The sequence below is a fragment of the Talpa europaea genome, assembly GCF_964194135.1.
Source record: "Talpa europaea genome assembly, chromosome: X".
NCBI classification, from domain to species: Eukaryota; Metazoa; Chordata; class Mammalia; order Eulipotyphla; family Talpidae; genus Talpa; species Talpa europaea.
In genome coordinates this window covers 31,839,167-31,958,182 of record NC_140081.1, presented here as the reverse complement: position 1 = coordinate 31,958,182, position 119,016 = coordinate 31,839,167, and the positions used below count along the sequence as shown (strand labels likewise).

The 119,016-nt window shown below is 46.6% G+C and overlaps 5 protein-coding genes across 11 annotated transcripts; all 5 read right to left on the bottom strand.

The window, feature by feature from the left end:
- Positions 1-25,359: 25,359 nt before the first annotated feature.
- Positions 25,360-32,032, bottom strand: WDR13 (WD repeat domain 13; the record flags this gene model as incomplete). Its single annotated transcript, XM_084259270.1, has 9 exons — positions 31,959-32,032; positions 31,079-31,319; positions 29,588-29,697; positions 29,342-29,472; positions 28,455-28,762; positions 27,485-27,665; positions 27,259-27,400; positions 25,949-26,067; positions 25,360-25,544 (listed from the first exon to the last, which is right to left on the bottom strand). The coding sequence occupies exons 1-9, from the start codon at positions 31,997-31,999 to the stop codon at positions 25,360-25,362; spliced, it is 1,458 nt and encodes a 485-aa protein (XP_084115396.1). The 5' UTR covers positions 32,000-32,032.
- Positions 32,033-41,891: 9,859 nt separating this feature from the next.
- On the bottom strand, positions 41,892-43,738 carry RBM3 (RNA binding motif protein 3; the record flags this gene model as incomplete). 2 transcript variants are annotated; one of them, XM_084258631.1, is made up of 5 exons in its annotated part: positions 41,892-41,952; positions 42,357-42,450; positions 42,551-42,656; positions 43,293-43,399; positions 43,636-43,738. In XM_084258631.1, 5 exons carry the CDS (start codon positions 43,736-43,738, stop codon positions 41,892-41,894), a joined length of 471 nt encoding a protein of 156 aa, XP_084114757.1. The 2 variants fall into 2 exon arrangements, with proteins under 2 accessions (XP_084114757.1, XP_084114758.1); XM_084258632.1 differs by having other exon boundaries at positions 41,892-41,949.
- Positions 43,739-51,616: 7,878 nt separating this feature from the next.
- Positions 51,617-69,444, bottom strand: TBC1D25 (TBC1 domain family member 25; the record flags this gene model as incomplete). Of its 3 annotated transcripts, none has more annotated exons than XM_084258049.1 (6): positions 69,069-69,444; positions 67,391-67,525; positions 66,294-66,448; positions 53,581-53,708; positions 53,254-53,442; positions 51,617-52,978 (listed from the first exon to the last, which is right to left on the bottom strand). In XM_084258049.1, the coding sequence occupies exons 1-6, from the start codon at positions 69,206-69,208 to the stop codon at positions 51,617-51,619; spliced, it is 2,109 nt and encodes a 702-aa protein (XP_084114175.1). In that variant the 5' UTR covers positions 69,209-69,444. The 3 variants fall into 3 exon arrangements, with proteins under 3 accessions (XP_084114175.1, XP_084114176.1, XP_084114177.1); XM_084258050.1 differs by having other exon boundaries at positions 66,294-66,487; positions 67,391-67,500; positions 69,089-69,444; XM_084258051.1 differs by having other exon boundaries at positions 67,391-67,500; positions 69,089-69,444.
- Positions 69,445-72,979: 3,535 nt separating this feature from the next.
- On the bottom strand, positions 72,980-77,737 carry EBP (EBP cholestenol delta-isomerase; the record flags this gene model as incomplete). Its single annotated transcript, XM_084258474.1, has 5 exons — positions 77,669-77,737; positions 76,532-76,850; positions 74,006-74,042; positions 73,748-73,878; positions 72,980-73,203 (listed from the first exon to the last, which is right to left on the bottom strand). The coding sequence occupies exons 2-5, from the start codon at positions 76,830-76,832 to the stop codon at positions 72,980-72,982; spliced, it is 693 nt and encodes a 230-aa protein (XP_084114600.1). The 5' UTR covers positions 76,833-76,850; positions 77,669-77,737.
- Positions 77,738-78,733: 996 nt separating this feature from the next.
- Positions 78,734-88,659, bottom strand: PORCN (porcupine O-acyltransferase; the record flags this gene model as incomplete). Of its 4 annotated transcripts, XM_084258361.1 has the most annotated exons (14): positions 78,734-79,117; positions 81,050-81,160; positions 82,420-82,505; positions 82,617-82,680; positions 82,789-82,865; positions 84,283-84,383; positions 84,547-84,672; positions 84,772-84,786; positions 86,060-86,077; positions 86,193-86,323; positions 86,404-86,585; positions 86,931-86,974; positions 87,281-87,473; positions 88,521-88,656. In XM_084258361.1, the coding sequence occupies 14 exons, from the start codon at positions 88,654-88,656 to the stop codon at positions 79,016-79,018; spliced, it is 1,386 nt and encodes a 461-aa protein (XP_084114487.1). In that variant the 3' UTR covers positions 78,734-79,015. The 4 variants fall into 4 exon arrangements, with proteins under 4 accessions (XP_084114487.1, XP_084114485.1, XP_084114486.1 ...); XM_084258359.1 differs by lacking the exon at positions 84,772-84,786; XM_084258360.1 differs by lacking the exon at positions 86,060-86,077.
- Positions 88,660-119,016: the final 30,357 nt, after the last annotated feature.

Here is a 119,016-nt window from a genome sequence, read left to right as displayed (position 1 = left end):
GCTTCCAGGGAGGCCCAGACCACGTCTTCTTGAGCCAGCCTTCTATTGATGGACTTATGTATCCTAGCTATCATAAATAGTGCTACAGTAAACATTGAAGAGCATACTAACAATATTCTTCAAAGAAACTGAACAAAAAATATTGAAATGCCTATGGAACTATAAAAGACCCTAAATAGCAAAAGCAATGCTGAGAAAAAGGAGAGAAATGGAGACTTTGAGCAGCCATACCAAAAACAATATGGTATTGGCATATAAATAGACACATGGATCAATGAAACAGGATCAAAAGCCCAGAAATAAATCCACATACATAGCAATACTTAATTTGTGATAAAGCAGCCAAGACCATACATTGAGGAAAGGAAAGTCTCTAACAAATGGTGCTGGGAAAACTGGAAGGTCACATGTAAAAGAATGAAGCTGGATCACTCTCTAGCTCCATGCACAAAAGTAAATTCAAAATGGACTAAAGATTTAGGTATAAGACCTGCAGCAATAAAATATATAGCAAAAAACATTGGCAGTATGTTCCATGACATCAGTGATAGAGATGTTTTGGGAGATTCAACCCTTACAACAAGGGAAATGAAAGTAAAAATAGGGCCTCCCTGGTGGCACAAGGGGTTAAGACAAAGCGCTATGAAGCTATCAGCAGCCACTGCAACAGGAATTCCATCCTGGGCCAGGAAGATACCCATATGGCACAGCAGACCTCTCTTGTCTCGCCCACTGCTCCCCTCAGCAGTGTATTTCAGTGGATCCACCCGTTCTGCTCCCCACTCTGTCTCTGGTGAATCCTCTCACCTCCCCGCCTCTTCACCTCTGGCCTATACTCTAGCTCTCCTATGCATAAGTAAATAAAATAAATCTTTTAAAAATTTGTGTCTTGAAAGCTTTTTTGCCAATTAATTAGTAATGGTCTTATCAAAGATAGACTCCTCATATAAAATTTGAATAATTAATGAATTATAGCAATGCAGAATATTTGGCAATGAGAGAGGTTGGGTATCAGACAGATTCTCTCCTCTCTCCATGGTGCTCTATCTGCTTATGATATCTCTGAGCACCTTAGTGGTTTGGATTTCACAAATAGCAGACATGGTTACAGTACAGTTAGAGCCCATAGAGCTTCCAAGCCTAGTCCCAAAGATTTACTTTCCCAGAAGAAATCAACCATGTACTAACAATAAGTAAATGAAATTAAAAAAAATAAATGATACAAAATAGTACGTGTTTGATTTATAACTAAATGTATTTGGGTAGACTGTTTGCAAAGGCGATGTTATGAACTGAATTGTGTGCCCCTGGAGTTCATATGCTGAAGCCCTAAGCCCCAATGTGATTATATTTGGATTTAAGCCTTTAAGGAGGTCATTAAGGTTAAGTGAGATCATAAGAGTAGGTCCCTAATCCAATGAGACTGGTGTCCTTATAAGAAGGCAGCTGGCTTCATCAAAGTTAACAAGAGAGAGTGTTGAGGGGAGAGGGAGAGAGAGACAGAGACAGAGAGACCAAGAAAGAGAGCGCTAGTGAGTCAAAGTCATAGTCTTTTGGAAACTAATCATGCAAGTCACATCTGATCATTAGAAGCTGGTCATTAGGTTTAGCTCAGACTCAAGTGGAGGAAATTCTACAAGGGTATGAATATCAGAATCCAGGAATCATGGATCCTGCCTGCCATTGTCTCTTGGTTCTGAAGCTCTGTTGGGGCCTTCCTGGTGGCGCAAGGGGTTAAGCACAGCACTATGAAGCTGTCCACAGCCTCTGCAGCATGAGTTGCATCCTGGGCCAGGGAGATACACACATGGCACGCCAGACCCCTCCTGCTGAGGGGAGCAGCAGGTGAGACAGAAGAGGTCTGCTGCACCATGTGTGTCACCTCCCTGGCCGGGGATCAAACTCAGGTAGAAGGGGTGATAGCCCTGAGACTTAACCCCTAGGCCACCAGGTAGGCCCTGAAATGCAGCTCTGTCTCAGCTTCTTTTTGAACATGTTGTGTTTGAGGTGACATTTTAGGTTTAATGGGAGCCATTTTATTGGCAGAAGGTAAAGGCTATTAGGAACAGAAGAGAGAGGAAATAGCTGAGGAGAGCTCAGAGGAGGTAGGAGGCAAGGGGAGTCAGAGCCCAGGGGAAGGATTGAATGGAAGAGGAAAAGTCACCTCTACTTCTCTGATTTGAGGTGAAAAGGTGTAACTGCAGCAGTTGAGGCCAAGCCTGGAAGATGGTAGGTTGTGGTGGTGTCAGCTGGAGCTACGACAAGTCACCATGGACAGGGTGGCATGGTTAAATAGCAAGTATTTATTCCTCACTTCTGGAGGCTGAAGTCAAAGAACAGGGCACCAACAAGTCAGTACTTTGTGAAGATGTGCTTACTGGCGGACAGATGGCTGCCTTCTAGTTGCAGCCTTACAGAGAGAGACAGAGGGAGAGAGAGACAGAAAAGGAAGGCGGGAGAGAGAAGGAAGAGAAAGGGAGAGAAGGAAGTGGGTGGGGGCAGGGAGTGGGGGGAGAGTGAGATAGGGGCTCAGAAGAGAGCTCCACCCCAGGACTAAATGACCTCCCAGAGGGGTTCTCTCCAAATACCAGCACCCTGGGGGTGGAACTTCAGCATATGAATGGGAGGGCACCCCCAGTTTCCAGCAGGTGGTAAAAGCTGAAATTTGAGGAATTCCAATCTGTTGGCTTTATTTTCTCTGAGCAGCAGGAATTGAAGTTACTTGACCGGAATAAGGAGTTAAATAAGGCTCAGTGGGCCGCTAAAAGAAAGGAAATGGTTTGAGCTAGTCCTCCAGGTACTTACAAATGGAGACTGCTAGAAATCCATAAAGGAACTGCCTGCTAAGAAAGGCCAGGCGGGGCTGGCGTTTCTAGTCCAGCCTCTATCCTGGTGTCCAGCACAGGGTCAGGTGTAGTGCTGCCTCTATCTGAAACTTGAGTTGAGGCTCTTCAAATCATTATTTCCAATTAAAAACCATAATCCTGTGACAAAGTATTTTGCTCTATGAAAGACAATGTCAAGAGCATGAGAAGACAAGCCACAGACTGGGGGAACCTATTTTCAAAAGGCACATCTAGTAAAGAATGGTTGTCCTGAATATACAAAGAACTCAAAATTCAACAATGAGAAAAAGAACAATCTGATTTTAAAAGTGTCAAAGACTTGAACAGACATCTTGTTACAGGGCAGGGAGAGGGGCAGCCCAGCTCTGTAACAATCTCACCAAAGATGCTCCACGTCATATGTCATCAGGGAAACGCGAATTAAAACAAGGAGATGGCACTATACACCTGTTAGAAGGGCCACTTATAAAATAAGTGGATTCTGTCTATATAGAATCCATATAGACAGAATCCACTTATAACACCAAATGCTGATGAGGAGGTGGAGCAACTGGAAATCTCATGCTTGCTGGTGAGAATGTAAAATAGTACCGCCAATTCTGGAAGACACTTTGGCAGTTTCTCACAAAACTATACATACTCTCACCGTAAGAGCCCACAATCATACTCCTTGGTATTTTCCCAAAGGCACTGACAATTCCTGTCCACACAAAAACCTACACGTGGATGTTTCTGGCAGTTCTTTTCATCATTGCCAAAACTTAGAAGCAACCAAAATGTCCTTTGGTAGCTGAAAGGATCACTGATGGTATATCCAGAGGCTGGAATATTATTCAGCACTGAAAGGAAATGAACTATCAAGCCATGAAGACATGGAGGAAACTTAAATCCACATTACTAAGTGAAAGAAGCTGTTCTGAACTGCTACATACTGTAGCATTTTAACTACCTGACTATCTGACTTTCTGGAAAAGGCAAAACTCTATGCTTATAGAAACAGTAAAAAGATGAGTGGTTGCCAGGGGCTGGAGGGGAAAAGGAATGAATAGGTGGAACAAAAATGATTTTTAGGGCAGTGAAAACACTCGGTTTGATTCTTTAACAGTGAATACTGTCCTCACACTCTTCAAACCCAGTGAATGTACAACAGGGAGAGTGAACCCTCATGTAAGTGATGGACTGTGGGTGATAATGCCACATCAATCCCGCTCTGCTGAGGAGTGCTGGTAGTGGGTAAGGCTGTGCATCTGTGGGGACAGGGGTATATGGGAATGCAACACTTTTTCTCAGTTTTGCTAAATACCTAAAACTGCTCTGAAAAATAAAGTCTGGGGGCCCTCCCTGGTGGCTCAAGGAGTTAAGTCTCAGCATTATGAAGCTATCAGCCACTGCAGCATGAGGTAGATACCTGGCCAGGGAGCTACCCACATGGCACAGCAAACCCCTCCTGTCTTGCCCGCTGCTCCCCTCAGCAGTGTATTTCAGTCAATCTGCATGTTCTGGTTCCCACTCCGTCTCTGGTGAATCCTCTCACCCTCCGCACCTCTGGCCTGTACCCCAGTTCTTGTATGCATAAATAAATAAATCTTAAAAAAAAGTCTGTTTTTAAAATAGCTTCAATTCAAAATAACAATTTCATAGTCATTTTTTAGGCATACTGGTGTGCTGAGATTAGAAGCAAGGTTATGATTACCTGAAACCACGTGATTTGTAACAAACTGCTCCCTTATTAAAAAACAAAAAACAAAAAAAAAACCTCTGAACTATGAATTTGTGAGCCTTAATCACGTTGAATGATGATGCAGTGAAAAAATACTGTCCACCCTTCTTCCCAAACGTAGAGCAGTTAATAGCTAAGAAGTCACTACTCTTTTGTTTTCTTCATTTATTTCCAACAGACAGGAGAATTCTTAAATTGTCTTTGAAAATATTTGGTCGACACCATTCATTGTAGTCAGTCAACTTTTTTGATCTTGGCATAAGAAAGATGGGCCAATAGAGCCCAAGGCTCAGCCACCTTTGAGGAGGTTTTGGGTTCAGAAAGCGGGGTCCTCCACCTTCTGTTAACACTAGCTTTCTAATTGGGTGACAGCTGGAGAAGGGCTCCCCTACTCTGCACTGCTTTCCCCCTACTTTCCCCCTGCTCCCCTTGCTCTGCACTGCTCCCCCCACTTTCTTCCCTACTCCCCCTGCTCCTCATTGCTCACATCCAGTTTCCACCCTGCTCCGTTTCCCCCTGCTTCTCAGTACTGCCCTGCTCCCAACTGCTCCCCACAGTTTCCCCTGCTCCCCATTGTTCCTCTGCTCCTCATTACTCCACTTGCTCCCCCATTCCTCCTACTTCCCACTGCTCACACTGCTCTCCCTGCTCCCTACTGGTCCTGACCACTCCTACGGCTCCCCCCAACTCTTCATTGTTTCCCCCATTTTCCTCCCTTCTCCCCACTGATCTCCTTGCTCCTCACTACTCCCTTGCTTTTCACTGCTCAAACCCTGTGTCCCCCCCTTGCTCTCTGACATTGGTTTGATGAGGTTTTGAGTTCAAAAAGTGGGGTCCTTGGGTTACCTCTGAGAAAAGTTTCGACATAGCTCCCCTTTGAGCGACATGCGGCGAGTTTACCCAGGAGAAGCGCACGTTTGCAGACACGGACAGATGAAGGTCACATTTTAAAAGGACAGGTGTATTAGGAAAAGGGGAAAGAAAAGGAGGCAGCTGCACAGACACAGTCCGGCAGGGGAGCCGCGTCTTGCCAGTGCAGGGATTGTACAGCTGCAGTGTTCTTCTTTTGAGGAGAGCTTGTTCCTTTGTGGAACAGTTGGCTATTGTCTAATCATTTTTAGGATGTGACTAGGTTGTTCTGTAAGGACTGAGGATTCCCAATGGCCCTCAATCTCCATCTCCTCACCTCTGGTCTGAGCTTCCGGAATCTCTCCCTAGCAGTTGGCACCGAAGGATTTTTCCTTTCTGTGGCCGTTTTGACAACGATGTTAATCATTTCTCCCCCCACCTCCAGCTTCTGGTTTTGTGAGGCCTCCATCCTAATTGTCTATTCTTGGCCTCCACAGCTCGCCATGCTCCTCACTGCTCTCCCCACCTTCCTCACTACTCCCTTTTCTCCCCATTGATCCCCTCCCCACTCCTCACAGATCTCTTACTTCCCACTTCCCTCTGCTCCCCTGCTCTATTCTGCTCCCCACTGCTCCCAGCTCTCCAGCTCCATGCTGCCCCCTAGAGCCCAAGCCCACTCTTCACACCCCAATAAGAAGAAACGAGTGTATCCCAGTGGAGGCTGAGGCTCTAGCCAGAAGCCACATCTGTCTCCTCCTTTCACAGAGTGAACTAAAGGGCTCCTCAGAGCTCTTTCAGCTGGGAAGAGATTCCTGATGCCACCCTCTGGGAAAATGAATGACCGAAGTCAACCTTTGATTGGAATCAAAGGGGAAAACATACTGGGATCTTGCTGAAGATTTATCTTTTTAATGAATTCCCTGATAACCAGCTGGCAAGTGTCTGAAATCAGCAAAGCAGAGACCGCATCCATTTGGTCACACACTCAACTGTCTTCTAAAGTCCTACCGCCTTTGCTTGCCCACAGTTCTGCAGTGATTCCAAAGACATAGAAAAGGTTTCCTTTTTCACCTGATTATTTATTTATTTATTAAATATTTATTTATTTATTTTTGCATAGAAGAACTGGGGTGTAGGCCAGAGGTGCAAGGAGTGAGAAGATTCACCAGAGACAGGGTGGGGAGCAGGACAGGCAGACTGATGAAATATACTGCTGAGGGGAGCAGTGGGAGAGACAAGAGAGGTCTGTTGGGCCATGTGGGTCACTTCCCTGACCCTGGATCAAACTCAAGTCTCAGCGGCAATAATGTGGTAGCACTGAGACTTAACCCTTAGGACACCAGGGAGGCCCACACCTGATTGTTTTTTATCTTTTATTTATAAAATTGTATTTTAGTAATGTTGGTTCAAAACATTACAAAAGTTTCGGTGGGGGGGGGACCTCCCTGGTGGCACAAGGAAGCAACGCACTATGAAGCAATCCGCAGCCTCTGCAGCACGAGTTCGATTCCCAGCCAGGCAGGGAGCAACCCATATGGCTTAGAAGACCTCTCCTGACTCGCCCCGCTGCTCCCCTCAGCAGTGTATTTCAGTCCGTCTGCCTGTTCTTTTCCCTGCTCTGTCTCTGGTGAATCCTCTCACCCCCCCCCCCCCCCGCATCTCTGGCCTGTACCCCAGCTCTTGTATGCATAAATAAATAAATCTTAAACAAACAAACAAACAAAAGTTTCAGGTGGGTCTTTATATCATTGTCATGATTTATATAGCATTATCATTCAGCATCCATATCAGTACATTATGGTTGCTACCAAGACTCTAACTTCTCCCGTCACTATTAAAATTGTGACCATTTTTACCTTATTTCCCCAAATATTTACTAAATGCCTTGTACAAGGCAACGATGGGTAAGGATTGTGAAACAGGCCTGGTCTGTCCCTTCCAGAATTTTTTATTGAAGAAGTGCACAGGGGTGCGAGATATGGAGTAGAGTCGAGGTTGTTATAGGTCAGGGAGAGGGGCAGCCCAAACCCCGCAAACCTGCCTATTCTAAATGGGTTCTGCCATCCGCCGCATCAACACAAAACATATGAGACTTTAATGGGAAGGAACTTTAATAAAACTAGGAAACAATACAGGTAAGGCAAAGAGTCTAGTTTCTAAATGAAGCACCCAAAGTTACCCGTCCCCTCGTGGGTAAAACTCCATCCATATGGGATCGGCCCAGAGCAAGGCCCCAAAGCCTGCCACAAGTCTAAAGCATCTTCCAGTGGGGACCCACAGAAAAGAGTCAGAAACAACCAGACAAGCCCGGAAGGAAAAGAGCAAAATCAACATCAAGATAAAAGCCGCCATTGTCACCTCCCCATGGGTCTCACCCACATCTGTGTCACCCAGTCCACGACCAAAAGACAAGTGCAGCTTCTTCACGTGTCTCTAGGCTCCATGTGCCTCCTCCAGGTCTCCTGGCTCCATCCTGCTTCCTTCCTCAGTCTCTTCTGCAGCTTCTCTTCCTGCTCAGCTCCACCCTCCCTTGGGTGGGGCAGGGAACCTCCCCCTTTCCTGGGGACCACCCTGTTACAGGGTGACTGATACAGGCCTGGAAAGTGACTTCCCTTCCACATGTTCTGATCTGACCCAAGACACACATTTTGGAGCCTGGTTTCAGGAAGGGTAGACAGCAAGGAGCAGGAGCCACTAGAGGGCGACATTCCAATGGCATCAATGCAATTAAATCCCACGGTGTCACCCACTAGCCAAGAGTCCAAGTTTGCTGCCTTTGTATTCTTTCTGCCACCATCATCACCCTTCTTTTCACCTTACATTATAGAGTATTTACTTCTTGATGGCTACCACCTACCCACCATGTCCCTGTGCTCCTCTCTGGCTCTAAGTCCGCTGCCTCCAGAATTCCTGTTCTGTTCTCTATCTCAGTGTGCTGTGGAGCCAGGGGAGAAACATGGCGATCGCAGGTCCAGCAGAAAGTGTAAAATGCAGGCCCGGCACCTATCTTAGGTCTCTCGGCTCCCAGTGGGGGTATTCCCCCTGGCCCCAAGACCTGCAGGACTTCCATCCTGTGCCAGGTACCTCTGACTCCCACTTCCCTTCATTCCTCAGACTGCCTCTGGCCACTTCCTGGAGGCACAGGGCCCACCTTTCAGCTATTATTATCTCCTTTTCTTATTGTTCCTTTAAAAAAAAAATGCATCCTTGGGGCTTCCCTGGTGGCTTAGGGGTTAAGTCTCAGCACTATGTCACTGGATGACTACCTGGAAAGGGCCACCTGGATGACTTGAGTTCAAACCCTGGCCAGGGAGGTGACCTACATGGCACAGCAGGCCTCTCCTGTCTCCCCACTGCTCCCCTCAGCAGTGTATTTCAGTAGATCCGCCCGTTCTGCTCCCCACTCTGTCTCTGGTGAATCCTCTCACCTTCCCACGCCCCTCGCACCTCTGGCCTATACCCCAGTTCTTCTGCACAAAAATAGATAAATAAAATCGTTGAAACAAAATAAATAAAAATAAAAAAAATTGCATCCTTCTGCAAAGGTTACCTTTTTTTTTGAGCTAGTGTGGGTGATCTTATTATAAATGATTCATAAATGATACATAATTTTAAAAGTGTTAGAATTTTTAAATATATAATATGGAGGGGCCTCCCTGGTGGCTGAGTGGGTTGAGTGCACCGCTGTTAAGCTGTCCGCAGCCTCCATGGTACCAGTTCGATTCCCGGCCGGACAGGGAGATTCTCACATGGCACAACAGACCTCTCCTATCTCTCCCGCTGCTCCCCTCAGCAGTGTATTTCGGTTTTTCTGCCTGTTCTGCTCCCTGCTCTGTCCCTGGTGGATTTTCTCACCCTCCCACACCTCTGGCCTGTACCCCAGTGCTTGTATAAATAAAAAAAATCTTAAAAAATTAAATATACAATATGGACACTGGTCAAATTTTTGGTGGACTAATGAATAGCACCCCACCCCCCACATACCAGGTGTAATCATGTGTGCGTGGGAGAGGGCAGAGGTTGGCCAATTTCCAATTTTGCTTATTTAAGACCTTAATAAACTAACAAAGCTTCAACCTCTATTCTTGCCATCATTAAGAATGAAAACTGGTTTTTTTGTTGTTGTTAAAAAAATGGTAGCAAGGATTAATCTCAGAAGATAGCCCTCCCCTATATCCATATTTTTGCACAATGTGATCCCTTAAATTTAAGTTGGATTTAGGACTTGCTTTGGCCCAGAGGATGGTAGTAAATGTGATGTAAGCAGAGGCTTCAGATGTGCTTACACATGCACGTATGTCATCCAGCTCCAGGGGCTATATTCCAAGGGAAGGGCAGATAATTTGGGCCATTTCCATGATCTATCACAAATAGGTTTGATCTCATTAAGTATTTAGAGACTTCAGGTTGTTAAATTGATTATGAATGTTATGTGTTTCAACAAAGTATGCAGAAATAAAGCCTATAGGGCCTCCCCGGTGGCGCAGCGGTTGAGCGCTGGGCTGCGAAGCTGCCCGCAGCCTCTGCAGCACCGGTTCAATGCCCGGCCGGCGAGGGTCCCATATGGCACGCAGACTTCTCCTGCCGCTCCCGCTGCTCCCCTCAGCAGTGTGTTTCGTCAGTCTGCCTGTTCTGTTCCCTGCTCTGGCTCTGGTGAATTCTCTCACCCTCCTGCGCTTCTGACTATACCCAGTGCTTGTATAAATAAATAAATAAATAAACCTTTAAAAAAAAGAAAGAAAGAAAGCCTATAATTTAACTATGCTGTCATTGACTATGCTTTGCATGGATTTATTTTTCTTCAAATCATCAGATCTTCAGTGGCGCTTGGTGCTAGCTTACCTCCTTCTAGAGTTACATTCAGATCCAAAGATACCATGAACACTCAGAAACTTCTTCAGAAAACAAAGACCTTTACTTCTGTGTCAAATCATTAAGGACATTCACATGGGCTGAGGGTTCCTGTAAATTCACCTCCAGGCTCCCATGGGTGCTGGCCTGGACTTCATAGGACACTTCATTCAGTGCCACAGTAATCAGGAGACACTCGTATCTGCAAGGAGTACTGAAGTGAAATAAATTACCTTTGTGACTCAGTTAGTTATTGTATAAGTCATTTTGAGAAGTGTGTATTAGCACATCAATAGTTTTAGGAGCTTGAAGGAAACTCCTGGTGGAAGGATTAAAGAAGCAAACTGCAGCCTAATCCACTGGCCCCATTTGTTTTGCTCTCCCATCTGCACTTTCAGAGTGACCTAGGCATGTGTGAACCGTGGCTAGGCTTCATTCAGCGTGTCAGAAAACATATGAAGAGAATAAAGGATAAGAAAACCACATGATTATCTCAGCAGATGCAGAAATGGCATTTCACAAAAGCCAACACCCTTTCATGATAAACACAGTCAACAAGATAGGAGTAGACGTAAATTTCCTCAACCTGATAAGGGCATTTGCCAAAAAGGCTACAGCTATCATAATGGTGAGAGACTGAATACTTTCCCCCTGAGACTGGGAAGAAGGCAAGGCTGTCCCCTCTCCATTTCTATTGGACACAATAATGCAAGTTTTAAGCAATGCAATTTAGAAGTCCCGGGACAGGACAGGACAGGACTCAAGGACAAAATTTTTGCTGTTCCCACAGGCTAGTGAACAAGGAGTTATAAAAACCTGATGACTATAGGCCCAGACACCTGCTGCCATTAATTTCCTCGGCTTATTGTTTCTTTTTCCATTCCTGAGCTATCTCTCCACGCCTTATCGAGTTGGCTGCATGGGAAGAAAAGGGTGTTGCAGACCCAGAAGAAAAGGGAGTCATAGTCCTTGAGGCCAGGCTGGCTTAGACTGGAGCTGCGGGCTCATAGCCTCAATGAGATGTTCCAGATTTCTCCTTGAGATGGTCAGGATACCTCCACCACTCCCGAGCTACAGTGGATGGGTGTCCGTAGCTAGCAACAATAAGTGGACTTTAGCCAAGTCCACTCTCCCTGCTTTCTCAGGCAATAAAGCTTAATTCTTTTGTTCTCAAACCTCAGCCCTAAAACCTATATAGACCCCCCAGCCCTGACACCTCGGGGAGTCTCTCTCATGTCCAGAGAGGTCTCCTGGGAACGTTCATTTCTTGCTCTTTTGCTAATCAATGGTCTCACTCATAGCAGGAATTTAGACAACCTAAATAAGGGACGAGGAAAAAGACTAATTATAATAAAGAAATAATCAAAATCAACAAGCAACCATAAACCAGAGACACACTACGGGGGGTGAGGGGGATGAGAGGAGGGATTAGGGTCAAAATAAGGGGGGGTGTAATTATATGGGGAATATAACCAAAATGAAAATGCATACATTGTGCAAAAGAATTATATTAAAGAAAATATATTAAATAAAAAAGAATAGATACAAACCTAAAAAAAATTAAAAAATAAAAATCTTTTTACACTAAAAAAAAGAAAAAATGTGTAATGTACTGTTGTTTATAAATATGTTCACATAGATTCCTACAAATATATCCTACAAAGATGACTTTTATATATGAATGTACTGATAAACCCTGGGTATTTTTGATTCACACTTGTATATTAGATATAATTGAATGATTTTTAAGTATAGTCTGAAATGATGCAAATCAAATTAATGATAGTGGGCCTCCCAATTGTCGCAGGGGTTAAGGCCACAGTACTACCAAACTATCTGCAGCCACTGCAGCAGGAGTTCAATCCCCAGCCAGCCTGGGAGCTACCTACATGGCACAGCAAGACCTCTCCTGTCTCCCCGCGCTCCTCTCCTCAGCAGTGTATTTCAGTAGATCTGCCTGTTCTGCTCTCTACTCTATCTCTGGTGAATCCTCTCACCCCCCCCCCACACACCTCTGTCCTATACCCCAGTTCTTGTATGCATAAATAAATGAATCTTTAAAAAATAAAATTCTAAAGGATGCATTCACATACTGTTAGTGAAAAACAGTGTGTTGTATCACTCCATGTAGAAGTGAAAAAGCAACACGAAAAAGGATATTACAAGGGGACCTAATTTTATAAAAATTTACTTATTTAGGGCCTCCCCTGGTGGCACAGGCGGTCGAGCGCCGCACTGTGAAGCTGTCCACAGCCTCCGCAGCACCGCTTAGATCCTGGCCAGCCGGTGAGGGTCCCACATGGCACGGCAGACCTCTCCTGTCATGCCCGCTGCTCCCCTCAGCAGTGTATTTCATCAGTCTGCCTGTTCTGTTCCCTGCTCTGTCTCTGGTGACTCCTCTCACCCTCTCACGCATCTGGCCTGTACCCCGGTTCTTGCATAAAATAAATAATCTTTAAAAAAAAAAAAGAAAAAAATTACTTATTTAAATATCAACACGGAAGCTTAAACTATATAAATATTTGAAGAATGAGAAATGAATCCCAGGATATTAGGTTCATGTTTGTCATTTATTTGTATAAGGTCATTTCTTCTTTTCTGAAAAACTTGCAAGCAGTGTGGATGACTTTTCTAATGGCAAGAGAACACACTATTTCTGAAGCAAAGAAAATAGAAAGTAAAAGAAGTCTATTTAATGGCCTGTGATAGGGTTCCATTCCTATGATCTCCTCTCAGCATGTAGCCCGTGCCGAGAACCTCTCCACACTCCCCACACGTATCCTCTGTGTGAGCACTGTATGGTGCACACCGATGAACTGATGGGCCGTAGGCCTACTCCTCCGAGGAGTCGGCCCACGTAGCTACTTCCGACTTAGCATACAGGTCCCAGTGCACTGGTTCTCAGAATCCACTGGATGGCTTCTTAGAACAAGGGCTGCGGGGCCGCATCATTGGGTTCCCAGTCAGGGCGTCTGGGCGGGGGTCTGGGAATTGGCGTTTCTAACAAGCTCCCCTTGAGGCAGATGCATCCACGGCCCACGCTCTGAGGACCACTGGCCCGGTGTCTGGGGGGCAAACGGAGGACACCCGGAGCCCGGGAGGTGTGTGAAGCCCGGGGACTTCTGGTTTGGTGGCTGGAGATGCCCTCTGGCGGGGCTCTAGCTTCCTGCACTTCGGGACCACAAGGGAAATTGAGGGGCCTTAAGGCGCAGGTAACTAGTGCGCACTTGCCAAGCCTGGGCCGAAATCGAAATGGAATTGTAGACGGGATATCTGATTAGATTTTACAGTTGAGATCGGAGCTAGATTTCAGATTTAGAGAAGAAAGGCCGGTACCGCCCGGGTTTCTGCACCCACCACCCCCACCTCAGCAGCCAGTTTTCCCGCAGTCTTCAGGCTGGTGATAGTTTTTTCCAACACGAAGGGCGGGGCAAGACGCTGTAGCTTTGGGGGGTGCGGTGCGGATCCTTGGCATCTCTGGAGCAACATCGCCACCAAGAGGAAATTCTAACAAAGCCGCAAGCCTTGTGGATGAACAGAAGGAGCTTGCAGTGCCAGAAAGCATTGCTTTGTGAACCGGAAATCTCGAAGTCCTGAGAAAAGGACCAGAGACCAAGCGCAAGATGATCCCACGGCTGGTAGATGGGACATTTTGAGCGTCCGCAAGGATGGTAATTACAGTGAATCGAAACACATCAAATACATACATGCTTTAAATGCACGAGTTCCTTATGATACAATAGCTCATTGGGGACACTGGGGGATGCTGGGAAAAGAACTCTATATTGGGGGCCTCCCCGGTGGCGCAGCAGGTTGAGCGCAGCGCTGTGAAGCTGTCTGCAGCCTCTGCAGCGCCAGTTTGATTCCCGGCCGGCCAGGGAGATTCCTACATGGCGCGGCAGACCTCTCCTGTCGCGCCCGCTGCTCCCCTCAGCAGTGTCTTCGGTCCCTCTGCCTCTTCTGCTTCCCGCTCTGTCTCTGGTGAGTCCTCTCACCCTCACCCTCTTGTGCCTCTGGCCTGTACCCCAGCTGTTGTATAAATTAAAAAAAAAAATCTTTAAAAAAACCCTCTATATTGAAAACTGGTAAGCATAGGGAAAGGAAAAAGGTTTCTCCTGTTTCTTTGATACAAACCAAGCGTTGATGAAAGGAATCTTTTCTTTATACACATATATTTGGGCTAATAAATGAGGAAGGAGGATATGAAGGCATTCCACTTTTTTGCCCCTTGTGAATCAATCGATCAGGCACTACTCATTAGTGACACAAAAAAAAGGGACCCCGGACAGTTGTCACTTTGTGATTAATTACTGAGGCTCGCATCATGGCTTATGAAGCTTCTTTTTATTTATTTATTTATTTATTTTTAAATTCTTTTTTTTTTAAGATTTATTTTTATTTATTTATACAAGCACTAGGTACAGTCAGAAGCGCGGGAGGGTGAGAGAATTCACCAGAGCCAGAGCGGGGAGCAGAGCAGGCAGAAGGACCGAAGTACACTGCTGAGGGGAGCAGCGGGCGGCAGGAGAGGTCTGCGCGCCATGTGGGACCCTCCTCCGGTGGCCTGGGAGCAGCCGGGGATCGAACCGGCGCTGCGGAGGCCGCGGGCAGCTACGCAACCCAGCGCTCAACCACTGCGCCACCGGGGAGGCCCTTATGAAGCTTCTTGAAGATTGATTGGAAAGTCAAAGCAATGTTATATTTGATGATCTTCAGGAATTTCTTTTTTAGGTGAGAAAATGATATAGAGGTTAGATTTGCTAGAGTCCTTATCTTTCAGAACTAGGTACTGATTCCAGATAAAATAATATGTTGTCTGAAATTTGCTGCTGAATCATCTGAAGCCGGTGGGGTATAGCTGCAGTGAGACTCGCCAGTTCAGAAAGGTTGGTGGCTCCACCTGCTCATTTTGCTGTTCTCTAGACTTGTGTGTTTTGGGCTTGCCATAATAAATAGTACAAATGAAACGACTTCTGGTTTATGCTTTTCAAAAACACAGTACCCTTAATTTGGAGCTGGCTTTAAAAACACTCTCAAAACATACTCTAATTGCATCATTTGTATAATACAGCTTGCATGAAATGTGACTCACAACGACTTTTACATGCTCTGGTTTCACACAGTTCTGAGTCATAGACCCCTATGAGTCATTTCCCAAATCCATGATTCCTCTTTACTGTTAAGGAAATAGCAATCCAGTCCATGCTTAGATTTTCTTTTTCCAGTACAGACAGACTGGAATTAGAGGGGTGCAGCACTCTAGATGGACTTGCAATTATGTTTGATTCATAGGGTTCTGGTAAACCACAAAAATTCTCAACTTCCCAGGAACCATTTCATAGTTAATTGCATGTCCAGGAAATTCCTGTTTCAACCATGAGTGAGAAACGAACTTTCTGTCCTCAATCAGCTATATTTGCTGTTAGTGTTGCTTAAGACCCTTCACTGACTTCCTGCCAAAATAAAAGATACACTCCTTCCTTTAACCTTCAAGGTTGAAGGTGCTCCCTCTATCTCCAACCTCTGCACTTCTCCAGCTTCCCTTGGACTGTACACTCCGGAAACAGTAGCCAACACTATGGGTACTAGGTGTCCTAAATACGTCCCACAATTTCATTCATTCATCCTCACAGCAACCCATGAGGTAGGTACTATTAACCCCATTTTATGGAGGAAGAAACGGGAGTGCCCTGAGGCACTGGGAGTTTGAATAACTTGCTCAGATTCACACAGTGAGCAAGTGGCAGAACCAGGACTTGAACCCAGGTTATCTTGCTTCAGAGGCTGTTCTAGTTATCACAGAAATGACATAAATTCTAAGTCTCTGTGTTTTTGCCTATACTTCATCCTTGGCCAGGAACTGGAAGCTAAAATGTACTCCTTTTAGAAGACATTGCTTAGGGCCCTCCCTGGTGGCACAGGGGTTAAAGTCTCAGCGCTATCAAGCTGTCACCAGCCACTGCGGCATGAGTTCGATCCCAGACCATGTTGCTAACCCACATGGCACAGCAGACCTCTCCTGTCTCACCCCCTGCTCCCCTCAGCAGTGTATTTCAGTAGATCTGCCTGTTCTGCTCCCCACTCTGTCTCTGGTGAATCCTCTTACCTTCCACACCTCTGGCCTGTAACCCAGTTCTTGTATACATAAATAAATAAAAATAAATCTCAAGAAAAAATATATTATGGTCAGCATTTCCTCTCAGAAATGGGCCTGTTTATAGTTTTTGCCTCCACAAAAATTATATCTGTACTATAGAAAATTTCTAGCATATGGAAAAGTAAAGAGACTATTATAATGAATCTCCTTGTAGTCATCACCCAGTTCCAACAATTAGCAACTCACAGTTTCATCTGTAGCCTTCACCCACTTCCCCACTTCAACCCACTTTCCCTGGCTGGCTGGGGATTGAACTGCAAAACGCTGCAAATTGCTTCATAGTGCTGAGACTTAACCCCTTGCGCCACCAGGGAGGCCCCCCCACTGAATTATTTTGAAGCAAACCCAGATATCATATCATTTTATCTACAAATAGTTCAAAATATTGCTGTAAATGATAACTCTGGAACAAGTGAGCCATGCATCATTTTCATATCTCAAAAATTTAACAATAATTCTTTAATATCATCAATCACCTAGTCAGTTACTTTTTCTCTATTTACCAGTTTTTCAGAATAATGCCTTGATTCACTAGCATTCTCCTAAGGTGACTGATGATAATTTTTACCACCGTTATGATCTCATGGCTTGTTCATGAATTTCAGCCCATTGTTCTTTGCTATTATTATTCTTTTTGATCCTCAAAATGTCCCATCTTTGGCCAGTGGGAGCCTTTTAAACTTGGTTGATACATTTTTTAAAGATTTATTTATTTATGCATACAAGAACTGGGGTACAGGGCCTCCCCGGTGGCGCAGCGGTTGAGCGCTGGGCTGCGAAGCTGCCCGCAGCCTCTGCAGCGCTGGTTCGATCCCCGGCTGCTCCCCGGCCACCAGAGGAGGGTCCTGCATGGCGCGCAGACCTCTCCTGCCGCCCGCTGCTCCCCTCAGCAGTGTACTTCGGTCCTTCTGCCTGCTCTGCTCCCCGCTCTGGCTCTGGTGAATTCTCTCACCCTCCCGCGCTTCTGACTGTACCCAGTGCATGTATAAACAAAACAAACAAACAAACAAACAAATAAATAAATAAAACATGCCTCTATTTAAAAAAAAAAAGAACTGGGGTACAGGCCAGAGGTGCCGGGGTCAGAGTGGGAAACAGAACAGGCAGACTGAGTGAAATACACTGCTGAGGGGAGCAGCGGGCGCGACAGGAGAGGTCTGCTGCACCATGTGGGCTGCAACCTGACCAGGCATTGAACTCGTGCTGCAGTGGCTGTGGATGACTTCATAGGTTATGTCTTAACCCCTTGTGCCATCAGGGAGGCCCCTAAACTTGGTTGATATTGATGGAAGCTTAGAAGTAGAAAACTAGGAATAAGCAGAATTAAACTCTGACAACTGAATTGTATTCCCTCTTTAGAATGAACTGTTAAAACTCACTGAATTGCTTTTCCTATACCCGCATCTTAAGACCAACTTTTAACTGGCTCCAGGTGAATTCCTAGAGACTGAAACTGTATTACATCCCTAATAGAATGCCATGCTGGGAAAGACAAACACCTTGACTCGGGTCCCTAAACTGCCTGCCTCCCAGACTAGGCAGAGATAGGGGTGATTAACATGGTCACTAAACCAGCTAGGGGAGATCTGCAGGCAAAGCGGGGGAATAGAGGTGGAGTTAGAAAAAGTTAGCAATCTTTTCAGGAAACCAACTTAACTCCAAAGGTAGAAATCCCACCAAGAATGAAGAGAAATTCCTCTTAAGAGCACTATATAGGGATATATATATATATATATATATATATATATATATATATATATATATATATGGATACCCCTTGCTCTGCCAAATGTAGACCTTACCCCCAGACCACCTGCCTGTGTCTATGCAGGGATCTCTTTCTTAATAATCCTGCCCCTTTGAACAGGCAGCTTCTTGCCCTTTAAGGACTTCCCATCTGCGCCTAAGCCGAAGTCCCTTTTCCTTTTCTCTTTCATTAAAAAAACCTGCCCTTTTCATTTACAATTAAGCTTCATTTCTAACTAACCTATGCTGACTATCACACAAATTCTTTCCAGCGCAGAAGAAACTTGGGGTCCCTCAGTATCCCTGCGCCCCACCAATAAGATCCCAGTAATCTTTGAGAACGTTCTTGCTTTGGGGTATGATATTTAACATGGAATACAATTATATAACGTAAGGATTATTATTTTTACATGCCTCCAATTCCATGATAGTATGCTATATTGAGAGAAGTCTAGCTCCTCTCTGTCTCCTCTTGTTTCTTCCCTCCTTCCCTCTTCTAGGACACCATTTTACCTTCTCTCTTTTTTTTTTTTTTACGAACTTAAAAAAAAAAACAAAACAGCTATATATATTTGGTTTCCCCTTCTGTGATGTTGTGATTTGTAATAAGAAATATATATTTGGGGGCCTCTCTCGTGGTACTAGGGGTTAAGACTCAGACTATGAAGCTATCACCAGCCACTGCAACATGAGTTTGATCCCTGGCCAGGGAGCTACCCACATGGCGCAGCAGACCTCTCCTGTCTCGCCCCCTGCTCCCTTCAGCAGTGTATTTCAGTAGATCAGACTGTTCTGCTCCCCACTCTGTTTCTGGTGAATCCTCTCACTCCCTGCACCTCTGGCCTACACCCCAGTTCTTGTATGCATAAATAAATAAAGATAAATCTTTAAAAAAAAAAAGAAAAGAGGGTCTCCCTGGTGGCGCAAGGGGTTAAGACACAACCTATGAAGCTATCTGCAACCACTGCAGCACGAGTTCGATCCCTGGCCAGGGAGCTACCCAAATGGCCAATCAGACCTCTCCTGGCTCGCCTGCTGCTCCCCTCAGCAGTGTATTTCAGTCGTTCTACCTGTTCTGTTCCCACTCTGTCTCTGGTGAATCCTCTCACTCCCCCCACACCTCTGGCCTATACCCCAGTTCCTTGTATGCATAAATAAATAAATCTTTAAAGAAAAAATATTTTCTTTAAAAAGAAAAGAAATATATATATTTGGCTCAGTCCGGTTTCTAGAAGAGTTCCTAAAACCCTGAGAACTATTAAAGTGTCTTTCGTTATGTTAATGAGACAACTGGGAAGGGGTGAAGCATCTGAGGGTGGGGCCAGAGGAGCCACCCACATGATTGGAGGGTTGCAACTTTCCCTTCTACTCCTCGACTTCAAGGGAGAAAAAGGCCTGAAGTTTGGATCCCTCACCATTGGTTGAATCAGTCACGCCTACTATTGAAAGTTCAATAAAAATCCAAAAGGACTGTGTTTGGAGAGCTTCCGGGTTGGTGAACTCAGGGAGATTTGGGGACAGTGGCGCTCTTGGAGAAGGCATGGAGCTCTGAGTCCTTGCCTTTGCCCTACCTTCCATCTGTCCCCTTCATCATAACCTTTTATAATAAACTGGCCATCCAGTAAGTAAAATGTTTCACTGAGTTCTGTGAGCTGCTCTAGAACATAATCAAACCTCAGGAGGGGTCTTAGGAAACTGAATAATGGTCAATCAGAAACACAGATACCCTGGGCTTGACTACTGGAGTCTGAAGGGTGGGGGCGCTCTTGTGGGACTGAGCCCCAAGTCTGTGGAATCTGATGCATCTCTGGATAGACAGTGTCAGAATTAAGTTGAATGATAGGAGATCCAGCTGCTAGTTCCCAGAACTGCTTGGTGATATGAGGAAACCTGACCTCCCCGCTTCGGAATTGGTATTCAAACCCCTTATACCTTCCATTAAAAGTATAACAGGGGGACTCCCTGGTGGTGCCAGGGGTTAAATCTCAGTACTGTGAAGCTATCAGCAGCCACCACAATAAGAATTTGATCCCTGGCCAGGGAGATACCCACATGGGTCCTGTCTCACCCACTGCTCCCCTCAGCAGTGTATTTCAGTAGATCCTTCTGTTCTGCTCCCCACTCTGTCTCTGGTGAATCCTCTCACCCGCCCTCGCCACCTCTGGCCTACACCCCAGCCCTTGCATGCATAAATAAAATAAATCTTTTTTTAATTTTTTATTTTTTTAAAGATTTATTTATTTATTTATACAAGCACTGGGTACAGTCAGAAGCGCAGGAGGGTGAGAGAATTCACCAAAGTCAGAGCAGAGAGCAGAGCAGGCAGACTGATGAAGTACTGTTGAGGGAAGCAACAGGCGGTAGGAGAGGTCTGCGCACCATGTGGGACCCTCACCCGGTGGCCAGGGATCGAACCAGCGCTGCAGAGGCTGAGGGCAGCTTTGCAATCCAGCGCTCAACCGCTGTGCTACCGGGGAGGCCCTAAAATAAATCTTAAGGGCCTCCCCGGTGGCGCAGCGGTTGAGCGCTGGGTTGCGAAGCTGCCCGCGGCCTCTGCGGCGCTGGTTCGATCCCCGGCTGCTCCCCGGCCACCAGAGGAGGGTCCCACATGGCGCGCAGACCTCTCCTGCCGCCCGCTGCTCCCCTCAGCAGTGTACTTCGGTCCTTATGCCTGCTCTGCTCCCTGCTCTGTCTCTGGTGAATCTTCTCAACCCCACACCTCTGGCCTGTACCCCAGTTCTTGTATACATAAATAAATAAATCTTTAAAAAAGAGAGAAAGATTGCAAACAAATTTCATTGTACTTTCCCTGTGTGTGTGACATTCCACTTCCTCATGCTCATGAAACACATACATTTTTTATTAAGTGAAAAGTGAAGATAAGTTCCTTGTTTGGCTAGAATTTCTTTAAATATGAATGAAATGAACGCATTTTCATGTTTATTATTTTTCATTTTTGTGACTTTTCGTTTCCATCTTTTGCCCATGTCCATTCACGGTCTTATTAATTTATAAAGAAGTTACCTCTTTGTCCTTCTTATGTTGCAAATATATGCCCCAGTTTATCATTTGTCTACTGATTTCGTTATTGGTGCATTTTGTTGCTTAGGAACTTTTCAACTCTATCTTGTAGGGTAGATCTTAAACTAAGAATTTTTTAAAATTTATTTATTTATATATATTTTACATCATTGTTCCATTTTAAACAATGTTTGCTTTTTTTCCCCCCTCAGGTGTAGTCCCCATAGAATTTCCTCCACCAGTTCACCCGTGCACCATCACCTCAGTCCCCTGTGCTCCTCCCTCCCTCCCTCTCACCCCTCTCCCTCCTCCTCCCCTGCAGGATGTCTCTGGTTTATAATTGTTTTTGTTTTGTTTTGTTGTGTTTTGTATTCTCATTATTTCTGCCACTGATGTCTTATTTGGTTCCCCTATATTCTTCCTATTAGTGAAACTGTTACAGGGCAGCCCTGATGTAAAATGGGTTGCCTGGCTGTGGGTCCTCACCCGCGCGCTTAAAAGGGACTTAATATCCCACTACAGGCACACACAAAAGGTTAATAAAAGGTTTATTTACAAGGGAAAGGGAATTGAGGAAATGTACAGTTCAGGGAGAAAAGTGGGAGATATAGTCTTAAATGCATCCTACCCGATCCGAGGATCTGGAATCCCAAATGGCACTCTGAGAGCGGGCCGCGAACCACCAGCCGTGAAAGCAGAAGGCGAGCAAGTGAGCGAGCGAGCGAGAGAACGCAAGGCCCACGTGTCTGGTTTTTTATACCAAACCTGGCTGCTTAACCCCACCCTCAGGTCCCAGCCACCTTCCCTTTGATGGTGATGGGATTTGTCTCACCCAATGTATTAATGGCTTTGGTCTGGGGTGGGGGTGGAGTCCACAAAGTCTGTATGGAATTAGCTCAGGACATCCTTTCCCCCTAACAAAACCATCTGATATTTTTCTTTTTCCTTCTGACTTATTTCACTGATCATAATCCCTCCTAGCTCCATCCACGCTGCTGCGAATGGCATTATTTATTTATTTTTTTGATTGCTGAATAATATTCCATTGTGTATATATACCACATCTTGATCCAGTCATCTATTTGGGTGCATTTGGGGTGTTTCCAGGAATTACCTATTGTAAATAGTGCTGCAGGGGTATTCTTTTTTAAAAAAGATTTATTTATGCATACAAGAGCTGGGTCACAAGCCCGAGATGAAAGGGGTGAGAGGATCCACCAGAGACAGAGTGTGGAGCAGAACAGGCAGAATGACTGCTGGGGGGAGCAGCGGGTGAGTCAGGAGAGCTCTGCTGTGCCATGTGGGTTGCTCATGCTGCAGAGGCTGCGGATTGCTTCAGAGTGCAGTGCTTAATCCCTTGTGCCACCAGGGAGGCCCTGCAGGTATTATTTTGAATCAATGTTTTTGTGTCCTTTAGGTAGATCCCTAGTAGTGGAAGCAGGTTGAGGAATCTCCACACAGCTTTCCATAGTGGTTGGACCAGTCTGCACTCCCACAGCAGTGCAGGAGAGTTCCTTTTTCTCCACATCCTCGCCAACATTTGCTGTTGCTAGTTTTTTGATATGTGCCATTCTCACCGGTGTAAGGTGGTATCTCAGTGTGGTTTTGATTTGCATTTCCCTGATTGTAAGGGATGTTGAACATTTTTACATATGCCTGATGGCCATTTGCATTTCCTCTTTGGAGAAGTCTTTTTTTTTTTAAAAAAAAAAAGATTATGCATACAAGAACTGGGGTGTAAACCAGAGGTGCGGGGAGTATGTGTGGGAGGGGGTGAGAGGATTCACTAGACAGAGTGGGGAACAGAACAGGCAGATTGACTGAAGTACACTGCTAAGGGGAGCAGCGGGCAAGGCAGGAGAGGTCTGCTGCATTATGTGGGGTGCTCCCTAGCCAGGGATCAGGGGATTGAACTAGTGCTGCAGTGGCTGGTGATAGCTTGATAGCAGTGTCTTTAACCCCTGCACCACCAGGAAGACCCCTGAAGAAGTGTCTTTTCAGTTAACCTTTTCTTGACTGGATTACTTTGTTTTTGTTGAGTCATGTGCATTCTTTGTATTCTTTTGGATCAGTGCCTTATCAGTTGTATGGAGTGCAAAGTTTTTTGTTTTTTTTTTTAAGATTTTTATTTATTTATATAAGAGCTGGGGTACAGGCCAGAGGTGCAGGAGGATGAGAGGATTCACCAGAGACAGAGTGGGGAGCAAATTAGGCAGACTGATTGAAAGACACTGCTGAGGGGAGCAGCGGGCAAGACAGGAAAGGTCTGCTGCACCATGTGGGTTTGTCCCTGGCCGGCAGGGATCAAACCCGTGCTGCAGAGGCTGTGGACAGCTTCACAGAGCTGCGTTCAACCTGCTGCGCCACAGGGGAAGCCCTGGAATGCAAAGATTTTTTTTCCCCAATCGGGTGTCTCTTAGCTTTGGTTAATGTCTCTTTTGCTGAACAGCTTTTCAGTTAAACTATGAATTTTGCTGAGATCTGCTATAGCCTGTTACGTTGCTTACCATTCCCTTAGCACTTTAAGTGCTTCGGAGACATTCTGGATTTTCAGTGCTAACTTTTGAACGATGTCATCCTTTGCTCTCCAGCCATTTCACATGTTTTCTATTAGTGTTGATTTACATGTTTCTTGCCTTTAATCTTCCAAGAACCCAACTACTACAAATATAAACAGTTATTAGTGCTGGAGGTTTGTTACCAGGATTCATGAGAACATGTGAAATGCCAGGAATATTCTGTCTCGTCGCCCACATCCAAAGCTGATGGCTCAGTGCAGCCCCGAAACAGATGAGGATCACTGGCAAATCACCTGTGTCCCTTTGGCCCTTGGTTACCAGTGCCTTTCCTCGTCATTTTTTTTTTTTTAAGATTTATTCATACAAGAACTGGGGTACAGGCCAGGGGTGTGGGGGTGGGGGTGAGAGGATTCACCAGAGACAGAGTGGGGCACAGAACAGGCCTATTGACTGAAATACACTGCTGAGGGGAGCAGTGGGCAAGACAGGAGAGGTCTGCTGCGCCATGTGGGTAGCTCCCTGGCCGGGGATGGAACTCATGCTGCTGAGGCTGCGGATAGCTTCGTAGGTTGCATCTTAACCCCTTGTGCCACCAGAGAGGCCCTTTCTCCAACATTTCTACTTAATGCTAGTTGTCTTTTTTCAGTACGTACTCTGAGCCAGGCACTGGGAGAAGCACTCTAATATGTTAAGTTACTGAATATAAACAATTTTGGGAGAATATTACCATCAAGTTTTACAGATGAAACCAAACCTTAGAGAAGTAACTTCACCAAGGGTAAGAGTTTATTTAAAGGAGTCTTCAAATATTTATTAAATCGCAGCATGGGTCATGCCAAGTAAGAATCCAATGGAATCCAAAGCGGCTTGAACTTTAAACTATTACAACCAACTTGGATCACACCCCTCCTCTGCTCAAAGACTGGTAACTCACCCTTCACTCAGAATAGAAGCCCAAGTTCTCACTGTGACCCATGAAGCCCTCCAAGATCTGGCCTGACTCACCTCATCTCCTACCACATGCTGGTCCAGCCACACTGGCCTCTCCAACCATCTTTCTGGCACACTCCAGCCTCAGTGCCTTTGCACTACCTTTTCTCCATGCCTAGAATGTTCTCCCCGCATACAATGGCTTGTGCTCTCTTCATTTGGTCTGTTTAAATTTCATCCTGTCAGGAATGTCTTCTCTGATCATGGCACTGATAAGACTCCAATCCCCCCACCCTCCCCAATCTGGTAATTTGTCTCCTGTCCATGCTTTATTTTTCTCCACAACACTTAGCTGACTTGTTATGTATTTTTGTCTATTAACCACCTGCTTTCATTAGAATGCAAGCCCCATGAGGACAGGGATGTAGGTCACAGCGGTATTCCCCGTGCCTAGGAGGGTTCCTGGCACATGAATATTGTCTGTTGAATGCATGAGTGTGTAAAACACTTGGTTCACCTATGACAAGGTAAGGTAGACATTCGATAAATGGTTGTTGAATGAATGACTAAATCAACACATGAATGAATGAATGAATGGGTAAGTTCTGAACTGCTCTGTGCGCTGTTGGGGCCTGCAGATGTGGGAGCCAGCGATCAGCACGAGCACAGAAAATTTATTTACAAACACGGGCTGGCTGCAGGAGGTGGGTGGGAAGGTTCCTACTTCTGTTCTCGCCTCCAGACGATGACCATGCCACTGGCGTCACTGGATGCCAGCAGGCTCTCATCACAGTTGAAGCTGACATCTAGCACGGGGGCGCTGTGGCCCTGCAGCTTGTTGACGGCAGCCTTGGCAGCCCGTTCCACATCAAAGAAGTGCACGCACATGTCCTCACTGCCTGTCACTGAAAGATGAGAGGCCATCAGGAGGTGCTGCAGGAGGCGGCGGGTGCCCGGGGCGGTGAAACCTCTGAGATAGCTGAGGGCTTAAGGGGTCTATGACCAAGGTGGGAGGCCCCAGCATGGCTGGGTCTGGGAGGTCAACTTGCTGTTTGGATCCTGTGTCCAGAGTATGAGGTGTCTGTGCTCTTTGAGGTGGGGTCTGTGTCTCAGATTGGGAGTGCTCTGGGCTGCTTGGTGGGTGGGGGCCTGTGGTCAAAGTGTGAGTTCTCTGAGCATGAGGTTTTCAGAGCAGGAAAGCTCTGGAGGCCCAGGAAGTCAGGGCACCAAGATGTCTGAGCCAGATCAGCACCAGCCCCATCCCTGCCCCTCCCAGGCTACCCAGACACCCCAATCCTCTAGGACTCACCCACGCAGGCCCCCTGGCGGAAGGACATGAGGGGGCAGAAGATGCTGCGTACGGGATGAGAGCTCTGCTCAATAGGGAAGCTCCTCTTCAGCTGCAGGGTCCCCTCATTGTCCACCACCCTGCGGGGAGGATGAAAGCTGGTCGGGGCACAGCCTCCACCCCAGAGGGGGGTGAACAGTGGGCCAGTATGAGTCAAGGTCCATGAAATCCCCTTCTGAGCTGGCTGCATAGACCTGTAAAGCGTGAGCTGGTGGGCAAGTCAGTGATGGTCAGAAATAGTTGACAGTGTGTTGACAGAAATGGGGCACCTCTGCAGGCTCATCCGCTAGCTCTGCCTTCTGAGGGTCTCTTAGAGATCCTGGCGGTAAGGTGGGCACAGAGAGGAAACGGCTGCCCAGCGATGGCAGCCCTGTGCTGTGGTCTTTCACAAGGATGACCCAGAGCTACAGCAGGTGTCTGGGGATATTTCCACAGGTATCACCTGGTGGAAAGTGAGGTGTGGGGAAGGATGTAGAAGGAGTTCACTTTTGTGAAACCCACAAGCCACAAAAATGTGTGTGTATGCCTAGGTCTACAGGAGAAGCTGTTAACATGCTTTCCTGGGGAAAGGGGCAGGCTGAGGAGGCAGGAGGAAGGGAGAGAGACAGGAAAAAAACTCAGGAGTACTCTTAAATTAAAAATTATAACTGTATGTGTATATAATTTCTTCTAAGGAGAAAAAAAGATAAAATAAGCATTCTATGGGGAAGGGTTTTTCAGGCCTGGCTGGACATCACTGGGGGAACTTTTCCATACACTACAGCCCAGGGCCACGGAGTGGGGCCCGGCCATGATTTTTTGAAGCTCATCTAGTCATTCCACGGTGCGGCCAGACTGAGAACTGCATTTGGGTAACAGGACTTGTATGAGGTGGAAGAGTAAACTCTTCCCCTCAAGAAAACAAAAAAGGCAGGATGAATGGACAGAAAATAGGCCAATGCTCTAAAGGAGATCCTAGTTTATTTTATGCCTCAGTTTGCTCATCTGTAAGATGGACATGCACATGGCGCCTGCCTCACAGGGTTGTGAAAATTAAATGAGGTGATACGCCTAAGATGCTTCAAAGGGTCTGACCTCGGTAATGGATCCAGCAGCACTGGCTCCTGCTGCCACTGTTATAGCTAATGGTGATCTCATCTTCTTACGACTTATTGGTGCTGTTATTATTATGGTTAAGAGACTGGACCTCCGCCCTCAGTGAAATGAACCTGACGGAAGAAACAGGCTCTCAGGCCTTCTGTCTCCAGGTGGTCCCAGCCGAGGAGACCCACCTGTAGAGCAGCAGCTTGTTGAGGCAAGCGTTGATGAGCAGCGAGGGGTCCCGGGCCTCGCGGCTGACCCAGGAGCGGGCGGAGATACTGGTCACAGGGCTCCCCTCATGCACCACCAGACGCTTGGCTTTGGTCAGCTTCCCTGGGGGAATAGAGGAGAGGAGGGGAGGGAAGGGCAGTGCGTTGGGAGGGTGAGAACCCCGGGTGCAGGCCTTGGCCCACTTACCTGTGGCCATGTCAAAGAGGAAGGAGAAAACACTGCCGCGGTCATCACCTGCCCAGAGCAGCCGGCCAGGGGCGTCAAAGGACAGAGCCAGGACCCGGCCTGTCAGCTTGCTGGAACCACCCTTCACCTTCTTGCCCGTGGAGATGTTTACGACATGCACGTTGTGCTTGGCGTTCCCCACCTGTGGGTGAGACCCACACACCATCATCCTGCTCCCAGTCAGTCCTTCTTTGAGTCTGGACACAGTGAGGCTGCTGTTGATGGGACTGGCTGGTTCCTACTAGGGCTGTGGCGGGGAGACTAGGTGACCTCAGCCTGCAAACCTGCCAAGCCAGTCCCTTCCGCAATCTGCTCAAAACAGATAGCTGCACCCAGGACTAAAGTGGTCTCAGATCCATAACGCTGCCCCCTGGTCAGCAGCCCCTGTGGTCGGCAAACCACAGGGCCAGCCCATTCCACAACAGCAGCCTGTCTACTCCCTGGCTTGTCCTTTCTGGAGCCTTGACTACAGCGGACCTGCCGCTGGGGCAAGTGAAAGGAGCCCCGGATACAAGCTCACTCTTGCTGGTCCCCTCTATTCCCTGCTCGGGGCCAGGCCAGGCTGCTCATATCCTCTCCTTGCCCTCTGATTCTTGCCCTGGGGCTGCCAGTGATGAGGCGAGGTTTCTGACCTGCACCCCCGCTCCCTGACCAGTGGCCCCCGTGGTCAGAAATGGCAGAACTGCCGCTGATCTGACTGAAGGGGTACCAGACCCATAATGGTACCCCTGACCTTGCCCCCCTAGAGATCACCTCAGCAAGACCACCCCAGACCAAGATCAGTGCCCCTCCACTGACCCACTCCCGAGTCTGGCCACAGGAGGGCTGTGGTGGTGGACTGGAGTGGACCCCCTTATACTGATTCCCTGCACAGACAGCCCTCCCGGCCCGGCATCCCTGCCCTCGGCAAGCAGACGCCCTGGAGCCTGACCACAGTGAGGTTGTTGTTGACTGGCTGGAAGGTGCAGCAGAGCAGTTCGGCGCCATCGGGGTCAGGGATCTCCCGGATGCAGCGGCCGTCCTCAGAGGCCCAGATGCGCATGGTAGCATCAAGGGAGGTGGACACAAGGATGTCATTGGAGAGGGACCAGGCGAAGTCAGAGACACCACGGGTGTGTCCCCGCAGCACGCGCAGCACGGTGGGTGGGGCGGGCACCAGCTGGCACAGGGAGATGCTGCCATCCAGTGAACAACAGGCCAGGCGGTGCCGGTCGTCATTGGCGAAGCGCACCCTCGGGACTGCAATGCCAAGGAGCCACGTGTTTGCTCACTGGGAGCTTTTGCTCATAAAAGGCTCTGACACGTGGGCCAGGCTTAGGAGCCCCTGCACCGGGCACAGTGGCCTGAGCACAGGGCTTTCCTGGGCTGAGAGAGGGAGCTGGAACCCCGGAAGACCCTTTTCAAAAGCTCCCTAAATCGAGTAGATATTTTATGGACTGCAAGATTTCTGCAATGTGAAAAGTTACCTCCATCCCAGAGTGAACTTTTTAATTACCAAGGAAGTGGCAGTTTGCAAAACCCACTCTACCCTCGGCATGGGGATCTGTCTGCAGCAAAGGCTTTGACTCTTCCAAGTGACTCACAGCCCCAGTGCTGAGCAGAGTGCTTTTTGAAGTTGTTGTGCCCCTTATGGTAGACAGTCCTTAGGATTTTGCAACCACTTTGCAGAGGGCTTTTCAGCTTGTGAAAGGTTTTATGGATGGCAATTTGTCATTAGGAGGTAGGCTAGAGGCTGTGCCTTCCAGAAGAGGATGCACTGGGTGCTTGTCACCATTTGGATAAATGTGTCATGATGGGACCCACTCCCCATTGGCTCACCTGCCTCATCCACGTGCTGGTCAAAAACATGGTACATGCCCGCAAAGGCATAGTTCTCGCTCAGTGACGTGTCCCCAGCCATGGCCCGACTTGCTTCCGCCACTGAAGTGGGCACCACGCTGCCGGGAGGCCTGTGCCCAATGAGAGCAGAGGGTGACAGGAGGTAGGTGCTAGCCTTCAGTCTGCCATCTCCCAGGGCTCCTCTCCTCCACACACAGCCTTGCCCTCAGCTGCCCTGGTGCATACCTGTCTTCATAGACAGCGCGGTTCATCTGCGCCTGCAGCTGGTAGGAGCCTCGGCTGACAGAACGGCGGTGCCCACGGGCTCCCAGAGCCCGAGGATCATCCTCAAAGTCCTGCAAAGACAGAGAGTCAGGGTGGGGGCATCTTGAAGGAGTCCTTAAGGATCTACAAGGGAAAATATAATACCATCCATTATCTGTTTTTTACTTTAAAACTTTTTTTTATTTGTAAAGAATCGCAAACTTAATAAAAGTTGCAAAAATAAAGATTGTGAAGGGAACACCTTTATACCCTTTTACCCAGATTTTCCTGTTTTAACATTTTATATCATTTGCCTTATGACAGCTCCTTGTGTTTGGATACTCAGATTTTTCTTTTTTAAAAGATTTTTTTTAATAGAGGCATGCTTTTATTTATTTGTTTGTTTGTTTGTTTGTTTTGTTTATACATGCACTGGGTACAGTCAGAAGCACGGGAGGGTAAGAGAATTCACCAGAGCCAGAGCGGGGAGCAGAGCAGGCAGAAGGACCGAAGTACACTGCTGAGGGGAGCAGCGGGCGGCAGGAGAGGTCTGCGCGCCATGTGGGACCCTCCTCCGGTGGCCGGGGAGCAGCTGGGGACTGAACCTGCACCGCAGAGGTCGCGGGCAGCTTTGCAACCCAGCGCTCTACCGCTGCGCCACCGGGGAGGCCCAGGATACTCAGATTTTTTTAAACCATTTGAGGGTAACTTACATGTATCATGTCCCTTTCTTGCAAATACTTAAGTATTTATAGTTGATCCTTGAACAATGTAGAGGCCAAGGGTGCTAGACCCCATCCCCAGCATGTAATCAATAAATTCACAAATAAATTCTGACTCCCCCAAAACTTTACTAATAGCCTGCTGTTGACTGGAAGCCTTACCAATAATATAAACAGTTGATTAACAACAACAAAAAGAATCTGAGATCAGGAGCCTTCAAAATATACCCAGAACCTCATTCCTTCTCACCCCCAGCCACCTCAACTGCCTGCACTAGTTCCCTGCTCCTGACCTGGCCTCAGTGAGTTAAGATACTCAATAAAGGTTGTGTTAACAAAGAATGGTTTCCCCAGAAAGCCACTCCCCTGAGTCTCTTGCTTCATGCAAGTATCAGCTCACATGTCACGTCCTTGGAAAGGTCTGATGATTTCCATGAAAAACAGCTTCTCTCCGTCCCCTACACTGATCCTGTTTTTATCTCCCAAGCCTTTACTTTTCCATCTTAGCACTCTTCCCTATAAGCCAATAATTGACTAATCTGGTCTACTGGCTTACAGGTTTATTAGCCTACTTCTCTATTGCCTATTTACCAACCAGTTTATTTGGTTTATTGACTTATCTCATAATTATGCCTGCTGTTCATCCTAAGAGCCTAGAACAGTGCCTTGCTAGTAATAGGTGCTTAACAAAAGTCTGCTGAGTGAATGTATGGAGGCCAGAGGCAAGGTAGTTGTGTGAGGAGGAGCTCACCTCCATGCGGTCAAGGGTAGTGCGGCTGCTGCGGATGATGCTGTTGCTGTAGGCACGGGCACTGCCTGGTTCAGAGAGGGGGCCGTAGCGCTGGCCCAACAGCTGTCCCCGCAGCCTCAGGTACTGCCGACGCAGTGCTGGGGGGTGCCCAGCCTTGGCATTCTCCCGCAGCAGCTGGCTGCGCCGTCGGATATACTGTGTCCGAAACTGTGGAAACGTTGGTGTGCGGTACGCGTTGTACCTATGAGGGCAGGAGGCAGGGTGGGTAGCAGGCACAGGATGGAGGGAATCAATTAGCTCAGGTAATAGAGAAGAGAAATGAGATGCTGAGATGCGTGACAGTGAATGGAGTCAGAATGACAAGTCGTGGTAATATGGATCCCTTCAGTGCTGGGATGGGGGTGAGTCTACAGTAATAAAGACCATGGGACTGAAGTCACTGGGAGGACAATGGAGACAGTGTGCAGCTTCGCTAGAATTGGAATGGGGTGTCTGAATCAGTGTGGGAGTCAGTCTGGCACAATGACGGGGGTTCGTGTGGGATGGTATTTGGGGTCATGTTGGGGAAATGATAGTGGTAAGAGATGCCTGGTGACAATCATAAAGACTAGGATGTCACCACCCTGAGCTCTATTCCCTCCCTCCCAAAGGCTCTTCGCACAGATCCTCTTCTGAAAGCTTTTTCCCAGCATGCTCTTTACGACCCTCAGGCTACCCCATCTCATTGAAGGCGAGCCCCCACACCCTACTACTGCGCATGCTCACCTCCAGCATGCCTACGCAGCCGCAAAAGACAAGTTCTCGGCCCAGCCTCACTTATCGCCACTGCGCATGCACCACAGTTACTTCCGCTCTGAAGGACTACAACCCCACGCCTCACCTAGCGTCCACTGCTAAGACCTGCTGCCACACCGCGGCCATTCCCCGGCCTCCTCTTCCTGCGTGTCCGCCCGCGGGAGCCTGCAGGACAAGGGCCTGGAATGTCAGCGTCGCGAGCGAAGGGATCTAGTTCCGCCCCTTCCGCCAGACGATTGTTGCCATAGACGCCGAGCCCCTCCACGCTGGATATCGCAAAATACCGCCCGGCTGTTAGCAGGGGCCTCACCCCAGCCCTGCCCTTTCCGGGCAGCGCCCGGATAACACGGCAGCGATTCAGGCCTGACCCCGCCCATCCCTGATCGCCATAGCAACGCCCCTCCCCCCGCATAGAAATCCTTGGCATTCCTCACCCATGTTGCCCCCCCGCCCCCCGCCTTCCCTTCTCGAGTCCAAGAGCACGGCCCGGGATCAGGGACCACCTCCGGGGCTGCCTCCGGGTCTTGAGGCCCCCCGGGGCGTCCCTGAGACCAGTGTCGCCCTTTCCTTCTCTCTTCTCCCTCTCTCAGGTTCCAGGCAAGATGGCCGCCTGCTGCCAAGAATAGTTGTCGAGCCTAGAGCGAATCGATAGGAACTCAACCCAGGGCGTGGGAGCCACGCAGGCGCACTACAGGACGAAAGCTTCCCGCATAAATACTTATGCACCGCCCCCGAAGTCCTAACCACTTCCAGTCCCCGATGGCACTATGTATATACAAGGATAACCAAGGGTCACAGGAACTGGGGCGAGTATGCCAATTTCTCACTAAAAATCTGAAATACTACTTTAAAAAAATAGAAAAGAAAACCTTTAAAAAAAAAAAGATTTATTTATGTATACAAGAACGGGGGTACAGGCCAGAGATGCAGGCGGTGAAAGGATCCACCAGACAGAGTGGGGAGCAGAACAGGTAGCAGCCGGGCGACACAGGAGAGGTCTGCTGCGCCATGTTGGTAGCTCCCTGGGTGGGGATCGAACTCGTGCTGCAGTGGCTGCAGTTAGCTTCATAGGTTGCATTTTAATCCCTTGTGCCACGAGGGAGGCCCCAAAATCACTTTATTTTAAAGAATGATACAAATGGCTTTTTTAGTGACATGATCTTGGCCAAGCAAGATTTTGAAGTGCAGAATAAAAAAATCGCACATGTAGAGGTCCCCTAGAAAGTCTTCCAGTTCTTAGTGTCTGATGGGCCACTCTGGGATGAGAACAGTCCATTGTGCATGACTGAGCAGGTGGTTGGGCATGGATACTCCCACAGAAGCTTGGTCTGTGGGTGAATCTCTACATTAGGCAAAACAAGCTTTAGGGTTTGGATCCCAGGAGGCTATTCTAATCTTTATTTCAGCTCCAACAAGAAACGGCATCTCTTATTATTCATCTTAACACCATCAGAATAAACAAAGCTGAAACACAAGGCCTAGTAACTTTGGATCTTAACATCAACTGACAATTCTCAAAACCATTTCCACACTATTTCTATAATAAACACAATGCGGGGGGCGGGGCCGCTCCCTGGTGGCCTAGGGCTTAACCTTAAGTCTTAGTGCTATCACCTCTAAGGCCTGAGTTGGATCCCAAGCCAGGAAGCTAACCCACATACGGCCCAGCAGACCTCTTTGGTCTTACCTGCTCCTCCCTTTAGCTATGTATTTCAGTAAACCCGCCAATTCTGCTCCCTACTGTCTCCCTGGCTTCACCCTCACCTCTGGCCTACACCCCAATCTTCAATACACACACCCTCCACACAATGTGAACGTTTTAAAGTGCCCTGAAATGAGCAGAAACATCCCAAAACGTCCTCTTTTGTATTCTAATAAGGCCACACTGTATTGTATTGATTTAGCATTTCCCTTGTCTGTGCCATAGGTATCTCTTCAGGATATTTTCTCGTGACTGCTAAACAATCTGTAATCTCTAGTATTTGCCAATGTACTGGGCACTGTTCAAGGTGTTTTACAGGTATTAATTCATTTACTCCTAATAATGAAATGCTATGGGTCCTATTATTATCCTCACATTGAAGACAAGGAAATATGAAGCTCAGGGAGTTCTAGGTGACATTTTATTCAACTAGTCCCTTAATTGTGACCAGCATTGGATTCATTTCCAAGTTTTTCTTTTGGGAAGGGTGAGTCATAAACGATGCTGCGATTAATGCTTTTCCCATTCACCTTGATGGTCCATGGACAGAGTCCTGCCCTTTCATCCTACCATTCAGCTTCCAATGAAACATGGTGGGAGGGTATCGTGAGTCAGGGCTGTCAGGGGATTTACTGTCTGTTGGATTTTATTGCAATATGTAAAGAATTATTTTTAAAAACTCCTATCTGGGGCCTCCCTGTAGCCTAGAAAGTTGTCTCAGTGCTATTCACCTCTATGGCCTAAGTTTGATCCTGGTTAGGGAGCTAAACCACATGTGGCAAAGCAGACCCACCCACAGCTCCCTTCAGCAGTGTATTTTAGGGGCCTGTTCTGCTCCCCACTGTCTCTGATGAATCCTCTCACCCGCCCCCCACTTCTGGCCTCCACCCCAGTTCTGCACACACAAAAATAAAAAAAAAAAACCTCATTCCTCTAAGGCTGTGACACTAGATCAAACAAACAACCCAATGATAGGGTTATTTTAAGTATGAATTAGTTATTACCGCACACAAAGTATTCATAACACCTGTTGCATGATGCATGCTATTATTCTGACAGGCAGTACAGTATGTTTCAGAAAGCAGTATAACTTGGCCACTGCCACAGGCTCTGCCAACTAAGAGCTATGCGGTCTTGGGCAAGTCACTTAACCACCTCTTTGTGACCAAGTCTCATCTGATATGAAATAAACTGCCTCATCAGGTCAATGTGAGAAGTAAATGAGTCCATACCTGTAAAGCTTAAGACTGGCATCTGGAACAGAAAAATAACACACTAAATGTTGACTGCTATCAGTTATTTAAAAATTTCCCAGTAACAGATCCACCTGCTAGAGGTAGCGGTGATGCAGAAATAATGCAAATTACAATGACCAGAGCCACCTCTTAAATTTTTCCAACTTTTAAACATTTAAGTACTCTCATTCTCATTGGGTTAAAAATGGATTTGGGGGCCTCCCTGGTGGCGCAGCGGTTGAGCGCTGAGTTGTGAAGCTGCCCACAGCCTCTCGATCCCTGACCACAGGCAAGGATCCCACATGGCGTGCAGACCTCTCCTGCTGCGCCCACTACTCCCCTCAGCAGTGTACTTTGTGAGTCTGCCTGCTCTGCTCTCTCTCATTCTCTTACCCTCCTGTGCTTCTGACTGTACCCAGTGCTTGTATAAATAAATCTTAAAAAAATTAAAAAAGTGGATTTTGAACAAGTTGGTAACAGGAAGGCATTGTCAGTTTGTTGGAAGCTTGGGGAGAAAGGGGCAGAGTTTATTGTCATGAATTGCAGATCAGAGTGTGGGGAAGAGAGGATCTCAGGCCTGGATGGGGGTTATCAAATTACCAGGAGATGCCCTGGACAGAGTGACCTTTCTTACAATTATGACATCTAAAAAAGCTCAAGCCCACGGCAGGTCTCAAGTTCTACTGCATTGGGATCGGGGGCTATTTTACCATCATAGCTGAGGGTCCTAGTCAAATGCACAGACAGATTTGGACAAAAAAAGACAGGCAAGCCAGAGGTCATGTCTTTTCTGGACTCCTTCTTCCTTCGTGTACCTCCTGCCTATTTGGTCCCAGAGCTTAGAAATGGAAAAAGTGAGCTCTGGGTCACACTGACCATGTCCACTTTTCATTAATAACGAAGGCTGAAATGCAACCTAAAGTTGGGCTTCATTCTCAGGAACAAAAAGGAGCATGATTTGAGTGAGTCTCAGCAGCGCGGGCAAAGAGTATACTGAGAAAGAAACAAGCACGCAAAAAGGGAGGGGACATGGGAGTGAGTGTAACTGAAGAGCAGACACTCGGTCCTTATTCTTTTACCTTGAAATTTCTTCATTTCTAAATGGGCTAAGGGGGAGTGGGACATAAGATTGTAATTTAAGTTTTACCATTTCCTGATGCAAAATCACTTACTTCTGAAGCCAAAGTTCTCAAACACATGCCTTGATGTGACAGTTCTGAGTCAGAAACAAGAAACCTGCAGTTGGAAAATGATTCACACAGATCACTTTAGCAGGCCCTATAATCTGAAATATTGAGGCAGCCTTTTGAGAAATATTTATCAAATACCAGACAAATGGTTCCTGCTCTAACAGAGATCCCAGTGATAGGTAGAAGGTAAGTGACAAATAAGGTAATTCTAAGATTTATTTCATGTATACAAGAACTGGGGTGCAGACCAGGGGTGTGGGGGGTGAGAGGATTCACCAGAGAGAGTGGGGAGCAGTGGGCAAGGCAGGAGAGGTCTGCTGCACCATGTGGGTTAGCTCCACATCTGGCCTGGGATTGTGCTGCTGTCTGTGGATTGCTTCAGTGTGGTGCTTAACCCCTTGTGCCACCAGGGAGGTCCCATTACTACATCTATCTTATGGAATTGCCACAACCACCCTGATGAGGAGGTGTGACATTTAGTCTCTTCAGAGAAAAGTGAACCCTAGAAGGGCTTATTTTGCCCATGGCCACAAAATATTAGAGCTAAGGACTTAGAACCAGGCAGGAAGTCAAAACGGACTTTTTTTTTTTTTTTAAAGAATTATTGGGCCTCCCTGGTGGCACAGCACTGTGAAGCTATCCCCAGCCAGCCAGGGAGCTACCCACATGGCACAGCAGTGTATTTCAGTCAGTCTGCCTGTTCTGCTCCCCACTGTCTCTGGTTAATCCTGTCATCCCCCACACCTCTGTCTGGTCTGTACCCCAGTTCTTGTATGCATAATTAAAAAAAGAAAATGCCAGATACTTGTTTAAAAGATTTATGTATAGAAGAACTGGGGTACAGGCCAGAGGTGTGGGGGGGTGAGAGGATTCACCTGAGACAGAGTTGGGAGCAGAACAGGCAGATCTACTGAAATACACTGCTGAGGGGAGCAGCGGGCGAGACAGGAGAGGTCTGCTGCACCATGTGGGTCAGCTCCTTGGTTGGGGATCAGACTATTGTCACAGTAGCTGGAGATTACTTGATAGTGCTAAGACTTAAACTCCTGCACCACCAAGAAGGCCCTGGAGTAAGTTTCTCTAAAAATTATTGGGGCCTCCCTGGTGGCGCAAGGGGGTGGGATGCAACCTATGGAGCTGTCCATGGCCACTGCAGCATGAGTTCAATCCCCAGCCAGGGAGATACCCACATGGCGCAGCAGGCCTCTCCTGACTCACCCGCTGCTCCTCTCAGCAGTGTTTCAATCTGCTTGTTCTGTTCCCCACTGTGTCTCTGGTGGATTCTCTCATGCCCCACCCCCACCTCTGGCCTGTACCTGTTCTTGTATGTGTAAATAAATCTTGAAAAAAAAAAAAAGTACAGGTATTTACTAAACCACCACCAAGGCAAACAGTGGGCAAGACAGGACAGGTATGGGCCATATGTGGGTTAGCTACTGGCTGGGCACTGAATTCAGGCCGTAAAGGTGATAACCCTGAGACTTAACTCTAGGCCACCAGGGAGGCCGTTCTTAACTCTTTATCATGGAGTTTCAAACTTAGCATAATATTGTTATAACTTTTACATACCTATCACCCAGATCCAACAATTCTAAGCACTGAACATTTTTCAAGCTGCGGGCTCCATAAACACTTCAATGTTTCAGGGCCTGTAACTGTTCTTACACCAGGGAATGGGGCACGTCACACATCTCATTCCACAGACCACTGTCCTCTTCAACCAACAGGTGGGCTGGGCCCAAAGGAAAATGCAGCTTGGGCTCCCTCAGTGGCCTTGGGGTTATGTCTCAGCACTATCACTGCTGTGGCCTGAGTGGCAGACCTCTCCTGTCTCACCTGCCTCTCCCCTTAGCAGTGTATTAGTCAGTCCATCTGCTCTGCTACCTACTCTGGTGAATCCTTTCATCCCTTGCACTTCTGACCTACACCCCAGTCCTTCTAAGCAAAAATAAATCTTAAAAAAAAAATGCAATTTCCTATGGCTTGTGGTCAAGTTCAAAATATAATCTCCAAAGTCTGCTTGGACAACCCTTAAAAACTTGAGTATGGGAAACTTCCAGTTGAATTTTGACTAAAGGAAGCTCAAAATTTGAGTCAGAAAACTGACTCAACAGTTTATTAGAATTGCTTGTGCAGAACAGTGCCAAACTGTCTCAGAAGCCTTAACAATTCCTTGTGCATTCACTTTATGTTCTTGCCCACCAAAGGATCTAAGGCGACTAAACACTAACATTTCTGCAGTTTAGTGTATATACACTCACACTAAATGGTAAAAGTCTAGGTCATGTCTTGCTACCAAACTTAAAAATACTTTGCTAGCAGGGGAGGGGTGGGAGATGCAGTAGGAATGCAGCTGGGCAGGGATTGTGCTGTCTTATCTGGGTAAGCAGAGGAGTGGCAGGGAATACTGGTCACAGATTGTTATCGAACATGCTTTTTGACATGTCACCTCTAGTACTTGCTGTAACTTCTTCAGCCTCATTAAACCCAGTAAGTGGTGCAAGAGTGTGGGGTAGCATCAGGGACCTGCTCTGTCCCTAACACGTCACATTTAACAGGTCCTCTGTGAGGTGGGCACCACTATTCCTATTTGACATGCTGAAAATGAAGTAGAGGCATCAATCTAGGAAGCAGGGAGTAGGGATAATTTCAGCTTAAATGGAGTGGGAGTGGCAGGGCTTGAGATTTATTCCAGACACTGAAAGGGGGAGAAGCCCATAGAATGAATCCATGGCCAAGTTTTAGGTATAAGAAATATCCAGGGCTTCAAAATACAAGTCTTCGCAGACCAGGGGTATCCAGTCTTCAGATCTTGGGTCAGAGGCTAACTTTCAAATATCTCTGAGTGTTTTGGAGTTTCTGATCTTGGGTTCAAGCAACAGCAATTATTCTGGGCAAACTGAAGCAGAGGACTAAAACATCTGGAAAGGGATTTGAATCATGTTGAGATTTTATTTATAGTGCCAAAGAAAACCAACTGTGTGGATTCTCTAGGCCCCTTAGACCAAATAAACAGCAGGAGACTGGGCCTCCCTGGGCAGATTACAAGGAACCTTCTGAAATAGAGCAGATTGATCAAACTGTTACTCAGGTCTGGGGGGCTATTTCTCATCTTTGTTGATGTCACACATCCTGCCTCAGGTCACACTGGGTTAAGCGGGACATACTTCTGAGGCAGGATCAGAGGTGCATGCTCACATAAAGGCAGTAAAGGTGGTCCTCCTGCTACTGTCCCCCCTCCACCCATCCTAGAGCTCCCTGAAGACCCAGCACAAAATGCTTCCTGAGACCAAGTACCCAATTGTGGGGGTAACCACAGTGCCCCTTTACCTGAGCCTGGCCAGTGGACAGGTCCAAGAAGTTGCAGAGTCTCTGTCTACCTGCCAAGGTAAATTCATGACATTTGGGATAAGAAGGTCCTTGAGGACTGTCCTAACTAACTAGCTGGAAGACCCAGGAGGCAGATGGCCACGCTAGACTATCTCAATACATGCTGTCAGTTCAGGCTTCCAACAGTACTATAGACTGGTTGGCTTATAAATAGGAAGTTCTCACAGTTTTGGAGGCTGCAAGCCTGAAACCAGGGTGCCAGCATGGTCAAGCTCTGTTGAGGATCATCTTCCAGGTTGCAGACTGCCAACTTCTGGTATCCTCCTCGCACAGTGGAGAGCAGATGGGGGAAACAGGCTTGCTTGACTCTTTTAAGGGTACTAATCTCACGAGATCATCAATCCTAATGACCTCCTGAAGACTCAATCTCCCCAATACCATCATGGGGGAGTGGTGGGGGGAAGAGCTGAAGGGTTCAACATATTTTGAGAACTTTCAGTCCATTAGCACATGCTTTGCCCCCCACCCCCAAATGCTGGAATGCTATGTAGGATGTCCTGGAACGTGCTAGCTGGTGGTATTTGGCTCAAAGTCAGCCAGGTGGAAACTGAACACAACTCATTAGAAACTCTAAATGGACTAACCAAACTCATGGGACTCTAATACCCACCTGAACCTGGACCAAAGGGTAATGTAGAATTGAGGAACTAAGACCAACCAGATGTGTAAAACCAGGCCATTGCCACCATCTTACCACTGAAGACCCTCACTACCAAAGATTATTAAACTCCCATGACAGAAGGCCCTGCTAACTGTACTCAATGGCCTATTTATCAAACAAGCTCAATCACCTCACATCAGAAAATGTGAAAGGCCCATCCCATTAAGGATGAAAAACCAAAGCAAAGTAAAATACCTGGAAAGCAGCAGTGTGGATTTGAATCCTGGAATCTGAATCCAATGTCTGAGCTCTCAGAACCCTGTATTCAAACCAGGATATTTCCATGTTTCTCACATCAAGGTGAATTTACTATACCTCTCCCGACCCATCATTTCAGGGTGAGGCACTAGAATCACCTTTTAGGGCAATGAATGTTTAGTTTCCACCACGTGGGAACTACATTCTACATTCTCATAACAATCCTGAGGGCACCTATCCGATGTTGAGAAGTTAGGGGAACTGAAACCCAAGCAGTAACCTGATTCTCAAGCTGTCACTAATCAAGACAATGGGATGAAGAGACCATCTCAGGAAACACAATCCCAGCCATAAGGGAGTATCACCCCAATATTTATTTTTTAAAAAAGATTTTTTTATGCATATAAGAACTGAGATCTAGGCCAAAGGTTGGGGGTGGTGAGATGATTTACCAGAGAGCAAGCGGGGAAAACAGGTCTACTGCACCATGTGGGTAGGCTCCCTGCCTGGGGTTCAAATTCATGCCAGTGGCTGGCGATAGCATGATAGTGCTGAGACTTTAACCCTGTGCCACCAGGAAGGCCCAACCCCCAATTTTTAACTCAAGGTCTTCTTTCACCATGTAAGCAGCCCCAGCCCACCATCCCAATCAAATTGTCTTCTGAAATCCTCCCTGATTTTTCCTATAATTTACTAATTGGGCTGAGTAAGGAAAAAGCACTATCAATATCATTGTTTCCATGTATCACTTTTAATAAGCTCCTTGAAGGACATCCTAGACACTACATGAGACACAACAGAATATTTTTTCTTCCAGTATTTAAAAAAAATGACATTCACAAATATTTTTAAGAAACTTCTATATAATCAGGGTGTTGATCTTGAGTAAAAAAACAGAGCTAAGCAATCATGTTGTTGATGCTATTTTTGTATAGGTACATTCAGAAATTGCTTCCTAACCTGTGTACATGTTTTTTCAAATGTCTGTAGATGCAGATAAAAAAAAAATAGTCTGGCCTTTTTTTGCCAGAACCAATAATCCTGAGAGCCCAAACTAAAAGAAAAAATACCCAGACTCTACAATGTCCTAGAATTTGTCTTTAAACGGGAGAAAACTTTTTAAAATACAAGTGGAGCTTTCTAAAAGGTTTTTAACAAGCTACCTTGGGAGCTCAATTCAAAAATAGAGGTTGATGTACCAAAACAGATGTTTCAGTGCAGCTCCAAAAATCTTTAAAATACAGCCATTTGGAAGAATGATCCTGGATGAGAAGTTTTATTCCTTGTGTATCTGAGAACAGTAAGAAGGAGGACAACTGTGATGCCAGTAAGAACAGGCGAACATGCTCACCTCCCAGGGATGATTAAAGATGCTGAGGGTTAGACAACAGGGACACCCTTCTTCTCCATGCCTAGCAGGTTATAGGGGAGACAGATTTTCATTCCTCCCCAAACAGACTAGCTGTGACAAGCACCCAAAAGGCACGGGAGTTCTAGAAATGCTACCAGGAGGGTCAGATGAAATATGGGCAGACAGTGTGCGGACAAGAGGAAAGTTGAAGGGAATGTAACAGGGCTGGTAGTCAGGTGTGCTCAGTAGCAACATACAAGTCTCACCTACATTAGGTGTGCATGCCTCATCTCAGTTGTCATAATTGTCTCTGTAATTCCCTCCTGAGTAGCGGTCATAACCACCCTGGCTTCTGGGAAAAAACAGAGTGTTAGAGAAATGTGTTATGTATCATTAAATATATCTATAAATTCTGCATTGCCTTCTGTAAGTACCACAATATAAACTTTAATAACAGAACATATTAAGCACAGGTACTGTGTAGAAATCACAAAATTTACACATTAACATTGGCCATAATAAACGCAACACAGTAAAATAAACGTGTGACACATACTGCAGATGATAGTTACGTGATCTTACAACTTATTAATGCATTGTATTTAACTTGAAGAGTTAACTTTCATACTTATTTCAGGTTTATTAGTCGACAGAAGCTAACACTGGTGACACTGAAGCACGTATGAACACAAAGGTAGCGGCTCTCTTTAGAGAAAGCAGCACCAGCAGCATAACCCAACACCCTTGGTTACCCACCTGCCACCATAGTCTCTGGACCTTCCATATCCATATCCATATCCTCCAGGTCGACTGTCATACCTGCCACTCCCATAGCCCTGGTCCCCACCACCTGCAGCAGGACAAATTTTTAAATGGCAATTATCCAGACACGGGCCACTAACAGGTGGCTGTTGTCCAAACCTCATGATCAAACTTACCACTGCACTTACCTCTAGAATAGCTACGACCACGTCCATGGGCCCCAAAGGAACCCCCTCTGGTTCCTCGGGCAGACTTGCCTGCATGGTCCACACGGATCTGGCGACCATCTAGGGACTAGGTGTGGGGAGACATAAGGAGGATGGGTTGGCGGTCAGACAGGGCAGCGGTGAGGGAAGAATTGGGCAGGGCAGTGGGCAAAAGAGCCCAGAAACTCCTGTGGGCACCAGGTTCTGGGTGCCATTTCCAGAAAGCTCCTTTGACCACAATGGCATTATTAGGAGCCATAAAAATCCCACAAAATGACCTGTATCCACCGTGTTCCCCTGCTACTACTTACATCTTGACTGAACTCAGGCTGAGTTCTCCTCCCCACTCCTCTAAGCTGCCCGACTATTAGGGCTAGACAGACACCTCTCTTGGTTTGAGGCTTCAGAGTCCATCCCAGAAGACTCACGAGGTCCTCTCCGGGCCAGGCCCCAGGTCTGCAGACTCTACTACCTAAGCCCAGGGCAGGTCAACAATCCACGGGTGGCTTCTCGGCCTCATGCAGGACCAGTCGTCGCCTCCCAGGCAGCCCGGCTCTGTCTGCCGCTGCCCTCCACCCCCTAGAACAGAAGGCAGTCATGCTCCTGTGAGTGGGCACTGCAGGGCTTGGTGGCCGCGCTGCCCCTAGCAGACAGAGGGGAAAACAGAAAGAATGGTGGAAGTGGCAGATGGGGACAGGGCCCCTATGCAGGTAGGAGGCCTTACCTCTCCATTCATGGCTCTCATGGCATCTGAAGCATGCTCTGGGTTGGTGAAGGTGATGAAGCCAAAACCCCGGGATCGCTGAGTCTCCCGGTCCTTGACAACGACCACTAAGGAAGGGAGAGGAAATAGTTAAGAGCAAAGCTAAGTAACAAGGAGTGTCAGGTACAGAGAAGGCTCCTTGCACCGGCCCTGCAATGAGTAACCAGGTTCTCAGTCTAAGCCTACAACTTCAGGCTTAGAAAGAAAAAAAAAGGGATTATGTCAAGTCTGGGGTCCTGACCTTTCTTCCACTATTTCTTGAAATGAAAAGGGCCCTGGCCATAGGTTTGCTCCATATTCTCACCCTCAGCAATGGGACCAAAGCTGCTGAAGTGGTCTTCCAGAGCCTGCTCATCAGTGTTGAAGTTGAGCCCTCCCACGAAGAGCTTCCCTTCTTCAGAAGACATGGCAGTGAATGTGTCCTGTGGGGAGAGTATGAAACAGTAGAAATGAAAGAGGTCGAAGAAAGGATGAAGAGAAGCAAGGCAGCGAGAACAGAGAGGCGACAAGAAGCGACACAAGGTGTAATTAAGGAAACGGCATGTAGAAAGGCCGGAATCTGCCGGGCCCGCGCTGCGACGTAGCCATTTGGGGGCCGCCTTCGCGCATGCCCACAACATCCCCTGCCACCACGCCCGTCATTTTGTGCCGCCGCGCAGGCCCAGAACACCCTCGCGTTTCCTCCGCGCCCGCAGAACAAGATGGCGGCGGTCACGTGGGGGAGGTAAAGGGGGGGTGTCCCCTTAGTTTTCGGATGTCGCGTGGTCACTGCCGCCACCGATGCTGCGAGCCCTGCCCGACATCCCTCGCACTCAGATATCGCGCCCTTGGTTATTCCAGACCAAGAGTTCCATCTCGGAGCAGAGGGCTCCGCCCGCAGCGGAGAAGAGCAAGCCTACGTGTCGGAAGCCGCTACTAGCAGATCTGGCTCTCGCCCGCGCGCGCGCGCAGCAGAGAGGGGAGGAGCAGTCGCTCGGCAAAACGCACCTGGAAGTCCTGGAGTAAAAAGGCCAAAAGGACAGCTGCTGCTGAGGAGCCGAGAGACTGGGGAGGTTGCCGCGCGGGAAGACGCTTGATAAAGTGTACGTAGCGGTCAACGTCACGGAACGTCTACCCGCGGGCGCGCCTACGTGCATGCTCATTGGCTGAGACCAGCGAGGGGCTGGTGAGTGGAAGTGACGGCTGAGCAAGAGGAACAATGCGCGCGGCGCGCTTAGGAGCATTTGAAGTGAGCTTTGTGCGCAGGTGCACCTTCCACTAGCCCAGTCGTTTTTGTTCCTTCCGCGCTCGAACCTCATCTCCCTCCCCTTTCGATTTCGAACGTCACCCCAACTTCCCTGACGTCATTTCCCCATTGGTTCTGATCGCTTCCTCGTCAGCTCAGTCGTCTTTCACTAGGTCCCTGACGACATAGTTATTATCTTCTCATAGCCTCTTTCACCTTTTAATCCTCTAACTTTGTTACTCAAGAGCCTGACGTTTTATTTATTTATTTTTTAAAGATGTATGTATTTATTTATACAAGCACTGGGTAGTCAAAAGTGCGGGAGGATGAGAGAGTTCACCAGAGTCAGAGCGGAGAGCAGAACAGGCAGACTGACGAAGTGCAATGGTGAGGGGAGCAGCAGGCGGCAGGAGAGTTCTGCGCGCCATGTGGGACCCTTACCCGGTGGCCGGGGATCGAACCGGCTCTGCAGATGCTGCGGGCAGCTTCGCAACCCAGCGCTCAACTGCTGCGCCACCGGGGAGGCCCAAGAGCCCGACGTTTTAGACCCCACTGTCAATGAGGGCATCACCCTTCACCATCCATAAAAGATCAGGCCCCAGTTCACTAACTGTCGATCCTGAGTCTCTGTTTTCATCTCTGTGCCTAACATCTAGCCACCCATCCTGGGGCCCTTCCCCCTGGCATCATCCTTGACTTCAGCCGTCAACGTTATCTGATAACCTTCTGAAGCCAGTCCCTTGCATTTCCAGCCAGTAGACAGACTCCTGAGGTGCCTCCAAAAAACAGAAAGCTCCAATATTCAGAAGGCTCCAATATTGGGTGTAAATCCCAATCCACAAAAAGATTTTTGCTGTCACACAGGGTGGCTGAGACCTTTGTCCAAAAAGAGAACTTTCACAGTGCTCAATGAACTTATCCAAAGTAAGGTTTGTCTGCGCCCACTGCCCACAGCTTAGTCTTCTCCAGCCTACAGAATGTTTGAACTACCTTTCCAATGAATGGATTTGTCAGGCTTTTCATTTCCAAACTCCCCATCAAGGAGGGCTACTTTGCCCTTAGGGACTCATCCACAAAAGGGATTTGTCCAGCCTTCTAAAGAACAGTTTGCCGAACATAGACTAGATTTGTTAACTTTTGGAGTACAGTATGCTACACATCCATAAAATGGTTTTGTCCGACTTTTGCCTCCTATTCCCAGGATGAATGTGAATAAACTTCACATTGTCCACATACATACTGATCTTAAATAGCCCTCAGAAAATCTGAGCTCCCATGCAAAAAAGAAATATTTGTGGGGCTTCCCTGGTGGCACAAGGGGTTAAGCAGAGCACTGTGAAGCTATCTGCAACCTCTGCAGCATGAGTTCGATCCCAGGCCGGCCACGGAGCTACCCACATGGCGCAGCAGACCTCTCCTGTCTTGCCTGCTGCTCCCCTTGCTGCATCATAGGGGATATGCACATTTTGGGGGGTATTTTTTTCCACATTTAATTCTATAAGCAGTGCCAGTTTGTCATCTGGAATGGGTGGAGTAATGTATGGGGGTGCCTACATTGCCCAGTCTCTGTCAATACTTAGCATTATCCAGCTTTCTAAAATTTTCTGGTCTAACAGGTATATTGATATTTCATTAATTTTAATTTTTTATTATTTTTTAAAGATTTATTTATACATGCAAGAACTGGGGTACAGGCCAGAGGTGTGGGGGGTGAGAGGATTCACCAGAGACGGAGTGGGAAACAGAACAGACAGATCCACTGTGCTGAGGGTAGCACAGAAGGCGAGTTAGGAGAAGTCTGCTGCTCCATGTGGGTTAGCTTCAGTGGCAGTGAATAGTTTCATGGTGCTGAGACTTATCCTCTTGCACCACCAGGGAGGCCCTATTATTCTAACTTTTAATGTAAGTTTATTGTAATTCTAAAAAAATGTAATGGAAGTTTTATTGTGATTAAATTGAATTTGTAGACTTGGAGAAATAACATCTTTTTAAAAAATAGATTATCTTTATGATATTAGGCTAGATTTCTTTTTAAAAAAGATTTTATTTATTTTTGTGTATAAGAACTGGGGTGTAGGCCAGAGGTGTGGAGGGTGAAAGGATTCACCAGAGATAGTGGGGAGCAGAACAGGCAGATCCACTGAAATACACTGCTGAGGGGAGCAGCGGGAAGACAGGAGAGGTCTGTTGTGCCTTTGGGTCACCTCCCTGGCCAGGGAGGGAACTCATGCTGCAGTGGCTGCCAATAGCTTCATAGTGCTGCATCTTAACCCCTTGTGCCACCAGGGAGGCCCCTCATCTAAGTTTTCAAATGTAATAGTTTATAGCTTTAGCCTCTTTCAGTGTCTGTAATTTCCCCCCTTTTTTGTTCTGCATTTTGTATTCTTTTAAAGCAATCCTGGCAGCGGTCTCTCAATATTTTGAAAATAACCAGCTTTTTATTTCACTATTCTTTTTTTTTCAGTTATCTTTTTGTTTCTCTCCTTTATTTTTTAAAAATATTTTATATAATTCTTACATCATTTTTCATCTTTGTACAATGTATGCATTTTCATTTTGGCCATATTCCCCATACAATTGCACCCTCCCCCCCTTATTTTGACTCTACTTCTTTCTTTCCCTGCCCCTTCATAATCCCCCCTCCACTAGTGTGTCTCTGGTTTATAGTTACTTCTTGATTTTGATTATTACTTTGCATTGATTAGTCTTTTTCCTTGTCTCTTTTTAGGTTTTCTAAATTCCTGCTATGAGTGAGACCATCCGGTATTTTTCTTTTTCTTTCTGACTTATTTTGCTGAGCATGATCCCTTCCAGCTCCATCCATGTTGCTGCAAACTGCATGTGTTTATCTTTATATTTCGCTATTCTTATTGCTTTTCTTATTCTCTATTCACTTGGTTCTTTCCTTACATTATTTCCTCCATGACTCAGTGGAGTTATGGGTTTGTTCCTGTGTTTTCCAACTTCTTGAATTGAACACTTATTTTTCAACCTGTCTTCTTTGCTGATATATGTATTTATAGCTATATGCTACTTCTAGTAACTGATTTTGCTGTCTCCCACAAATGTTGCATGTAGTATTATTATTTAGTTCTATTTCTAAAGTCAGTTCTATTTCTAAAGCTCCTTTCTCATTTCTTATTTCATCCAAGGACTATTTATTTTTACATTTTAAAAAGACAGGTTTATTAGGAATAGGAGAAAAGAGAGGTATCTGTAGAGTCACAGGGGGCCAGGAGAGCTGCCCAAGGATTATTTAGTAGTTACTTTCTGAAAGGGGGGGGGTTCTTTAGCTTATTACTAACTTTATTTTGTATTATGATCAGAGAACATGCTCAATATTGATACTTCAAATTTATTGATCCTTTCTTTGTGCTTTAACGTGGTCTGTTTCTGTAATTGTTAAGTATAAGCATTAGGTATATCTTTATCAAGCTTCAAACTATCGTTCAGATCTTCTTATAAATATGTGCTTATGGCAAACATATCAATGGTATGTCCTTCTTTGTCTTTTGTGTTCTTAAGTTTTGTTATCTATCAGGATGGCTATTCTAGCTCTCTGGGCTTTTATCAGTCTGTTGTTATCTTGCCTTCATCCTCTTCTTTTCAACATTTCTAATTTTTTTTGTTTTTAATTTTTAAAATATTTATTTAGTAGAAGAACTGGGGTGTAGGCTAGAGGTGTGGGGGGTGAGAATATTCACCAGAGACAGAGTGGGGAGAACAGGTGGATTTACTCAAAAACTCTGCTAAGGAAAGCATCAGGCGAGATAGAAAAGGTCTGCTGCGCCATGTGGGTTAGCTCCCTGCCTGGGGATCAAACTCAGGCCACGGTGGTGATAACACTGAGATTTAACACCTTGGTCACCAGGGAGCACCCCCCCCAATTTTTATGTTTTGTATATGTGTGTATACCATTGGACCTTTCCTTTATCCAGTGAGGATCTCTGTGTTTACAGTATTTTTCTGTTCTTTCTTTTCTACCATCATACTGATACCAATTTTCTTTGGGTCCTTTTTAATCTCTTGCTCTGATTTTACATTCTAACATTATTTCCTTGTTGTATTTATTTGAAATTTTTCATCTGGGCCTCCCTGGTGGCACAAGGGGTAAAGTCTCAGCACTGTGAAGTTATCTGCAGACTCTGCAGCATGAGTTCGATCCCTGGCCAGGAGCTACCCACATGGCACAGCAGACTCCCCTGTCTCACCTGCTGCTCTCCTCAGCAGTGTATTTCAGTCAGTCTGCCTGTTCTGCTCTCCACTCTGTCTCTGGTAAATCCTCTCACCCCCCTGCACCTCTGGCCTGCACCCCAGTTCTTGTATGCATGAATAAATCTTTAAAAAAATAAAAATTTTTCAGCTGTCTGTGATTCTTTAGTAGTTACTTCTTTCATCAAGTCAGTGTTTCTGCTTCAGATATTATATATTACTGATTGGGGCAGCCAGCTGCCAATGTGGTACCCAATGATCCCTGCCTCCTGCTATTCATACTCTGTGTCATTCCTTCCAAGTTGTGCTAGGGTTGGTCTGTGTGACCAAGAAAATACAACAGAACCAATGGCTTGTCATTTCTGAGGGTAAGCTGTAATAGACACTGTGGTCCTGACTTGGTCACGGTCTCTTGCCTGCTTGCTGGGACTGTGGTGTAAGGCTCTCCACACAGAGGCTCCAGTGGTGAGAAACCCAAGCCTCCTGCTAACAGCTCTGTGAATGTGCCATGCTGGGTCCTTCAGCCAGGTCATGCTTTCAGCCGACTGCAGTCCTTGTCCACAACTTGACTGGAACCTCAGGGGAGATGGAGATCAAACCACCTGGTTAAGCTGCTCCCAGTTTCTTGACCCCCAGAAAGGTAATAGACATGGGTTGTTTTAAGCTGCTGACTTGGGGTCATTTTTTACATGGTAATAGATTACTAATACATCCAGTTAATTTTTATCTGGAGGTAGTTATACTACTCTGGTATCTAGTTATTTTGGTAGTGAATCAATCCCCTGATGTGAGCTGCTGTCCTGGCTGGTAAGACATATTGAGGAAGGCTGAAGGCCAGACTCGACTCTGCTCTGTCACCTGGAGTTCAAGGGCTAAAGGGATGTTTGGGGAGGCGAGCCAGTGGTTAGACAGTCTAGGCACCATAAAAGCAGAGACATTACTCCCTTTTGCTATTGCACCACCTGACAATTCCTCTGGTAGAGGTTTCATCTTTAACCTCCTAGGTGTCACCACCAGCCCTGGTGTCTGGAGGGAAGAGGTGGAGGACTGATTGCCATTGACTGCTCATTTCCTCCCCTCATACTGCCCCACCGGACACCTGTACCAGTGCTTTAGGTTTCTGCAGGGAGGGGGCAGACAAGGACCTCCCCAAGGCAACACACGGGACAGGCAGAACTTAAATCACTAACTGCCTCTTATTTGCGGTCTCCAGTCTGTTGTTAAAAACATACCAGTTAAACACAGTCTTCCATGTCCCCACAGGTCTCTCATAGCTGTGTGAAATTTCTGGAATTCATGTTTCCCTCTAGTTTCTCCAGGTTTGCTCTGGGCAAGGGAATCAGCAGCTTGTGCTGTCTGTCATCTTGGCAGAAACCAGGAGCCCCCAGAATCCTCTGGACATAGAGGTTTCTGCTCTTCAGGCTAGTTGAGCCTCCTATTCAGCTACGACCCCTCTGACCCTCAGAAGTCCCAGCTGCTACACACAGAACTGACTTGTCTGACCCTGCAAACAGTGAGCTGATTAATCATGGAATGTACCCATTGAGTGGCAGCTGATTACTGACAAAAGAGACAGCTCAGCTCCTCAGAGGGCCAGATACCTCCAAATCTTGTATGGCCCTCCCGGGAAGACATCAAGTCCTTTAGCCACACAATGTACTTATTGGACCCACAGTTGTGGAGAGCCCTAGACATGGATGGGCACAGGGACAGAGTCCCACACTGAGGACTGGTCAGTTTTTCCCCTTCACTGCTGGGGGTGATGGAAGCCTTTTAAGGGCGATCTCCAGTTTTATATGGTGTTCTTGGAAGAGACAGCCTGATCTGCCTCATTTCTGCCAGCAGGGCCTAGTGCAGCACTTCTGGCCAGAACCTGAAAGGCCAAGGCCAAGGCCTGAGGGCCCCCAGTTGTCTCATCTGCTATGTTGGTGGAGGATGGTCTCTGGCCCATGAGAGAATCTGCCTCTGAGAGGGTAAATGGGAGAAAGGACCTTTTTTGATCAATAACTTTTAAATAAGTAGGTGACATATTTTATGGCCTGAGCTTTATCAATGATTGATTTGTTTGTCCCATGAGCTGAAAACCCAGTTTAGGGCTCAGAGCCCCAGACATGGCAAGGCTCCACAGTACCTCAAGCTGGCCCCAAACCAAGTGACAAGAGCCTTTGACTCCTGCCCAGGACTGCCAGCATTAGGCTCTAAGACTCACAGGAAAGGGTCTGGTTTCTAGAATCAGTGACAGGTGGTGGCTGGCTCCGTGTTCCTAAGTAGCCTGTGCTTTCCAGTCTTTGGAATGACACTTGCCCTTTTTGGATCAGGACCACTCTCTCTTATTCCTCATTCAGAGGCCTGTCCTGAAAACGCATTCACAGCCCTAATTCAGATGCTTACAGGCCTACAGATGCACCAGAAAACAGCCTCAGGTCTTCTTCCAGCCGTCCTGGACCTGGGCTCACCTGCTCGAACCCAGTCTCAGCATCTGCTCTCCCACCAAAGGGGAAGCAGGAACCACCCTCCACTAAGCCGAGTACTTCGGCTCCCTCAGGTAAAGATTCCCAGTCCCTGCGGAGTCCAGCTACAACAAAACCCAGGGAGGCGGCAGAGAAATACACAGACCACAGTGACCTTCATGTGTGCAAAGTACAGTTGTTAAAAACAAAATAATAAAAACAGAAAAGAGGCCGTGGCCTCTGTGGGGCAGTGCTAAAGCAGAGCCCCCTATTCTCAGACCTGGGGAAGAGGGCCCCATGCCTGGACAGGTCTAGGGTTGGCAGGCAAGGAGTGGGATCTCATATGTAGGCCCTCACGGTAAAGAACTGGTGGGGCTCCTGGGCTGGAGGGAACCTGATCAAGATGGAGCTGTGGCCTCAGCCCCCTCCTCTGAATCCCACACCTCTGACTGCAGATAATCAGCAAAGAGTGCCTTGGCGCGGCGGAGGACGCGCCCCAGGTGGTGTTTTCGCACCAGACGGTCAAAGTGCATGGCCAACTCATTGTAATCCAGCCCGTTGCGCATGATGTGGTCACGGTGCTCCAGCAGGATGGCCAGGCAGAGGAAGAGCATGAATGGGTTTCCCCGGCCAAACTCTTGGGGTGGGGGCAGGCCCAGTGGGGGTGGAGGTGGCAGGGACTTCCCAGGGTCTTGTGGGGAGCTCACCTCTGGCATCAAAGGAGATCCAGCAGCCACATCGCCAGCAGGAGAGGCCTCCTGGGTGGATGGCGGAGAGGAGGAGGATGGGGAGTCAGGGCGGGAAGAGGAGGAGAGCAGTGGGTCTGGGGAGTTCAGCAGGGGCTCAGAGAGGGACTTGGAGCTAATGAGGGCAGCTGGGTGGGGCAGCTGGACCAGTGAGTCCCTCCTGGGGCCTGTGTTATCCCTGAGTTGCTGGAGGTCATCCAGGCTGGCTTGTCGCAGGAGACGCCCCCCGCCACCAGGCCCCTGGCTGCTCGTGGCCAAGTGATCAACAGCATCTTCGAAGGCGCTGCTGCCTCCACCGGCAGGCCGCAGCATGTGCCTTTGTCGCACTGGCCGCCCCCTGTGGCCACCGAAGCCAGCGTCTGCCACTTGGATGGGTGGTCCCACGAGCTCTACCTCGTGTTCAGGAGGATCAGGGGGCAGCGAACTCCAGGTGACCTCAAGCATGCGGAGGGCATCGTCAAAGGCAAACTCGCGCTTGAGCTCGAGCAGCAGCCAGCGGTAACAGAAGAAGAGGTCGTCAGCACCGGCTTCTTGTAGGTACTGGTAGAAGTCAGGGTCGGCATGTCGCAGCAGCAGCTTGAGGTGGGCAAACTTGGTGGCCATGGCGCGGCCATCGGGATGGAAGTTTGCGGCCAGGCGCTTCATGATGCCACAGAAGCAGACGAAGGCATGGCCTTCGTGGTCCATGACGGCGAGGATGGGCGAGGCCAGGTCGCTCATGCCCTGGCAGTAGGACACCTGGGGGTGGGTAACAGCATAGGTGGTGAGCAGGTCGTGCAGTGCCCGCAGGTGCGGGCCATCCTCAGGCCCGGCATAGTAGGGGTGGGCCCGGTCGGTCCGCAGCACGTCCTTGAGGACTGTGCTGCGGATGAATTCCAGGTCCTCAGGGCTTGCTCGCTGTGCCCACTCGCTCTTCAGCTGTTCATACTCGCGGCTCTTGCGTTTCATGTAGTCCATCCGCTCGCGACCTGTCAGGCCATCTGGGTATACATTCAGCAGGTACCGCCACACCACCTGCCCGGGGGGGAGGGGGAAAGGACCAGACCGAGGGTCTACACATGTGCCATGGACTCCAGTGTATCTGTCTCCCCCAACTCACCTGCTGTGGGTCTCGGTCCTCCTTTGGGAGCGTCTGCCTTCCCATTTCTGACTCCTAGCCCCCACCAAAGGAGAACTGGCTGCTCTGGTATCTCTTTATGCCGTCCCATGACACTGTGGTCTCTGCGCGTCTCCTGAGCTAGTGGTGACAGCAGGAGCGATGGCTCCAACACGTGACAGAGGAGTCTCACCTTTCTCAGGGAGGGCTCAACACCCCCGTGATAGATACGCAGGCGCAACTCGTCTGGGCGGGAGAGCTGGCCCTCGTGGTCCAGGTAGGTGTGAAACTCAGCATCGCTCAAGGGGGGCTTGAAGGGCTTGAGATCTTCCCCATAGGACCAGCTCAGCACCTGTTGGACCTTAGACAAGGTGCGGCCGACCTGTGATGGAGGGAGGGAGAGGCTATCTATCAGTTGGGTGGGCGAGGGGCAGATGCCAGCCAGTATGCTCAGAATCTTGGGTGTCAGGTAGGCCCTGCCCCCCAGCCACAGCTGCACCCCAGGAGTCCCTGACACCACCTGAGAGAGGATGGACTGTGTGATGGGCAGAGCAGCTGTTGTCAATGATGACCGTTTCTCAGCCAGCAGCACATCGGAGCCAATGACATCCTTGGGGCTGATTATGTCCCAGTCTTCCAGCAGCGGGCCTGGGCACACAGAGTGACACAATATGATAATGGGGCTGAGAACCCCAGCCCTTGGGGCCAGGTTCCTCTCCTACTGAAGCCAGGTCCCCCACAGGGCAATGGACCACTCCCATTGCCTCTTCCCAGGTCATCCAAAATCATGCCATGGTCTCACAAAATGCTACGCAGACTAATATTTTAACAATATAAGGCACTATTTACTGAGTAGTTACTATGTCCCTGGCACAGTGACAAGGACTGAACCTTTGCAAATCTTTTTAAAAAAGATTTATTTTTACTTATTTATGCATACAAGAACTGGGGTGCAGGCCAAGATTCTCCAGGAAGGAAATGACAGGGCTGGGATCTGAACCTCTTTTACCTCCTTCTAGAGCCCAGATAGAGTTTAGGAAAAGTGTCTGTGGACAAGGTATATCATGTATGTTAGAGGAAATAATGTTGTGCTTGCCTTTATCCACTCTGGCCCTTAGAACACTAGCAGAAGTCTGTCCTCTCTCTCTCTTCTTTACTACCCCTTGCATTTATTCAAATGTGATGTGGTGGCCAAAGAAGAGTGGTCACCTGAAGGTAAGCTCAAGACAGTTTTAAGAGTGGTCAACCTTGGTGCCAGAGCTGCTAAGTCAATAGCAGTGTCGGCTTTCCAACTCTACTGTATGAAACAAATCAGGGTTGACTTAAGCCACTGCCACTGACAGGCAAATTCCACACCAGCATTTCCATGGAGCCCAGTGCACTTTCTCCTGCAGAGCTGAGGGGGAAGCAAGGTCACATTGGATGTCACTGTCTCTCTCTGGAGGGCTCACAGGGCACTGCAAATTTAAGGGGTCCAAAAGGGAAGCCAAGATCTGCTCTAGACCCTATCTCCTCCACTGCTCCTCAGTGAGTGAACAGCATCTCTGTCTGTTCAGTGGCTTAAGCCAGAAATCTGAGAGATGTCCTTGCTGCCTCTCACGCTCTCAACCTCCAGGACAGAAGTCCTGTGGCTTCTGCTTGCAGAACAGACTTCAACTTCACCTCTCCCCTCTGCCTGGTCCCTCATCTGAGCCACCACGCCTCTCACCTGAAACTCTCTCTTAACCAGCCCCTGCTTCCTCTTTGCCCCTCCCTACTTTCTCCCAACAGCTGCCAGAGTGGTCCTTCTAAAACATTAGTCAGGGCATTAAAATACTTAACAGGTAAAATGAAGGTCACACTACCAAAAGTCAAATTAAGGGTCTGAAAGAACAAACAAGGCACATGATTAAAGCTTGATGATTTGGGGGGAGGAAAGGGGTCAGGGGAATACAGCAGTATTATATAGGTATGAAGGAAAATGTCCCTGGGATGAAGAAGCAGCTCCTCTAGTCTTAGATAGGATCCATTAACAAACAGCCTATCCAACAGGCCTCCCTAGTCACATGCTGGTAAAATGCCCAACTTCTAGGACTGAAGAAAAACCCCTGCCAGCCTCTAGACACAAAGACCAGGCTGCTCACAACAGGGAGATGGCCAAACTGGCAATGGAATTCTGTTTCACAACTCTGGGAGCAAGAAGACCATGCATTTCTGGCTCCTACAGAGCACAGAGAAGAAAGTTCTGGGATGCAAGGGCCTGCAGCAGCCAAGACAGTATGCACCATGAGTGTCAGAGAAAGACATTTTTCATCATTAGAGTACATCTGCCCCATGCAGCTTGCTGGAGGAGAAAAAAAGATGCTCCCTAAGCAAATGACCACAGTGGCTCAAGGTGGAGGAAGGCAACAGGAAAGACAAATGGTGACAGGTCCCAAGTTTTTAATCTATTTAGTTAAACAAAATGACAAAGATCATTTAAAAAAGAATAAAAAATAAAAAACAAAAAAAATGACAAAGATACTGTCATAGGGAGTTTGGAATATTAAGTATTACATCAGGATTCCTGAAACATAAGCAGCTTACTGTAAAGAAAAGATGCTGATAGCCTGGAATTGAAATAGGAAAAAAAAACATCAAGGAAAACCCAGAAGTTAAGATGTGGAAATGTCACAAAGTTTTCATTTTAAGGACAAGGGAGGGTGGAAGAGACAGAAGGGAAAGAGTAATTTAAAGAGTTCACTGCATAAAAAGTATAAATCATGCTGTGGGGTTTTAATGAGAGACACACCTAAAACTAGGTGACCCAGAAAAGTTGAAAACGGAATAACCAGGCAGCTCTCATCCTGTATCTACGCAGGCGTCTCTTTTAACAGTCCTTTTCCTTTGAAAAGCAGCAGCAGCAGCAGCTCTCTGTCCACCTGTGTCTATGCAGATGCCTCCTTTCCCCCCCCTTTTTTAGTTAACCTGTCCTTTGAAAATTTAAAATATAAAACAACAAAAAAACTGAATAAACCGAAAGGTATACATGGCAAACAACCCAAGAGAAAGCAAGAGCAGCAAAGCAAATGTCAGAAAAAGCACTGTTCAAGGCCAAAAATGCTACAGGAAAAGGGAGACATGATATGTCAATTTTAAGAAGAACTAACTCAGTAATAAAATGGACGATGGATTTTACAAGCACAAACTCCTCTTGCGGTAAATCTGAACTGATACAACACTATATATAGGCTTTATATAATCTACTAAGTATGAATGCGCCCCATCTCCCTAAAGAAATATCCAAGGGTTTCATTATAGGGTGCTGCCCCTGATCCTGCTTGTCACAATATTTAATATATGTGACACATACTACATTTCCTGACCATAGAATTGTCAAACCTCCCAAACCTTAAATTGAGAGATAGATTCTGTTCCATGCCAATCAGATGTCTAGAGGGTTTTCCCCTGGAATTGGAAAAAATTATTCAAGGTTCACATGAAAGAATTCACATTTAAGAATAGTTCAGACAGGGCCTCCCCTGTGGTGCAGTGGTTGAGCACTGGGTTGCGAAGCTGCCCGCAGCCTCTGCAGCGCAGGTTTGATCCCCGGCTGCCAGCGAGGGTCCCACATGGCGCGCAGACCTCTCCTGCCGCCCACTGCTCCCCTCAGCAGTGTATTTTGTCAGTCTGGCTGTTCTGCTCTCCGCTCTGGCTCTGGTGAATTCTCTCACCCTCCCGCGCTTCTGACTGTACCCAGTGCTTGCATAAATAAATAAATAAATAAATAAATAAATAAATAAATAAACAAATAAATAAATAAATCTAAAAAAGAAAAAAGAATACCCTTAAATTAAAAAAAAAAAAAGAATAGTTAAGACAAAGAAGAGTTAAAAAAAAAGGATACTGGGACAATGGCAAAGTTTGCCTTATTAAAATTTACCAGAAAGCCACTGTGGATAAAGTATGGTGTTAGCATAGCAATAGACAAATAGAGCCAATTGATGGAATGTAATAAAAAGCCCAGAAATAAATCCGAATGTATGTGGAAATTTAACATATGACAAAAGTGGCATTTCAAATCAGTGTAGAAAAGGTGGCTATTCAGGCTCACAAGGAAAAAACGGGAGAAAGCACAAATAAATAGGATCATTAACAAAAGAGGAGAAATTACGACACAGCAGAAATCAAAAGAATAATCAGAGATTACTATGAACAGTTATATGCAAACAAGTTCAACAATCTAGAAGAGATGGACAAATTCCTACAACTTTAGTCATCCAAAGCTAGATGAAGAAGAAACAACACCTAAACAGACCAATCAAAACCCTCCTCAAAAAAACAAAAGCCCAGGACCAGACGGCTTTACAAATGAATTCTACCAAGTGTTCAGAAATGAACTAGTGCCTATCCTACATAAACTCTTTCAAACAATTGAGAAGGAAGGGATACTACCAAATACATTTTATGAAGCCAACATTACAGTAATACCAAAACTGAATAAGGACAACACAAAAAAGAAAACTACAGGCCAACCTCTCTAATGAACACTGATGCAAAAATCCTCAATAAAATCTTAGCCAACAGAATCCAACAAAGCATTAAAAAGATAATTCACCATGACCAAGTGGGATTTATTCCAGGGGCACAAGGATGGTTCAACATCTGAAAATCAATGTATGATTTGATCAAACCAATTAATGTAATGCAACATATCAACAGAAAGAAAAATAAAAACCATATGATTGATATCATATCAATAGATGCTGAGAAAGCATTCGACAAAGTTCACCATCCATTTATGATAAAGGCCCTTGAAATTTTGGGGATAAAAGGAACATACCTCAACATAATAAAGGTCATATACAACAAACCCACAGCCAATGTCATTCTCAAGGATGAAAAGCTGAAAGCATTTCCCTTAAGGTCTGGAATAAGGTAAGGATGTCCACTCTCACCACTGCTTTTCTTTTCTTTTCTCTTTTTTCTTTTTTTAAAAAAGACTTATTTTATTTATACAAGAGCTGGGGTACCGGCCAGATGTGCGGGAAGGCGAGAGGATTCACCAGAGACAGAGTGGGGAACAGAACAGGCAGACTGATGAAATACACTGCTGAGGGGAGCAGCAGGCGAGACAGGAGTCCACTCGTCATGTGGGTTGCTCCAAGGCCGGCAGGGATCGAACCGGCACTGCAGAGGTTGTGGACAGCTTCACAGCGCTGTGCTCAACCGCCTGCGCCACCAGGGAGGCCCCTGTTTTTCAATATAATACTGGAAGTCCTAGCCAGAGCAATAAGACAAGAAAAAGGCATACAAGGAATCCAAATAGGGAAAAAAGAAATAAAACTGTCACTATTTGCAGACAATACGATAATATACAGAAAACCCCAAAAACTCCACACAAAAAAAACAAACTAATCAAAATAATCAACCAGTTTAGTAAAGTAGCAGGATACAAAATCAACACACAGGGGCCTCCCTGGTGGTGCAAAGGGTTAAGACACAGCACTATGAAGCTATCCATAACCACTGCAGCAGAAGTTGGATCCCGTTCCAGGGAGGTGATCCACATGGCACAGCAGACCTCTCCTGTTTCACCCGCTGCTCCCCTAAGCAGTGTATTCAGTCCATCTGCCTGCTCTGCTCCTCACTTTGTCTTTGGTGAATCCTCTCACCTTGATCCTGCATCTCTGGCCTGCACCCCAACTCTTGTACACATAAATGAACCTTAGAGAAATTGTTAGGGGGAAAAGGATGTCCTAAAGCTAATTCCATACAGGCTTTGTGGACTCCACCCCCCACTCCAGACCAAAGCCAAAAGACACTGGGAACTCCAAATCCCATCATCACCAAAGGGAAGGTTGCTAGAACCTGAGGGTGGGGTTAAGCAGCCAGGTTTGGTAAAACCAGACATGTGGGCTTTGGAGAGGATCCCCCATTTTGGCTCTCTGCCAGCTCACAGCATTTGGCCAGCTCGGAGAGTGCCTTTGGCTTTCCAGGTCAGAGGATCAGGTAGGACGCATTAAAGACTTTATTTCCCTATTTTCTCCCTGAGTTGTACATTTCCTTAATTCCCTTTCCCTTGTAAATAAACCTTTTATTAACCTTTTGTGTGTGCCTGTAGTGGAGTATTAATAAGTCCCTTTTAAGCACGCGGGTGAGGACCGACAGCCAGGCAACCCATTTTATATCGGGGTTGCTCCGTAACAAAATCAACAAATATCAGTAGCCTTCTTATATACACAAATATCAGTAGCCTTCTTATATACAAACAATCAATCTGAAGAAGAAATCAAGAAAATCATCCCTTTTATAATTGAAACAAAAAAGATCAAATACTTGGGAATAAACCTAAAAAAAACAGGTGAAGGACCTATACAAAGAAAATTATAAAACATTGTTAAATGAAATAGAAGAAGACACAAAGAAATGGAAAGTCATCCCCTGCTCATGGATTGGAAGAATTAACATTATTATTATTATTTTTTAAATAGAGGCATGTTTTATTTATTTATTTGTTTGTTTGTTTGTTTGTTTATACAAGCACTGGGTACAGTCAGAAGTGCGGGAGGGTGAGAGAATTCACCAGAGCCAGAGCGGGGAGCAGAGCAGGCAGAAGGTCAGAAGTACACTGCTGAGGGGAGCAGCGGCTACGCGCCATGTGGGACCCTCCTCCGGTGGCCGGGGAGCAGCTGGGGATCGAACCAGCGCCACAGAGGCCGCTGGCGGCTTAGCAACCCAGCGCTCAACCGCTGCGCCACCGGGGAGGCCCAAGAATTAACATTATTAAAGTGGCCATCCTACCAAAAGCAATTTACAGATTTAATGCTATTCCAATAAAAATTTCAATGATATTCTTCAAAGCAATAGAATATTGATGAAATTCATAAGGAACCACAAAAAACTTCAAATAGCCAAAGATCTCCTGACTAAAAAAATGGGAAAGGAGGTATCACATTCCCAGATTTCAAACTATACTATAAAGCCATAATAATTAAAAACAGTATGGTACTGGAACAAAAACAGACACACAGACCAATGGAATAGAATAGCAAACGCATATATGGACAACTAATCTTTGACAAAGGAGCAAAGACTATGCAATGGAACAAGAACAGTTAGTTCAATAAATGGTGCTGGGAAAACTGGGTTGCTACATGCAAAAAAATGAAGCTAGATTACTACCTCACACCATGCACAAAAACCAACTCAAAATGGATTGAAGAATTAGACATAAGACCTGAAGCCATAAAATACATAGAAGAAAACATAGGCAAAACACTACATGGCATATATCTCAGTAACATCTTTATTATTATTATTTTTTTTTGCAGTGCCCTTGCAGATCCAAAGCTTCATCTGTGCGGTCCCTTGGCAAAGGTTCCAACACCATGTGCTTTGGCCAAGAGGCTCTTTTTTTTTTTTTTTTAAATTTTATTGTTATATTCCCCATACAATTGCAGCCCCCCCCCCATTCTGACCCCAATCCCTCCCCTCCCGCCCCCGCCCCCCTAAAAGTATCTCTGGTTCATAGTTTTTTGTTGATTTTGATTTTCACTTTCTTATAGTTATTCATTTTCCTGGTCCCTTATTTAAGTTTTCTAGATTCCTGCTATGAGTGAGACCATCCGGTATTTTTCTTTTTCTTTTTGGCTTATTTCGCTGAGCATGATCCCTTCCAGCGCCATCCATGTTGCTGCAAATTGCATGTGTTTATCTTTTTTGAATGCTGAGTAATATTCCATGGTATATATGGACCACATCTTCTTGATCCAGTCATCTATTTTTGGGCATTTGGGTTGTTTCCAAAGCTTAGCTATTGTAAACAGTGCTGCTATAAACATAGGGGTGCAGGTGCTCAGTAACATCTTTAAAGACACATCACCTAAAGCAAAGATAGTGAAGGAAAGTATGAACAGCTGGGACTACATCAAATTAAAGAGCTTCTGTAGCGCAAAAGAGACATTAACCAAAACAAAGAGACACACCACTGATTTGAGAAATTTTTTGCACATGATACTACTGACAAGGGACTGATCACACAGATCTACAAAGAACTCACATGACTCAACAAAAACAAAGTAAACAATCCAGTCAAAAAGTGGGCAGAAGAGCTAAAAAGACACTTCTTCAAAGAGGAAATGCAAATAACCAACAGGCTTATGAAAAAATGTTCAATATCTCTTGTAATCAGGGAAATGCAAATCAAAATCACAATGAGATACCACCTTATGCCAGTGAGAATGGCACATATTAAAAAAACTAGCAACAACAAATGTTGGGAAGACTGTGGAGGAAAAGGAACTCTCCTTTACGGCTGGTGGGAGTGCAAACTGGTCCAACCACTATGGAAAGCTGTGTGGAGGTTCCTCAAACTACTAAAAATAAAGCTTCCATAGGATCCAGCAATTCCACTCCTAGGGAATCTACCCAAAGGACACAAAAACATTAATTCAAAAGGACACCTGTACCCCTATGTTTATTGCAGCACTATTTACAATAGGTAAGCTATGGAAACAACCCAAATGCCCCAAAACAGATGACTGGATCACGAAGATGTGGAATATATATACAATGGAATATTATTCAGCAATCAAAAAAGATAAACTCATGTCATTCACAGCAACATCAATGGAGCTGGAAGGGATTATGCTCAGTGAAATAAGTCAGAAAAAAATATTGGATGATTTTACTTATAGGAGGAATGTAGAGGAAACAAATAAGGGATTGGGGGGAAATCATAATAAATTAAAAATCAAAATCAACAGGCAACTATAAATCAGAGACATTTTGCAGGGGAGGAGGAGGGTGATGGATCAAAACGGGTAGGAAGAGCGCAAGGGACTATGGTGATGGGACACGGGTGAACTGGTGGTGGGAATTCCACAGGGACTACATCTGAGAGGAGAAAGCATACATTGTACAAGAATGATGTAAAATGTATATAAAAAAATTAAAAATTTAAAAAGAGAAGTTGGCTATTTAATAAATGATTGATGATTTAAAAATGATTAAATAAATTTATGAAACTTATTATGACCTAATAAATTATGACATTATTTGATAAAGTATTTAATAAATAATTGACTTGTCATTTTTTAAAAAGCTAGGTTTACTTATCACAGTGTTGATAGGGTATTTATATGTAAAAAAGAAAATAATAGGGCCTCCCTGGTGGTGCAAGGGGTTAAATACAACACTGTGAAGCTATTCACAGCCTCTGCAGCATGAGTTCCATCCCTCTGCTGGCCAGCCCCGCACCTCTGGCCTGTACCCCAGTTCTTGTATGCATAAATAAATATTTTTTTTAAAAAAAGAAAATAATAAGCCTATTAGAAGAAAATCGAGGAGAATATTTGTATAAGCTTATAGCTGGGGATAATATTCCAAAGTAATAGGAGAAACTCAGAAATCATAAAAGAGAGCTGTAAGTGTAAGATGGCACACACATTATAATTGTTGATAGGCAAAAAAAGACATCACACATAAAGCCATCAGACAAAAGATAAACTGGGAAAACATATTTGCAGAACATATGACAATAGAGGACTCATATCACAAATGGACAAATTGGTCAAAAGTATAGACTTGGTAATTTTTCTATCACAGAAGTGATAGAAACGGGCTTCTTCCCCAAAGAGGGGCTGGGCCATCCTAATGGTCACAGCAAGGGGATGACTGGGACAAGAATGCCATAAATAATATCTGTAATAACAGCTCCATCTATCAGAGACTTACTTATCAATGTGTAATATCATACCATTTATGTCAAACACATACCATTGGTGTACATATATAAATAGGAATACACCTGAGTATCTCCATATGTGGATAAATAAAATACATGCAAGTTTATACATCAAACTGATCAAACTGATTTTCTTGAGGCAAAAGGGTAGGGGATTAAGATTAGCTATAGTGGTTATGGGAAATTTTTGCATTATTTGAAATGTTTTATTTCTGGATAATTAAAAATGAGTTTCTTTAGACTTTCACATGATGGAGAGGTTGAAGATGAAGACAATGAGGATGAAGAAAAGGAAGAAAGCAGGAAAGGTGAAGAGAAGAGAGAAACATGATAATGGAGAAGATGATTAGGATCCAAACTTCAAAAAAAGAACTGTTCAGTATTTGTGGGATGGCTGAGGCTCAGATAGACTTGGCAGCTATTTATTTTTCAAAGGTAGCTATGATACAAACACCAGGACACTCATCCACCCAAAGAGCCAAAGAATAGTTCCTGTGACATTTAGTCCCTGTTGGAAATCTGCCACCAAGTTTGGGGACTTCACCCCAACCAAATTGTAAGTCTTGCTAGCCTTTTGTCTAATAGTCTAGCTGTAGCTGGCCAGCCGTGACTGGTAAGCCAACCATCTGTGGCTACCAGTTATACCTAGATTGTAACAGCAGTTTTTATTTTCTTACAACAAAGAAGCTTTGTAAATAAAACTTAACACTTAAAAAAGATAAATAATAAAAACTAGTTTTTTTTTAGTAAATGTAACTCCCATCAAAGCCAATTAAACTCCCATCAGGAGTTTAATGGAATGACAAACTAATCCTATTGAATGAAAATAACAGTGTAATGAAGATTCATGAAAAAATCTGGAAAAGGAAAATATTAAAACATACCGCAAAGTTATGTGATTAAAGCAAGATGGAACTGGCTTAGGATTTAGCAGCAATCAATGTAAAAGGATGAAGAATTCCAAAACAAACCTGAGTATATGTAGGAATTTGGTAAATAAGATGGCAGTGGGAAAAGAATGGACCCAGCAATAACTGGAAAGCTATTCTCCCTTTAAGAAGATAACTTTTACAGCTTCCCTGGTGGTGCAAGGCGTTAAGCACAGCACTATGAAGCTATCCACAGCCTCTGCAGCATGAGTTTGATCCCCGGCCAGCCAGGGAGCCACCCACATGGCGCAGCAGACCTCTCCTGACTCGCCTGCTGCTCCCCTCAGCAGTGTATTTCAGTAGAACTGCCTGTTCTGCTCCCCACTCTGTCTATGGTGAATCCTCTCACCCTCCACACCTCTGGCCTGTACTCCAGTTCTTGTATGCATAAATAAATAAATCTTTAAAAAAAAAGTTAACTTTTAGAAATGTCTTTTTACCAAACTAATGGGTGTCTATCTCTGCTTTATTTGTGTTCCTGTCAGTTCTTATGCAGTTAGGGTTTTCTTCACATGTCTATTAGCCAAGCAGATTTGATTTCTTTCTTTTTTAAAAAAAAAGATTTTTTTTTATTTATGCATATAAGAACTGGGGTTTAGGTCAGAGGTGCAGGGTGGGGAGGGGCGAGAGGATTCACCAGAGACAGAGTGGGGAGCAGAACAGGCAGAATGACTGCTGAGGGGAGCAGCGGGCGAGTCAGGAGAGGTCTGCTGCGCCATATGGGTCACCTCCCTGACTGGGGATGGAACTCGTGCTGCAGAGGCTGGTGATAGCTTGATAGTGCTGAGAATTTCACCTGTGCACCACCAGGGAGGACCAGATTTTATTTCTTAACTGAAATAGTGCCACTGTGCCCATTTACAGGTTAGGAAAGAGGTTTGGGAGTTAGTTAAGGGGCTGATCTAAGCATATATGGCTACCCAGGAGCAGAGGTTCCAGGGTCTCTGCCCACTTCTGTCACTCTTTCTCTCTGAATCTTGTTTTTCTCTCTCTCCTTCTTTCCCTCCCTCCAGTCTTCCCTCCTTTGTCTTTCTTCCTGACTATCTCATTTTCTCAAGGTTGCCAGTCTTAACAAGCCCCAACTTTTGTAGAGTCAAATGATTAAGAGCAAGGATTCTGGAGCCAGCTGAGCCACTGCTTGGGTTCAAACCCTGTTCCTCTACTTACTGTCTCATGTGATATGGACAAGTCCTGTCCCCTATGAGCCTCAGTTACCTCATCTATAACATGGGGATAAGGATCATCTCTACCTTATAGGGCTGTTTTCACACTCCAGTGAATAAAACTATACACATACAGGGCCTCCCTGGTGGCGCAAGGGGTTAAGCACCACACTATGAAGCAATCCGCATCCATCCCCAGCTGGCCAGGGTTCAACCCATATGGCGCAGCAGACCCCTCCTGTCTCGCCTACTGCTCCCCTTAGCAGTGTGTTTCAGTCAGTCTACCTGTTCTATTCCCCACTCTGTCTCTGGTGATCCTCTCATCCCCTGCATCTCTGGCCTGTACCCTAGCACTTCTATGCATAAAGAAATAAATCTTTAAAAAAAATTATACATGTACAGTGGCCCCAATGTTATCTACTTATCTATTCTTAGGATAGCAACAAGATGCCTCAATATTCCCAAATGGGCACATGAGTTCCCTGAGTTTGGGAACCATGTCTTCTACTCCCTCTACTCCATGACTTTTCATTTAGATGATTTTCCAATCTACACTAAAGTTAAAAAGAAGAATACACTGAACACTCATTCATCCTTCATCACTTCCCTAGTAACAATTTTGCCACCTTTGCTTCATCTTGCTCTCTCTCTATGTATACCTTTTATATTCTTTTTTTTAAAAGATTTATTTATTTATGCATACAACAGCGGGGGTACAGGCCAGAGGTGTAGGGGGTGAGAGGATTCACCAGAGACAGAATGGGGAACAGAACAGGCAGATCTACTGAAATATACTGCTGAGGGGAGGAGCAGACGAGACAGGTGAGGTCTGCTGCGCCATGTGGGTAACTCCCTCGCTGGCCAGGGATCAAACTGGTGCTGCAGAGGCTGTGGATAGCTTCACAGTGCTGTGCTTAACCCCTTGCGCCACCTGGGAGGCACCACACCTATTATTTTCTTGCTGAATTATTTGCAGATATCATGACATCTATCCTGTAACACTTAAACTGTGTTTTCCCCAAGAAAAAGGATATTATCCATAACTGTGATGCCAGGAAATTTAATGAGCTAGAAAACAAAGAAATGAATGAATACTGCAGTATATAATCATAACATATTATGAGATTATATGCTATAATAGTATATAGAATTACTATAATTGGAGCTTATACTTCTGGAGCATTCACTATGCAGCCATGCACCTTTCCAGGCATTTTACATGAATTCCCCTCACAACAGTCCTAAGATACCATTATCTCTAAGGTGAAGAAATTGAGACACAGAGGGTGATACAGGATCAGGACCTAGGAGACCTGGTTTCCCTAGCCCACTGTGAGGTTGTATATGGTGAATGGTGGAGTCATCCTATGGGGAAAGAGTGGGTCCCAAAGCAGTGTTCCTGCCCCCCACCTCATCCCCAGTGCTGGGTACTCACTATCTTCAGTGGGACGAATGTCTACACGCAGCTGCAGGTAAGGTTTTGAGGCGTTGGCAAAGGCCGTGCTGAGGTCCCAGTCAGACAGGAGTGAGAGGTAAGTTTCCTGCCCCAGCCGATCCCGGCCCAGGTAGCTGATACCAAAGTTCTTCTTTCTGGACAGAGGAGGCATGGCAGCTCTCAGTACTCCTGCCCTGGAGGCCTCAGGGACAGTTTCCAAAAGCAGGGGAAGACAGAAGGTGCTGAAGACAACTTTCTACTATGTGTTGGGAACTGGGTTGCAGTAGACTGCAGCCAGTTCTGCTTCGTTCCATGGAGGAACAGGTACACACCTGCTTGTATCTAGAGGGCACATTAAAAACCTGTAAGATGTTGCTCCCCACATGAGGGGTTGTTGAAGGGCAGGAGTGAGAAGAAAAGCAGCCTCCTTTCTTCTCACTTTTTTTTTAAATGCATTTTCTTACTACATTAAAAATGAAGCAATCTGTATATCTGCTAGTTTTTCTAACACAAATGTTTACACAAAAAGGTCAAAATACAAATAACAATTTGTTTTTCAGATATACCTATGTAACTATGCAAATTATGTCTGTGTGACAACTACTGTGACTTTAAAAGCATCCTAAATACCCATCACTTTTGAATCTGAATTTGTTCATGTACGTGTATTCCTCCAAAATAACCACACCAAAATAACCATCATGCCTGTTTCTGGAAATACCACTTTCATCTATCAGATTGGTAAATTTTCCAGTTTTCTAGTAACAGTGTTTGTGAGGGTATGAGGGAAACAGTCCTTTTATTTGCTGTTAGTGAGACTGTGGATTGGTGAAAACCCATCAGGAGGGCATCTTGGAAATATCCACTAAAATTTAAAAAGCGCACACCCATTAGCCTAGCAATACCACTGCTAGAAATTTATCCTATGACTAGATTTCCTCAAACAGTCCAAGATATACCCAGGTGGTTGTTCATTGTAGGACTATTTATAATAAGCAAACAAACAAAAAAAATCCTACCAAACAATGACAAAAGAGCCAAAGCATCACTGTTGAGGTGGGTGGCCCACTAGCTGGTGCCCAGCACCCATCACTCACCCGTTCAAGTCAAAGGCTCGGATGAGAATGTGCTGTAACACATCCAGCGAGGTGATCTGGGGATCGACGGCGAAAGAGCGGAATTCAGGTGACAAGAAGCTCTCGTATTTCTGGGGAGAGAAGACAGTGGGTAGGCTATGGGGGGGTGTCATGTTATCAGGTTAAAACAGAATGAGTGGTTGGAGGCAAGGTCACAGATGTCACGGGGGCCAGATCAAGGTGGGTATTCTGGGCCCTGGTGAGGACATTAGTGTTTGCTGAGTGAAAGAAGCCATGCCAGGGCTCTGTGCCGGGAGGAGACATGGTCTGAGTTAGGGTTTAACAGGATCTGACTGCTCTGCAAAGAACAGACTGTGAGGGAAGGGAGGCAGCAGTGGTCTAGTGAGGAGGAGGCTACTGCAAAAGTCCAGGCACTCAATCCTGTATCTCCTCAACTCTGGTTGCCAGAGTCACAATATCTAGCCTGGCCCCAATTAAATCAGTCCTCCAAGTGGCAACCAATCTAATCTAGCACATCTATTTGCAACACTCCCCTCCTTAAACCTCTTCAAAGGCAACCTCAGGGTCCCCAGTAAGTGGTCCTATATGACCCTTGCGAGCCTCTATCCAGTCAGCGTTTTTGAACTTCATGCTCTGGTACCACCAAATTGCTAGAAGTTACTTTGAACATACCTTGGCTCTAGGCCTTTGCTTGTGCTGGTCCCATCTGGAATAACCTTCCCATTTTCTCCAACTGGCTCATTCACAATCAAGCATCATTTTTCCCTAAACTTCTAAACCTCTACCTTAGAGCTTGCTCCATTACACTGAAGTGATCTGTTTACTTCTCTCCAGAATCTACCCTCTCCTCATCCTCCTCAGTGCCACCACCCTTGTTAGTCACCTATTACAACAGTTTTCTTACTCAGAATACATACCAAAGGCCTTCCACAATCTGACCCTCTCCAACCTCCTGATTCACCTCCTACCACTCTTCCCCACTCCAGCAATATGGAAAGTTAAGAAAACATGCAAGCTCATTTCCACCTCCCAGCCTTTGCCCTTGCTGTTCTCTCTGCCTAGAACACTCTTCTCCCCATATGCACACAACTGACTCCTTATCCGGGTCTCTGCTCCTTCAACACCTCTCTGGGGAGGTCCGTGTACAACCTTGTCTAAAGAAAACTCCCTAGTTCAGAACCCTTTTCGCTATTTCCTCATGATATTCATCAGGGTCCGAGGCATCTCATTTATTTAGCTGTTCATCTTTGAGATGAGCGTCTCAGGTCATCCAGGGTGGGGACCTGCACAAATGTGCATTGGCAACACATGTTGACTGACTTCAGCACCTCCTTTCTCAGAGGGCAACAGCACCCCTCATTCCTCAAGATCCCACCCCTCAAATTATTAAGGTCCCTCCTTCAAACTTATGTCTCCTCCCCTATCTCCCCACAATCTCCCCTTACCAATCTACAGACCCATTTCCCTCCATTTTCAGACCCTCACCCCAGGCTATATCCCTAAGGCCCCGCGTCCTCAAGCCCTGCGCCCGCATTCCCACGTCCAGCCTCCCCTCCTCCCATCTTTCAGCACTCAAACCTCGCCCCTCAGGTTAACACCCCGCTTCTGGCTCCGCCCTCCATCCTAGGACAGCCTCCGCCTCGCCCTCTGCTGGGAGCCCCTCGGACTGGTGGCCGACCAGCTGGCTGTAAGCCTCACCTTGACTCGGACCCGTACCACCTCTCTCTCCTCCTCTTCGGCCGCCGCCGCCTGGCCTCCCCCGCCAGGTGGGGGCGCTCCGGTGCCGGCTAAGTCCGAGGGCCCAGAGGCCGTCGCCATCCCGCCGCCACCACCTCAGGGTGACGGTTGACACTTGCCCCCTACCCCTGCGCGCACCCCAGAGAACGGGCGCCCGCGGCCCCACCTCGCGCCTGGGCGCAGGCGCAGAGGGCGCCGTGCGACCCTCCCCCCCACTTCACCGCCCCTCCCACATGTCGCGGGATGGAGGTCGCGTTTGCGCATGCGCACAGCACTGTTGTGGGTAACCTCTTCCCCAAAAGCTGGTGTTAGGTCTGGTTGCAGCCAATGTGCTGCCGCCTACTGAGGCCCCGCCTCCCCTCGCCCGAGGTTGTTGGGCAGTCTACTTCCGGATTCACCTAGGTGTGTGTTGAAGTGACAACCTATTCTGAGGAGACAAGTAGGCAGGGAAAAGGAAGCTGTAGCGCGATGACGTCACAACCTTACATCCCGCCCCTAGTCACCACAAGCCTTTGCTGACAGATGATGTCATTGCTTTCAAATGTCAGCGACCCTCGCTCCGAATTGCCCCGCTGAACCAGAAAAAAAAAAAATCCTTTTCCCAGAATCTTTTCAAAAATAATTTAGCATGAACATTCACAGAGCTGTACATTAATGATTTTTACCATTTCTGTTTGCATGTTATAATTGGTTAAATAATTTACCCCAAACAGCCACTGTTAGGCTCTCTGGAGGGCCTTGCTTTTAAAAATTTGCCTTCATCTTATTTAGTATTCACAACACTTTAGGTCAGTCCTATTGTTAAATAGTATGTGTCCAGTAAATATCAGCTGAATGATTGAACATATCTTAGACTCCTTTGACGAGCTTTGAATGCAGAATGCAAAACAGCATTCTCACTTGGTTGGACATCCAGAAGGTTTGGACAAAACAATTCCCTTTACAGATGTAATTTCTGACAAAGGAGTCCTGTAAGATACCTGGATTTCAGCTGTTGTTGCTTTGCTGGATGGCTGCTACCCTTAATGTTAGCTTTTTAGATGGTTGCAGTTCTATTTTGGTATCTTTTTAAATGGTTTGTTGCTTTGACATTATTATTAGGCATCTCTACTTTCTGAAAGGTTGAAAGGGGAATTTTCCTTGAAAGTCAGAAAAGGTTTATTGGCATCTTTCTCTTTCCAATGTGCTAGAGACAAAAACACTTCTTAGGGCACTGCTGGATTTTCTGGTGGAAACAAATTGTTTGAGAGCCTGCTTCTTATCAAAATTATCATAGGGTGGGATGAGCAAAACATTAGCCTGGAGATTGGAGTTTATCCTGAGGGCACTGGAGCACAGATTTTAGATGGGGAAATTATGTGCTCAGATGCTTCTGTCTTGTTTGTGGAGAGAGCCTTGGATGGAAAGATTCTGGAAGCAAGGAGATCAAACAAGAGGTCCTTGCCAATGTTGGGGAGAACGTCTCTTTATTTACTCTTCCATTCAATTAATACAGAGTGTGTGCCAGAGGGGCCTCCCTGGGGGAGCAAGGGATTAAGTCTCAGCACTATGAAGCTATCAGCAGCCACTGAAGCACCGAGTTTGATCACCGGCCACGGAGCTACCCACATGGTGCAGCAGACCTCTCCTGTCTCACCCGCTGCTCCCCTCAGCAGTGTATTTCTGTCGATCTGCCTGTTCTGTTCGCCACTCTCTCTCTCTGGTGAATCCTCTTCCCCTCTCCCCCGCACCTCTGGCCTACACCCCAGCTCTTGTATGCATAAATAAATAAATCTTAAAAAAAAAAAAAACACAAAGTGTAGGGCCTCCCCGGTGGCTCAGCAGTTGAGCGCTGGGTTGTGAAGCTGCCCGCAGCCTCTGCAGCGCCAGTTCGATCCCCGGCTGCCGGGTAAATGTCCCACATGGCACACAGACCTCTCCTGCCGCCCGCTGCTCCCCTCAGCAGTCTGCCTGTTCTGCCCTCCGCTCTGGCTCTAGGGAATTCTCTCACCCTCCCGCGCTTCTGACTGTACCCCAGTGCTTGTACAAATAAATAAATAAATCTTAAAAAAAATTTAAAAAAAAATACAAAGTGTATGCTAGTCTGATATATTAATTCATTTAATCTGTATAAAAACCCCATGAGGTAGGTACTACTATTATTAGCATTTTACAGAAGAAAGCATCGAAGACCAGGTAGAAAAAAGCTAAAGGTCAAGGGTGTAGTAAGTGGCACAAAGAGAAGACTGTGCAATGGATGGAGGTGGGGCTTTTGAGAAGCCGTTCTTGAAAAAGAGCAAGGAGGCCAGCAGGCTATAAGTAAGTGATGAAGTAAGTGATGGATGTGAGGTGAGAAAGTAATATACAGCTTTGGCTTTAACAGTGAGGCATTTCTCAAAAGATGTACTGTAGGCTTGAGCAGGAGCTGGATTTGAACTGAAGCCCTGATCTATACAGGTCACCTGAAGCCACTCCACAATTATTTTCACTTTTATTATTCATGCTTTGTAACCTCAAATTTCCTCAAGTATCCACTTACTTTATGACTGCAGGTCAATGAGGTTAATGATGGAGACCATGAGATGATGATGGGGGTCTATAGGGTGAGGATCTGTGGGGTGAATGATGGGGTTTGTGGGGTGAGCGATAGACTGTGGGGTGAGTGATGGAAGATCACTAGGGTAATTGGGGACCTGTGGAGTGTGATAGGAGTCTGTGAGATGATGGATTCTGCAAGTAAGTTATGGGGAGTTAAAGTTAGTGAAGTAAATGATGGGCAATATATAGTGTGAATGAAAGGCTATTTGTGGGGAGAGTGATAGGCATCTTAGGGGTTAATGATGGATTATGTGGGGTGATTGCTGGTAGGGTTTGTGGGGTGTTTTATTGGGTCTGTGCAGTGAGTGATGGGGGTCTTCGGCGTGCATGTTGGTAGGTCTGTAAAGTTAGTGATGGTGTATCTGTGGGGTGTCTAGTCAGGAGACAAGAGGCTGAGTGATGGGTGTATGCATGGGATGAATGAAGGAATGTCTGTGAGGTGAATGATGAGGCCTGTGTAGTGAATGATGGTTATTGTTATGGACTTAATTTTCCCCCATCTTATATTAAAACCTAACCCCTCAATTTGACTGTATTTGGAGATAAGGCCTTTAAGGAGGTAATGAAGATTTAATGAAGCCATTAAGAGTGGAACCTTAATCAAATAGGACTGGTGTCCTTGTAAGAAAAGAAAGTAATGCCAGGGATAGGGACCCATGGGGAAAAGGCAATCTGTAAGGAAAGAGGCCTCAGGAGAAACTTACCCTAAGGACACCCTGATCTTGGACTTCCAATCTCCGGAACTGTTAGAAAATAATTTCTGCCACGTAGTCTGTGGTATTCTTGATATAGCAGCCCTAATAGAAGACTGTGGAGTCAGTGATGAAGTGTCTGTGAGGTGAGTGATGGGAGTTTGTGGGGTCAGTGATAGGCTTTTTGAGGTCATGGATTGGAGGCCTATCTGATGACCAGGGGGGTCTATGGCTAAGAGAATGGTAGTCTGTGGAATAAGTGAATGATGGAGGGACCTGGGGAGTCAGTCATGGAGTATTTCTAGGGTTAGTAATTAAAGATCTCTCAGTGTTATAGTTAAGGTCTTTTATTTCCTGATTAAAAAACTGTCACCATCACAGACCTTCTAGGTTCTCTTGTATCTTTGTCCCAATGGCCCTGGCAGTAGCTCCACAGAGCTCCTTTCTTCCCTCCTGTCTTTGGCCCACTCATCAGCCTGAGTTTGGCAGATCAATTTGCTCTGTCCATCCAACCTGTGGGAACAGGACTGGACTCTTCTGCAAGTCCCTCATCAGCCAGTGTGCAAGTCTAGTCCATCACTCATTAGTTCTGCTTGCTCTTGGCTTTTCTGGTCTTGGCGTCCAGCATGCTCTGGGCACGAGTGAGCTGCTTTACTGAATCAAGCACAAGGATTCCGGGCACCACCAGCCACAGGGCGTTCAAGAAGACAAAGTAAAACCAGAAGTAGAGTGGATGGCCTAGCTCCCCATGCTGGAATTCGTCACGAAGCTCTGTCAGGAAATAGAGCACATCCCCATAGATCTGACCTGTAGGAGGAAGAAGGGGAATGAGGAAATCCTGTGAAAGACAGAGCTTTTCCAAGTCATTCATGGTCGCAGGGATCAGGATCCCCAAATTCAGACAGCTGAGAATTTCTGAACTCAGGAGCATTCATAGCTCCAGATTTAAGGAAGCTCAAAATCCTCTAGGATTCAATTCTAATTCAAGATAGCTCAGGATTCTGGAACTAAAGAGAACTTATATTTTCACAACTAAAGAAAACAAACAATTTAAGAACCCACGAGGATGAAATGTCATATGACGGACACTCAGACTGTGGATCCTGGAGGATCCAGTAGCTTCCCGCCATCACGGGCCACCTCACATAATCTCCACAGGAGGCTTCATGCTGGAAAAGGAGAAAACCCCGCCTGCTTGAGAACACATGTTCAGAGAATGGCTGCTCCAGAACCTCAGGGGGTTTGTTATTCAATCTGACTCAGCCCTGGATGGGCCCCATTGAGAGAGCCCATCAGCAGGGATGCCTCTATGTCTTGGATCCCCCTTAAGCCCAAAGGGTGCTTTCCTTACCCACAGAGACCACGAGCTGTAGGACAAAGCGGATGGGTTTCTGTCGGAGAAAGGCGATCACCACCATCAGACTCAGTGGTCCCCACAGGCAAGCGGTGATGGACTCCATGCATATCGTAAAGTTGTCATCCCTAAGGGAAAAAGATGGGGGGACACTAGCATCATGGTGCTCTGCTCACAGGGTACCCCATGATAGCTCCCTGACCCACCACTACCCTAAACCAATATAGGTCCCCCTTGACAGAGGCAAACACTTACAGGAGGTATCGGCTGTCTCCCTTGGCGTACTCTTTCCCTGAAGTAGACAAGAGACATCCATTAAGAACAAAGGTAGAGGGGCCTTCCTGGTGGCACAAGGGGTTAAGTCTCAGCACAGTGAAGCCACTATAGCACAAGTTCAATCCCTGGCCAGGGAGCTACCCACATGGTGCAGCAGACCTCTTCTGTCTTGCTCACTTCTCCTCTCAGCAGTGAATTTCAGTCAGTCTTCCTGTTCTGCTCCCCACTCTGTCTCTGGTGAATCCTCTCACCACCACCCCCGCCATACCTCTGGCCTATACCCCCGTTCTTGGATGCATCAATAAAAACAAATCTTGGGGCCTCTCCGGTGGTGCAGCGGTTGAGTGCTGGGCTGCAAAGCTGCCTGAAGCCTCTGCAGCGCCGGTTCGATCCCCGGCCACTGGCGAGAGTCCCACATGGTGCTGCAGACCTCTCCTGCTGTGCTCACTGCTGCCCTCAGCAGTGTACTTCATCAGTCTGCCTGTTCTCTTCCCTGCTCTGGCTCAGGTGAATTCTCTCACCCTCCCGCGCTTCTGACTGTACCCAGTGCTTGTACAAATAAATAAATAAATCTTAAAAAAGAAAAAAGAAAACACATCTTTAAAAAAAAAAAAAAGAATAAAGGCAGGACATGAACTCAGAGTGATGAGAGCCCAGGACCCATGTAAGAAGGCAGATTTTCTAATCTCTCCATGCCTCAGTTTCTTTATCTGAAATGGTACACCCATGTTTGGATTCTAGATGTGTGTATAAATACATATACAAAACAATGTATCTGACACAGTGTTGCTGTGATTGTCTGGTACTCCAAAATGTTTGTGGAATCAAAGCAGGCAGGTGCAGATGATGGTGTGAATGTAACAGTGAGTGAGTAAGAAAGCACAAGCACAAGCATACAGGTGAACAGATAAGTGAAAGGAAGAGGGAACAGAAAATCAATAAGAGACATCACTCAATATAAAAATATGTGGGAGGGGGCCTCCTTGGTGGCGCAAGGGATTAAGATGCAACCTATGAAGCTAGCCGCAGCCACGGCAGCACAAGTTTAATTCCTGGACAGGGAGCTACCCACATGGGGCCGCAGACCTCTCCTGACTCACCCGCTGCTCCCCTGAGCAGTGTATGTCAGTCAATCCTCCTGTTCTGTTCCCCACTTTGTCTCTGGTGAATCCTCTCATCCCCCACAACTCTGGACTGTACCCCAATTCTTGTATGTATAAATAAATAAATCTTTAAAAAAATAGGTGGGAGGCTGGAATAAGTTCTTCAAAAAAGAAAAAAAAAAAAAGGATTTCCAAAGAAGCCCACAAAAGGTGCTCAAACTTTCATTAGTTGTAAAGGAAAAATAAAACCATAATGACATATCACTCACATCCATTAGAAGGACAAAAATTTAGAACCCTCTGACCATACCAAGTGTAGGCAGGGATGAACAAGAACTCCATACACTGCTGGTGGGAACAGAAGATGGTGCAGCCATTTCTGAAAACAGGTTGGCAGTTTATCAAGTGAAACACGCACATACCATACAAACCAGCCATTCCACTCTTCCATGTTTACCCAAGAGAAATGAAAGTGGATGTCCACATAAAGAATTGCATAAGAATTTTCCTAGCACTTTTACTCACTAGGTCAGAAGGATTATTTTTCATAACAGCTAAACATTGGGAGAATATATCCATCAATACTGGACAAGTGAAATAATTCTGTAATATCTATGCTTTGAAAGCTCCGTGACCTCATAAAAAAAGCAAAGTTCAAAAGTGTATATAGCATTGTCCCACTTGTGTAAAAAAGCAAAAATAGGGCCTCCCCGGTGGCGCAGCGGTTGAGCGCTGGGTTGCGAAGCTGCCCGCGGCCTCTGCGGCGCCGGTTCGATCCCTGGCTGCTTCCCGGCCACCAGAGGAGGGTCCCACATGGCGTGCAGAACTCTCCTGCCGCCCGCTGCTCCCCTCAGCAGTGTACTTCGGTCCTTCTGCCTGCTCTGCTCCCTGCTCTGGCTCTGGTGAATTCTCTCACCCTCCCGCGCTTCTGACTGTACCCAGTGCATGTATAAACAAAACAAACAAACAAGCCAGCAAACAAATAAATAAAGCATGCCTCTATAAAAAAAAAAAAGCAAAAATAAAAATGATGATAACAGTAAACAACTGTATGGCATCTTCTACCTGTCAAATCTGTTCTAAGCAATGTACATATATTAATATTATCCCCTTTTTACAATTAAGCAAACTGAGGCTTAAGTGTGTAGTTTATGTATAAATAAAATCCCTGAAGGGAAACATAAGCAATAATTAACACTGGTTAATAATTGGGGAAACTTGGTAGATTTACATTGCATACTACTTTAAATGGTTTGTTTTTTGACCCACATGAATTTATGTGTGACAAGTTAAATTAATTTAAAAAATAAATGAAAAGAAGAATGGGTGGGTGGTTAAATAGCTAGGCCAATCTCTGCCCAGAAAGTTCCCTCCCACACACATCAAAGAACTTGGGACTCACAGAGTTGGGACAAGAAGGCTTGGTCTCCAAGTAGGTCCTCATGGTAGAGTACGAACCAGCCTTCAATCACCATGTGGATGAACCCACAAACTGCAAACCAGCACACAGACAGTCGCCGCCAAGGCCCCAGTGGGACGACTGCAGCTCGACTTGACAACAGCCATGTGGTCACAACTAAGACCCCAGAGGTGGAGAAGAGGCCAGCCAGAATATGCCAGGTGGGGCGGTCATTAGGCACAAAGTTGTCCAGTTTCAGGTGGCGAGGCCAGTATGGGTGCAAGGGGCTGGAGTTGGTGGCCATCTCTTTGTGGACCTGTGGCTGTGTGTGGGTAGTAGAGAAAAAAGGAACAGAAAAACCTAAACAAATAGAAAGCACAGAATGAGATTAAAAAAATAAAATCCAAATAGGTTTTTTTTTAATCACAAGAAATGTTAAGTGGACTAAACTTATCAGTTCATAGACTGACAAAGTTTTAATAGAGTATAATTATATGCGGCTTTAAGAATGTGACTATAAGAGCACGGAAACCCTGAAAGCTTGTCCCCAGCCCTCCTGGAGTCACGAGATGGGGTAATCAAAGGAATCAGACCCATTCCTTGGGGGTCACAGTTTGGTGGGGGGAGACGGTGGAACCGGAGCCAGTCCCTGCTCTGGGGTTCGTGGTCTGCTGGGGGAGACCTAGGGATCCGGCAGGTGTCAGTGCACCGTTTATCTGAAAGCTATTCCCACCCTGCAGTCCTGGAGACTACAGGACAGAAGAGAGGAAACTAATGAGAACTATGACCCTCGGGTTCAGTAATTGGAAAGGCAGACCCTTGTCATAATAGCACATAATGCCTCCAACCTTCAAGAGGGGAGGAAAGTGCAGGGCAGCGGTATTGCGCGGGGCGCCAAAGAGGAAAAGGAATGTCAAATACAGAGACTACCAATCAGAGATAGAACCCTTTGATCCAACTATCCAATGAGAAGGAGGATCTTCTGTTTATCCCCCTAGCCACCCCGCCCCAACAGTGCGGAGGAGGGGGGGCTGTTATGCAGGGCTGTAAGGGTGGTAGGGGTGAGAGAGAAACACACAGAGACAGAGAGCCAGTGAGAGCCGGGGAATGGGAGTGGCAAGCCGAGCGGAGGGTACTCACCCACCAGCGTGGTCACAGCAGGCTCTCTCACCCGGTTCTGGGACTTTCTAAGCGGGATCACAGTCTCTGTAACATCCCTATTTCAGACCCACCACCTCACAGGGCCCACGCCTTAGGGAGGAGGCCAATGGAGGCGCCGGGGAGATGGTCAGTGTCTATCCCAACCAATGGTAGCTCTCTGTGTGCCGCCGGCCCCGCCCTCACGCGTGGTGCCATTTTCGCTGTTGGCTGAGACCAAGTCAGGAGTCTCTGATCAATGAACCGGAAAACGTTAAAGTATTCATCACCCACCTCATTTGCTATCAAATCAGACTGTGTTGTCTCCTCTCACCTTTACCCTCGGTTTCTAGGCGGAGCAATCGATCAGTTCCTGGATCTACCTTCAATCCTAATGTCTTAATGGGCGAGGCAATTGTAAATACGACGGGCAGATCACACCCTACACACCGCACTTCCTCCTTTCCTGATAGCAGCGGTCTTCCTCACCTCTCCGGACTTCAAGTCAGAAGAACCAATCAAAACCCAGGTCCCGCAGCCTCGCCGACCGCCGGCCCGGGAACTCTCAATCTCCCTGAGCCAACTCTAAAGAGCCAATCAGAACTCCGTAACTCTAGGCCAATGGGCACCGAGACCGAGCAATCAGAGTCGGGCTGGACCTCCCATCCAATTAGAACCCACAGTCTTTCTCCTAAGAACAATGAGCACCAATTCTTCCTGTGTCTTGATTTCATTCCTCTCTGTCACAGTTAAAACAATTAATTATAATAGAAAAGATCCCTCAGTTTCGCGGACAGTAGTATTAGGCTCTCCCCACAATCCAACTATCCAATCTGTCTTGGTCCCACTCACACCAAACCTTGACATCATAAATTAACCATGAACCAATCATAACCTGCTCCCCTTCATGGTTTCCAGCTTCCAAACTTTTATCACTTCTATTCCCCGCTGAGCAGTTAAGAAAGAGCCTTTTGGATATTTCCTACTTTTATTTGACAATAACAAACTATATAAAAAAAGGAGAAGAAAGGCGGGGAGGCCCTTGATCTCCCCCTCTTTGCTGCCCCAAGCATCCCCCATCATCCCTAGACTCCAGCAGGGACCACCCCCTTCCCGCCTTGTGGTGGGGTGGGAATTGACAGGCATGGAAGTGTGTGTGTGTGTGTGTGTGTGTGTGTACGCGTGTGTGTGTGTGTGTGTGTGTGTGTGTGTGTGTGGGTGGGTGGGTGTTGGGGTGGGTCAAGGATGGAGAGGGGTCAAGAATTAGAGAGAGGGCCTTCCCTCATCCCCCATCAGAGCTGGCACCCTGAGGAGGGACTTTGAGGGAGTGTGAAGGTCCACAGATGTGCCTCAGCCTATGAGACGGTAGAAGATCCAGCATCCAAAAGTGACCCAGTGACTGGCCCAGCTGAGCTCTGACCACTTGTGGACAGTGTATGCCATGCCATAGCCCTGTGGGAGAGAAAGAGGTGACAGTCCTACTCAGCAAGAACAAAGGTCTCAGGAAAACCCATCCTTTGCTCAACATTCTGGCGGGTTTGGGGGAGGGGGAGGCCAGAAAAGAGACTGGGTACACAGGAGAGGTAAACACATTTAGTCTTTTTTTTCTTTTGTGTTTTCTTCTTCTTTGAAAATCATTTTTTAAAAAAGACAAGGCAATCCTACTTTCTGACCTGTATTCTCCCTGATATATACAGAACTCCTAGAAATCGATTTTTTAGAAAGACAAAAATTGGCAAAGGAGGTGGATAAGCCATTCTCAATAAAGGAAAAAATGAATCGCTCTTAAACATAGGAAAAGACACTCAGGCTCATTCATTATCTTCCTCCTATCACACTGGTAAACAGATCCAGGAAGTCTGAGAGGAACTCAGTGGGTGGGGTGACAAGCATGTCTGCACTGCTGGTAGGAAGGCAGAAAGGTAACTTCTCCATTGCCACTGGCAGGACTAGATCCTACAGTTCTGTCTGCATCCTTGCGAATCTACAGGGGTCTGAGGGTATTAGTCCCTGCAGCATGATTTACAATAGGAAAGGACTGGAAATCACCTGGGTGTCCACCTGTAAGGGACAGACTACTGTGACATAGACTTACAGTGGAAAAAAATGAATGAGTACTGTACACTGGTGTGGAAGCTTTTCAAGAATGACTGTGAAAAAGTTGACAGGTAGAAAGAACCGTGTCATTCATGTGTTAGGGTAAAAACTAGGGGGTGGTAATGAAAATATAAATTTTATATTTGCTGGTTGGACTTAAATTTTGGAAGGATATATTTTGAAAAATGAATAAAAGTGGTTACCTGTAAGGAAGCATGGGGTAGTTGGGAGAATTAAGACTTTCTCCTGAATATCTTGAATACAGTTTGATTTTTAAACTATGTGAAAGGCATTAGGTATTTTTAAACATTTTAATAAAAATAAAATAAAACAAAAGCTTTATTTAAAAGAAGTAAAACCCAGATTTTGCACACTCAGCCTGAAGAAAAATTAAAAATTGTTTTCATGACAAAAATCATATAAAGTGGGGCTTCTTTTTGGTGTAATTGAAAGCTATTGAATTGTACACATTAAATGGGTGAATTGTATGGTATATGAATTATATTCCAACGTGGATGTTAAAATAAGAATGATCACTCTTGTTCTAAATGTATACAAAGGAGAAAACTTTCTATGCTAAAAAAAAAAGAAAATGAAAATGAAAGGCTTTGATAAATACTTAACAAAACATGTACAGGATGTGTATGCTAAAAATTGCAAAATGCTCAAAAAAATCCAGCAAACATAAATAAATGGAGAGAGACACACACAAAAACACAAACCAAAAAAAAACCCCAAAAATAATACAAAGTTTTATTTCAACTAAAAATTTAACTAAAAGGGAAGCAAAACCTGTATCTTGCAAGAACCATATGAATAAACATTATTTTCAAAATCGTGTTTCATTTAAAAAGGAATGAAATCTTGGAATGTGCACCCTCCATGTGAATAAAAATAGTACATAATTTTTATATAAATTATATAAATTTTTGAAGTAAAAACCAGAGCGTGCACACTCAACCTGAGTAAACATGAAATATTTTTAAAAATCAAATAGGAAAGGAAACTTGCAATTCAGAAATTCTACCTAAACAAAAATGTGACCAGTACTTTTCAAAAAAAAGTAAAACGTGGGTTTTGCACCCCATGGCTATAATAAAAATTTTATAGGTTAAAATAAACATATTTTTCACACTTCCCCCAAATGAAAGACCCAACTGTGCGAGTCACCCAGAGGTGCAACGAAAAAGAAGGACTAAGGAGTGCGGGCTGCACAAGATAGAGATAAGCTTCCACCAGCTGGTAGCACCATCCCTTGGTAATCCCTAGCCCAGGGCCCCACCTCACCTGCTCCTCTGTGGTGTCATCCACATCGACATCAAACAGGGAGCCCAGGTAGGCCAGGTGGAAGATGGCCAGGGCCCCAAAGAGCAGGTTTAAGGCTCGCACCCCCAGGCCCTGTGGGGGACAGATGGATACACTTGGCACTTGGACCTGTATCGCATCCCCACCTGGGGGCGTGGGCCCAGGGAGATGCACCAGACAAGACCCCAAGGGTCCCAGCAATAACGATGACTAGCGCATCCCCCGGGGTGGGAAGGATGGTTTCGATCCTCCCAAGGGAATTCAGCGGGTCTCTAAGGATGAGGGTACGTTAGCATGAGGGCATCCAGGCTGGGGGAGAGCACCCAGGCAGAGAAGGAAGAATGCTTAGGGGGTTATGGTGATAAACATCGATGGTCAGGTGGGAGACAGATCTGAGTCATCCACACTTCTTGTCACAGAGTGAAAAACGAAAGCAAATCCCTGCTATGACCTGCAGGGCCTGTGCTTCCCCTTGCTCTCCCCCTTGCTCACTGAGTACAGGATGCGTGTGCTGTTCCTTAGGTAGCCGGCCGCTCCCATCTCAGGCCCTTTACATTGATAGTTCCCTTTGTCTGAACGCTTCCCTCCCTCACCTCCTTCAATTAAAGACCTCAAAAGTCACCTCCCAGGGCCTCGCTGGTGGTGCTGGGGTTAAAGTCTCAGTGCTATCAAGCTATCACCAGCCACTGCGGCCTGGGTTGGATCCCCCGCCAGGGAGGTGACCCACATGGCGCAGCAGACCTCTCCTGTCTCGCCCGCTGCTCCCCTCAGCAGTATATTTCAGCCAATCTGCCTGTTCTGCTCCCCGCTCCCCATGGGGAGTGTGAATCCTCTCACTCCCCACCCCCCACACCTCTGGCCTGCACCCCAGTTCTTGAATGTGTAAATAAATCTTTAAAAAGTCACCTCCCTATTTAAAGTGGAAACCTCTCTCCTCTGATACTTCCCATCCCCTTTTTCTCATGTATTTTCTCCTTAGCATTCTCCTTAGCTATTCTACTTGACACACTTATTTTTCATTTGCTGTCTTCCCCTGCGAAATGCTTGCCCCAGAGGGCTGGAATTTTGACCTGTTTTGTTCATCACTGTGTCTCCAGCACCTAGAACAGTGCCTGGTACCACCATGGGCTCAGGAAATGCTCACTGAGGAAATCTATGCCAGGTGTGTGTCTAGTAGGTGCTGGATAAGTTTGTTAGAGAAATGAATGCCAGTGAGTAGAGGTGAGATTATGGGGATGGCTCAGGCATTGGAAGAGGAAGCTGGGCGCTCTGAGATAGATATAAGATGGAGACGGAAGTAACACTTTTGAGGGGACGTGTTGGGCACCAGGTTGCCCAGGCTGAACCCTCACCAAGCGATGCTGGTGCGAACAATCTGGTGGGCACCGTTTCGACAAGACGCAGGCACTGAGGATCCGAGCCAGGCGCTTCCGGAGGACTGGGGTGGGTGGGGAGAGGTAAAGGGGTCAGGTTAGCCTCTGGGGATGATGATTCCAGCCGCCCTCCCCTAACCTCCTATCCTGTCTGCTGGACTGGGCTCTACACTCACCGTGCTCCACGTAAGTGATAAAAGCCAGGGAGAGCAGCACCGCAGCCAGGTGGAAGCTGAAGCCCTGGGTTGGGGTGGGGGGAAGGGGTTGGCAGAGGGCAACGAGGGAGGAAAGAGGAGGCCCTCCATACCCACCCAGCTTCCACCCTGATCCCCGCTCTGCCCTACTCACGTGCAGGAGGGCACTGGCTGCATAGGTGACCAGCACGGCCGAGAAAGTCCCCAGGCGAAGGGCATTCTTGAAAACATCTGGAGGGGGCAGATGTGGTCTCCTGAGCTCCCCACTGCTCCTCTTAGAGGGCCAGAGAACGGGGTAGGGGAGGGATACCCATAAACCATTGGAGCCCTCAGGATAAAGTCTTTATGATGGCCTCAAACTTCCTGTGTCCAAAACTTAGCTCCTGACCTTCCCTCCCAAACTGCTTCTCCCACTACCTCCCCAATTTCAGTCACTGCCAACTGCACCCTTCAGTTCCATAGGGCAAAATCTTTGGAATCACCTTTGACCTGCCCTCCCCTACACTATCATACCCAAACTCTTAGCAAATCCTGTCAGTTCTACCTTCAGAATTTATCCAGAATCAGACCTCTCCACTCCCTGTCACCGCCACCACCATTGCTGCCTGGACTATGCAGTAGTGTCCTCACCAATTCTGCCCTCATCCCCTCCCCATCTGTCCTCACAGCAGCCAGAGGGTAGTGTCACAGCTCAAGTCAGCCCACGGCCCTCCTCTGCCTGGGACCTGGCCAAGGCACCATCTCTCACATAGAAAAAGCCAAATTCTCCCCATGGCCTGAGAGACCCCAAGAACCAGACCGCTGTCACCTCTTCAACCTCACCTCCTGCCACTGGCGCCCTTGCTCACTCTGCTTCCACCACACTGGTTTCCTTGCTGTTCCTCAGACATGCCAGGCAGGCTCTGCCTCAGGGCCTTTGTCCCAGCTGTTTCCTCCCTGGTTACACCCTTCTGCCTCCACATACATGCATGGCGCTCTCCCTCACCTTCCTCATGTCTTTGTTCAAATGTTACCTCCTCAGTGACACTTGCTCTGGCTAATTTATTTAAAATTGCCACCTCCCCCCTCCTCCCACTCCTACCCAAACTCCTGGATCACCTATACCTTATTTAGTTATTTAGTTAGTTAGTTTTTGCCACAGCACATATCGCCACGTGAACTGTTGTGTTTTTTTTTCACTTATTTATTATCTGCTTCCCCTACAAGAACGCCAGCTCCACAAGAGCAGGGATTGGGGTGCTGTTGGTCCCTGTAGTATCTTCAGTGACTAGCTTGCACACAGCAGGCATTCAGTAAATGTTTGCTGTGTGAGTAAAAGTCTGGGCTGAGGGGCCTCCCTGATGGCACAAGGGGTTAAGACACAGCACTATGAAGCTATCCACAGCCACTGCAGCACAAGTTCGATTCCCAGCCAGGGAGGTGACCCACATGGTGCAGCAGACTGCTCCTGACTCTCCTGCTGCTCCCCTCAGCAGTGTATACAGTAGATCTTCCTGTTCTGCTCCCCACTCTGTCTCATGTGAATCCTCTCACCCCCCACATCTCTGGCTTACACCCCAGCTCTTCTATGTATAAATAAATGTTTTAAAAAAAAAGAGTCTGGGCTGAGGACTCCCAACTTTCTTGGAGTGGTGACTTGGTGACTCACAGTTATTTAGCCAATAAGACATGGGCAGGTTCCAGCTCGTGACAACTTCCACCATGGACCGGGGCAGCTCCACGTTCAGTGGCTTAGACACCGTCAGGTCCCTATGGCAGAAGAGACATGCACAATCATTCATGCGGCATCTCAACCCGACTGGCCTCCACACTTTTGTTTTGGTTGTTCCCTCCCCGAGAGTCCGTTCCCACCTCCCTGCAGCAACTCTCAGGAGCACCCTATGGGAGAGGTACCCCCCCCCAGCCCTCCCACCATTCCAAGTGATCCTTCTCCTCGGTGAAGCCGGCACCCGCCAACGTGGCCGTGGCCTCGGACAGAAAGCCCACGAAATAGTTGCTGAAGTGGAAGGAGACCGCACTCTCGTAGGCTCGCAGCCACCTGGGGAGAAAGGAGCAGGGGAGACAGGCATCATGCCCAGACCCTAGCACCAAACCCCACCGTGTCGTCAGCATTCCCGGCCCCACTCTGTCGACTCACCTTACCATGGTGCCCCTAAGGCCCCCAGGGGTCAGGAAGGCAGCAGAGAAGAGAGGAAAGAGAGTCAGAGAGGCCCTAGAGGCTGGCTGGAGTTGTTCATGGACAAGACAGACAGAAACGTGGCGACACAAGAAGTGGGCTGATATTCACACACTTACATAGACAGTCGATTAGTTTCATGTGACTCAAACAGATGTGTGAGCGGCCCTAGAACAGGACATGGTCCTACAGCCTCACGTGGCCAGACAGCCAGATGGTGCCACCGTCAGCAGCTGGATCTCCAGCCCTGCACCCTGACACAGCCACGTGACTGGACACGAATCCTATCAGACTCCCAGCCTCATAATTCTCTAACCTGACTCAGTGACCACAAGACAGACGAAAGGTCCTTTAGGTAGGCACAGAGACCACCAACGCCCTGTTACACGTGCATACACAATTCTACTCTCAAGGCGGTCCCCCTGTCAATACAATCAGACACAGTCAAAAACAGGCAGCATCCTGCCCTGGGAGAAGTGTAGGCTCTAGAATCAGGCCTGGAATTAATGCCTGGCTGCTTATCTGGGTGACACTGGGGAAGTCCCTTGACCTTTCAGAGCCTCATTCAGCATCAGATACAATCAGTGGTCAGTGAGCGGGGGAGGAGCTCACATAATCAAACAGCTGGGTGAGATCCTATAGTTACATCAGAAACGGGTGGTTCAGTCCTGTAGATGGGGATAGGCCTGCAGTGAGTCAAGACCCCTCTGTTAGACCACGCCGAGCAGCCGGGGGGTGGGGGGTAGATCCACAGGCAGAATCAATCAAAGACGGGGACCCAACATGACAGTCAGACCCATTCCCAACCAGAGTTACAGACAAGCCAGACTTATCTTATCCAATGACAGCCACACATTCCACTGTTGACAATGGCACAGCCAGCCAGCCAGAACTCCAGCCCCACACAGGGAGTCCGTGGCCGATCGGCAAATAACCAATACACGCTCCTAGCCAGAGTCCCAGACTGGTCAGCATCACCAAGCAATACACAGCTGTCCCTTCCCATTGCAGTCACGTAACTTGTTTCTAATGGTAAAACAGAGGGACAGATGGATAGTCAGACAGTCTGTGTCGGAGTGTCAGCCATATACGGAGTCACAGCGCCAGTTTTGGTCATACAGACGCCGGTCTCTGTCTAGTCACAGGGTAGATGGTCAGACAGACTCAGACTTACAGAACCAATTGGCCACAGACCGCACCCCCACCCCCCCGTCAGCCCCACTCGCCCTCAGTACCTGCCCTCATTTACCTGGCTTTGCGTTTCTTGCTGTAGTAACAGAAGACAGACAGAAGCATTAAGAGACAGGCTCAGAGCTGGGGAGACCCCAGGTCCCTACCCAACCCCAACATTGCTGGGCAGAGGCCTGGAAGGCTGTGCTCACTTGCGGAGGAGGCGGTCACCATCGAGGGGGATGAAGTACGGGAAGAGGTAGGGGCCCACACAGGTGGACAGCACAAGGCACAGCAGGGCCAGCGCCAGGCTCCGGGCTACCTTCTGCAGCCATTGGCGGCTCTGTGGGGATCAAGGCTCCATGAGCAGTGCCCCATGGTGACTCCCACAGTCCCCACCCACCTGCCCACCCGGGGCCTCACCAGTGGGTGGCCTTGGACAGCCTGCAGGTAGCTGTGGAAGGATATCCAGGGCCCAAAGACGATGGTGCCCACGAAGTAGAGGTAGCCCATGAACTGCACGGGCGAGGGCACTGCGCCCACCTCGCCCCGGTCCAGGTCGAAGCCCAGAGACACCGCTTTCATGGCCACGATCATCTGGGCCCCTATATGTGGTGCCCATGGTCACGTGCAAGGGCAGAGAGCCGGTCAGCATGGAAGGATGGGGAGCACCAGGTGAGAGGTGGTAGGAAAAGAGGCATACAAGGGTGGACAGGTAGGCACAGTACCAGACAGGCAGCTGAACCCAGTATAGGCAGATGCCCTTAACTCAAGGTGGTCAGACAGATTGGGGGGAAAGTCATGGTAGAAAAAGACACAGATGCAAGGGGAGTCTGAGGCCTGAACGTCCCAATGGGTGGGCAGATGAGGGAGAAAAGTGGGGCAGGAAAGTCGGAGGGGGTAGTTAGGAGATTCAGCAAGGGGCAGGTGGGAGGGCCAGGGCTGCCTACCTCTCATCTTATGCCATGTCACGGTGTCCACCATGTGCATCTCACTGAGGAAAAAAGGTGGTGGTCTTGGCCCCATCACCCCCACAGCCTCAGTGACCACAGAGGGGAGAAACCAAGATTCAGAGAGGGCTCTATTTTCCCTTTGCCTGCATAACCTCATGGAGCACTAATTCTCCTGGACTCCCTCCTCCAGGGGGAGCCCACGCCCAGCCTGTCCTGGACAGCCTTTAGAAATAACAGTATCCCAGATTTACTCCTCCAAGAATACCCCACGTCCTCCCTGTCCTGGACAGACTCGTGAGGAGAAAACCACTCGCCCTTCTGCTGACAGTGTGGCGATGAGGACGCACCCCATGAGTAGGTAGATGAGGATGGTGACGGAGAGGAATACGCCACGATGGGAGGAATGTCGGCAGAGGAACAGCACGAGGTAGCACAGGAGGCTGAGCAGCACGACCCAAACCATGTGCAGTTGGAAGAAGTGGTAGAGGCTGAAGAACCCGCCTGCCACGGTGCTGGCATGCTTCAGGTAGGATGGCAGCCCTTGGAGTGAGAGAGAGACAGAGAGAAAACAAGAGCAGGAAGTTGGGTGGGTTGGTAGGAAGGAGGGCAGTCTGGGCAGAGGGCACAGTCTGGGCAAAGGCCCAGACGCTGGAATGTGGTAGGAGTACAGAGGGCCAAAAGCAAGTATCAGGGGCATGGAAAGGTGGCAGGGTCTGGGTTTAAGGAAAAGAGATCTCTATAAAGGACATTATGGGAACCCTGGAGGAAATCTGAATATTAACTTATATTGGATAATATTACTGTATCCAGATTAAATTTCTTGTGGGGGGGTGATGGTTGAGTCTGTGGTGTGGGGGAAGATGTCTTTGTTCTGGGGGGCACACAATGAAGGATTTGGGGTGAAGTGTCATGTCAAAGCGTTATTCAAGTGATTAGAAGAAAGAGACAGACAGATAGATAGGGCTGACATGACAGCATGCTGACAGCTGGAGAATGTTGAAACATAAATGAATGTTCATTTCAATTTCTCTGTAACTTTGAAATATTTTAAAATTATAAACCTGGGAAAAAACAAAACATGGAATCTTATTTGGATATAGGCTTGCCATTGCTGTGGAAACATTCCAGAATCCTAGAATCCTGAAATCTCATCAGGCTGAGTCTAGAAATCCAGAATACCAGTATGTGGGAAGCTAGAATATGAAAACTTTGAGTTGTAAGAATTCCCAAACCCTGTAACATGGTACTTTGCGATTTGCTAATCCTGTGACATCAGCATCCCAGAATCTTATAACCTTGGGATGTAGACATTTCAGGATTGCAAGATCCAGGAATCTCAGTGTTCCAGAAACCAGCAACAGTGAAAGGCACGGCAGGATGTGGTTTGGCATGGTGTGCCATGGGGTGGCTGGGCATAGTAGGACGTGGTGTAGTGGAATGCTGTTTGGCTTGGAGGGATGCAGTGGGCTGGACATGTGGGAGCCTGATTTGGCAAGATGTGGCAGGATAAGGTGTGGCTTCATATGGATGAACGTGGCAAATGTGATATTCCTGGCGTGGGCGGCACATGGGGTGGCAGGCACTTACCAAGCCTCCAGAGGAGGCGGCAGGCGAGGCAGATAGCAAGGAGCAGCCAGATCTGGTCAAGGCCCTGCTGGGCAGTAGGCAGGAGACAGCCCTGCAGCAGCTGCTGGAAAAATTCCTGGCGGCTGAAGGTGGCCATTGCGGACCCCCACGAATGGATGGAAAGATTGAAAGACCTGCCAAAGGGGTACACAGAGGGAGCAGGGATGTCCATGGGGCAGACCATGCTCAAAAGATGATTTGGGTAGTCAGATTTCAGTTTGCCCCCCCCCCCCACAACCAATTTGGAGACACCGTGCTGGCAGGCTGGGGGTGGGTGCGAGCATCAGGTACATCAGATTGAGCCGCCAACTGTGTGTGTGGGATGTCCTGTGTGCACATACACAGCCCATGACCTGTGGTGAATGAAGGGCGGGTATCTCTTGTGTGCTGTGAAGAGTCCAGGTCCGATGGTCATTGAATGGTGTACATTCTAGGCCCCTATGTCAAATGGGGGGCTCCCTGGTTTTCAAGGTAGAGTCACTCTATGTGGAGGGAGGAGAGGGAGATCCTGTGACACTTGGGGGCCGTGTGCATCTCTCCTTGTAAGGATGTGGGGGGTGTCCTGTATCCCCGTGCACCCCATCTCACCCCCACCCGACCTCTCTCAGCTGCCAATAAAGCCCGGTCCAGGCCCGGGGGCTGCAGGAAGGTGGAGGTGGTGATAGGGGACATTGCAGGAGGGGGAGTCGGAAAGGTGATGGAGATGGGGGGGCCCGGACACGCGCTGCAGACCCGCACGGGGAGGCCGGCTCAGGATGGGAGCAGGGGAGCCGCGTGAGCACTACTGGCGACCTACCTGGCAGGAAGGAGGCCACGGTCCTGGGGGCCGGGGACGCGCCGCCGCCGCCACCGTCGCCGCCTCCACCCGGCAGCCTCCCCCGCAGGCCGCAAGGCCGGGACCAGCTGCGGCTCCCAAGGCAGCACGGAGAGCGGGCCCTTTAAATCCGGGGGGAGGCCCGGCCGGCAGGCTTGGCCAATGGGACGGCAGGAGTGGGGCGGGGACCGGGGAGGAGGGGAGCGGGAGGATCGAGGGAAGGAGGAGCGCGAGGTGGAGAGGAGTGGGGCGCGGGAGGTCCGCGGTGCGCACACTCTCCGCGCTCGCACCTTTCTGGCCTCTGGGTGTTTCAGCCCCAAACGTTAGCGTCCGGAGGTCCGCTGGCCGTCCAAGAACAGACCTTCGAAACGCAAAATCCCTAATCCTGAGAAGCTGAGATGGGGGAGCGAGGCGGGAAATCCCGTCTCGCTCCCCCAATTGCTCACCTGCGCATGTCCGCCCGACGCCGTCGAGTCCGGGTTTCACAGAGGGGAAAATAAACCAAGGTCTCTCCCTCCCTGTTCGGTGAGGGACCTACAGGAATTTCTAATCCTCCCCGTCTCCAGAAACACTTATAAGAACTGACCGTGTCTCCCAGGAGCATGAATTAGGTACCTGTGCTCCCCCTAGAGACTCCTTGTGAGCCTTTGGCTTGTGGCTGAGAAATAATTTGCCTGCTTAATTACCCACCGTACTCACCGCTGCTTTGAAGGTGCCTGCAGTCTTGAGGGACAGAGTTCTGTGTGAAGCAGGAGCCGAGGACAGAGCCCCGGGAGCGTTGGTAAAACACTGCGTTCCCGACAACAGTTTGTACTGGGCTCTGCCTGCACCGACTCTGAGAATTTATGCCGCACCTGCTGTCTGCCTCCTCTACTATCCACTGCCTGCCTGGGCTGATTCCGTTCCTAGGCTGATCGAGCCCCCATTTTTCCAAAGGAGCGTTTATTGGGCACGTACTAAGATTTAGTTATGATGTGGAAGGGAGGAGGAAGCCCAGTTCAAGCTGGACCCCACCGTGACCTGAGGAGCTAAGGAAAAAAAAATTAATGCTGGCATAGACGTGGCCAAGTCACGTCTACTCGCCGACCTCAGTGTCTCTGTTCCTGTTAAGTAAGGAAGTGGGGTTAGCAGGTCTTCTCTTGGGAATACCGATGGCAATGGAAGAGAAATGTATAAAACTCTCTTTAAGAAAAAGTTAACATAAAGCTAAATGGAGTTTTAATTCATAAATGAACATTTATATATGACAAATGGAAAATGTTTGACACAGTAAGGCCATATATAATAATTACATAGGTCAGATGTTTGAATACAAATTTCTTAATCCTAGAATACAGGCCATTGATTTTATGAACAAGACTTCATTCTAATTTTTCCCCCTCAGTTTTCAAACATATTGCAGTAGAGCAACAGTACCCATAGCACATGCCAGAAATATTTTCTGTATTGCAGGACCTGGCATTTAAAACCATGCGATCTTAACTATGCATGACCCTGAGCTTCATACACTTTATTGTCTCCATCTAGTTTTTTTATGTGTGTGACAAAAAGCTGGCATCTGGATTCTAGGACATATGAAGGACACCTGCAAATCAATAAGGGAAGGACAAAATGGGCAGTGGACAATTCACAACAAATGGGCAGTGGACAATTCACAACAATACTTGAAATGGCCAGTGTGTCTAATATATGCAAAGATAATCCAGTCTCTAGTTGTCAGGGAAATGCAACTCAAACAACAATTAGCTACCATTGCACATCTCCGATGTTGCATATTTTTATCACTGGAGAAAGGGCACTCCATAAATGTCCACTTTTAAAGCCTTTCTGCTCAGTCTAGTTTCTGGGGTATTTTATAAGGTTTCCCCACTTCCCTGTTTTAAAGAGATGCAAGTTAGAACAATGAGATTGTATTTTTCACTTCCTACACTGGCCGAAAAGTCAAGTTTCATAATAAGAACAACATTTCCTATTTCTCTCCATATATTTCTATCATCTATCAATCTCTAATTTTTTCCTAAACTATTTGATCGAGGTTGCAGACATAGTGCCCTTTCAGCTAAATACTTGAGTATGCATTTCCTAAGAACAAGGACCTTCTCTCACATTCCTACCAACTGAGTATGAAGGTTCCAATTTCTTCACATCTTCACTAACACTTGTTATCTGACTTTTTAATTCTAGCCATCCCAGTGGGTGGACCCATAATGCCCTTTTATAGGAAAAGGAAATCCTAGGTCACAAGATGCATTCTGTTATCAGGTCTTTTTTTAGTCTCTTTCAATCTGGAACAATGTCTCATTCTTCCCTTAACTTTCATGATCTTGATGTTTTGAAGAAAACAGGTCAGTCAGTTCTTTGGAAGAATGTCTTTCGATTTGACTTTATCTGATGTTTCCTCAGGATTACATTTGGATTATGCATTTTGGGTAGGAATTCCACAGAAGTGACACTGAGAACAAGAAGATATTTTAATTCCCAAACTGTTGTTACTAGCTTTGATCTTTTCACTGAAGTGGTGACTTCCAAGTGTCTCTACTTGGAAAGCAGATTTCCCCCTTGAATTAGTAACTATCTTGTAGGCTGATACTCCCAGTTTTCCTTAAACTTCTACTCATTAGTTAGCATTCATTGGTGATTCTTGCCTGAAGCAATTACTACTGTGATGGTGGCCAAATGATGATTTCCTTTTACAGGTTTGGCTGAGATTTTATGCTAAAGAAGTGCTTTCCCTTCTTCCCCAAGTTCTTATTTATTTGTATCAGGGCGAGACTCATAGATTCTTCTTTTTAATTTACAGGCTAAAATCAGCTACTAGCTTTATTTGTAAAAGTAGTTTAATTGTGATATAATTTATATACCATAAAATTCATGAGTGTTATTTGTATAATACAATGGTAGTTAGTATATTTATCAATGTGTGTGAAAGTCACTGCAACCTAATTTTAGGGCATTTCACGCACCCCCAAAAGAAGCTTTGTGCCCCTTAGCTTGCAGTCACTTCCCATCTGCCCCTGACAGCCCTAGGCAGTTGCTAATCTCTTTGGATGTGCTTATTCTAGACATTTCACATAAATGAAACCATACATCATGTAATCTTTTGTGTCTTGTTTCTTTCACTGAATATCAGGCTTTTAAAAACTGTAATAAAACGACACATAACAAACTTTACCCTCTTAACCATTTGTAAAGTGTACAGCTCAGGGGCATCAAGTACAGCTCAAGGGCATCAAGTACATTCAGTTGTTGTGCAACCAACACCACTATCCATCTCCAGAACCGTTTTCATCTTCCCAAATTGAACATCTCTACCCACTGAACACTAACCCCTACTTGCCCTCCCCCAGCTCCTGGTGCCCACAAATCCACTTTTGTGTTTCTGTGAATTTGACTGCTGTAGGTACTTCATATAAATGGAATCATCCATACAGTATTTGCCCTTTTGAGACTGGTTTATTTCACTTAGCATCATGTCTTCAAGGTTCAACCATGTTGTAGCATGTGTCAGAATTTCCTTTTTAAGACTGAGTAATATTCCATTGTGTGAATGTAACAATTTTGTTTGTCCATTCATCCATCAGTGGACACTTGGGTTGCTTCCGCTTTTTGTCTATTGTGAATAATGCTGCTACGAACGTGGCTGTACAAATATCTCTTTGAGTCTCTGCTTTTAATTCTTTTCAATTGCAACAGTGCACAAAGATATCCTCACCAACACTTGTTATTATTTTTTTTGTAAGTAATCATCCTAATGGATGTAAAGTGGTATCTCATTGTACTTTTGACTTGTATTTCCCTGATTGGTGATGCTTAGCATCTTTTCATGTAGTTATTGGCCCCATTTATATATAATCTGTGGAGAAATGTCTATTGAAGTCCTTAGTCTATTTTTAAAAACGATAATTTATGCATGCAAGAACTGGGGTGTAAGCCAGAGGTGGGGGGTATGAGAGGATTCACCAGAGAGAGTTGGGAGCAGAACAGGCAGATGTACTGAAAAAATACACTGCTGACGGGGAGCAGCGGGCGAGGCAGGAGAGGTCTGCTACGCCATGTGGGTCAGCTCCCTGGCCGGCTGGGGATCGAACTCATGGAGCAGTGGCTGGGAGTAGCTTGATAACGCTCTTTTTAACCCCTGCGCCACTAGGGAGGCCCCCTTAGTCCATTTTCAAATGGAGTTGTTTGTTTTTGTTGTTGTTGAGTTGTACAGGTTCTTCATATATTCTGATTAGTTCCTTATCAAATATATGATTTGTAAATATTCTTTCCCATTCTCTGTGTTGCCTTTTCACTCTATTGATTGTGTCCTTTGAAGTTTTAAATTTTGACATGCCCAACTTAACTTTTTTTTTTTTAAGATTTATTTATTTATTTATTTATACAAGCACTGGGTACAGTCAGAAATGTGGGAGGGTGAGAGAATTCACTAGAGCCAGAGCGGGGAGCAGAGCAGGCAGAAGAACCGAAGTACACTGCTGAGGGGAGCAGCGGGCGGCAGGAGAGGTCTGCGCACCATGCGGGACACTCCTCAGGTGGCCGGGGAGCATCTGGGGATCAAACTGGCGCCGCAGAGGCTGCGGGCAGCTTCACAACCCAGCGCTCAACCGCTGCGCCACCGGGGAGGCCCCCAACTTAACTTTTTTCTTTTACTGCTTGTGCTTGTGGTGTCATGTCCAAGGAATCATCACCATGTCCAATGTCACGAAGGTTTCCCTGATGTTTCCTTCTAAGAGTTTTACAGTTAGGTGTATCTCCTACACTGCTGGTGGGAATGCAAACTGGTCCAACCACTATGGAAAGCTGTGTGGAGGTTCCTCAAACTACTGAAAATGGAGCTTCCATATGATCCAGCAATTCCACTCCTAGGTATCTACCCAAACGACACAAAAACATTACTTCAAAACGACACCTGCACCCCTATGTTTATTGCAGCACTACTTACAATAGGCAAGGTATGGAAACAACCGAAATGCCCAAAAATAGATGACTGGATCAAGAAGATGTGGAATATATACACAATGGAATATTACTCAGCAATCAAAAAAGGTAAACTCATGCCATTCACAGCAACATGGATGGAGCTGGAAGGAATTATGCTCAGTGAGATAAGTCAGAAAGAAAAAGAAAAATGTTGGATGGTTTCACTTATGGGAGGGATGTAGGGGAACCAAATAAGGGATCAAGAGAAAACCATAATTATAATAAATTAAAAATAAAGCCAACAGGCAACTATAAATCAGAGACATTCTTTAGGGGAGGAGAGGAGAGAAGGATCAAAACAAGGGTGGAAAGAGCACAAGGGACTATGGTGATAGCGCACGAGTGAATGGGTGGTGGGAATTTCACGGGGACTACACCTGAGAGGAGAAAACATACTTTGTACAAAAATGAAGAATGATGTAAAAAATATATAAAATAAAACAAAAGACTTTTATAGTTGCAGGCCTTACATGTAGATGTTAGATCCATGTCGAGTTCAGTTTTTTATATGGTGTAAGGTAAGGGTCCAACTTCTCTCTTTTGCATGTGGATATCCAGTTTTCCCAGCATCCTTTGTGGAAAAGAACCATCTTTGTTTATTTAAATGCTCAAATTGTTCCAGATTTGACCTGTAGGGTCAAACTGGCTCCTGTGTCCTTTTGACATGTCTCTATCATTTTTTGAGCACATCTTTCTTTTGAATCACATCAGGATGTTTCAAACTTACTTCGTGCTTCCCCAGTCCTGGCCCTGCCATCAGTCCTTTTTCCCAAGAAGACTCATTTTCTTTTAGTGGAGAATGGCGTTTAGAACACCAAGGATCTGGGCACTAGAAAGTGCTCAGTGCTCTGTAGTGTTGCTGATTCTAGGCCCTCTCAGTGGACTTAGTTAGGACATAAATAGGGGTGTGAATGTGCAGTGAACTCACTACACACAATTGTACATACATACACACGTCTATCTTTATACTTACTATACTAAAATCCCTGAGTTCCTGCTGACATCTACAATACTAGTTCAACACCAGAGAGATCCCCCTAGCCTTCTTCTTTTCTGTGTTTGTGGTTCCCCTCAGCAGTGAGAAACCCGACTCTCATTACCCTCAAGAATTTTACTTAATTGCTCAATCCTAGGATACACATTCACTAGTTTCAGATTCACTAACCACTCCCACTGTGGAAGACAAGTCTAGACAACTAGAGATCAATATTTGTTACAGTCCCTTTTGCCTTTAGGCTGATTGATGCTGTGTTGAAAAGTTACAGGGGGCTAGATGGTTGGTTCTTCTCTCTGATGCCCTGCAATTGAGGCTGTGTTTGAAATACAGTTAAGGCTCACGTGTTTCTGTTTGTACTCTGTTTTAGGATTTTCCCCAGCCTGGTTAATTTTATTTATTTTTAAGAATGTGAAACATTAATATGGTTTCAAAAGTCAGAACTGCACCAACACACGTACTCAGAGAAGTGTTTTTCTGTGTCCTCTCCTTGCAGCTGGTTGCACTCAACCCCTCTAGGCCACCAGCATTAAGAGTTGCTGGTGTATCCTTCCCATGTTTCCTTTTGTAAAGATAAACAGCTAGACGCATGTTTCCTTATAGCATCATGTTTCTTACAGGAAGGCTTGGACTTTGTAGACTTTCTTTGCACTTTGCTTTTTGCACTTACCAGTATGTCCTGGAAACCACTTCTTCTCAGGTCCTGCCATTTCTTCCTTGATCTTTTTACAGGTGCATAGGACTCCATTGTACGACTGTACCACGGTTTATTCAATCACTGCCTATGTACGGGAACTGACATTGATACCCATATTTTGCAATGATCAACCGTGCTGCCGGGGATAACCACAGGCATATGTGTTTTCACATTGTGGGACTTGTATCTTTCAGGCAAGTTGCTGGAAGCAGGCTTGCTGGGGAAAAGAGAAACCCGTATGCATTTTTTGTTAGATGCCAAATTCCCCTCCCCTGGGCTTTTAACAAAAGGACATTTTAAAAAGCACAAAGGAGAAGAAAAAACTGCTATTCACCAGAGAAACCGACCAGCCTTTCTTGCTGCCATTCAATAGCCCATGCTGGTTTTAAGACTGAGAGATTTAATTTCACAAGGACTGGTTTTTACAGAGTGATTTAATTTCACCAGCATTGTTGGAAGCTCTGTTGGGGAGCTATGCTCTCCCCCACACACCTTGATACTGTCACGGGAGCCGCCCATTTCACAGAAGTAGCAGCTGAGGTCAGGTGTGATAAGCTACATGAAAGGCATGTCTGGGTAGGTAGCTGTGACTCAAAACCTGTCAGCTATAGGCTGTTTTTGAGATTGAACATTTGTTTCTTTGTCGGATGCCAGATCTCCCAGGAAATCTGATAAAAGCCCTCTCCTTAGGAACACAAGGAGAGAGAGAAAAGCAGCCCCCTACCCAGAAGTTGGCCTGGCATTCACAGCCAAACCTTGGTATCTTCCTGTGAGTGGGAACAATTTCACTGAACTTCAGATAAGACTACTCTGTGACCTTGATGAGTCAAGAGCAGGACTGCTCCGGCGCCTCCCTGGTGGCCCAAGGGGTTAAGACTTAGCACTATGAAGCTATCTGCAGCCATTGCAGGACAAGTTTGATCTCCTGCCAGGGAGCTGACCCACATGGCGCAGCAGACCTCTCCTGTCTCGCCCATTGCTCCCCTCAGCAGTGGATTTCAGTAGATCCTCCTGTTCTGCTCCTCACGCTGTCTCTGTGAATCCTCTCACCTCCCACACCTCTGGCCTATACCCCAGTTCTTGTACGCATAGATGATCTTAAAAAAAGAGCAAGACTGCTCCATAGTCATGTGTGAACAGAGAACACACACATTTTCCACCCCACACAAATGACCAAATAATCCCCTAGCCTGGTTAAGTGCTGTTTCTTTGCCCCAAACCAGACCTCCTTCTTTCTAGTTGAGATTTATTAGGGTACCCAAACAGAGAATCACCCCATTTCCAATCTGGTGCAAAGCCCTGCTTCCTTCAACCCTCCCTCAAGTCACCTACCACTAACCCAAACCCTAGAAGTCCTTTTTTTAAAAAGATTTATTTATGCATACAAGAGCTGGGGTACAGGCCAGAGGTGCGGGGGTTGAAAAGATTCATCAGAGACAGAGTGGGGAGCAGAACAGGCAGAGCTACTGGAATACACTGCTGAGGGGAGCGGTAGGCAAGACAGGAGAGATCTGCTGCACCATGTGGGTCAGCTCCCTGGCCGGGGATCAAACTCTTGCTGCAGTGGCTGTGGATATCTTCACATAGTGCTATGCTTAACCCCTTTCGCCACCAGGGAGGCCCTAGAAGTCCTTTCTAACACCTTCTTACTGAGATATTCTCACGGGTGTGGGGGTTGGGGGTGGGGTTAGGAGAGGGGGTACCCCACAGTGTGCACTCTCTATTGTTGCAATGAGCATTAACTCCAACTTATTCAACCACGGGTGTATTCCTAAGGGCTTCTGGTTGGAAGGCTTTGACAACACTTTCAGCATTTGCTCCAAGTTCAAGAACTCTTTGAAACTTCTAATGAAGTGGTCTTGAGCCTACAGCATCACTAACACCACTAAACAGGTGGAGAAACTTAGCTTTAGACAGGTTGTGATTTCCTTGAATTTCCCCCCATGAGCTGGTAGCTGGATGAGAACTGGAAATCACAGCAGCTGACATTACAAGGTGAGGTATGTGCAGCAAACACTGGACCTGTCCCCTAACCCACCCTGGCCCAACCAAGCCCCAACAGGAGAAGGACAGTGTCCTCCCTGCCTGGAGACAGAACTCCTGGTCAGGACACACATGTGCTTGTGTCTGAAGGATGACTTCTTTCTCTCCCTGCCCTAGCTTTCTCTGTAGAGTGGTGCAGTAAGATCTTAGATTGAGGTGAGGAATAAGAGAACCCCCATACCTGTGTTTCCTTCGAGGACGCTCAGGGAGTGAGTTCTCGGCCCAAAGGGGCTTCATCTTCCCTGGTCCAGCCGCTGTGTGTCTGAGTCACAGTCCCTGTCACAACACCTCATTCCCACCTCTCAGTTTTGCTTTGCTTACCTCCCTGCCTTTCCTGCGCTGGTCGTCCACTGGGAATGCCCTTCTTTCCCATCTCACCCTTGAGATCGTGCACTTTCCCTTCAAGATCCAGCTTACTCTCACCTCTGGGGTGGAAGAAGACTTTCCCACCTCCTGCCTCTGGGATTTCCACACACTGGGCAGATAAGGCTTCAGAGGCATCACACACAGAAGTGCCTGTCTCTTCATTAGGCCCTTTTGTCTCTTCTGGGGCTCCTGCTGCCTGTGGTGGGCTAAGCTGGGCCTCTAGGCAATGTCTAGCAAGTGTTGCCTAAAAGACTACCTCAGGGCCTCCCCGGTGGCGCAGCGGTTGAGCGCTGGGTTGCGAAACTGCGCGCGGCCTCTGCGGCGCCGGTTCGATCCCCGGCTGCTCCCCGGCCACCGGAGGAGGGTCCCACATGGCGTGCCGCCCTCCTGCCGCCCGCTGCTCCCCTCAGCAGTGTACTTCGGACCTTCTGCCTGCTCTGCTCCCCGCTCTGGCTCTGGTGAATTCTCTCACCCTCCCGCGCTTCTGACTGTACCCAGTGCATGTAAAAACAAACAAACAAACAAACCAGCAAACAATAAAGCATGCCTCTATAAAAAAAAAAAAAAAAAAAAAAGAAAGAAAAATATAAAAAAAAATAAATAAATAAAAGACTACCTCAACTAGCCAAATAGTGAGGGTGAGGGTGAGGGCGGGGTGGGTGATGCCGGCCTGTGCCTGCCTGGATAGTGCGTGGGATGGGGTTGCCCAGAGGACTTTCTGAATTTAGGTGGGGATGGTGAGGCCCTTCACCCCCAGCCCTGTTGCACTAGGCTTCTGTAAGCTGCTGCTCCTTTTCCTCCTAGAGCCAGCTTGGGCCTCTCCACAGCTCTTGGTACCCCTGTGCCTCCCAGCACACTGGCACCCCTATCCTAGGTCCCTATGGCAGACTGTACAACCTCACATTGACCTGTCCAAGCTCTGGGCTTTCCCTGACAGGGCCTGACACCTGGAAGGCTGCAGAATGGGGGTTTGTTCAGTCACTGAGCCCTGGCCCCTGCCAGGGCCTTCCTCCCCAGGGCGCATCTCTGATTGTCCTGCTGAATCTCATTCCCTGCCAAGAGGCCTAGTATGATTCTTAGAGTGAAAATTCAGCTACACTCAGGAAAATTCAGAAACTGTGTCCCTCAAGGAAATTCTCTGAGCCCCAGCTGGCAGCGGCCTCCTCCTCCTGGTAGAGAGGCTCGGTAGTGCCACGGCCCCAGCCTTGCCATGTGTCTACACCCTCCAGGCCTGCAAAGTAGGCTCCTTTGGGCTGTGCATGTGTAATGATCCTGACCAAGTTGTATCCCTGGCACTTGTCACCAGAGCTATAGCATAGACTAGGGTTCACGACTGCATCTGTGCACCAATCAGCTGTCTGTGCATCCATCCATCCATCCATCCATCCATCCATCCATCCATCCACCCATCCGTCCATGCATCTCTGGGGCAGTTCCTGTAAAAACCTCCTTCCTGAGGTTTGGAGTCTTTTGTTTCTTAGAATTGCAGGTTGGGCTTCGCACTCATGTCTCCAAGGGTACTGTAGCAAGTGCCAGTTAGCCAGCAGGTCTTGGACCACACTCTCTGGTCTGGTGCTGGTCTTTTGCTCAAATGTCAACCTGGGTTTTCCAGGGCCAGGAATTAAAGGCTCCTGCTCAGCTTTCCAATGTTAGCCCCTGCTTTGGCCTTCCATCCACCTTGTGCTTCAACCACATTCCTCTTTCCTGCACCTCCCAGAAATCACCCATGCTGTTCCCTCTTGCAGGAATGCCCTCCCTCCTCTCTTTGGGTAAACACTAGCAGATCCATCTGTCATCACTCAGTTAAAATGTCACTGTCATAATTGATCACAGAATGACGCAGTGAGATGTCTGTGGATGTCTCTCCAGCTAGACTGAGAGGACTTAAAAAGCAGGGGGTGGGCATGACTCATTTCTGTGCTCCCAAGGCATGGCATACGCCGGATCCACAGCAGTCACCAGTTATGTAGGCGGACAGATGAATTGTGGGTGGTGTGCAGGTGAATGGTCCGGTGATGGGTGAGTGGGTAAGTAGATGGAAGAGGAGGTGATGATTCTTCTAATATTCTAACCTGGCCCATCTTCTTCCTGAAGCTTCCCCTCTGACCCTCCCACACAGAACTTATCTCTAATCATCCAGAAGAATAGACCTCCCTCTTTAGAAAGATCCTCAGTGTTAGAAATTGTTGCTTGATGAATATACACCTACACAATCCCTTTGGAGCAGAGCTGAAGTGACAGGCTGACAGCTGGACAGACAGATCCCTCAGAGGAAGGCAACAGAAAAGCCTGGATCTCTCATGTGCCTGGGAGGGCCCTCTGCTCAGCATGGAGACCAAAGATGGGAGGGAGGTTTCCCTTTCTTCCTGGGCTACCTCTGTGCAGCTAGCTCCTTTGTGTGCTTGCAAGTTGCCCCCCCCACCCAATTTCCCCCGACATTTTGTCACGGTGCCCTAAATCCCACCATTAGATTAAATCATTTCCAGCAAGGTTTTTCCTTCTTTAGACAACCTCTACTGCAAAAATGTTTAACCGCTTCTGGAAGAGGGTGACATTTTAGTAAAAACTAGCTTTTAATCTGTCCCCGAAGGCAGAATTTCTGGTAGCTGAGGGGTAACTACTGCCTGAAACCGAATACCTCCAAATGGTGGGTAGAGAGTGCCTAAGCCTTTGTATTTTAATTTATTGGTTTGTATTTTATTTTATTTTTTTGTTAACAGGTTTATTGAGGTATAATCCACATGCCATATACTCACCCCTTTAAAGTGTGCGATTCAACATTTTTAGTATATTCAGTTTTTTTTAATTTATTTATTTTCTTACATCGTGGGTCATCCTTCTATAGTCATTGCTCCCCTTAGGTGGGGCCCTCCCACCAATAATCCACCCATGCACCTCACCCCACTCGCCTGTGTCCCCTCCCCGGCTCCGACACCCCCTCTCCTCCCTTGCTGCAAGCCCTAGACCGCGGGCCGGCCCACAGGCCTTGTCTCTTTCCTGGAACCTTGTCCTTTTCCTGGGGGAGGCCCTGGGCTCCTGCAGCGCGGCAGACCAGGCTGCTCGGCCCCCCAGGAGCAACTGTGAGGCAGGTGGCGAGGCAGAGCTGCTTGGGAGCCTCCAGGGGGGCGGGGGGGCGTGCTCTACGGACTCCTTGATTTTGGAGCTTCCTGTGGGGTAAGACATGGCCCCATTTTGTCCTCATTTTGGTCCCATTGCATCGCCGTGCACACTGGTTGTCCCGTCCATTCTGACGACCGTCACATGATGCTGCTTCTGCGTCTTATAATTCTGGCGCTGGGAACCCTGCTCCCCGCCAGGGTCGGTGAAGTTCCCGATGGGGACAGACTCCAGCAGGTGGTCGGTCCAGCTCATGGTTTCCAGGCCTGCCCTGGGTCCCCAGTCACATCCGTGATGTTTTCCTCCCCCAGCTGGAGAAGCAGGAAGCCTCAGTCACGTTGCTGGCATCTCTGGCCAGGGGTTTGGTTCCCAAGGCCCCAGAGTTATTGTAGGTGGAGCTCGTGTGATAGGCCGCCGCACCAGCTCGTCTCGAGGTCTTAGGTCTCTGGTTCTGACCCACCACGCTCAGTTCGGGTCCACCCCAGGCAATGACTGTGTCCAGGGATTTGATTTGTCCCTCCTGTCTCCTGAAAGTCTGCAGCAGGAGTGCCTGAATTACAGTGTCTGCACCAATCTGATTGAAGTGTGAGTCAGACTGAGGGGGGCCTTCTCTTTGGCCTGTGCCCTAACCCCCACCCCTTACTAGAGCTTAGGTGGCTCAGGGGTGTGCTGGGGCCCCCTGACCAGGACCATTCTTCCAGTGGTTTGATGTAAGGGTTTGTGGGTAGCCTCTTGTAGGAAGCAGGCGTTCCTATTGTCAACTTAGCACCCCTCCCTTCTTCTGTGAAACATCACCCTCCGTTTTCTTAGGATCACACATCATAGCACACCCCAATGCATGTGGTTTCTTTTTTTTAAATTCTTTTTTTTAATTTTATTTTTATATTCCCCATACAATTGCAACCCCCTTTTTTTGACCCCAATCTCTCCTTTCCCCGCCACCCCCATGGTCTCTGGTTCATAGCTGTTTGTTGATTTTGATTTTTTCTTTCTTATAGTTATTCTCTTTCCTGGTCCCTTATTTAGGTTTTCAAGATTCCTGCTATGAGTGAGACCATCCGGTATTTTTCTTTTTCTTTCTGGCTTATTTCGCTGAGCATGATCCCTTCCAGCGCCATCCATGTTGCTGCAAATTGCATGTGTTTATCTTTTTTGAATGCTGAGTAATATTCCATGGTATATATGTACCACATCTTCTTGATCCAGTCATCTATTTTTGGGCATTTGGGTTGTTTCCAAAGCTTAGCTATTGTAAACAGTGCTGCTATAAACATAGGGGTGCAGGTGCTCTTTGGAATTCATGTTTCTGTGCCCTTTGGGTAAATACCTAGGAGTGGAATTGCTGGATCATATGGAAGCTCTATCTTTAGTAGGTTGAGGAATCTCCACACAGCTTTCCATAGTGGTTGGACCAGTTTGTACTCCCACCAGCAGTAAAGGAGAGTTCCTTTTCCTCCAAAGTCTTGCCAACATTTGTTGTTGCTAGTTTGTTTAATATGTGCCATTCTCACTGGTGTGAGATGGTATCTCATTGTAGTTTTGATTTGCATTTCCCTGATTACAAGTGATATTGAACATTTTTTCATATGCCTGTTGGCCATTTGTATTTCCTCTTTGGAGAAGTTTCTTTTTAGCTCTTCTGCCCATTTTTTTGACTGGATTATTTTCTTTGTTTTTGTGGCATCTCCTCAGCTCTTTGTAGATTTTTGCGATCAGTCCTTTATCATTAGTGTTGTGTGCAAAAATGTTCTCCCAGTTGGTGGGGTTTCTCTTTGTTTTGGTTATTGTCTCTTTTGCTGTGCAGAAGCTCTTTAATCTGATGTAGTCCCAGCTGTTTATCTTTGCCTTCACTATCACTGCTTTGGGTGATGTGTCTGTAAAGATATCTTGGAGGTGCATGTCATGTAGTGTTTTTCCTGTATTTCCTTCTATATATTTTATGGTTTCAGGTCTTATGTCTAGTTCTTTAATCCATTTTGAGTTGGTTTTTGTGCATGGTGTGAGGTAGTAGTCAAGTTTCATTCTTTTGCATGTAGCGACCCAGTTTTCCCAGCACCAATTATTGAACAAACTTTCTTTGCTCCAGTGCATATTCTTTGCTCCTTTGTCAAAGATTAGTTGACCATTTTAGTTGACAAAAAATCTGTGGTTTTATTTCTGGGTTTTCTGTTCAGTTCCATTGGCCCATGTGTCTGTTCTGGTCCCAATACCATGCAGTTTTGATTATTATGGCTTTGTAGTATAGTTTGAAATCTGGGAGTGTGATGCTTCCATTCCCTTCTTTTTTTTTTTTTTTTTTCAGAAGGGTTTTGACTATTCAGGGTTTTGGTGGCTCCATATGAATTTCATCAATAATTTTTTCTATTTCTTTGAAGAATGACATTGAGATTTTAATTGGAATAGCATTGAATCTGTAGATTGCTTTTGGTAGGATGGCCATTTTAATAATGTTAATTCTTCCAATCCATGAGCAGGAGATGTCTTTCCATTTCTTTGTGTCTACTTCTATTTCTTTTAACAGTGTTTTACAGTTTTCTTTGTATAGGTCCTTTACTTCTTTGTTAGGTTTATTCCCAAGTATTTGATTTTTTTTTGTTTTGATAATAAAAGGAATGGTTTTCTTGATTTCTTCTTCTTCAGACATATTGTTTGTGTATAGGAAGGCAACTGATTTTTGTGCATTGATTTTATATACTGTCACTTTACTAAACTGACTGATTAGTTTAATTAGTTTTTCTGTGGAGTTTTTGGGGTTCTCTATGTATATTATCATATTGTCTGCAAATAGTGATAGTTTGACTTCTTCCTTGCCTATTTGGATTCCTTGTATGTCTTTCTCTTGTCTTATTGCTCTGGCTAGGACTTCCAGTATTATGTTGAAAAGCAGTGGTGAGAGTGGACATCCTTGTCTTGTTCCAGATCTTAATGGGAATGCTTTCAGCTTTTCACCATTGAGAATGATATTGGCTGTGGGCTTGTCATAGATGACCTTTATGATGTTGAGGTATGTTCCTTGTATCCCAAGAATTTCAAGGGCCTTTATCATAAATGGGTGTTGTACTTTGTCAAATGCTTTCTCAGCATCTGTGGATATTATCATATGTTTTTTATATTTCTTTTTGTTGATGTGTAGATTTTTTTTTACTTATTTATAAAAGCACTGGGTACAGTCAGAAGTGCGGGAGGGTGAGAGAATTCACCAGAGCCAGAGCGGGGAACAGAACAGGCAGAAGGACCGAAGTACACTGCTGAGGGTGCAGCGGGCAGCAGGAGAGGTCTGCGCGCCATGTGGGACCCTCACCCCAGTGCTCAACCGCTGCGCCACCGGGTGGCCCTGCATGTGGTTTTTTATGGGGCTAACTGTCCCCCAGCCTTACTCTCCCAAAGCTCCAGGAGTGGGCACAAGGCCAAGCAGGGCAACCTGTCATCTTGGCCACAGATCAAGAAGGGGCATGTGACCCAAGACAGGTCCCATAACCTAAGGCTGGGACTCTGGGAAGGAGGCTTCTCTGTCCCTTGGGGCTGCTAGCTAGGTGGAGCAGCCACCACACAAGGAGAGCCTGCTGAGGGCGACAGTGTCAAAGAAAAGCAAAGCTGACTCCCAGTGAGAAGTGGTGTCCTTCAAAACCATGTGCCCGCCCCAGGCCCTCTAGGTCTGGGTCTCTGCAGTCACCTGAGCAGGGCGCTTGGCCTTCAGCTGGTTTGACTTGGGCTTCGGTCCTTTACCACTCACAGATCACAGAGCAAACCCACCTCCCCCCCCCCCATGACCCAATGGGGCATCTCCTCGGAGGCCAGAGCATGCCAAGATCATAACGGAAGTCAGGGCCAAGGCTGGGTCCCTGAGTCCATCCCCCAGCCCCTCCCTATTCCCTGGGCATGTCTCAGGAGGGACCTGGACCAAACTCTCCTCATGATCCAAGAAACAACTCTGCCATGCAAGCCACTGGGTGACTTCTCATGATGTGGGAGAGGGTGCTTCCCCAGCCTTGTCTGCTGTATTTCACACTGGAAAGCAGGGCCTGGCCCAAGGGAGCTTCAGCTTCCAGCTGTTATGCTCTTGGAGACCATCTGTTCCCTAAAAGGTGGCTGTGAGGGTCCTCAGCAATCTCTAGCTCCAAAATACCCATCGGGCAGGTGGGGAAACCAAAGTCCAAAGAGGTGACGTCCCCCTAGGACACTGTTACCCTTCAGAAAGTCGCCTTTTGTCCTCTGGGCCCCAAGACCCTCTGGGTGGCAGTATGGGGATGCCAGGGAGAGAGCAAGCCTGTGCGTCCCCACTGGCTGGGGATCTGACTCGCTGATCCATCACCCAGGGAGCACTTGCTGGGAATCATAGCCAAGAATAGAGTAAGTAGGGGCTGATACGTTCCCATCTAGAAGGGGTCCCAAGCATCCTTTCCAAAGACCTGCCACTAGAAGTTTTGCAAAGCAAGAGAACTAATGACTGACAACTGATGTTTCTTGAGCATCCCCCTCTGTACTGGGATATTTGAAGAGCTTCATGTCCATTGTTGCATTAAATCTTCCCCACCCCACTGTAAGGCAGGGTCCAGAATTTCCTGCATTTATAGACAAGGAAGTTGAAACTCAAGAGTTGAAATAATCTGCCTCAAAATAAAGCCCTGCTCACAGGTGTGACCGGCACAACTGCCCAGGAGGCCTATGGTGGCGTTTTAGCACCTGTGTGTACTGAATAGACCCACCCAGGCCACCGCTGGCCAGGAAGACCTGGGGTGGTGAGCTGGCTATATCTTGAATCTGAATCAGTTACAGTACAGAGGTGGAAAACAATGTGTGTGTGTGTGGGGGGGCTACCCCACAGGTCATTCTGCACCCGCAGGTTGGGGGTGTGGCACAATTCCCCATTCCATACCCTGTGCAAAACTTGGCCCCCTACCTCCAGGAACAGGAGGCCAGTTTTTATCTCTGTCACCCAGTCCCAGTCCTTGAGATCAGGTCAAGTGAGCCCCTTCCCTCCCCCTTGGGGAGCTCATCTGTACTGTGAACTGCAAGATGCTGTTAAAGGATAATTTCCAAAATGGCAACATCGTGACTCATACAAACGTAAAATGAACACGTGTCAAAGATTTCACTTAGATCTTTTGTTAATAAGACAACTAGTGAGAGGGTGCAATCAGCTCAAGAGAGACACTACAGAACAGATTTTACAAGCTACCGGGGATACTGAAATGAGTTTACCAATAGCTGCATTGGAATATTTGGAATCATCTTTTCTACATGGCAGAAATCAGTTATATGTCAACGGGACAAATTCATTTACCCTGTCCTCCCTGGCTGCCAGAGGACCACTGCCATCAGGAATGACACAGTAACAATCTGGACTAGGAAGTTTGCTCCAACAGCTTCCCTGGAAAAACAAATGGTCACTGACGTCCTTCACTCTGGGAAGGCAACGATACTAAGACAGAAATTTGGGAAAAACTAGCTAAAACACACAAGACCACCCCAAATTCATGTTTGTATCTGGATTCAGAACCCACATTGGAGGTGCAAGACATCTCTGCTTTGGCATGATTCACAAGTCTTTGGACGACGCAAAGAAAAACTAACCCATGGACTTGCAAGACATGGCTGCAGGAGAAGAAAAAGACGTCAAGAAAACAGTGAAAGGAACGCAAGAACAGAATGAAGATGGAGGCCGATGTGAGTGCTGGCAAAGAGTGAGAAGATTAGACAAGAGAAGGAGCAATTTCTGCAGTGACTATCTGTGGCAATTGTGCAGATTTTTCAGGAGGGTGAATAAATGAAAAACTTTTATGTGTCTGGCTGTTTGAAATAGTGAAAAACTTCATGTGCATGTTATGAATAGGACTCATCAGCCCTGCAAGTCAGCCTCTGTCTCTACAGATTTTCAAAAGGGCCCAGCCAGAGACAATAATGCAGCCCTTGTGGAATCCGATGAGAGCTGCTAGGAGAATGGCATTCCACTGACAAAACCTGGGAATAGTTCTGGCCATTAAAAACCCTCCACAGTTTTTCCTGGCAACCTATAGGATTGGACTAGACATGGCTGAGGCTTTTTCCAACTCAGAGGCACTCCTGGGCCGCAGTGTGCCCAGCCCTCAAGGCAATATCCACTTTCTGAATCCTCTCCTGGCTTCTTTGCCTTTAAAGATCTGGAAGCCAAGTGGCGCCACTAGCTCACCGCTCACACAGTGTCTTTGCGAACTTCAGAAAAGGATGCCCCTTCCTTATGATGAACAGAGTCCCAAGCTAGGATGTAAGAGGAGCCCAGGCTGCATCTCTGCTCCCGTTTTCCTCCCCAGCCGGTTGTCCTTTGTCAGGACACATCCTGTATAGCCGTGTGCAGGGCCCTATGGTTGACATTCTGGCATCAGTAATGGTGAGCTCCCCAGTCCTTCTCCAGAGCATCTAGAAGAAAGTCTTTGGCATGGCGTTGAGGTGACACAGAAACAGAAAAGTTCTGACACTGTACCTGAAGAGCTTTTGGGGAGTGAAGCTAGGCAGGGTTGGGGTGCTGCGACGGGAAGGGGAGACCCCCCTGCCTTCTCGAAGCCAATTCTATCTCAGGCCAGACCAGGAATTCAGGAGCAACAATTACTCTTTGTCCAACCAGGGCTAGAAGGAAGGTTGGGATCCCTGTGCTTCCCATGCCACGCCCAGATATGTTGGTAGGGTACACATATACCCATATCCAGGCCCAGGCCCGGGTGTCCGGTTCACTAGCACTTGCACGTGTTTGGGTCCCCTGGGTACATGTGCACAGACACTAGACACACAAGCCTGGACCAATAGACTCCCTTGTACCCTTGTACTCACATACAGGCTTGCACGTGCACCCTGGGGTACACATGTACACACTCAGGCTTCCACCCATGGCCATGGGAGTTTGAACACAGAATGTCATGAGGAAGCTCATCTTTATGCATACATAGGATTGCTTTTTCACAAACAGCCTGGTCAGGGTAGAGGCACATACAGGTCCGTGCAGGCATGCATACCCAATTACCCTTTGAAGCTCAACCCTGCCTGGCTGGGAATAGCTCCAGTTCCTGCCTCTGGCAGAACTTTCTTGTGAGACGCAGCTGTGATGTGACCCATGATTCATGCCAGTTTTCCCCAGCCCTGTCATCTAGACTCAGATATTTGCTCCTTCCCTTGAGCCACCTCAGGCCTGGGATTACACCCTTCCAACCACTCTCCTGAGCCCAGACACTGATCGCTGGCTCTAAAACTGCATAAGGGCTCTGTGGGAGAAAAATGTAACATGAACCCGGTTGGGGCAGTGCTTAAGGAGGGCTCAGGGCAGATCTGAATTCTTCCCAATAATTTTTATTCAACTCGCGGGGTAAGTGAGCATGTTCCATGGACACAGTCCGCAGAATCTGCTGTGGAATTCATCCCTGAGTCACTGGACTCTTCTCAAGCTCTAGAGCGCCCCTTAGCTAGACAAGGAGTAAGTGAACTTTCCTTTGCCTGAATTTCTGCTGCCCTCACACACTGCCAAGATGAGCCTCTTGAAGTCAATCTGAGACTGAGAGAAAATGTCTTTGTCTATTTGGGCTGCCATAACAAAGTAACACGGATTGAGTGAATGAAGCAATAGATATTTAGTTCCTCGCAGTTTTGGAGACTGTGAAGTCCAAGATTAAGGTGCTGTCAAGGCTGGTTTCTGGTAAGGCCTCCCTCCTGGTTTGTGGACAGAACCTTCTCTTTGTGCGCTCTCACGGCCTTGCCCTGTGTGCATGCCTGGGATGCGCTGGTGTCTTTTCCCCTTCTTCTAAGGCCACCAGTCCTACTGGATTAAAGCCCACCCTTCTGGCCTCATTTAACCTCTATTACCTACTTAAAGGCTCCATCTCCAATTACAGTCACATTAGGGGTTAGATCTTCAACATGGATTCTGGAGAGCCACAACTCAGATCCTGTCAACGAACAAAGCACTACCTTGAGCAGTTGTAGGAAGGCCCCAGCACCTCTTTTTCCTCAGGTGCATTCCTGAGACGTGTCTGTGCAGAAAATCTCATGAGAGGAGACCTAACAACAGGCACGATCACAGCCCTCTTATAGACATAATGTTCTATATTGCTTGCTAAAGTGTTGAACCATAAAAAAAAAGTCATGTTTATTGAGGTATATTTTACATACAGTAAAACTTCCCCTTTGTTGTGAGATCTGACAAACAAAAATAGTTGGTGGACTGCTGCCACAAGTAGGACACAGAACAGTTCTCTGTTTGTGTGGCCACTTTGAAGTCTGCCCCTCCCTTCATTCCCCATTTTTTTTTTTTGCCTTTTTCCAAATTCCATACAAGTGAAATCATGGAATGTATCCCTTCAGGTACATTTGATATTCATCTATATTGTGTGTATTGGTCGTCCGTTCCTTTTCACTGCTGAGTATTAAGTAAGGATAGATCAGTTTGTTGATTTATTTGCCAGTTGAGTGGCATTTGGGTTCTTTCCAGTGTGGGACAATCTGAATAAAGCTGCTACAAATATTTGCATACAGGTTTTTGTAAGTTTTTCTTTCTCTTGGATAAATCCCTAAGAGTGGGATTGCTGGGTCATGTGGTAAGTGGATGTTTCACTTTATAAGAAACTGCCACTGTTTCTCTGTCACTGTGTCCTGAGATGTCCCATGCTCAGTGTTATTCGGTAGACAATGGAAATTTAAACTGTTGAATATTTTATTTGTTCCCCCAATCTATTCTCGATCCTTCCTTGTCCTGTTCTGTGCACCATGAAGCTGACCATGTGGACTTCATCAGCTAGGTTCTGTCCCCTTCTTGGCTTCCGGTTGGGTTGTCCAGTAAGTGACTGGACAACAGGTGGGCAGAGGGAGTTGGATGCATTTTGCTCACACCCTCCCTATTTTGGTGCCAGAGTTCTGATGAACTTAGAGATTTGGCTAGAGCTATCAGACAAAAACAGGACATAAAGGGAATCCAAGCTGGAAAAGGAGAAGTGAAACTATCACTGTTTGCAGATGTATGATACCGTATGTAAAAAACCCTAAAAATGTTACCAAAAAACTATTAGAAACAACGAGGAATACAGCAAAATGACAGGTTACAGAATCAAAATACAAAAATCTATAGCATTTTAATTATATACAATGAATGAGAGGAAAAGAAATCGAGAAAACAACTCCATTTACAATTGCCTCAAGAAGAATAAAATGTTTTGGAATTAACCTAACTAACAAGAACTATAAGACATTATTAAAGGACCTATATAGTGACATAAGGAGATGGAAGGATAGCCCATGCTCCTTGATGGGGAGAATGAATATAATCAAAATGACTATCCTGTCAAAATGCTATATAAATTTAATGCAATTCCCACCAAAATACCAACAATATTCTTCAAAGAAATTGAACCAAAACGTTGAAACTTACATGGAACCATAAAAGGCCTCAAATAGCAAAAGTAATCTTGGGAAAAAGAGGGGAGAAATGAAAGCATTATGATGCCTGACTTCAAATTATACTACAAAGCAACAGTATTAAAAACAATATGGTACTGGCACAAAAATAAGTATGTGGACTAATGTAACAGAATTTAAAGACCAGAAATAAACCCATGTACATATCAATATACCTAACCTGTGATAAAACAGTCATGTGCATACAATGGGGAAAGGATAGTTTCTTTAACAAATGGTTCTGGGAAAACTGGAAGCCCACACATAAGAGAAAGACATTGGATCACTTTCTCTAACTCCATACACAAAAATAAATCCCAAGTAGATTGAAGATTTAATTGTAACATCTGCAATAAAACATATAGAAGAAAATATATTCCATGACATACTGATAAAGATGTTGAAAAGCTTTTACACAATGAAAAAAATATATAAGCAGATTAAAAAGACATTCTACTGAATGGGAGAAAATATTCACACTATAAAATTGACAAGGGGTTAATATACAAAATATATAAAAAACAAATACAATTCAACAATAAACACCAACTCAATTAATAAATGAGCAGCAGATATGAACAGACAATTCACCAAAGAGGACATCCAAGAGGCAAACACACATGAAAAAAATGTTTATCATTGCCTCCAATAAGGGAAATGCAGGTTAAAACCACGAGATACCATCGCACATCTATGAGCACATCACATATTAAAAAGACCCCAACCAAGAAGTACTGGAAAGGATGGGGAGAAATATGAACCTCATTTCTTACACACTTGGTGGGTATGTAATCCTATGCAGGCATTATGGAAAGCGATCTGGATTTATCTTAGAAAACTAAAAATGGTGATGATAACATGTATCTGAAGAGGTGTGATCCTATGACTGTGAATTACATACAGCATTATAAACCAATCTTACCTAACAAACAAACAAAAACCTCAAAAAACAACTAAGAATGGAAATACCATATGACCCAGCAATCCCGCTCTTGGGCAAAGAACATGAAACCATCAATGTCAAAAACTACATGCTCTAGAATGCTTATTGCAGCACTATTTACAATAGCTAAGACATGGAAGCGCCTAAATACCCATCAATAGACTACTGGATGGAGAAGGTGTTTTATATCCACACGATGGAACACTATTCAGCCACAGGGAAAGATGAAATGCAGTCATTACAGCAAAATGGAGCGCATTCTAGGGAATTATGTGTAGTAAAGCAAGTCAGAATGACAAATACCAGATATTTTCATAACAGACAATTTGACAAAGTAAAATACTTAAAAAAAGTAATAAAAGCAGTGAGGGCTCCATGGTTAAGAGGGAGTGGGGAGGGAGAAAGGGCATTAAGGGATCATGGGTGGGGAGGGGGGCACCCATCTGCATGTGCCTTGTGCTTTCCCTAGGGTCCGGCTGACTTGAGTAGATATACACTACTAAGGAAATTTAGCATATTATTAGGAAGTGAAAGTGCTATGATAAACAAAATGGGAATGGGTTGCTATTTTGGATAGTCAGAGAAGACTTCCTGAGGAGATAACCTTTAAGCAGAGAAAAGAAAAGGGGGAAGGAGAAGCCATGTAACCATGAACTATATACACATCTTGGGAAGAGTGTCCAAGCAGAAGGAGGAACGGTGAGGGCAGAGGCCCTGAGGTGGAATAATGCCTGGAGTGTTTGGAGAGAATACACCAGTGGAGAAGCCTGGAGAGATTGGCAGGGCAGGAATTATACCCATCAGCCAAAGCGGGAAACTGTGGCCCAGAGGAAAGCAGGGCTGCTGAGGGCCCACAATGAGATCAATCTGACTCAATCCCCATGGCTTTTCCTTACCCTGTGCTGTGTTTCTGGGGGGATAGGAGGACTAGAAGACCACCGTATGCTCCAGAGAGAATATGCAACATCCTTGGGGAAGCCTGGCAAGTGGCGATGGTGCTGGCCCCTGGGGTCCCTGCCTCTGAACAATCAGCCTGATGCAGGGACTTCAGTCTGTCCTACTAACAGCCAGAACATGTTATAACCCAAGCCAGGCCATGACCTATGTCTGCTCAGAACGCCACTGTGGCTCCATCTCTCTTAGAGAAAAAGCTTAAGTTGCCACTGTGTCCTGTGAGGCCCTATAGGTATAGGACCAGGTACCTGTCAGCTCTCTGACCTTACCTCCTGCTACTGGTCCCCTTGCTCACTCGTCTCCCATCACACCAGACTTCTAACTTGTCCTTAAATGTGCCACTAAGATGGGTGTAGAAACTGCTGTGGTGGGCCTCCCTGGTGGCACAAGGGGTTAAGCACTGCACTGTGAAGCAATCTGCAGCCTCTGCAGCATGAGTTCGATCCCTGGCCGGCCAGGGAGAAACCCACATGGTGAGGCAGACCTCTCCCGTCTTACCCACTGCTCTCCTCAGCAGTCAATCTGCCTGTTCTGTTCCCCACTCTCTCTGGTGGATCCTCTCACCCCCCGCATCTCTGGCCTGTGCCCCAGCTCTTGTATGTATAAATAAATCTTTAAAAAAAAAGTGCTGTGATGACACAAACTAAGCCATAGCCACATCTGGACTTATACTATGGGTAGATGCTCCTGGGGTCACACTGGCTGGACAGGGTGTTTCTGTGGTCAAATCTATGAAACCCACCTGGGATCAGAGACAAAAGAAAGGACATGTTTGTGGTCACACAAACTGGAGTGTTGGACAACTTTGCTTACACTGCTGTGGATGTGGACATCCCCAGCACTACCACACTTGTCAAATACCATGGGGTGTTCCCATGGTCATACTGCCTTGGTTGAGAAGACTCCTGGGTTAACATGCTGTGGGGAGGCAAACCCAGGGCTAGAGTTGGTATGGACACTCATAGGGTCACTACCAGGTAGAGGAACACCGAGTGTCACAGACTGGGATGTGGGTGGTCCTGCCACCGGACTGGAGTGTGGATAAAGCAACTTGAGCTGCGAAAGATGGGGGAGTAAGCAGCAGAAGCCAGTTATGACCATGTGACTAGTGAGTTTGCCAGCTTTGGCTGCTAAATTGTGTAATTAAGATTGTAGTTAGGCAGATTTTTCTGACATTTCTTCAAGAGTTTTTTTTTTTAAAGATTTATTTTTTTTTTATTTTTAAATAATAAATTTTATTTTTATATTCCCCATACAATTGCAACCCCCCCATTCTGACCCCAATCCCTCCCCTCCCGCCCCCCACCCCCCAAAAAAGTGTCTCTGGTTCATAGTTTTTTGTTGATTTTGATTTTCACTTTCTTATAATTATTCATTTTCCTGGTCCCTTATTTAAGTTTTCTAGATTCCTGCTATGAGTGAGACCATCCGGTATTTTTCTTTTTCTTTTTGGCTTATTTCGCTGAGCATGATCCCTTCCAGCGCCATCCATGTTGGTGCAAATTGCATGTGTTTATCTTTTTTGAATGCTGAGTAATATTCCATGGTGTATATGTACCACATCTTCTTGATCCAGTCAACTATTTTTGGGCATTTGGGTTGTTTCCAAAGCTTAGCTATTGTAAACAGTGCTGCTATAAACATAGGGGTGCAGGTGCTCTTTGGAATTGATGTTTCTGTGTCCTTTGGGTAAATACCTAGGAGTGGAATTGCTGGATCATATGGAAGCTCTATGTTTAGTAGGTCCACAAATCTCCACACAGCTCTCCATAGTGGTTGGACCAGTTTGCCCTCCCACCAACAGTGCAGGAGAGTTCCTTTTTCTCCACACCCTCGCCAACATTTGTTATTGCTAGATTTTTAATATGTGCCATTCTCACTGGTGTGAGATGGTATCTCATGGTAGTTTTGATTTGCATTTCCCTGATGACAAGTGATGCTGAACATTTTTTCATATGCCTGTTGGCCATTTGCATTTCCTCTTCAGAGAAGTTTCTTTTTAGCTCTTCTGCCCATTTTTTGACTGGATTATTTTCTTTGTTGTTGTTGAGTCTCATCAGCTCTTTGAAGATTTTTGTCATCAGTCCTTTATCATTAGTGTTGGGTGCAAAAATGTTCTCCCAGTTGGTGGGGTTTCTCTTTGTTTTGGTTATTGTCTCTTTTGCTGTGCAGAAGCTCTTTATTCTGATGTAGTCCCAGCTGTTTATCTTTGCCTTCACTATCACTGCTTTGGGTGATGTGTCTGTAAAGATATCTTGGAGGTGCATGTCATGTAGTGTTTCGCCTATATTTCCTTCTATGTATTTTATGGTTTCAGGTCTTATGTCTGGTTCTTTAATCCATTTTGAGTTGATTTTTGTGCATGGTGTGAGGTAGTGGTCAAGCTTCATTCTTTTGCATGTAGCGACCCAGTTTTCCCAGCACCATTTATTGAACAAACTTTCTTTGCTCCAATGCATAGTCTTTGCTCCTTTGTCAAAGATTAGTTGACCATAAATAAAGATTTATTTATTTATTTTATACAAGAACTGGGGTACAGGCCAGAAGCTCGGAAGGGTGAGAGAATTCGCCAGAGCCAGAGCGGGGAACAGAACAAGGCAGACTGACGAAATACACTGCTGAGGGGAGCAGCGAGCGAGACAGGAGAGGTCTGCCGTGCCATGTGGGACCCTCGCTGGCCGGCCGGGATCGAACCCGCGCTGCAGAGGCTGTGGACCGGTTCACAGCGCGGCGCTCAACCGCCCGCGCCACCAGGGGAGGCCTTCTTTAAGAGTTCTTAACATGAGGCCTCCCTGGTGGCACAGGGGTTAAAGTCTCAGCGCGCAGGGCCTCCCCGGTGGCGGCGCAGCGGTTGAGCGCTGGGCTGTGAAGCTGCCCGCAGCCTCTGCAGCGCCAGTTGGATCCTGGCCACCAGCGAGGGTCCCACATGGCGCGACAGACCTCTCCTGCTGCGCCTGCTGCTCCCCTCAGCAGTGTATTTCGTCAGTCTGCCTTGTTCTGCTCCCTGCTCTGGCTCTGGTGAATTTTCTCACCCTCCCGAGCTTCTGACTGTGCCCAGTGCTTGTATAAATAAATAAATAATTAATTAAAAAAAAATTCTCAGCGCTATCAAGCTATTGCCAGCCCCCACGGCATGAGTTCAATTCCAGGCCAGGGAGCTGCCCAACATGGCACAGCAGACCTCTCCTGTCTTGCCCACTGCACCCATCAGCAGTGTATTTCGGTAGACCTGCCTGCTCCCCACTCTGTCTCCAGTGAATCCTTTCACACACACAGCTTCCCGTCCCTCTGGCCTACACCCAGATTCTTGTATGCATAAATAAATAAAATCTTAAAAAAAAAAGTATGTGCATGTGCAGATCCTGAAACACAAAGGATTACTATGGAAACAAACTGAACACTATGGAGGTTACTCAAAAAGTAATCAGAACTACCATATGATGTGGCAATCTGAGTATTTATCCAAAAGAAATTGAATCACTATCTTGAAGAGAGACCTGCAATCCTATGTTCACTGCAGTGTTATTCACAGTAGCTAAGATATGGAAACCACCTTGGTGTCTGAATGAATGGATAAAGAAAACACGGTATGGGGGCCTCCCCGGTGGCGGAGCAGTTGAGAGCTGGGTTGTGAAGCTGCCCGCAGCCTCTGCAGCGTTGGTTTGATCCCCGGCCGCCCTCCAGGTGAGGATCCCACATGGCGCGCTGACCTCTCCTGTCGCCCGCTGCTCCCCTCAGCAGTGTGCTTCGGTCCTTCTGCCTGCTCTGCTCCCTGCTCTGGCTCTGGTGAATTCTCTCACCCTCCCGCACTTCTGACTGTACCCAGTACTTGTATAAATAAATAAATAAATCTTAAAAAAAAAAAAACACGGTATGCAGTCACGCATTGCTTAATGATGGGGATACATTCTAAGGAATGCATTGTCAGGTGCTTTTGATGTTGTGCAAACTCCAGAGTTTTATAAACCTAGATGGCATAGCCTACCGCAGCACACCAAGTCTGTCTCTAGGGACCACACCCCTACATGCAGTCTGTCGTTGACGAAGCATCGTTAAGTGACCCATGACTGTATAGACACAATGGAGTATTTTTAAGCGTAGGAAGTCCTGTCACTTGTGACAAAAGATGGACCTTGAGGACATTATGCTAAGAGAAATAAGTCAAATACTGTATGATCTCACTAGTATGTGGACTCTAAAAAACTGATCTCAGAGAAACAGGAAACAGATTGGTGGCTGCCAAAGGAGGGGGTTGGAGGGTGGGCAAAATGGATGAAGGGGGGGTCAAAAGCTACACACTTCCAGTTGTAAGTAAGTTCTGGGGATGTGACAGACATCATGTGACTATGGTGATCAGTTCTGTATTGTGCATGTGAAAGTTGCTCAAAGAGCAGATCTTCAAAGTTCCTATCATAAGAAATAAAAAGTTTCATAACTAACACCAGGTGATGGATGTTAACGAAACCTATTGTGGTGATTATTTTGCAGTATGTACCTGCAAAACACTGAATCCAATACTGTATTGGATAAAATACTGTATCCAATATACTGTATCCAATCAATATGTTGTACACTTTAAGCTTATACAATTGTATCTAATAAGGTTGGAGAAATAAGACTATATGTATTAAAATAAAACAATACTGGGATGCAATAATATACTTTTTAATTAGTTGATCAAATTATAAGATCTCCTATGACTCAAATTAGTGATGAATGTGAACAATATCTCAAGATGCCTGCAAAAACTGTAATCTAACATAAAAAGTAACTGTGACTTGTACTTGTGGGAAGGTCACAGGCATTGCTTTCACTACTGTGATTTGCTGCCAGCATTCATATTTGGAAGTAAAGCTAAATTTCAGTTATATTAGTGAAAATAAAGATGTAATATTTTCCTCCATCAAGTTCATGGATACCCTGACTTTTATCCAGGTTAAAAACCCCTGCTTTTGGGGTAAATTCTGTACAAAATCAGGACACCCCTGGAAAGGTTTGCAGAAGAGGCAAGGAAGGCATCACTCAAGAATTCTCTCTGCTGTGCAGACATTCATTCGGTAAGGTTTCTTTCCTTGCTGTTTCTGTGGTGGTTGCAGGTTCCCGCACAGGGCTTGTATGTTCAGGACCCATTGATGAGATATTTGGAAACAACTTCATCAACGCAAGTTCTGGTTTTCCTGAAAGTAAACAGCTTCTGAGTTGTATCAGTATGTCGGTTAGCTGGAGGTTAAAAAAAAAAATAAAAAAAACTTTCTCACATTCACTCAGCTACTAACATCTTTGTGAAGTTTCCCTAATTTTATTGTGAACCATAACATATAGAAAAATGCATAAAACACATGTACATTGAGTTTAATGAGTAACAAGAAGGCACTGCTTTGTATGACTGCAGGACGTCCATTCTCACTGCTGTGCAGTTCTTTGCTGCACGAATGGAGTACGATTTAATGGCCTATCTACAGTGGATGGATGTTTGGATTGTTTCGAGTCTGGGAGTACTATAAAAGGTACGGGCTAGAATGTTCTAGTTTCTTAGAAGGGGAATAGGCATACATGAAACTTTAATAGATAATGCCCAACAATTTTCCACAGGGGCCACACTATTTCATGCTGCCATATAACGGGGGTTCTCATAGCTGCATATCCTCCCCAATACTTAGTAAGAGCTTGCATTTTCCTGATGGGCAGCTCTTCATGTGCTCATTGGTGAGTCTCATATTTTCTCTTCCTTTTTGATTTATAGCTTTTTAAAATCAAGATTACTGTGTATAGGGATTATAAATATCTTTGCTGTAATTCACCATTTCACTTTTTAAGGTGTCTTTTTTTTTTAATTTTCTTAATGGAAGACCTGTCAGAAAAGGTCCTCCTGCCAATGAGGAGCCCTCCCTCCAGTCCTGACAGGTTTTAGTTTGCTCTGCTACAGGCAAACCAGACCCTCTCTGCGTCCTCACACACCAGGTGCAGTTCCACCTCAGGGCCTTTGCACTTGCTATTTCCTCTCCCTGAAATGCTCTTCCCTTAGATAAACACATGGATTCCCTCACCTCCTTCAGGTCTCTGCTCAGACATTACCTCAATGAGGCCCTCCATGACGACCATTTTACAAACCACAAACCACCATTCCTAGAATTCATG